Below are 144,179 nucleotides of genomic sequence, written 5' to 3'. Positions count from 1 at the left end.
GCATTACTACTACAAATACAGCGTGCACAAACTTCAGCCATTGTTTTTAAAATGCATTGCAATGATTCAATCAACGATCAATGCAACGGTGAGATAATATACAATGCACATACGCTGGTGGTTTCCCACGGTCTGTCAAGTGTCAACTGGCGGGTACGCTCTACGATCTCTCTCAGCTTGCACGTGCAACCGGCCAGGTCAGCGCTGACGCGCCGAACTTATTTGGCCCCTCGCGAGCTCAGCTCATCAGCGGTACCGGTCCGGTAGGCGCTAGCCTAGGAGGCGCCGGTCGTTGGGGTAAGTCGGAGGGTCTTTGCTTTATTATGCTTTTCGGAGAAACATGAGTTACACGATCCAGGTCAGTGGCAAAATACATGGGCTAGTACTAGAAGGCCCCTTTACTTGCCTATCGAATCGTAATCTGATCGGGGGCATCTGCATTTCATCAAATGATTTGAAATCTCGCCAGGTTTAAGTCATTTAGGCCAGCGTCCACTCATCAAAATTTGAAATGATCTCTAATGTCTTACTTTTGGTTGTCAATATTGTGACCTGATACGCAAACAAATTGTCTGGTTAAATGCAATTAGTTTTAATCAGGGGTCGATTTAGAAAATACAAGATACATACATACATAGCACAAATGAGGGTTTCCTATAAAAAAAAAAGGCTGGTAAAAACAGAACAGAACATTTTTAAATGCACAGGCAAAATTGCACACGAAGCCAAAGTTATGTATCGACCCCTGGTTTTAATACAAACTCACTTCCAAAGAAATTGACTTTGATGCTTTGAGCAATAAATCATTGACATTGAATGCTGGTGGTTTGGTGCAAGGCCAACTTTAGGGATGGTTTGGGTGGCTCCTTTTGTCTGCATCCGAACAATATTAATTAATTAATGAAAAAATAGAAATATCCGAAACTTTTTCCTTTTGTTTGCTGATCTTGTTGGATTTCTTTGGAATTTTTGATTCCAAGTTCTGACTCCAAGGCCCATTGGCGCCATGCCAAATAAGGCCAATTTTACATTAATCAAAATTTTGAGAACAAGAACAAAACCAGTATCATTTGATAGCGTGGAACTTGTAGATTATGGAAATATAACCTAAGAATGATTTTAGATCAGACTAATTCATTAACTTAAGACAGCCCAAAAAGTACAGAGGGTGGGCGTGGCTGTCACGCCCTCCTTTTTTTACTGATACCACTGCAACGCAACGGTAGAGCCTAGAGGAGAAAATGAAACCAGTTTGTATTGATGCCTAAGCACTCGTGGAATATAAAAGTAAAACGGAAAAGCACAACAACAACAAAATAGAAAAAAAGGAGAAAAAAAAAAGGGGGGAAAGAAAGAAAAGGAGGCACAAAGTCATATTGCTGTTAATTTCATGGGTGGGGGGGGGATGTACCTGCCCATCCTCAAAAAATGACAATTTGAAATAGGCTGGAAAAGTGCAGGGATTTTTTGGGAAAATGTGCTTTGTCCCCCTCTAAAAAAAAAAACCCATGGCAACGCCCATAACTTCAGTGGTCAGATATGAACTTTCCCTACCTTTGAAAGTTCATATCATGGTAAGATTTCATATCGAAAGTTTAGATATGGGTCGTGGAAAAGTAGGGTTTGAATAATACAGGGCGAGTCAAAAAATTAAAAAAAATATTGAGCACCAGAAATAATAATGACTGGAAAGCCAATTTTGTAAGCTACTTTTAGATGGAAAAATACTAAAATCAAGATAATAGGAGTTTTTAACTAAACTAATCCGTTCAAAGAAACTCACCATTTAAACACAATCACCCTAAAACCTTTCTCGTCCAAAAATAGCAATTCATTGTGTGTTTTGACTGTTCAGGAACAACAAAGAAAATGACACAGAATACTTGTTTCAACAACTGTCACCAACTGTAGTACACCATTATTAACAACCCCGGTTAGGCCAACTATTAATAAAATACCTTTTTTTTTAAAGGACTGCCTTCAAATGGATTCTGTTGAATACCTCAACGTTTAAACTGAGATTTTATCGCTGGGGATGTTTGAAGAAAATTGCGACGATGATTCTCAAAATCACATTGTTTGACGAGACAGGTTTTAGGGTCATTGTGTTTAAATGGTGATATTTTCTGAACGGATTGACCAATTTCAGTAATTTTTTTCATCTTAAAGTACCTTATGAAATTGGCTTTCCAGTCATTACTATTTTTGGTGCTACATATTTTTTAAAATATAAAATACAATTTTTGAGGTTTGGGTTCCGCTTTTTTTTGACTCGCCCTGTACATCTTTATCAAAAAAAACCCAGGGTATACAAAGTTAATTGACCTCTAGAAAGTCACCAGAGGGCAAATATGAAATTGTTTTGAATCCCAATTCCCATCAATCCGTAGTTTAATGCTTTAGCCTCAACGTGCACGATATTTGACCTTAATAGCTCTGTCAGCCCACCCACTGCCCCTTGAGATTTAATTAAATCTTTAGCTTCAAACCAGAAAACTGATGTATACTACCGGTATATATTTTTAAAAATTCGCCAGCTCCTGCTAGGCTGCTACCTGTGTCTTCGCATATAATTTATACCCATTATTTGAAGCAAAAGTTGATATCTCTGATGAAATGACTCCCGAACATCTGTCATACCTCTGTAAAGTTTCAATTCAACCGCTTAAATTGTTTTGTTGTCATACTTATTTAAAGTCGGTACTCTCAGTCTCATACACCCTTCGATGTACGTTTTGGAGCATTAAGCCTACCTGTTTTGGTATTTGAAAATTTTGTAACCAAGGTATATGCCCTATTTTCATAAACTTAACTTGGTGTCAAAATAACCAAGACTGCACAAGACATCAGAACAACTGTCAGAGAAACTTGGCAGAATTTCATAAGTGCATTGCGACGATGGGAGCACATATGTACATGGAGGGGGTTGTGGCCCCGCCCCCTCCGCACTGTTCGCGCCACTCTTCAGTTAATTAATCAACCGGGATAGGGTTTGAATATCATAGTTTTTTTATCTCAAGACCTAGCAGTATGTGGTTTACCGTACCTGTTCCTTTTGTCAGGGGTGTGAGTGACAATGATAAAAATAGCTGAAAACAGCTGAAAAAGTACTCCTAGAACTATGATGCTCCGCGTCATAGTTCTAGGAGTACTGTAAAAGGTGTAAAAAAGCTGAACTTTGGAAATCTCCTATACTTTTGTACGCAGTGAGGAAAAAAAAAAGCTAAAATCCAAAACAATAAAAGCTGAAATCGGTTTTAAAGCTGAGATTTCACACCCCTGTTTTGTTTTCGAATTTTGTATTTGGTCGGCCTAATAAATTCGAGAAAAAAAGGAGTTTCGAATTCAAGTTTTATTAAACTCTATATCATGGCTATTTACGTTTTTTTGTGTTTTAAGTACAGGAAACAATGAATGGTTTCTCACCTTATTCCATCCAGTGCTTGGCGATGTTATTCGGCCATGCATCATGAACCACAGCGGCAAGTTCCTTCCTCCATGGTCATGAACAAAGTCAAACATGATGCGACTTTACGATCCGATAACACTGGTTCGAATAATCATTACTGTGTGCGATCGACAGGATCTCCATGCCCGATTGTGGTGGGCCTACCCATCGCGTCGAACGGCATATAGTCAAGTTGAAGTACACTTTTACACTCCAAATATTCAAGCATTACTAGTACAAATACAGCGTGCACAAACTTCAGCCATTGTTTTTAAAATGCATTGCAATGGATTCAATCAATGATCAATGCAACGGTGAGATAAGGCGCTAGCCTAGGAGGCGCCGGTCGTTGGGGCAAGTCGGAGGGTCTTTGCTTTATTATGCTTTTCGGAGAAACATGAGTTACACGATCCAGGTCAGTGGCAAAATACATGGGCTAGTACTAGAAGGCCCCTTTACTTGCCTATCGAATCGTAATCTGATCGGGGGCATCTGCATTTCATCAAATGATTTGAAATCTCGCCAGGTTTAAGTCATTTAGGCCAGCGTCCACTCATCAAAATTTGAAATTCCCAAGATTCATCCAGTCAAATTCCCAAGAAGTCCCAAGGCAATGGAAAACGGTGAACAGAGCACGAGGTGGCCTAAATCATAGAGAAATAATATATTTACCGCCAATACTTGGGGAAAAAATTTCATGGAGTGGCCCCGGCACAGTGATTTCGAGACGGGTGATGATGCGTGGGTGCTGTGTTCTAATATTCCTCCATGCTTACGGAGGTTTAGTGGACAGCTGCAATTCATGTCATAACAAAACACTTGAGCAGAGCCAGATTGAACGTTTTTCATTTGCAGCCATCCGAAAAGTAACTGGCGTAATTATTGTTGAAAAACTAACTTGGTTGAAAGATAGTAAGGAGACTAAACTCCCTGTGAAATTATTCTTTCTGGGAAGCTGTCATTTTGAAGTAATCAACGAAAGAAGGCATTTCCAACGGTGATTCTTAAGAAGCACCGTAGGAAAATTTAAATTAGTAGTTCGTTTTGTTATTCAGCGAAGCGCGCACAAGTATTCGAACGACGCACACGCGCGCGCGGTTGTTATAATTCGTCGGATCAGTGCGCGACGTCGCGTATAGTTGCAATTCAAAACAATTCAAAACATGATTCAGCAACTTTTGATTTGAAATTGAGATCTTAGAATGCTGTTTTTCTCGGAATGTACAGCTGAAGCTTAGCTGAAACTTACGGTGGCCCACAACTGTCACGGCAAAAGCAAAAGCGCCACGGCAAGCGCAAAAGCGCCGCGGCAAGTGCAACAGCGCCGCGGCAAGCGCAACAGCGCCACGGCAAGCGCAAAAGCGCCACGGCAAAAGAAAAAGCGCCACGGCAAAACAAAAAGCGCCGCGGCAAAAGAAAAAGCGCCACGGCAAAACAAAAAGCGCCGCGGCAAGCGCAAAAGCGTCACGGCAAGCGCAAAAGCGCCACGGCAAGCGCAAAAGCGCCACGGCGAAAGCAAACTAGCGCCACGGGTTTATTGGGAAGGGGCGTAATCATACATGCCGCTACTACATCAAAAATAAAATGGGAAGGAGAATGGCCGCCACCAGGAATTCTTATTAAGCACAGAATTTAATTCTTTGAGAAGTGATTTTATGGCTGAGAAAATAGCAAGGAAAACCGGTCAGTGAAGCAACGTTCAGGGACTGATAAATCGTCGATATTAAATCTGTTGTAGGATGATTCCAAGATTATTCCAAGAGAGTTCCTGCCGTGAATCAGAGTTTATAAAGGAGAGGGAAAGTAGGACTCGCTATATCAGCACCATCAGAGCCGTTCCTCATTTCTTTACATTTCGTGGGATGCAAACAATGACGAGGACGGGAGGCTCTATGAGCTGATGCATTTTTGAAGACATTTTTTTCCCCTTCCAACTAGCATGCAGAGAAGAGTTCCGTTAATTTGAGCCTTTTTTCACAGGTGTGTATACCAGTGTAGGCACGCAAGTGAGCTGCCCAGAGTGTATGAGTTAATTTTTTTTTCTTTTTCAGTATATCATACACATCTAGGAAGTCGATTAAAGCTCTCCTGCAGGGCTGCGGCAGTGGGTGGGTAAGGCTTGTCAACACGTAACTCGCCCGCGGGCCCATTAGGTTAGAAATTCCCAGAGAGCGGGAATTTCAAAACTCTTCGCTGAACGTTGCTTGCACTGACCGGTTTTCCTTGCTATTTTCTCAGCCATAAAATCACTTCTCAATTCATGGTGGCGGCCATACTCCTTTCCATTTAATTTTAGATGTAGTGGCGGCATGTATGATTACGCCCCTTCCCAATAAACACGACTGAGTTGAAGATAACTCACAAATCGAGAAATGGATCGTTCTATTAGACAGTTGCAACGCTTTCGACAGAGGAGGTTAGGTCGTGAATTTCATGTAAGGAACGTAACACAGGCGAAGACTTTGGATATAGAATAAGAAAGAAATAAATTAGCTTAAAAAAGGGGGGGGGGGTAAGGGAGAGACACTAAACAAAGGAGAAGTGTTATCGTTGAGATGCACAGTTCTAAGCTCTTCTATGAAAATTTGGTGGCTCTGAAAAGAGCCGTTTGCTTTGTTTCGAGTGAATACGGAACTCTTTGATGCCGGAAACAAGCCCTCTTTCTGCCCTGCAGGCTGATTCTGCGAGGATGTGGAAGACTGTCCACAGGGCAACTCATCATCGCTATCGCTAAGCATCATGAGGTCTTGCTCGGCTTGTTGGTTTCTTGAGCCGGGGGTGGGTGGGCCAATGAGTTCTAGGTTCTGAGTTAATTTCTTTCTTTCTTATTCTATATCCAAACTCTGGGCAGCTCAATTGTGTGCCTACACTGGTATACACACCGGTGAACTCATGGGCGTCGCCAGGATTTTTTTCTAGAGGGGGCAAAACATATTTTTCCCAAAAAATTGTTGTATTTCTGAACAAATTCTCGATTTCTCAGTTTTAGACGGGGGCAGGGACATTTTGCTCCCCCCCCAACTCATTCAATTTACACCACTATGACTTCGCGCCTCTTTTTCTTTTCTTTTTTTCTCTTTTTTTCCCCTTCCTTTTTTGTGTGCTATTCGGGGGGGGGGGGGGAGCGCCCCCTTGCCCCCCTCGCGACGCCCATGGGTGAACTAAGTCTCAAATTAACGGAACTCTTCTTTGCATGCTAGTCGGAAGGAAAAAAACTCTTCAAAAAAATGCATCAAGGCTCACAGAGCCTCCCGTCCTCGTAATTGTTTGCATCCCACGAAATGTAAAGAAATGAGGAACGGCCCTGATGGTGCTGATAGTGAGTCCCACTCCTTTATAAACTCTGATTCACGGCAGCAACTCTCTTGGAATAATAATTATCCTACAACAAATTAATATCGACGATTTATTTCCTGACCGGTTTTCCTTGGCCTTGCTATTTTCTCAGCCATAAAATCACTTCTTAAAGAATTAAATTCTGTGCTTAATAAGAATTCCTGGTGGCGGCCATTCTCCTTCCCATTTTATTTTTGATGTAGTAGCGGCATGTATGATTACGCCCCTTCCCAATAAACCCGTGGCGCTTTTGCTTTCGCCGTGGCGCGTTTGCTTTCGCCGTGGCGCTTTTGCGCTTGCCGTGGCGCTTTTGCGCTTGCCGTGACGCTTTTGCGCTTGCCGCGGCGCTTTTTGTTTTGCCGTGGCGCTTTTTCTTTTGCCGCGGCGCTTTTTGTTTTGCCGTGGCGCTTTTTCTTTTGCCGTGGCGCTTGCCGTGGCGCTGTTGCGCTTGCCGCGGCGCTGTTGCACTTGCCGCGGCGCTTTTGCGCTTGCCGTGGCGCTTTTGCGCTTGCCGTGACAGTTGTGGGCCACCGTAGAAACTTCATCAGGTTAGTTGCTTAGTATCCTTCATTAGATTTTGAACTCTTTTGTTGCTTCAAACGAACAAAATGCACAAATTACAAATGATGGACTCTACCTTTAAGCTCAAACCTCTGTGCAGGCCCGTTTCCGGGCGAGAATCCCGGTAAAAAAGGCCCCTTTTTTCGATGTTTCGAGTCATAGTTTGATAACCATGCGGTCTTTTTCAATGGGGGTAAACGGTTCTGTACAATTTAACTCTTTCTCTTTCTCATGGTATATGTTATTTTTTTTTATCTTGAAAAAATCCACCGTACTTTCGGCTTTGAAAATGTGAACTTTTCATCATTTTCCTGTGTAAACGCACCGATTGAGCGCCCTCGCGTCGACTCTTTTGACTGTAACTCCTGACTAGAGTATCGAATTGTGTGGGGGTAAACGGAATCGAATAGCTTAGCTCCTCCTCTTTCCTTACATGTAAAACTTGTTATGATTGGTTGAAAAAAACCACCGTACTTTTCACAAAGAAAAAAAGTGGCCAATGACAACTTTCGATCGATAAGGCATCGTTCGAGACTTACATCGATGTACCATTGCTTACCACGTGTTTCGTGATCTTGGACTCTGCTCATCACCTGTTTTTCAAGACACGTTTTCTCCAATTCTACTTTAGATAAGACATTTAAAAACTATCCATTTGTAAATCAGTTATCTGGCATTAAAACTGTGGTCTTTTTAGGAGTTAATTTCATTTTAAAATAATGTAATTTTGGATCTGAATACTGTTCACTTCAAGGCAGTTATAGAAATTTGTGATGGAAAGAACGCGCACTTGTTTATTGGGCTGTACCATTTTGTTTGTGGGGAGGATATCTATATGCATATACACGTTAGTGTATACGTCAGATTTCTTGAAGAATTCAAAAAAATGAAATAAGATGTTTATATCAAGTTTGACAAAATCGGACAAGAAGTTGTACTATTAGGCATACCTTCACATCGATATGTGCACAAATCCTATATGTACATTGTCATGTATAGGTTTGTTTTAACCATTTTATGAATGGAATGTGCCGGGCCACATTTTAGGGTTGAACGCACAGCCACACAGGGCCAGCGTTAATCCGATTGTGTAGCCCTGGACCTCTGTGTGGTACTCTGCGCGCCAGATTTAAACTGTAAAATTAAGTGAACAAAAGTGGGGGTAACAAATTCATATGGTAAAATGTATTTTGCTACTTTTGTACTTTTCTGCTACCACTTTACCAGAGAAGCAGATTTAACTTTTTTTGTTAAATAAATGTTTTTATATATTTTTCTGTTATTAACTTTTTACCTTTCACTCACTGGCTGTTCAAATCCGGGAACAGCTGATTTTCCGCTGTTTTCCGCTTTACTAATGGAAAAGCCCATAGTCAAATATTTGGTACAAATTTATTATCTTTTGAAAAGTTTGTACTTTTCGAGATAGCGGATCACCTTGTTGTCAACGCGTATTAAACGTGGTGGAAAGAAATCGCTCGTAATCGTATCCCATTGTGAAACACCCAAAACACATCAAAGCATGGCAAATACGGCGAGGTAACATGCATGGTTCTCAACTTTGAGTACAGAAGAAACATTATCATGTTTACAAGAACAAGAGTACATTTTAACAAATGAAGGAAAATTCTTCTTAAAAATTAAAACAATTCTACTCCAAAATTTCAGAGGAAAGTGCCCAGTAATCGCCTCAGAATGCACCACAGAGCATCTAAAATCACAAATTTTCCGGGACCCCACGCCGAAATGGCTTCGCGCTCGCCTCGGCCGGAGTTTGCACTTCATGCATAAAATGTTCAGGTTTTTGTCACAGACCAATCTCATCCCTGGTGGTCTTTTTAAACGTCTTGCATAAAATTATACAATTACCATGATTACAATTATTCACTTGGTCGTGATCGATTTTGTCAGAATTTTCCATTTTAATAAGGGAATAAATGTGTGCACCCAGACTCTAAGGCCAAAAAAAAAAAGTCTCCGGTTTCTGGTATGGAGCTTGCCCCAAGAGTGGTGCGGCGACGCGGCTTTTTATTTTTTTTACCCGTTTTTTTTTTTTTTTTTAGGCTTCAAATGTCGGCTGATGACTGCAAATGGTGCCCGACTAAACTAAGTGCAAATATATGGGAGTCCAGAGAGGCCACATAAATCTTATTCTCGATCATAACCCCATCTAAAAACACGTTAAAATTGTGCAGCAGCAGAATTCCAGTCAAATCAGTGAGTTTGGCGGTTTTGAAACATCATCTTCTATTGAAAGAAAAACTTTTTCATTTTGCCGACGCGCATGGCTACGGCGACGCGCGCGCATACCAGAAACCGGAGACTTTTTTGTTTTGGCCTAAGTGGTCTTTAGCCTTGTTCAATGCGGTCTCTCGGCTTTTTGTCGAAGGGAGATAATCGGGCCCTGCACCCACAATCAACGCGGCTACGTGCGTGTACGACCCTTGTCCGTACGAACGGTTCGGTACATAGGGCCCTGTCACACTTCTGCGTATCCTAATTCCTTATGAGTTGCGCATTGACATTTTTTTCATACGCAGTCGTACGCACAATACGCACCTCGTATGCATCTCTATCATTTTGTGTAAGTTTTATGTACGCAGGCATACGCATGGTACGGCCCAATACGCCGGATATTTTTGGGCATGCACAAAACTATGCTGCGTACGCTGTTACGCAGGTCATAAGTTATAAATTCGCAGCGCATCGGTCCCGCATCGGTCGAGCGCGGTACGAGTACGCTATGTGTTCGTGGGGATAGGCGGTTCATACGCGGTAATACCGCTGACCTCCCGGCACGCACCCCTTCAGCATATGAGCCGCCTATATTGGACGTATACATAGCGTACGTGCAGCGCAGATACAACGCACGCTGAACGAACTCATAGCGAATGCCTACGTATTGCACGAATTAGTACCGCTCGTCCTGCGAGCGGACAGCGCATTGTACTTATTCGTAACTTATGAGAAACGCCCAGATAGCGCACTTGTGCACTGCATACGCAACCCATACGCATCTCATACGCAATGGATGCGCTGAATTCGTTACTTGTACGCTAGATGTGCGGTCGCACATAAGTCAAAGTAGTCAACAAATTTCGACGTTTTGAGCGTACGGCTGCGTATTGAAAAAAATTGATAAGGAAATCATAAGGAATTAGGATACGCACAAGTGTGACAGGGGCTTTACACAACCAGCAAGCACACACACGTGAGTACGGACTGTACGCATGGCGTAATAAGGCAGTAAATTCTGTGTTCTGCGTGTGGGTGTACGTACGTGCGTGTGGGGGATATACGCGCCGCGTGGCCTGTCGAACGACCGCCTTGTTGGGTCTGCAACTTCCGGGTTTAATGTCTTTCTTTACTTTTTCGTCCAGTTTTGGACGAAAATGGGCGGGCTTCAGGATATGCGGACTAGCTCATGCATGTACACTGTGTGTGCATGGCTGTTGTACGAGTACGTGTGTGTACATGTACATGTACGTGCGTACGTGCAAGTTAAGCATAGCCTCGCTGTGTGGTACAAGTTACTTTCTCACTAGCGCGCTCTAGGATCTTTGGTGTGCACGTACCTGTACACAGACCCTGGAATCTGGCCCGTAAACATATGGCTAGCCAAACCACGCGCCACGCGCCGCTCCGTTTGTAATCTTTTGACGCGTTGGAAATGTATACATTTAACTGAAACGATTTACAACTGACTGGTTCCCGGCCCTGGAATGCAGTTAAGTACGATCATAGAGGGCACTGGGACCAGTGTATTTGTGCACGAAGCTTTCAAAATGGGTTTACTCGAAAAATGACGATTTTTATAAGCTACAGGTTTCCTTCTTACATCAAATCACCTGTAAAATGAAAATAATCTATCATCCTTTCCGATGGTACTACGGCTGATCTGAGGTAAACCCGGCAAATTGTCCAAATGTGTAAACCAAACTCAAAAGCGAACGATGTTTTTCCTTTTCATTTTGTACGTTTTTTGTCCATAATTATTGCCTTTTTTTTTTATATATTTGTAAAGGTTTTTAGCGCCGTTACCAACACTGTAGAGACAATTTATATCTTTGTTCACTTTGTCTACTGTTATTTTTTGGTTTGAATCATCTTTTAAGTACGTTTGAGAAGGATACATTTTAAGACATGAAAACCAGACAATCGTTCAGTGCGTCGTCTGCTACCGCTGTTTGCAAGCCGACGACGCGGAGGAAACCATTGCGCATGCGTGAGAAGACAACTCAAAATGCACGCACGGTCTATGGGGCTGAAACATACGTGACCCCGCCTCTTGACTTCCTAGATTTTGACCAATCAGCAGGCGCTTTCTTAAGGTCTATCGGGTCTTCGGTCATTCACCCGTTGCGCGTCATCGACATGGATTTAAAAAAAAAAGTCACGGCGCGCGGCGCTCAGTATCATGTTACGCGAATGCGCCCCGGCTGTTGTTGTATAGACCGCTTGCAGACGCGTTCGGTAATCGACGCGCGAAGGCGCGCGACGCCATGTTGTGGGACAAGCGCATATCTATCCATGCACATTTTGTCCCACAACATGGCGTTGCGCACCTTCGCGCGTCAATTATCGAACGCGTCTGCAAGCGGTCTATTACAAAACGCTGCATTCGAATTGACCAATCACAGCGTTAGTCCTGATTTTGGGATGAAATGACGTCACGATTTAGTACAGTCGATTCCGATTGGCTGGCGCGCGGCTTGCATAAATCTGCATGCTTTGACCATTTGACATATCAGACGTTAGATAGACAGGAGATGGCTCCGTGGATAACGGGTGATACTCTGACTAAACTCCTACGCCCTCAGCCGTAAAACGACACAGGGCCAGAGATGACATCCCCCACCCCCATCAGGGGCCCTGCCCCTCTGCTGGAAAAACCATACCCATGTGGCCAAGCCATAGCACCCAAACAAGCGGGGCGGGAGACGCGAGAGACGCAAGAGGCCGAGGGGGCCGGGGAGTATGGAACGCCAAAGAGGCATTTAATGTGATCATCGAATCGGTGATGGACTTTTGCAATCGGTGATGCATATTCACGATCGGTGATGGACTTTCGCGATCGGTGATGGACTTTTACTGGTGATGCATATTCACGATCGGTGATGGACTTTCGCTATCGGTGATGGACTTTTACTGGTGATGCATATTTACGATCGGTGATGGACTTACGCAATCGGTGATGGACTTTTACTGGTGATGCATATTCACGATCGGTGATGGACTTTCGCGATCGGTGATGGACTTTCACTGGTGATGCATATTCACGATCGGTGATGGACTTACGCGATCGGTGATGGACTTTTACTGGTGATGCATTTTCACGATCGGTGATGAACTTTAGTAATCGGTGATGGAGTTTTACTGGTGATGCATATTCACGATCGGTGATGGACTTACGCTATCGGTGATGGACTTTTACTGGTGATGCATATTCACGATCGGTGATGGACTTTCGCAATCGGTGATGGAGTTTTACTGGTGATGCATATTCACGATCGGCGATGGACTTTCGCAATCGGTGATGGATTTTTACTGGTGATGCATATTAACGATCGGTGATGGACTTTCGCGACCGGTGATCAACTTTGCAATCGGTGATGGACTTTTGCAATCGGTGATGGACTTTTGCAATCGGTGATGGACTTTTGCGACCGATGATCAACGTCCCATCACCGATTGCAAAATCCATCATCGATCGCCGAAGTGCATCAGTTATTGAACGTGCATGCCGCTGTGGCTTAGGGTTTCTCGTGTTGCCCCTGACGGTGATATTTGTTTACGGTGTTTTTGTGTTTGAAAGTGTCTTTCTCAAAAAAAGTTTTTTGCACCTGATGATTGATGGGTGGGCCATCGGAGACAGCATATGGCGGGGTTATTGGGGGGCCTGACCAGGCATCCAGGGGGCACAGGAATGCAATCACATCGTCATCATCATCATCATAAATCCATCTAATAGCCAATCTTGGTATAGATATGTGGGGCCCTCTGGTCACTTAAGCACACTTAAGCGAGCACATGATGGACAGTACACAGAGGAACTTTCCTTGCAAATGTTTTTCCACCACCACCACTTACATCCGCCAGTTATAGTGCTCCAAGGTTTCAAGAGACTATACAAATTACAAGGATTAAACTGTTCGCAAGTTTTAGGATACAGACAGCCTGCTCCTCATATTTATGGGGCAAATGGAACCATTCAATCCCTTGTTTTTCTGTTTTGTTAGGCTAATTTGATACTTGCCGTAGCAATCTCACTGTGTCACGAGGCTATGATGTTTTCCTGACTGAATGTACATCTGTGGGAAGCTATTTTTTTGTTATTCAAGTTTAATTTGCATTTGTTGTCATTTATTGCCACATATATCTCATTTTCATATAGGCCTACATGTATTTCATTTATTGTCAAGCATATTGTGTATGCCGTGGCTTTGAGTTTCTTGTGTTGCCCACTACTGGTCGGGCCTGGTGTTGCCCCTAAATTGTGTTAATACGGTTATATGTTTTATAATATGTCCGTTCTCACTTGCGAACTCCATTTTTTGTAATGTCTGTGAAATGTTTGCAGTTAGTGTATGCCGCTGTGGATTTGGGCCTTTGTTGTTGCCCATATTAACATAACCATAAGAATTAACAATTCAAACGGTATATGCCATATCACAGGTATCCGGAATAAAACACTCCTCTGTGGATGTGGCATGAACAGAATGATTTGTTTTATAATAGGCCTATACCCTTCGGGAGACACTTTAGCGTCACACACTTGGAGGCAAAATATTATCGTCGCAAATAGACTCGATTGCTCGTGGTCGAATTAGTAAAAATTACCCGGCGAATTAAGGTAAAATTGGAGTTACGGGTCATTAAAGTTGGGGGGGGGGGAAATGTGTGCACTAGTTTATGGGAATGTTCCCCAAATAGCCAATTATGGGTTATTATAAGTTATTATTTTTTATCAATATTATTAACATTATTATTATTTGGGTTGATTATCACCATCAAGCAGCTCAGAAGCTGAATTGCACAGTGATTTACAGTAAAAATTGAAATGAATTAAAAATAAACACATTTCACGAGAAATCGAAACACATACGAAATGCACAACAATCCATTATTCTCAAAAACATATACACTCGGATAATAGCAATTAAAATTGTATACATTTGAATATCCTATGTTGAACTATTGATGAGTCTGGGCTATTTCGAAATCTCTTGGATGAACTGGGATACTCCTTGAGTGTTCTACTCGATCTAAGATTCATAGTGTGCCAACTTTTTGATTGAGGGAACCACTCATTAAATTTGCCCTAAAATTTGATTTAAAAGCACCTAGAGCAAAGTTTGTACACATAGTGGTTCTTCTATCACTCTTTTGGATCGACTAAATTAGATTGGTCTGTTAGAGTGTAATGCTTGAGTGCCAAACCGGTGATGCGTTTGCTAGGACTGGTCTAACATAGGGTAACAAGCTTAGTTCTTGGAGTAAAACCAGTTTCTTTCAGTTTCCTGAACATGATTGATTGAGGGAACCACTCATTAAATTTGCCCTAAAATTTGCCCTAAAATTTGATTTAAAAGCACCTAGAGCAAAGTTTGTACACATAGTGGTTCTTCTATCATAAAGGTGATCTAGAGATAGAGTAATACGGCAAACTCTTTTGGATCGACTAAATTAGATTGGTCTGTTAGAGTGTAATGCTTGAGTGCCAAACCGGCGATGCGTTTGCTAGGACTGGTCTAACATAGGGTAACAAGCTTAGTTCTTGGAGTAAAACCAGTTTCTTTCAGTTTCCTGAACATGAATAATTTTCTATTAGCTTTACCAATATTCTCAGCAATGTGTTTCTCATGTCCTTAAATTTGAGTCCGAGTATTTTTTACCAATACGTGATAAAAGGTTTTTGAATAATATGATGATTGATGTGTGGGTCATTGGAGACAGCATATGGCGGGGTTATTGAGGGGTCTGACCAGGCATCCAGGGGGCACAGGAATGCAATCACATCATCATCATCATCATCATCATAAATCCATCTAATAGCCAATCTTGGTATAGATATGTGGGGCCCTCTGGTCACTTAAGCACACTTAAGCGAGCACATGATGGACAGTACACAGAGGAACTTTCCTTGCAAATGTTTTTCCACCACCACCACTTACATCCGCCAGTTATAGTGCTCCAAGGTTTCAAGAGACTATACAAATTACAAGGATTAAACTGTTCGCAAGTTTTAGGATACAGACAGCCTGCTCCTCATATTTATGGGGCAAATGGAACCATTCAATCCCTTGTTTTTCTATTTTGTTAGGCTAATTTGATACTTGCCGTAGCGCTCTCAAGTGTCACGAGGCTATGATGTGGGAAGTTATTTTTTTGTAATTCAAGTATAATTTTCATTTGTTGTTATTATTGCCACATATATCATGTTCATGTATTTCATTTGTTGTCAAGCATATTGTGTATGTCGTGGCTTTGAGTCTCCGCTGTTGCCCACTACGGTTTGGTGTTGCCGTTATTAATACAACCATAACAATTGATAAGTCGACCGGTTTTCCCTATCACTGGTAATGTGGCTATAAAACACAACGATTTGTGCGTCGCCAGAATTTTTTTGCAGAGGGGCAAAACATTTTTCTCCCCGAAATACCTGGGTTTTTCCAGCATATTCACGATTTATCATTTTTCGAGGGTGGGCATTTTTCAAACAATATTACTTCGCGCCCCATTTTCTGTCTTCTTCCCCCATCTTTTTTTTTTTTTGGGGGGGGGGCTTTTCCGGGGGGGGGGGAAGCGCCCCCGTGCTCCCCCCCCCCCCCCCTTGTGACGCCCATGGGTGCGGTCTTTCACGATCGGTGATCAACCTTGCATGGACTTTTGCTATCGGTGCAGAGTTTTTTTTTACATTATCAAAAAAAAGTGGGTGAAAATATCCCAGCCAACCCCCCCCCCCCCCCCCCCCAAAAAAAAACCACCCCACTTTCTTCAACTTAAATATGCTGTGATTTCTGGGCGACGGAGGCTGCCGGCGTCATGGGCAGACTAAGCTTTGTTTAGGTTGTCGGTACATAGGTAACTGTTGCGTTGTACTCCTATTGGAAAATTTTAGTGTGTTTTTATTTATACATTATTCAATATTTTCCTTTGATAACTCCGATGTTTAAGTACCCAAAATGATTTTAAAAAGACTGTGCACACCGGTGAATAATTTATTATTCATTAGTTAAAGAATAATGTAACCAATTGGGTAATAAATAGCGATCTGTTCTGTTTGTGCACTATACAATTGACAAGGCCACTTAAGACAAGCTCGAAAAGATCTCTGAAGTTGCGGCTCGATTGTAGACCGTTGTAGCCTATACATCATGTACATGATGTAAAGGTATGTTCTTAAAATTGAAAAGGATTCCATTATTTTGCTGAACGTCAGTTGGTGCATGGAACGCGTTTGCATGTGGAACACCCAATTTGTGAGCCCCCATGTGAAAATGATTGACCTCGATCGTGCCCCAATTCCACGACTGCAAAAAAAAATGGTACATTTGTAACTGGTTAGTGGAGACCTGAAGCACGTGTTGTTGCGAGGGCTAAAGTGACAAGGTGATTGATTGCCAAAGAAGACATGGCCGGGAAAAAAACATAGAGCTAGCTCTATTTCCCACAGTGGTCTTAGCAGATTGAGTACCATGCTGCATTACAAAAATGTACACATCGAATCATTGCTCTTTGGAAAAACAATGATAATATTTTCTAATCTTAAAAATGATTAATCTAAGTTTAACTCTTATCAAACACACACACCGTGGTTCGAAAATTACATCGGTTACGTGGAAGTAAAATTTATCAGATTTTCGCGAAAGGTATTAAAAAAACAGAAGAGCAAAGTAAAGGCTCTGCGCATTTGCAATTAAATTTAACTTGCTCCAGAGCAAGGAACATAGATAAGTATAACACGTGCAAATGGTTACGACGCAACACACAGATGCGACGGTCGCGAAAGTCCATCACCGTTTCGGTGATCACATTAAATGCCTCTTTGGCGTTCCTGTTTCGCCAAAAGCGGCATTTAATCGGTGATGGACTTTCGAGATCGGTGATGGTCTTTCGCGATCGGTGATCAAAGCTGCGATGACCAGTCGTTGAGTGAAAGTCCATCACCGATCGTGAATATGCATCACCAGTAAAAGTCCATCACCGATTGCGAAAGTCCATCACCGATCGTGAATATGCATCACCAGTAAAAGTCCATCACCGATCGCGAAAGTCCATCACCAATAAAAGTCCATCACCGATCGCGAAAGTCCATCACCGATCGTGAATATGCATCACCAGTAAAAGTCCGTCACCGATCGCGAAAGTCCATCACCGATCGTGAATATGCATCACCAGTAAAAGTCCATCACCGATCGCGAAAGTCCATCACCGATCGTGAATATGCATCACCAGTAAAAGTCCATCACCGATCGCGAAAGTCCCTCACCGATCGTGAATATGCATCACCGATTGCAAAAGTCCATCACCGATTCGATGATCACATTTAATGCCTCTTTGGCGTTCCATAGGGGAGAGACCATAGACATAAAGAACCTAGGTTCTTTATGTCTATGGGAGAGACCGTCTAACTTGCACAGCGCCCGCAAGAGACCTCTTGATCACAGCGCGCGATATGTACTGGCAGTACTGCATGTACTGTATAGTCCTAGCGGCGAGAAACAGCTGAAGGACGGTCTTGAGCTTGTTGGAGAGGCCAAAATATTTAGCATTTGATGAGTCCAGTACGCTAGGAAAATGGCCGATATCAACCCATCGCCTACACCGGAAAGGGCAATTTACGGTTTTGTTCTGTACCTCAGCTCCATCTTCGGGTTTGGTAAATATTATTTGGAAATCAAATTAGGTTTTGCCCTTCACCCATTGCCCTTCATCTCCATCTTTAGCTTGAGTAACTCCAGCTGACATGTTCCATATTCATTCACATGTGAATGAATATGGAACATGTCAGCTGGAGTTACTCAAGCTACTCCATCTCCATTGTTTAAGTCAGCAAAATATCCTGCCGGATACATCAACGCTAACTTGCGCACTGCGTGTGAAAATAGACTACTGGTGCCTATTACTGATAATGTCCCTTGAATTCAGCTAGTGTTACGCTGTTCACAGCAGCCGAGGAGAGTGAGTTCCAGTGTTTAACAGTTGATACGAAGAATGAATCTTTGAAGGCCCTAGGCTAGCTTTGTGACTGAGTTGAACAAATTTTTGTTTTTTTCCCCTTGTATCTCTGGTATTACTATTAGTGTTAGGCTGAACATAGTTGTGAAGTGGAATGTCGACCAACCCATTTTTCATCTTGTAGAGCATACATAATTTCTGTTGATTTCTTCTGTTCTGTAGTGTGTCCCATCCCAAGTCATCCAGAAGTTTAGTAACAGTTCCCGTATCCCTTTGGTAGTTTCCTGTGCAAAATCTAGCTGCTTGACATTGAACTCTTTCAAGTGAGTTAATGTTCTGCTTTGTTGAGGGGTCCCATGCAGATGCAGCATATTCTAAGAGTGGTCTCACTTCACCGACGTTTAAACACTGTAGTGTAGGCCCTATAGTGCTATACTCAGTGTGTTACCTCCTAAGTGAAAGTTGGAAAAAAAAAATTGAGTAGGCCTATACAGTGTTTAAACGTCGGTGAAGGGAAAAACCTAATTTGATTTATATCACCCCCACGCAAAAATATTATTTGTAAAGTTACATTCGCAAGAATCGCAATAGGCCTAGTCCAAATATTTGGGACTCTCTAGTACAGTCGTTTTCCAAGTTCGGATAGCAAAACTCATTCAGGCTGCTTTCAGCTTAACTACTCCACGAATTCAAGTGAGATTGGTTCATTAGTTTACCTTGAGTGATGGAGATAATACATAATAATTTTCAAAATTTAAGCTCTTTTTATTTTGACTTTCTGACGTCAAAAGTACCGATGTCACTTTTCCTAGTTCCGGATCAGTTCAATCAGTTCCGAATTGATCAAAAACTACTTTGCGCAAAAAAAAATCAGAGAAAATCGATTTGGCATACTTTGGTGATGAGTACTCAGTATGTACCCCTAGAACTGATCCGCGGAGTGGAGCCCTATAGACGGCTTACCCCGCAAAATTGTTTGCTTCTACAAAACACTAACTAAGTACAAAAACGTCCATCAAAACACAGCCATTTCCCTCTCCGTACTATACCTCTTGACATACGTAAATTGCACCCAACAAAGATCGGTGTGGCTAACAATTTAATTTATCTGACACCACACTAAAATTGTCTTTTTAAATCTTTGATTTCTAGTATAAATACTGCCTGAAAGTCAAAGAAAACTCACCAAAATTGAGAGGGAAACATGCTTGTTTAACTGATGCCATTTAAATTTGAAACTTGTGTGCAATTTGAAGGAAAATTTGATCAGTGAAATTCTATTTTGCGAGAGAGACTTTTTTCGTGGGAGCGGCCCTTTTGTTTCAACACTTTGTCTGTGATCTGTTTTTATTCCTTGTTTGCGCGAGTGTTCGTTTTATGTAGTTTTTTGTTGTGAGATTTGGACAGAGAATGAAATGTGGCTTTCTGATGGTACCAAATTGGCGATTTTGGTGCATTTTCAAGATAAGAAAATGGACTTTGAATGAAAAATTGTGAATCAAAAATAGATTTTTTGGGTTCATGAAACTTGAGCTCTTCTTTAGAAAAACCTGATGAAAAAGGAGGCCCTTTTTTCCCCAATATGGCCGCCCGACCCATTTGCAAAAATGACCGGCCGTGCTATTTTTCAAGATGGCCGCCAGTTTTTTTAAAAAAATGGCCGCCACTTGGACTAAGGAAATGACGTACCAGATTTATATGGGCTAGATGCAACAGACAAAGAGGCTAAAATGATGTCACTGTTTAAAAGTTATCAATTTTTTTCGTTTTTTTTCTTCTTCTTAATTTAAGAAAAAAGGAGGCGGCCTCCAGAAAGTAAGCGGGGGACACACTAAACATGTTTTTTAAAATTTGGCCTAAAGAAACGTTGTTAAGGTTCTTGCATACTGAACTTATACTAATTTGAGTATATTTGAATTTTCCTTGACAGCACTCTATTGTGTATGGGCATTTGTACCTGAGAAATGGCTTCATAGCATTGGACTCACGTATTGGCCTCAGAAGTAAGTCCTTCTGTATACATAGGCATGACTGGATTTTACATTCAAAACAGGACAAGATCGAAATATTATGTAAATTTCAACAGAAGACTTTCAACATCGCTTAAAATTCTGCAATTTAATATTTGTGAACAGTTGTGAGTCACATCAAAGGTTGAGATAATTAGACCTGAGTTAGTCCCAGATGTGACTTTTGAAGCCTTTGTGAATTGGGGGATTCAGATTTAATTTTGTTGTTTTGACTTGTCGATCCAAGGTATTTATGAATGGGAATAAACATGTGCTCGGGCCATTATCAGTGTCCAGGCCCCAAGCCAATGTAAACGTAGTGACATGTACATAAAACCAGCTAAACACCTGACGTTTATTCCCTTATTAAATAATAGACTGAGAAGATTGATATTCCCTGCTGAATATAATATGAGTACTACCGGTAGTAGGGTCATCCCACCGGGTTGGGGAACAATGTGTGACATATGACCATATTATGAGAAGCATGAATGCCTTGCTAGCAGTTGCTCTACATAATTTTTGTTGTTGGGTATTTCACTACTGCAGAAAGTTTCAAATCATTTCAATGCATTTTGACATATGACAAATATGACATGTGTACCTTTTTTAACATTTCTGTGAAACATTGTATCCCAAATTCACTTTACGTACTTCTTACTATACATGCAACACAATAAGAAAAGCTTTTGTTTTGGTAGTCAGGTATCAAATGGAGCAGAAATGATAGCTTGATTGTGGGCGTAACATTAACACGGTGTCAAACCCAAGTGTCACACTTCCATTGAGTAATTTTGACACCGTTACATCCGCACTTGACTGTTAATGACACATTTTTGACTTTGTCCCTCTTGATGTTGCAGGTACTGGGCTCTGGCTATTCCAACCTACATCAGCGTTGGCTTTGTATTTGTTCTGGTTTTCTTTGTAGCATTCAACCTTATCAATGCCCCATCACTGGATTCAGTTAAAACTGTCACAGGTAGGCATGTATTTTCTTCCACCATGATATACCTGAGATTTTGTCCACAAAAAGTGAGCCTAAGATGTACAGGGTGAGTTAAAAAAAACAAAAAAAAAACGCAACCCAACCCCCCAAAAATATATTTCATATTAAAAAAAAAATATGCAGCACCAAAACTAATGACTGGAGAACCAATTTCATAAGCTACTTTTGGATGAAAACAATTATTGAAATTGCTCCATCCGTTCAAAGAATTTCACCATTTAAACAGAAACCTTAATTAATTAACACTGCTTTCGTCCATTGCGATTCCAAGAATTGTCGACACAATTGTCTTCAAACATCACCAGTGATGAAACCTCAGTTTAAAAGTTACAAATATTCAACAGAGTCCTTTTGAAGGCCTGTCTTAAAAAAAGGTGGATTTTGTAAATCATATTGTTTGCCTAAGCAGGGTTGTTAATAAACATATTGTACAGTTCTTAACAGTTTTTGGAACAAGTATTCTGTGTCATTTTCTTTGTTGTTCCAAACAGTCAGAATTAATACACAAAAAAATTGTTGTTGTTTTTGGACGAAACAGGTTTTAGGGTCATTGCATTTAAATGGTGATACTGTTTGAATGAAATGAGCAATTTCAGAGTTTTGTTCATCCAAAAGTAGTTTCTGAAATTTGCTTTTCAGTTTTTGGTGCCATATTTTTTTTTTAAATATGAAATATTGGCCATTAATTAAATAAATTAAATATCCCCTTAAAATATTAGGAAACATTGTGTTGTAGTGTTTTGGGGTAGTCACTTAGAAAGGCCTGTATCCTTTCATGCAAGGCTGAATATCAGTGAACCTTTTTTGACTGTGGTCAATACCCAGACCGAATGTTGGCAGAAGAAAATAATAACTGGTAACCTTTCCCGTTGTGGGTGACCCAAACTTATCCAAAGGCACGTATTTGTTTAACTCGCCCTGCACATCTTGCAAAACTACATGTACATCAACTCATGATAAACTTACTGCAGTATTACTTGAGCCAATACTCAATTGGCATCATTCAATTCAGCCATCTACATGTATACAAGTGCAATTGCATTTTTTTCTTCTAATTTAAGTTTGGAGCGACCGCCCTACTTAAAATTTAAAAAAATGAGAACCACAGATATATAATGGGATGCCCTTAAAATAAATGCAACAGTGACAAGTATAGGTTGAAACTCACTAATGTCAGTAATTCACAACGTTAAACCACGTGTTTATTGTTGTGATGTCCACCTACCTGTGTCCAAAGGCATCGACGTTTCAGTTGTTTAGACAATTTATTGGGGGGGGGGCCTTACACGTTTTGTATTGCTTAAAATGGTAGTTTAAGCAATTACTGTATCGGTAATACAAAAATACTGTGGGAACATTTCAAAACAATTTTCAAGAAGGCAGATATGTATAATTGCAATTGCATTTGCAATCGAACGAACAATACGTCCTGATGACTGACACCCCTGTAAATCTGTAAATGTTCTCTTAATATGTAACTTATGCTGGGTACTTTGTGATAAACAAGTTTTATTTATAAGAGGGGGTTTGTAAATATTTCTTCAAAAGGTGAAAGGGCTATAAAGTGGATTATTATTTTGTTATGACTTGACCCAATCAGTATGTACATTATACTATTCCTGCATTGTTTACATTGATCTTGAACTCTGTTACTGTCCTCAGATGCTCAGACCAGGCCTGTTGACCCTGATACCACCCTGCAACCCAGCGCTGCCCCAACAGTCACTGACATACCAATCAGTGAAGTCAACCGACGCCTCTATCTCAACACATGACAGTAGTGTACAATATTATCTTTACATGTTGCTTGTTGACCAGGAAATGAAATGAAGATTTCATTCAAATTTTATTCTGACAACATAACTTATAGTTAATTTATTGACATTTTATTCTTGGAAACTGATTCCAAAATAGACCCAAGACATAATGACGTCACACTTTGTTTACATGTGCGCTTTCCCATGGGAGCCAGATGGGACAATTGCAGGAAAGCGAACATGCAAACAAAGCATAACGTCATTATGTTTTGGGTCTATTCAATAAGTGAAATGTAAACGAATTCTTCTGAGTTTGTCATTAGTACTTTGGCCTGCGTGCTGTTTCACTTAATCCAGTTGAGAGCAGTGTTGCAGTCAAGTCCATGACGAGTCCCTACAGGTCCGTCACATTCCCATCATCAGTCCTTCAGTCTCGAGTGACGTCTCTAGCTTTTCAGATGAACTGCTACAAGAGCATTCCTTTGTTACTGTTAATGGTTCATCCTGTTACTTGTGCAAAGACTTGTGAAAAGGATCTCTTGTCCTAACCTCCTAGTGACCTGGAATGTTAATTTCACATGTATGTGATATTCTGTATCATGTCTAAAATTCACTTTTCTTTGTGATTGTGTGATGTTGGACTAGTTTTTTGCCAATCTAAGAGTGCTTTTGATACACTGAATGTCAAGGATTCAGTCACCCAGATCTCATGCTGTGCCGGATGTGAGGTACATAGAACTTATAAGCACTGCAGTCCATGGAGGCAACTTGCAAGTGGATGTGTTGCATGTCAAGCTATGAGCACTGTCTTGTGCTATTCTGATGCACGGTCATCTAGGTATTTAAAGCAAGAGTTTTCAGTCAGGTCTAGATGTTGCTGCTCATGCTGTTTGGTTTTGCATATTTTCTAGGAAGCAAGGCAGACTAGAGGCTTAGTCTGGTGCCATTTTGAATCTGTACTAAGAAGACACTTTTTGACAAAAGACTCTGAGCAGAGCAGTGTTGGGGAACCTGGGCCAATCTGTGGCCCTCACACATCCATTCTAGCCAAACACGTTATGACTGAATGTTTTGCCTGGTGTCCATGATCAATGAATGGGAGGTTTGTGGTAACACCACATGAACCATAAATATATATCTTTTTTACCCCTCAGCCGAGAGGCTCGAGGGGTATTGTCATCGCCTAGGGCGTCCGTCCGTCCGTATGTCCGTTCTGACCATACCCCCCTTGTGGGGTGATGTTCCTTTCAGGACACATCACCCCACTATTTTCACAATAGAAAAACACACCCCAGAAGGGAATCTTTAGAAAAAGGGATAATGGGAACACAATGCTATCACCCCACAATTCCGTCTGGCTAGACCGTCCGTCCGTCCATCCAGGCAGCTTAGTTTCCGGATGATAACTTGAGTTAGAAATGTTTTGGGGGGTTGTAACTTCGGTAGGGGGTTGCCCTTAGGGGTAGGCAAGTTGGGATTGGTTTTGAGGTCACTTTGGTAGGGGGTTGCCCTTGGGAGTAGGCAAGTTGGGATTGGTTTTGAGGTCACTTTGGTAGGGGGTTGCCCTTGGGAGTAGGCAAGTTGGGATTGGTTTTGGGGTCAAAGGTCCAGGTCACCGTGGTGAGTTCAAGGTACATGTAAATGGTTTCCGGATGATAACTTGAGTTAGAAATATTAAAGCTACAGTCCATCATTTGTAATTTGTGCATTTTATTTGTTTGAAGCAACAAAAGAGTTCAAAATATAATGAAGGATACTGAGCAACTAACCTGATGAAGTTTCAGCTAAGCTTCAGCTGTACATTCCGAGAAAAACAGCATTCTAAGATCTCAATTTCAAATCAAAAGTTACTGAATCATGTTTTGAATTGTTTTGAATTGCAGCTATACGCGACGTCGCGCACTGATCCGACGAATTACAACAACCGCGTGCGCGTGTGCGTCGTTCCAATACTTGTGCGCGCTGCGCTGAATAACAAAACGAACTACTAATTTAAATTTTCCTACGGTGCTTCTTAAGAATCACCGTTGGAAATGCCTTCTTTCGTTGATTACTTCAAAATGACAGCTTCCCAGAAAAAATAATTTCACAGGGAGTTTAGTTCCCTTACTGTCTTTCAACCAAGTTTGTTTTTCAACAATAATTACGCCAGTTACTTTTCGGATGGCTGCAAATGATGGACTATAGCTTTAAACTTTACTGTCTAACTTTGGTAGGGGGTGGCTCTTGGGAGTAGGCAAGTTGGGATTGGTTTTGGGGCCAAAAGGTCAAGGTCACCATGGTGAGTTAAAGGTAAATGGTTTCCGGATGATAACTTGAGTTAGAAATGAGATTTTGCTGTCTAACTTTGGTAGGGGGTTGCCCTTGGGAGTAGGCAAATTGAGATTGGTTTAGGGTCAAAGTCTCCGTGGCGAGTTAAAGGTAAATGGTTCCCAGATAACTTGAGTTAGAAATCACATTTTGCTGTCTAACTTCGGTAGGGGGTTGGTTTGGGGGTGAAAAGGTCAAGGTCACCATGGCGAGTTAAATGTAAATGGTTTCCGGATGATAAGTTGAGTTGGAAATGAGATTTTGGTGTCTGACTTAGGTAGGGGGTTGCCCTTGGGTACAGGCAAGTTGGGAGTGGTTTTGGGGTCAAAGGTCAAGGTTACCGTGGTGAGTTACAGGTAATTGGTTTCCGGATGATAATTTGAGTTAGAAATAAAAATGTTGGTGTCTAATTTCGGTAGGGGGTTTCCCATTGGTACAGGCATGCTGTGACTGGTTCTGGGGTCAAAGGTCAAGGTCACCATGTTCAGTTAAAGGTTAATGGTTTTTGGATGATAACTTGACTCTGGCTGAGGGGTTTTAACAGCAACGCTGTTATTTTTAATTGTATGGTTCTGAGAAGAACCAGTTGGTTTCTTGATGTTTTGAACAGTACGCTCTGTCCGACATCAGGAGACTCCTGATAACGAACAGAGCATACTGTTTTGTATTTAATACCACATGTCGAGTTAAACCAACTGGTTCTTCTCACAACCACATAACTCACAAGACATATCATTCACGTGGTATTACTGCATTGTACTTAAGATTGTCAACTCTCAAACCCCAACAAAGATGGTATCCATTGTTTGTATATACAATGTAACACTTAGATGCCTTATACTGTATGTTACAGCTGTGCAATAAATGATTCTTTGAGAACAAAACTGCTGGAGAATGGGCTTTTTATTCAATTCACTGATATGGTCACATGTAATACGGGTGAGATTAGTTTATGACATTATTCACTGGGGAATATATATAACGAGTCATGTATATGAATGGAACTTTGACAAATTAACTCCATGTATCTATGTGGGTATGAACCAATCATAAGATATATCCTAGCAGCAAGTACGTTCCAGAATTAGCTGACCTGCTAATTGCTATCAATTTTTTTGCAATAAGCTGGAATTATGCAAGTTTAAATATAACGTTGAAAACAAACATCAGCATATTACCTACACATTTCACTTTCATAGATAAATAACCATTGTAATAACCAAGTCAGAAGTACCAGTGTTTAAAACTTAAGTCAGAAGTACCAGTGTTTAAAACTTGATCAAAGCGTGTACACCATTATAGAGGGAGACTTTATTAACTCAAAGAAATTGTAGTTCACCCGTGTGACCATAAATATTTTGGCCAAATATCCATATTTTGTGATAACACTGATGTGATGTGTAATCTTTCTCAAACACTATGCTTGACATTTATCAACATCTGAAGGAACCAAGTTTAAGCTCACTTCGTACACAAACACGTATGTATTAAGTCCAGTATCAGCGATACTATTTACTTCATTTACACTTTCTGTACTACGTTGATGGTATGGCATGGAAGTATTATACTTGATATTATACTTGATATATCTCAACAACAATGAAGCACGTGTTTAGTTACTCATTAACAGACCTCCAAAATGAAGGACGGGTGAAAACAAAACACAATCCAAACAAACGTTCTACTACTGTACTTCAAGCAAGAAAAGTCACTGATGAAAATATATTTCCTTTTTTCAAAATAATCAGAAACGGACATCCATGTTGATACCAGGTCAATAATGTGAACATTTTTGACCATGAATATTGCTTGAAATTATTTGATGCTTTCAAAAGCCCCCGACAATCAATGGCTGGAATAAATGCCACAAGAAATTTTCAAAAAAGTTTTCAATAAGTAGTTCCCATAAACGTGTCAGCATTCACGTACATGCATTGACATGATTTCTGGTTGGCAACAGTGTTAGATGTGTGAAGCGTTTCATCCCATGTGTGAAAGCAATCATCACTGCCCAAATAAAGCACTTTTCTTTTGTTTTTATTTCTTGAGATTTGCAAGTCATAATAGAGCTTAGACTCTGCATGGTTCTTTAAAATGTTTTCTAAGAAAAGGAACATCTGTTTGGACTGTTTCTTTTAACTCATCCAGCCTATATTAATGGAATATTTTTTATTACACAAGCATATAAACAGAAACAAAGCTCCTGCTTGGATTAAAACCTCGGGCCCTCTAACTTTTACAATAGAACATACATATATGTATTCTTGGGGTAAATCAGACTTGACTAGGAATGAAACCCACCACCATTATTATGAACTTACTGCTGACCACACAAAGCTGACTTGAATAGAACTGTGTTTCCTGTGCCCCATCTCTCATCTGCCTGATCCAGGGGTACAGTGCTGGCCAGACAGATCAGAAACTAGGGACAGGAAGACATTCCTACCAAGTAAACTTAGTTTATGGAGTCGGCTAACTCGGCTTCTAAGACTGCTGCAGTGGATTATCACTGTCAGCTATTGGTTTGGGGTGCGAATGGGTGTACATGCATTCTACAGTGTGCCTGAAGCTGATGTACTTGTTTGAAGGGATTCCATTGTTTGTATGCAGCTCTTCCACACAGATCTGGATACTGCTATAGGATGCGAGTGTTAAGTTAGATGAATGAAGGCAAGCTGACACTTCCTCATGCACCATGGAGAGGATGGCCTCATACGAGCTCTGTGCGCAAGTACCCCTTCAACGGCCAGAAAAGGAGAGTTGGGGGAGACCTAGACTGGTTCCTTGTCCAACCTGCCACTGCGTATTTTGAATGATCCAAAGTTATTGGGGGTGGGGATTAGTCTGGGAGACCATCGCAAGTTAAATTTGAACATATTCATGCACCGACGACACCCGACACTCACACGAAGACGCTGTGGCTAAAAGCTTTGGCACATTCAGGAAGTCCTCCGTACTCCGTGCACAATAAAGTACGCACGCGCTGTGTGTCCTGTCCACAAAAGTGGTAAAAACGTGCCCTCTTTTTGTTGGCACACGAAGCCCATAGTGCAACGACCCTTCTGATTACCGCAGGGCAAGGTGGAAGTGACAGGGGTCAGTTATTTCAAATTAGATCAACAGTCTGATAGTTATACATGTAATCTCAGTTGTCAGTGCAATTAACATGTATTGGACAAGCACACTTTTTACTTCTCAATCTGCCTGTGTATGCACAAGAGTGCATGAAGTGTGAAGCTATTATCAAAAAGGTGTGTTGAGGTACATGTACATCATTTTGCAATATTTGTAATTTGCCATTTTACTGTGCTCACTCAACTTCCATTCCAGCTCAATTTGCTAAAAGATACATCAGTATTTCCAGATAGGTACTTGTCACAGCAATATTTACTCAGCAGTAAGAGTGTGCATGGCTGTGTCAACATAATTCCACAAGGTCGAGATTTATGCATTTTTTGGCACTAGAGGGCCACAGGTGATGGGTGCAAAAAATGTTATTAATGCTGAAGGGGGGGGGGGTATTGTGCAAGTCCAGAAACTCAACATGTACATTGCAAGACCAATTAGTGTTCCTTGGTTTCTATAATAAACTAGCCTCATGCAGTTACCTGTTGAGTGTGTGGTGTGACCTATTCATCACAAGGGCAAAACGGGGTACTCCACTGACGCATGCATGGTTATACTTTACACATGAACAGCATGCAATGCATGTAACCAATTCTCAACTATAGTCTGAATGCGTACACAAATATACACGAGGCCCCATCTAGTAATGCCCTGTGTTTTGGAACTGCATTGAGGGTTATTTTATTTTTTGATTTGTGTTGTCTCAACAATTAAGGACACACCCATATTGTGAGTAACACGTGGAAGGATATTTTCATTGCTCAAACGGTAATTCTCTTATTGCCAAAACATGAGGGCATTAATAGTGCACCATCTAGCATTTACATGGATGAGTAAGCTACTCACCTTCAGATGTCAATCTGCAGTTCATTATCAACCTTCATTCATCCCATATTACATATTGCAAATTTCATCGCAAGAGCTCCATGGCATCCAATTTACTTCACATTCGTGCAAAATGCATACAATTCGGCAATTTTTACGGATGTGAACTTTCCCACGATGCCTAAGCAGCATCTGATTCACATCAGCTTTACTGTTTTGTGCATCACTTGAATTGTGGTAGAGTTTAATAAAAAAAAACCACCACTGACAAAGACAGACAACTGATAGGTTACAACAGCTGTATAGTGCATTTCTTGTGCATTTGGGCAAATCCAGGCCCTTTCCTAACATAACTGGTATCAGGACGTGTCAAACATTCAATTGTACTAGGTTAATTGAGGTTAGATTGTCAAACATTTGTTTCATGCAGCTAGTTGTTAACAAGTAGTGTCATAGTCAAGGTACTTGTCATGGATCAAGGTCAACTCACAAACTATTCATATATGAACCGTGACGATGGCATTTCTCTGCTACTGTTCATCCGTTGTTACTTTTGACAGGACTTGTGTCCGGACTTGTAATGTACTTGTAATCCATTACAGTACCTTGACTACAACATTGTAAGTAAGTTATGTCACAGGTTGAACATGAAGGTTTGATGAGTGAGGAAATGGGAGTATTGATTATGCAAACACCACAATGCAAAAATCAAAATCAACAAAAAAACACACAAAAAGATGTGAGTGATACATATGGAAATATTTGCCTTTATTAATATGCATGAGGCTGTAGATCCACAACATTCTTGTACATCATCACCTCTATACTTCATTATATGTTGCCAAATTAGTAATTCAAATTCTTTTCTCTCATATCAATTCAAGTAGATTTTTCTAAGACACTTAAATATTACATGTACATATTTCTTCCTTTATGCAGAAGTTACTTTTGTATTTTTATCACTGATTGAGAAATTGATAAGGAAAATTTAAGACAGTTTTTGTATCACCCCCCAAAAAATATATAAACCATTTGTTCTTGATAATGTTATGACTATTTTAGACATGTGAACAATGAAGTAGACACATGATCTGAAACTGAAACCCAACTATGGTGTTGATAATGAAAAACAAGGAAATAAAAAAAAAAATGGTAGACATCGACAAAATGAGGTGATAATTGTTGTACTCCAAAAAATCAAGACAACTGAAAAGAAATTTGAATGAAGAACGTATACGGATTACTTTGGAATAACTACGTTCTGAACGATGACAGCACCTTTGTCATATCCTCTCTTAGCAAGTCACTGCCTACTGGTTTAGGCTCTTGACACAATTCAAACCGGACTTCAATACATGTATAAAACAATTCAGTTTGCAAAGTAGCAGAACATGATGGTCAACATAATGCATGCTCATTCAATCTTGGATCCCTGTTCTATGTATTCATGACACTCTGATTTAAAAAAAAAGGAGTTTCTGTGTAGTACTTGCTTGAGGACTTGACTAACTAGCCAAAATAGTCCTGTGATATAATAATGTCATGCTTCGTTTACAATGTGCTTTTTTATGGGAGCCTGGTGTGGATGAGACTGAGAACCACCAAACCTACGAGAAAGGGCACTTGTAGAGAAAGCATTATGTCACTATGTCTCGGGTCTGTTGGCATTCTCTATTTTCATACATGGTCGATATTAATCCAAAGAATTGTACTGACCAAAGTGAGGATATATATGCTTTATTTTGGGGAAATCATTCCTCCAGTTTAAAGTGAGAATCTTTTCTGGATAGGCACTAGGCAGGGATGGAAGATCAAACATGGTATTCCACATATGGCATGACAAACATATTAATGTGATTGATTGTCAAGCTGATATCATGCGCATGCAAAGCAAAATAAATCACATTCAACATTACAATGCCATGCAATACTAAATACACTTGGGTCTATGGGCTCCGTTTTTACTACATTTTGAGAGCCCTGTCCACACCATGTGTGCGTACTAGTTCGCATGTGGCACGAAGTACACGACTCATTTTATTCCAATGTGCACAAATTCATAGCGTCCACACGTGAGTGTCAGGCGTCGTCGGCAATGAATTCGAGTTTCACTCTAAGTGGTCTCCCCTAACTCTCCCTTCTTAACGTTGAGGGGGTACTTGTGCATAGGGCCCATAGAATGTCTAGCTTACCTTACCATATGTGTTAGTCGACAACAAACAATATCCACGACATAATACAAGGAATTATTGCTGCTAATCAATAGGACGCTAGATCAGCAATAACTTCTGCTCATAACAATTTGGGTCTGGTGTTTCTTCAAGGTTTTAAGAAAATACTGAAGACATCATCATCCCTCAAAAAGATGTGATGGAGTAGACTCCTAATGTTATGCAATGAGGGAGTGCATACATGTATGTGTTGAGATGTTGAGTGCTTGTAAGTGATAATGCTTGAGTTTGGTTAAAACCTACAATGTACAAACAACAGAGAATGTTTTCAACTCATCTTCTCACGGTATAGGAAGATGGAACTAATATTTGCTTTAACTGGATGAGTTTCTTTGTTTTAGGGTATTAGGAGGGAGGAAGACCATGGTAGCTCATCAATGCTTCCATGGCATGTCAGATGTGAATTAGAGAGGAATATAAGCGTGAAGACTCAGGGTGCCTATGTAAACGTCCTTTCTACGCATCAAGTGCTAACAATCTAGACACCAGTGTGAGTGATGACACCATCATGATCTGTTGACAGTTGTTAGAACAGCAACTGGAAGATCCTCAGGTGCAGTGGTAAGGCAATCCCTAAGAACTAATTGCCTAATAAGATTGCAAGTTATATACATGTAGAATGTACAGCTTCATCAAGCACACAGTATGACACAATCCGATGATATCCTTTGTGGAAAGTTTTCAAGCCTGACCTCTGATATTTGTGGAATAAGGTGGTGGGTTTACACTTCTAATGGTTGGACTTAGTATGATACTGACAGTACAAACTTACCAGAAAGTAATAAGTAGAGACCCAAAAGGGTTAACATCAAAGCCAGTTTTTTGTGTGGAAAATTTAAAGCCAGTCTTCCCCTGTCAAACTATTTTACTTTAAAAGTGACCCTCTTAGGGGCACATGTACATGCCAAGTCAGCTATAACGGGCAAGAAGCTTTTCTGTATTTCTTTCATTTAAAATAAATGGGTATCTTTGATTGTTGGTATAAGCTAAAACTGTACAGGAGTTGTCTCTCATGAATTAGATCACTCCTCAACCAGGAGCAGAAGACTGGCTTTCAATCAACGATTGGAACACATGACAGATCAGGGCCACAATCAGTGTGTCTGTCTCGTACTCATCAGACTAGTGACTGATTCCACAACTATCTGTCACAGCTTCACTTGCATCAATGTACAAGTGAACAAACATCTGTAATGTAAACACATATCTTGGCCCTGAACTGCAACATGCATTCTCAAAAACTGGACTTTGTTTTTATATCTGCACAATACTAAAACATGGCATGAGTACCAGATGCTGCAACAAAACTACACTATAAAAAAAACATCACAAACTATTGTGTGTGGCTTCAGTGTCTCTTTCCTCTCTGGTTCCCAAGGGAAGCCGTTCATTAAGACCTGGTCTCGTAAAGTCCGCTACGACTGATGTACCTCACCCACTTGATGACATCGTGGTCACTGTAATTGAGCTTAGACTCAAACACTTTCAGGTAGCGAACCTTCAGACCAGAGGCTGCAAACGGAACCTGGCAAGATTGGATTGGAAATAAGAATGGATATCCCCTGAAGAATATAGGCCACATTTCAATCCGACAGTTGTGATATGACAACCTGGGCTATGTCTGATTATCAGCTTCATCTCTGTCTACAGAATCACTCATCAAACCAAATCCAAATGTTAACACTCTTACACAAGTACAAAAAAAACCCATTTTGTTAACACAATGTTGGACTATGGTGGTCTCCCAACATAAGTATTTTGCAACAATGAAGTCATAAAAAATGAAGAAACACCATGTTCACAAGACTCAGTGTTTTTATGGCATATATGTGAACATTAAGAAGGCAGCTTATCAAGGGAAAATATGAAATGATTTCATAGAGAAAATTTTGACTCGGTCAGGATTTGAAGCATTGTCAGTGACTCTACATACCTCGAAGTTGAGAGAGATTGGTGGCCGAGCCCATTTCTTCTTCTCACCGGATGGCAACAGTTCAATCTCAGCGGTAATCTGAACTTCCTTCATACCACTCATACGTTTGATCCTGAGGAATAGCAAACAAAGATTGAAACAAAGAATACAAGATTGTAATTTCATCAAAGAATAAGAACTGACATCTACATATAAATGGAATGTCAAATGAGTATCATATAAACCTTGCCTCTCTGGCTGGCAAATTCAACAAAGCCAATCCAGCAGTCAAAATAAATCTGCTAAGTGCTCCCTGCTTTCATTAAGCAGCGACACTGACTCGCTTTGATTGTTATGAAACTTGATATAGCTATGCTTTGGCTGTAGGAGATTGATAAGCCAGCTGTGCCTACCAGTCACCTGCTTTTGTCTGTTGGTAGAAATATGATCTGACTGTTGGTGACTAGCCTGCCTAAAATGGAAGGGGAAGTGGAATGAATATTTGACTGTGACTGATCAAACAAAAGGAGGGTTAAAACAAACAAATCATGGCAGTACAGTAGTTCTTTCTTTTATATTTTGTTTAACTGTGATGGCATCAGATTTTCAGGAATGTGGAAATTTGGTATGATAACTAAAGACCAAAGATCTTTTTTAAAGCATACAGTTTAAGCACCTCGCTATTCAAAAATGTATGTGGTAACTAAATGAGAGATACAAATGCAGATGTGCCACATACACTAAGAAAACAACTGCTACCTCCGTTCTTTAAGAAGGGTAATGCAAGACAAATATTGTGCAGATTTCATCATTTTATGATAAGTCTCTTTCAGTTTTTGATAATTAAGTTAAGATTGATATCTTCTTAACCTTTGTCCATTAATTTGGAATTCATCCATGAGCTTTACTGAAAACAAGTAAACAGGTGTTGCACCAACTTGACAAAGCAATGCTTCAGTCCAATTTGTCTGTTGGAGTGAAGGGACATGACAGTAAGGAGTTGGCAACTTAGATGTCATAAATCTTCCAGCAACAAGCCTGAATCAAATACAGCCAACTATCTCTGTAGTTTGACTGTAGACAACTTACTTCCAGACGATGGCATTTTCACTGGATTTGTACTTAGCCTTTCCCTTCATGCACAAGACTTGGACTCCGCTGGTGTTCATTGGAGTAGGAATGCGCACCTATGATCCAAGGATCAACAACAAATACAAAATCATTTTGTCTCAAAGAGTTTACTCCTAAATGTTTTAGTTAATGCATTCTTGCAGAATATTTCCAACCATTTGTTAAGTTAGCCAAGTTTTGAAAACAAGAAATTAAAGAATTTTTGAAATGAAAGTGCAACAGTATTATAATCCCTCCATAGGATTATGAATAGAACAAAAATATCACAAGGCTTCAAATGCTCATTTGGAGAAGGCAATTTATACACCACTAAAAGTGAAAGTGCAAGTGAAAGAAATGTTTAATGTTAGACACGAAAGCAAATTTTGTTGACGTCTTAAATTTGTTGGCTTTGTTTCACTCTCACAAGAGTTCACATAATGTACGTAACATCCTTGATCCTCAAAACAATTAAATGATCAGACCTCGGTGTGATTTTTTTAATGTAAAGATCAGTACAAGTAGAATTTGTCACAGAAACGTTTACATTTCTTGTAAACACTGTGTCGTTTGATGTTTAAATACTGGTGACTGAAACACAACACATTTTTCCAAATCTTGACACAGCTTTGTTGTTATGCATTTGTCCATTCTTGAGTGAGGCTTTGCCTATATTGTGCAAGCAATACTGTACTAAAGGTATACAATTGATAAACTAAATCTTCATCACCGGTCAATACTACTGTCAGAGAGGTCCACCCACGGAGTTAAACATTTCAATGACATTTGTGCATCTTTTTCTCTCATTGAAAAAACAACAACAGCAGACTGAGCTGACACAAATTTGCCTGAATTCAGTAAGTAAATGCCTACAGCTGACCTCAATCTTCTGGCCCAGGATAGATGGCTTGAAGTTAGACTTGAGCACCACCTTAACTTCCATCTTAGTACGGCCAACCTCACGGACTAACGGAATGCAACGGAAGGGTAGACTGATATCCTTAGTGGTACGATACTTCATCAGCTCAAATTCCCCATCTGGAGGAATGAAGCTAATGCTCCGTTCTGACTCAAACTTGCTGAGTTTGACACACTGATGGAAGGTGCAATCATCAATGGCGATGGAGCTTTTACTGCAACAATGTAATACACACACAAAATATTAGCCCAACATTTGCCTATATGTTGGGATATCATCATGGCTTATACCTGTATATACATGCTTATACCTGCACTGCATGAAAGCAGCACACAATGCCTGCCCCACAACATGACAGGTTGTTGTAGCCATAAAGGATTATACATCATAGACTCTTTAAGCCCAAGGCACACCGTTCCAATTTTACCGGATCACGCATCACCAGTATGTTTTTTTTTACTTGCAGTTCGACCGCAACGTTATCCGCACACATGCCCGATATAATTCGTCACAGGATTATCCATCAGATGATGACCAGTCACATGACAGGCATGCAACTAGGAAGTCACAAAAAAAGAGGAAATTCAAATTTTCCCCAGACTTTGTACAGTGTTTTTCTATTTTCAATGGCACACATGGGAAGTGAAAAAAGAGGAAATCAGCTGATCCAAGGAAAATGTGCATGCCTGACATGATGACTAGTCACATGATGACAAAATGGCAGCCGTCAATTTTTAATCATGTGACTTCCTTCGTGAATCTGATTGGTTAACATAAATATCGCATCCGGTGAAATCATATCAGAGTGCTGCCCGCACACCTTTCCGGTGACATCAGCTTCAGTGAAATCAGATGCGAAAAAAATGGAACATGTTTGATTTCATCCGGTTGCCCGGTGTACGGTGAGATCAGTTATAGCCAGCTGTGATGTAGTCCACGTTTTTGTTGACTGTGAGGTGCAAATAGCATCTAAGACAAGTTTTTTTTAAAACATACTCTCACCGCCATAAAGGTGTTTTGAAAATCTGTATTTCAAAAATGAAACATGATAATTGACTTTTGACAGCAGAATCATGCCAACTGGATTCCATTCACACTACATACTATATATCAGGCTGGTAACTTGCTACTAGTTTGAGATATAGGCCTTCAAAAATGAAACAAAATTTGACCGGCACAACAGAAAAAGCAAAACAGTGGGGCGTGACCATATTTTTCAGGGGTCATATCTTACTATCTATTTGGAGATGGCAGCTTGAATGTGTTTATAAGAACCACATTTTTTTTACTTTCATCCAAACACAATACATACCTTCAGTGTAAGTTCCTGTGTTAATAAGATTATTCTTGTGTAGTGTGTTGGATTATGCAATAGTTTATTACATGTACTAACCTCTTGGAGGAATCACTGTCTCCTTTGCCTTGTTTATCCAGTGTCAGTTTGTCATTCATTCCAAACTTGCATTCTGGCATGCCACTCAGATAGCTCTTCATGATGACCTTACCAGCAACATGAGCACTCAAGACTTGTCCTAAGACAAAGCCAAAGATGTTACAGATCCAGGTATGAGACAATACACAGGGACATGGAAATACATGAAACACACAGAGCTTTCTTTGATTAACACTGATATCTCGATCCGATCTTCAGATTACACACAAATGAAAACTGTGTAAGTGCTCATCAATCTTTTTTCTGTTCATTCAAAGGGCATGCATCTGCAAAAAGCATTCGTCGATATGACATTTTCGCGGCACATTTTGTGAAATCTCAATTTTAGGCCAGCATTTTTTTATTTGTTGGATTACGAACGCGCCAACTGTGAATATGACAAGTTTAGAAAAAAAAAAAAATTACCGTTATTTTATTCCTTAAGTGGTATTTTTTTAATTTGTTAAAAGAAATACATACGACTGTAAAGCAATTTTTTCCCCCGATGCAGTATTTTGACTAAATTTAAAAGAAAACCAAAAGACTTACTTTTTTGTTTCCTGGTTTTTAAAAAAAATCTTTTTATTCAAAAACGTAGTGCTGGCCATATTGCAGACGCTTCCCTAATATCTGACCCAATCGCATGCATGCAGGAGCACCAAGCACATACACATTTGTTTGCTCTTTCAAGGCACTAGTGGAAAAAAATCAAAGTGCGTGACGTTATGGATCGCACCACATTAGGGGACTTCAACAATATATGCATACTAGCATTCATGTGTTTGTAAAAAAAAATGTAACTTTAACATGTTATTTTTTACTTTTATTCCATTTTCTGACCCTGTCCAATTTCATGTTATGTTCGTCATTCAACAAATAGAAAAATGCTGGCCTGAAGACAATAAGTCAGAGGGTAAAATTACACCCTTAAACAAAAATGACCTACCAATTTGAGCTGTCATACAAACCTATGCAGCATATATTTACAATAAAAAACATGTTCCGATTAACATGGTACATGGTGAATAAATATCCAATGTCTTGACTGTAGTTTCACTTTCTGTGGGTGAATCATGACAGTAAGTTCTACCTTGTGGTGACATGAGAAGATTGACATTTTCCAGCACATCCAGAAACAGCTCATTGCGCCTGTACTTGATGCCTTCCCTCCGCCAACCAATTTGACCTGTGACCTGGTTAGTGATCTGAGCCTGCTCCTCACGAGTCTAGACAGTCAAACCATGGACAGGTTTGTTATCATTATAAGCAACGGACAAGCAATCATGTTTATATAGCATTACCATACAAGCAACTACTTTTCACAGGATAAGAGAATATGAAGCAAGAATGGTAAATAAGTGTAGATCTGTGGTGACCCCATGTGAAAGGAATTTTTTTTTCTTTATTTGGTTCTAAGAAGAACCTATGGAAACTCAACATTACAAACAGTATGGTCTACCTGCCAGCGATTTCAAGACCAGCAGAGAAGGCTCAGAACACAGCCTGCTAGTATCCCCTTTGTTGTCATGTACATCAATGGCATGCAAACTGAACTCTCTCCGTGTCCACCAGAAAGACAGCCTTGGTTTTTGCTTTTTAATGCATACATGGTCACAAAACCCAGTCACTAGTAACTTTAAATGAGGTTCGTTGTCACACTTTTATTTTAGTATAAACAATGCTTCAAGTAAATTACTAAAGAGTTGGAATTCGATGTATTCAAATAGGTTCTCAACAAATACACCCTAGGGTTGGGGTGTTACACTCATAAGGTGTCATGAATTCAAGACCTACCTGGGACTTGATACCAGTCTGTGTTATGAATGTCTTCAAGATGCCCGTGTCTGTATTCTGGGGATATCCATAGTCTAAGATCTCTATAAATGTACACAATAATGCAGTAGAAACCATCATCAGCATCAAGGCAAATGCAATGCAAACACAAGGTAAACAAGGCACTTAACATGCGTCACTCGGGCAACATGAGAATAAACTAGCTATATGTACCAACAAGGCTAATGAACTAGATACAGTCTATGTTATTATTACCTGCAATATGACCCATGTACTGAATCAGGAATTCAAATCATGCCCAATTCATGTCATATTACTAAACTGTACAACACATTAGCTGAAGAAATGGGAGGACTCCAAACAAAGTACTGACCATAAAGCAGATATATTGGAATAGGGTAATAGGAACACAACAAAATGAGGACTGTTTCTCACCATCCAGAAGCTCATATATGAGCACAAAGTTGTTCTTGACATTGTCCTCATTGATCTTGCCAAAGTAAGAGCTCATAACCTCACACAGCTTCATCAGGAACTCAAAGACCATAGATGCATTGACATTCTGCCGTGTGACTGCTGCTAGCCAGATGTTACCACGCTTAATGTGAAAGAAGCTGGTACGGGCCAGATTAGTGACTGGTGAACGCACCTGCTGACGAGCATGGATAACATTGACACGGAATGCATCTACAGCATGCCGTCTGTGGATATATGGGACAAGAGAAAGACAGGCAAAACAAGAACAAAATGAATTCATATTTCCCAACTGTTGGTTGTGGAAACTTTTGAACAGTCTTTTTGGAATTAATCTGTGAGGGGTTTAAGACGTTATTCTGATTAGTGTATTAGATGGAATATTTGAAATGTGCCGATCAAGTGTTACATGAACCACCTTAAATTGCTTGTGCGGGTCGGGAATTAAATGGGCAGCCAGTCAGGAGTTGCCTGCAGCCTGCCCAATTGGAAAATTGACAATGAGCTAGGAACATCATGAGTGTATGACTTGACAATAGTTGCATTTGACTAACAATGAAACCCCCGCATCTCAATATGGTAACATCACAGACATTTCTGTCATCTTCTTAAGACTGCACACATTCTTCAAAAATTCAAATCAGAAAATATTCCAATCATGCTATTCAGATACACATTGGATGATCGATCATTGAATATTCAGTATACTTGGCACAGTGCTAACTTCAACGTGTAATGTACCAGTCGTTACAAACATTTTGCAATTATAGAGATAATGTTAACAAATCTCATTGCCAAAAGCTCCTTCACAAACACAATTGTCTTAAATTGCCACATTCTTTCTATCTATGGTTTGGTTTGGCAGTACATGAATATCACAAGCAGTGACCATACACTTACACATTTTTTGCATGCTGAATCAAACTCAATTAACATTTAAAACGTTTATCATAATTTCCTTCAAGATACTGTTGGGTCAAGTGTTGTTCTTTAAAGCATCATTCCAATGACAAAATAATATTTGATTTGATTTGAATTGAAAATGGTTTATTATCATTCAACCAAAGCAGCCAAAAGCTGAATTGCAGTCAAATTCCATTATGTATAAACCTTTTTTTTTTACAGGGGGGTGTTGCCTGAAAAAAACCTGAATAGCAAAATAGAAAATAAATTTATAATGAACTACACGGCTCATGCAGAAATATCCACTTTTGTGATATTTAAAAGCATGGATAGTTGCAAGTAGCTGAATGAGCTAGTGTGCTTGGTACTTGGTTGGTTCTTCCTCTAAGTAGGCCTACTCCACAGGGGAGTTTTAACAGGAGGCTAGAAACACCGGGGCAAACCCCTTCTCTAGTCTTAGCGATGTGTTACTGGGTTCTTTTACGCGCATTGCATTACACAACAATAAACGAAGCAATAATGGTTAGGTGCCTTGCTTAAGGGCACAAGTGTCCAGACCTGGGCTCGAACCCACACTCTGTTGCCTCTGAAACACCAGTGCGGTGCTCTTAACCACTAGGCCATGTCGACACTATAAGTAAGTTAATTAATAGAGGTATACATGTACATGTACTCCTTACCCAATGTCATCTCTGAAGACCCTGGAGATCAATACCTCCCCTTTGTGGTTGTATATAAACAGACCGCCAATCATCTTGCATGATCTTAGTACACCTACATGTAGTCATGAATAAAACCAACAGAACAGCAATGTGAATAATACCCTACATAGAATGTAAATGTAAAACAGCAAGGTATGGGGATATGGCTTTGTCCTCAATGACCCAATTCCATCATGTCCGTTGTACCTAAGTTCCTTGCCATTACTTGTAAGTTGCTTGATTTATTATTGAGATGTTTGGCATACTTGCCAAACAATACATACTTGCCTAACAAACATGCAACCACTATCAATTCTTCCAAGCTTAAATAGCAGCCAAATTTACCACTCACTTCCAGCATTGAGCTAATAATAATAAATACCATGTCATGAGCCTAAGGCTAAGCTGAAAATATCCAGCTTGGTCATAGACCCATAAACGTGGCGTCTATAACGCCACACTCCCCGAGTCGAGTAGAAACACTCAAAATATATCCTCTTAAAAAAGTCCATAACATCATTTTTCGTGGATATTAAGTACTGAAGCATTCTGTGAATTTATGCGAGCATAGGATCTGGCATTGCCAAGAAATTTTTGGGAAAAAATGAACTCAACACAACAACTGTACGAGGAGCACAACTTTTGATTTTCTTAGGTCAGGCATGGTATGCTGATACTCTGAGTCGATGTACACGCGAAATGGTAAAAGCCCTCCAGGAACCCATATAATCACGTGCGACGGAGCAAACGGGTATCCGGATCGGGCTCCTTACTCGGACTAATTAGGCATGTTTTTGTTACTAGTGTCAAATTAGGTTTTGCCCTCCACCGACGTACATCAGATTCGAACCAGCCAACTGATCCCGTTAGTTCGGTGGTCGAGTGGTAAGACATCTCCATCACTAGAAAAAGCAGGAGGTCGTGAGTTCGAGTCCCACCAGAGTGATTTTTTTCCAACTTTCACTCGGGAGGTAACACACTGAGTAGGACAGTGTTTAAACGTCAGAGAAGGGCAAAACCTAATTTGATCCGATGTCAGGATTTGGACACGTTTTTCATGCCCCAGGGTGGGAATTTTGGTCACTCCAATTACATTGTTAACATTGGCGTATTAAGTAACTAATGGAAAGGCAATCACTAATGCGCCCTACGTTTGTAAGTCGGGGCATGGTCGGGGATTGTCACTTAAATTTTGCCCGAGGGGTGGGGATTTTGTCACTTCAAAAGTGACAATTCCCATGTCTTGGGTGGGGCAGCCCGGGAGGGGAGGGGTGGGGGAAACAATTGATAGGCGCATAAGTCGTGTAACTGTAAGTGACAAAATAGTCCCAACTGCCCAATCTTGATTTTATCTACCCCAGCAACAGACCTTTCAACCGAAATTGTGTATCATGGCTGTGTGGCTCACTACGGAGGAAGTCCAGTATTTCAGGACTTTTTATGGGGCTAGCCCTAGCCTATAGGCGCGGCTACTCGATCTTTCCTGGCATGTCTGTCCGCAAACTGGGCATCCAAGTCGGCGAATCACGTAATCAAGCTTTTTTGAAACAATTGAGTCACCAATACGACAGTAAACAAAAATAATCAATACAAATATAGCTTTTTAAGAAATGAATTTAATCGATAAGCTGCTATATGTCACCAAATGATGGTGTAAATGATGAATTCTAAAGATAAAATGTATCATTACCAACCTTCACTTCATGACCGCATACCGTACGTTGGCTCACGGACCTCACGCATTAGATTTACGCATGTGATATGGGCGGGCCGTGCCGGCCGCCGATGATCAATCTTTTATGGCTATCGCATGAGGGCGCTATTAACCGCGCACAGTCCTCTAGCGCTACCGCACCGGAACACGGCCCCGACCATCCCGCCATGCACGCACTGTGCCCGGAACATTACTGTAGGCCTATACTTTTGGTTTTTGAGTTTATACCAGGAAAAAATAATAATTGCTATTTTCTAGCAAAACACAAGTTATTTACTTTTGAATAAAATAACGAACAAAACAACCCCCTCCCGTTTAGTTATGGAATAAAATTACTATACAAATTTCAAGAGCGACCACGGTGGTACTTGTTGTAAAGCCGCCGCGCGCGGGCGGTGGAGAGGTCCGTAATCCTCTTGGCTCAAAAAAAAAATCGCCAACCCTGGATTTACAAGATAAGACGAGTTTCGTGTCGACCCTGAACCTGGCCAACTTGAGAGAGTCTGTGACCACCAAGTAGGCCCATTATTATATTGGTAAGGTATGAAAAGAGCCAAAAAGGTGAAAACGAGACTCGCGCATCCTCAGCCCTTATTATTCACGCATCCTCAGCCCTTATTAAAAAAAAAAAAAAAAAAATCGGATTTGGGGGCACGTGTGGTCTAGTCTATGTAATAGACCACGGCGAATGCTTAGACAGGAGATGGCTCCGTGGATAACGGGTGATACTCAGACTACGTGTGGTCTAGCGGTAGAAATCATGGGATTCATAATCGTGAGAATGTGGGTTCGAGTCCCACCGTGGCCAAGGCGTGTTGTGCCCAAGGCGTTTTACCTCAATTACGCCTCTCAACCCAGGTGTTAAATAGGAAGGAAATGATTCACTGTAGAGGAGGTGTGCCCCCCCCCCCCCCAGCTTCGAAAAAGAGATTGGCACTCCGTTCCTGTGAACACAGGTTCGTCTCCTTTTATTATTGACGCGAACCATCCTGGAATCCTTACGGTGGGGTATCTCACAGCTCCACTTTCTAATTTACGTGAACATAAATAATGCACATTGCATGTACATGTACACGTACTATATAGTTTAGTACTGTACGTGTCCGTACGTAGAGTGCGTACGGGCCTGTACGTGTACGCAGTACCGCCCACGACCGGCGTACACAACCGCGGCATGGCACAGGATCTCTTTAATCATCCGCGACAAACAAATAGTGCAATATATTTAAACGATAAAAATGATCAGATTATGTGACTATTCGATATATATATCCAATTAATTCATATTTTTAATAGTTATCTTTGGATATTTCATAACGAAAATCTCACTTTCAGTTTTGCAAATAGTTCAGAAACTGAATATTGTAGCAATTATGCTAATTAGATGTTTATTCATGAGCACCTTGACGTAGCGCATGAGACCCAAACATTCCGAAAACCTCGTGGTTTGTTTTGGGCGATAGAACCGCGAGAAGGCATGGCTCATGTTGCAGTGCTCATCTAAAACAACATTTTTACCTCCAGTAGCTTGGTTTTGGGTAAGGATCTTTGAACATAACTAAGTGAAATATTTGAGAAACATGAAATGTTTCATAAATGTTTAATGCACAGCTTTTGATCTTGTTTGACGAGGCTCAAATTTATTATCTCTGAACTTAAGTCCCCTACGCCGGGCTACCGGCTATCGAGCGCGAGAAGTGGTGCGGGTTATGTGTCCAAGAGGACCAACGTTTACTCGACGTTTACATGTTTTACCTCTGTTTCACTCCGAATGTTCAAACTTATTCCCTCATACAGAAGCTATATGAGGTGAACATCATAGTATGCACTTCAGTTTTAAAGTTTTAAGCTTGTAAACTGGACAAATTGCAAACTGACAACTGTGTTGTGGTGGTTGTTTTGGACGTAGAAGAAATAGGTTCCACGTCACCCAAAATCCGGGATTCCCCGAGATAGCGTGGGGCGGTAGTACTATGAGTTAACACACATGGTTGTTTGTCGTTTTACAAGTATTAAGTTTCAATCAGCTCGATTTTTCTTTGGGAATTTAGTTAAAGCTTTGATGTTTCAGCTGTCTTTGTTGATGTTGAATTTGTCCATGTGGGTGCTCTACATTGTTGTGTTGGGCCTCCTACATGACTAGCGTGACTAGTGTCTCCCTGTTGTTGTTTTTCTCCCTTGTCATTTTTGCGGTTTGTTAGGTGACCTTCGTGTTGGCCAGTAGAATTAGTTGGTGTCGGCGCGGCCTGTTTAGCTGTGCAGGAATACAGGAAGTTGATAAAGCATTGTGTGGTCGGTCTCTTCTTAATTGTGCATCTGGTGCGAGAATGCATTGATTTCAAAACGAACACATTAGCATTTTTTTCAATAGATTGGTGGTTCAATTAATAATTAAATGATTTAAAGAGTGCTATGAATCTGTATGTGACTGAAAAATGTGAATTATAAATGAATAAATATAATGAATGATACCATTTACCAGTGAGAGACTATAATGTTTACTTCAAAATTATGTCAAGATATTTAACCGTAACTTCCTAGGCATTTTTGCTAGGAGTCTTGCTAGGATGTAACCTCAGTCCTGCAAAATCCTCCCACTGTTTCCATGTAAAAATAGCATACAGCCTTAGCCCCATAAATGTGGCCAATTTACTGGACTACCTCCGTAAATAAAGGCCGCACTTCCACCATGTACAAAAACATGTCGAACTTTGTCAAAATTTGATTTTCACATTTAAGCTTAGTTTGTAGTTTATTTTTGCTTTAGAAGCATACTCACCCTCTTTATAGGCTAATCAGAAAGTGCTGCCTTTTTCAGATGTCTATTTTTCGTGAAATGTTTGCGTATCAAAATTTAAACATGAAATTTCACGAAAAATAGACAAAAAAAAGCAGCACTTTCTGATTAGCCTATAAAGAGGGTGAGTATGCTTCTAAAGCAAAAATAAACTACAAACTAAGCCTGAATGTGAAAATCAAAATTTGACAAAGTTCGACATGTTTTTGTACATGGTGGACGTATGGCCTTTATTTACGGAGGTAGTCCAGTAAATTGGCCACATTTATTGGGCTACATACAGCCTCAATCCTCCAAAATCCTGCATTATTTCTTGAATGTGGTCTGAAGGGTGACCTTTGCCTCAATCCTGCAAAATCCTCAAGCAGTCACTGTCCATATGTTGAGGCAGAGCCAGTGACATCCTGGAGCAGTGCGGAGGATTTCAAGTATAATCTAGGCCTAAATTTATGCACGGTCCTGCCTAAGACATTGACACAGTGCATCCTCCGAAATCATCCACACACTTTTGGCATGATGTAGCCTCAATCCTGCAAAATCCTCCGTTTTGCAAAGAGCATTTTGGAGGATTAACCCTTACTCTCTGAGGGTAGTTTACTGCATGTCAGTTGGTTATGCCAATGCCCTCCAGCTGCAGTTTATTGGAGGATACTTCTATGTAGCAGTGAAGGCTCCAATTGGCAGGAGTTGGAGGCCCTGGAGGGTGCCTGATACTGACCAGCTGGGGGCACTCACTTTGTTATCAGAGGACTCTCATTGTTCTCTGTGGCATGTATTGGAATGCCTGTCCAGTTACCCTTGAAATGACATGGCAGATATTGGAGGGCCATGCAAAAAACATAGGAGATTTTCTTGAGGCACATATTGGCATGCATTGGAGGGTCAAGTAGGGTAAGGGTTAAGGAAGGTAGGGTTACTGTGAAATTGTAATGGTTAAATATGTATACGTAATTCATTTTGCAAAATAAATAATTAAAACCATGTGTCTGTTATGCAGACCTGTTTCAATATGGTGGACATAGACTAAGACAGCTTTTCATTACTATGGCTACGTCGTGTATCCACATATTCGCATACGGTGAAGAGCTTCCGGTAGATATACATTGTAAGCTCTGGACAGGAGGTTTGGCTGCATCACTTAAATCACGTCTGCATTGGCACACACAGTGACGTAGCCAAACCTGTCCAGAGTTTATGTCTAGGTCTTTGTGGCATGTAAATACGGAGCCTGTACATGATGTAGCCATAGTACTGAAAACCTGTCTTTGTCTTTGTCCGCCATAATGAAATGAAAAACTGCTACTTCGAGGGTCACAAATTAAGAGACATACCAAAGACAACCATGGGAAGGTCCTAATTTTTGCGAAAAAGTGTGTCGCATGGGTACTTATCACGCATGCTGAGTATGCGGCCGAATGTTTTCCATGAAAAAAGAACACCCTTTCAGTAACTATTTGGCGGTCCAGAAAGTATAGCCTTCAGCACAAAGTTTGGTCCAGTGCATGGCCATAGAATGGGGCTTTTTGTTCATACACCATGAAATTTAGTAAAAGTAGGAATGTAGGAAATATATATATTTAACATTGAATAAGAGAATAAATGTGTGTTCAGGAGGTATTATAACACTCTGTTTAAGACCGGTGGGAGTTTGGATGGGCGATAATTACCCGAGGCGAAACCGAGGGTAATTATCACCCATCCAGACTTTTCATATTCCCATCCAGACTTTTCGGTCAAAAACCAAATCTTTTCGGTCCAAAAATCAAAAAAAGGGAAAAAACTAGATGTTGCCAACCATTTTGTTCAACAATTTTACTTCATGTTTCACGAAACACCCCTGTGACTATAATATGGAATGCCCCTCCACAACTCGTTACCTTATAAGGACATTGGCGTGCGCGTCGCGGGTACTGCGCGATGTCACGCAAAACGCAGCTGGGCTGGTGTAGTGTGAATTTCGGACTATGAAATACTGATTCACTGGTTGTATTGCGCATGCATACGTAAGGAATGTGAACGTTCAACCAATGAAACGTTATAAGGAATTGGATTTCATGGGAGTCCAAATTTTATGTGACACTGGAAAGGTGTTTAAGACCAGCTAGTCATGTCTTTATCATCCGTTTAAGACCGGCCACGTGACAGGCTCTCGACCAATAGGAATGCGTATATATTTTATATCAATTTTCAAAGATGAAATCTAGATATCTTTGGTTATTGTAATCTGATACTTGATGACGTCATCGTGACGTCATTACCAGAAAGCTTGAGAGCTATGTTAACTGCTATTTGAAGCAAAAATGTGCATTATATCTCTTGTGGGAGATTTTTCAGCAATTTTTTTAAGGTTTAAAGCTCCAGTCTGATGACGTCATCAATTTTTTTGGCACACAGGTCTCGTTTGCAATTTAAACATTTTTCAACCTGCCGCCCCGAGGGCGCTCTTACATTTTATGACGTCTTTTGTATTTTTTTAACCAGAGACTAACGTCGTTAAAAGTAAGTTCACATCTTTTTCCACTTTCAAATAATACTGCACTTTGGACCAGAAGGAAGGGTCACGTGATTTGGCACACAGAAAATAAAATGAAGATCCTGGATTATTCTACCAATTCCCAAAAAGTCAAGTTCAGGTCTCTTACGGTTGATTTTATGTTGATTTTCAAAGATTTTCAAAGTCTTTGATTGATTGTAATTTGACACCCGATGATGTCATCATGACGTCAGAGTAATATGCACCACTAGGAGAAAACCTGCGGAGAATTATTGCCCAGAAAAAAGAAAGAAGATTTATCAAAACAATTCTAAACAGTGGCCGTGTTTTGCCAGACCACTCAAAATCCACACAAATAGGGTTGGAACGGTTGAGGTTTGGGTTATTGGCCTGATGTCTGTTTTGCACGTACATGTTTGTTAGCTCTCAATGCTTGTGTTTTTCACTACCTGGTACTGATGGCAGCTACATAACATCTTTTTACCCTCAATAGTGTATAATGTGTGTGGAACTACGTGGGAGAGCCGTCGATGCGTTATGGGGAAGTTTTTATTGTTGTTAGACAAATTAGGACCGAGTTATGGGGACTTCCTGAAGTTCCCATAGCATCTTTGGTGCCCATAGTACCATGGGACAACTCGTGTGTAGTCCCCCCAGTTACCGAACAAGTATAGATTATGTATGTGTATGCAGCCACATGCAGTACTTAGTTCATGAATGGCCCCTAATTTGTGTGTGTCAGGCCAGGGAATGTGAATCATATGTTTTGTCACTATAAAATGCAAATGGTACTTTGTGACAAAATGGATGGTGTTTTAAAGCCAAGGTTACTCATTGTAACTGCTGGATTACCATGTAATATCATTTGTCCTGTCTTGGTCTTGAATAAGTAACCCTACTGTGTGATTCGATGTGAATCACATTTTCAACAATGTGTCATGTTCAGGGTTCAAGGTCCATGTGATGTTCATGCTTGCTGAATAAATCAGTCAAAACAGCCTGGGAAACAATACATGACATACATGTATGCTTACAATCTACATGTACTAGTATTCAACATGCAACAGGTAAGTGTAACAAAATCATACAAAAAGATTTTTTTTCTTCTTTTTAAAAATGTTTTCTTTTGTAATATTTAAATCAGATTTTTTTTGGATTTAAAATCTATTTTTTTGATGTATATAATTTTGTCTTTGTTAAAAAAAAGTTTTGTCCATCAAATTCAACACAAGCTAATATACCCGATCATGATCAGGCTAGGGCGTTTTTGTGTTGGGGTTTGAAATTTGGGGAGGAGTAATGTCAAATGGGTATATTGTTTGAAAATACAGTAACCCCTATATAGAAATTATGCAAGTGCAAGTGATGCGAAATAAAAACTATAAGCCCAAGTAGGCTATTACAGAAACTGGTAGATTATCCTGTACTAACAGTCAAAGTGAAGGTTTTGTTTGGAAGTGTCACCTTTGGGGAAATTGGTGTTGGAAGAGTAAGTGCATTAAAAATGAAATCCCAAATAATGCAGTATAGTTCCTTTCGACAGTTCGAACGAAAAAGATGCAAGAGTGTTTTGCTGCCCAATGCCATCGATAAATTTAGCACAAATTGAAAAGAATTCAATTGCTACATGATGTAGCCTACATTATGAATATACTGTGCTCCCAATTTCCGGACACCACCACCTGTTACTTTGTAAATGAAATGCTAGTGAAAATGCTTAGTGTTCCTATAAAATTATAAAGTGTGAAGTACCAGAGTCGTCAACAATCTTAAAGTGCAGCTCTTCAAGTTCTGGTGATAGTCAAGTTTCTTTCAACAACCACCACTGAATGTTCAGTATTATTTATGCAGTCTACGCCATCCCCACCCAAATTAGTTCATCGTGGCGATTTGTAAATTTGGTAAATTGGGGGCAGTATTTGAAAAAAAGGCAGTTTTTCCATCATGATCGATAATCGGCCGATCCTCGTTGGAAATTGGTACTGAAATTCCACTTTTCTTGAAAATCACAGCACCCCAGGTGCCATGATTTCACAGGATGCTTGAGACTATTATTCACTCAGAGTAAAAAAATGTTTTTTTTTAATAATAATTTGGTAATTTTGTTTTTTGATGTTTGCAAATTTATATACCTTTAAAACTTTAAATATGTAAACATACCAGACACTTTAGGTACTTTGCATGTTCATCCTAATCCTGATAAAAAATACAAATATACGAAATACAAATATAGTAAAAGAATTTTGGATGGTGACCTAGCCTTGACCAAGGCTATCAGCTTGTTCCCATACGAGCTTGTTCCCGCTACTGCACACCGCGCGCGCCGCGACACAATCACTAGTGTACTATACCGTTAGCCTCAACGACCCTTGCGTGTGCTTTGTGCGCATGTACGTACGCCCCACACACACTTCCGCAAACAGCCGTACAGTAAGTCGAGGCGGCAGATAGCTGACGCAACCGTGGCGGATTCTTATGTGTTTCTTTATAGTTTTGACCGAAATCGGCCGAAAATTTCTGATGCGCATATATTACACGATATCCAATCAAAGCCCGTAAACTTTGACCCGCGACATACATATTCATGACCCGCAAATTACTGTATACACCACGTACATGTATGTTCACTCAAACCATGGTATGTCCAGGTATTTCAATCCCATTTTAAACCATTTCTCCAGTTTTATTACAAACAAATGAAATTGCCGCTATATGAGTGAACAATTGTTCAAAATGATATTATTTTCAATGTATTGCGAATTGGACAGTTCAAGACAGTCCGCCGACGTTTTGTCGGTGCAACAGCGTACATTATCACGCCGCTACCTGCCCGTGCTATTCTGACAGCGAATGTAGGGAACAGGTCAACTCGGACCCACGTCAAATCGTACCCATTTAATCGAATGCAGGTTAACTCGTATCTGTAAGCACCCGTATGAATTAACTGCAAGAAACGAGCTATTGACTTTGGGATGGAAATATACGAAACTGTCAGGTACATGGTGAAAAAAAAACTCTCCCTGAATTCGTACCATGTGCAACATACATCTCATACGTACGACACATGTATTTTAACGCGTACATGTACGTATGAATCGTATGTCGTACCTACGACATACGTACGACATGTAAGTCCTAGATGTAAATCACACGAGATACAAGTCGTTCTCACAAGAAATGTTGTATGTACGACATAATCGACAAACAAGTCGAACATACGAGTTACAATTCATATTTTGTACACACGAGATATTAAGTCGTACTATATACGACTTTGTCTTATGTGACATATATCGTACCCTGTCGACTCGACTTATGCACGACATATATGTCGTACCGGCACCTGTCGACATTATGTCATATGTTTGATATGTCATACTCTGTCGACATATATGTCGTACCCTGTCGATGATATTAGTCGTACCCTGTCGAAATATGTCGTACCCTGTCGATATATTAGTCGTACATACGACTAATAACTTATAAGTTGTTCATACAAGTTAAAATCAGTCTTACAGAATAAGTTTGCTGAAGGAGAGATATTTTTTGCCATATCCCCTTGACAGCTTAGAAGAAATACCCCCCCTCCCCCCCCCCAAAAAAGTCAGCGGTAGATATACTCAACAGTGTGAGCGCTTTTTTGGCCGCTGAACGTGAAAGCGCAGCGTGTCTCACTGCATGGCGCCAGCCGGGCCGGTGCCTACAGTGGACGGCCCCAACGTGGCCTCTGTGCATGGTGACATCGTTTTTGCTGGCGTGCGGTTTTGTACCGTTTGCCGTTTTTTGAAGGTCTAATTTTTCATCCTTTTTCATTTCATTTTCGACCCAAACTATGTGTAACTTTATAAATATTATTCTACTATTTAAGATTTTAAGGGGGTGTTTTACAATAATTATTGTTACCACAGGCCGTCTGGTTTATAAACCTTTGGTCGCATTATGCAATTTAATAAATATTCATTTTTTTGTCAGCCGTTATCCAATGAGAGAAGACTATTTACCATAGCGCGTACTAATTATCATATTCAGCATACACGGTTGCGTCAAGGCTATCTTCCGCCTCGACTTACTGTACGGCTGTTTGCGGAAGTGAGTGTGGGGGGTACGTACATGCACACAAAGCACACGCAAGGGTCGTTGGGGCTAACGGTATAATAGTACAACATTGTGTTGCTGCGCGCGCGGTGTGCGGTAGCGGGAACAAGCTCATATGGGAACAAGCTGATAGCCTTGGTCAAGGCTAACGGTGACCCTGCGATATGATATGTAATTTACCCTCAATAGCGCCATGCTTCTGTTCTCACCATCTGTTTGTTATAGCTTTGGAGCTGAGCCAACCAATTGCACGCTACCCTTCACATTTTTTTCTATCGGTATTCTCCTCCCGGTGTCAGTATTTCCTTTTTCTTAAAAAAAAACCCACTGGGATGGCACTTACTAGCAGGACTTGGTCCAGGCTTGCCTGGTTTATTTACACTGCTGTTGCATATTGGAATCAGGATGGTTTTTAGTCTTTGAAACAAAGTATGCAGGTTGTACCATTGCGTGAGCTGTTCTACCAAATCAAACAAGTAAATATGAATGCCAGCAGAATAACAAAGCAGCCCAACACATCCAGAACAATGGTGCTTACATCAGCCACATTCCTTGTCTATTAATAATTATATACGCCATTAGATCGCTTTTGATGCATTTGCTCTGCAGCACTTGCATGTTGGTACTTGTTTTTCATTCAGAAAAAAAATATATTGAACCATTGACATTTGCATATATGGCAGCTGTCGCGCATACAGGAAGTATTTTGTCGTTGAACAGTCTTACCACTAAAAACAAAGTTTACGAGAGATGCTTTTTGGTTAAGAATGTTTTATTGCCCATAACTTGTGCTGGTAGTTAAGTGATAGCCGCATGTGTATTGTACACATACACTTCATTTCACTTTCTGTGAGGATAAAAAAACCCACAAAAGTGGTGACAGCAGAAGTTTTGTAAGGTTATCATTACTGCAGAGCCGTGTTAGTTTATGGAGTACCGAAGTGTGACATCATTTAGAACCAGAAAGTGTAGTGCAAACGAATGGAGTACACGCGCATGTTGGTTCGCGGTCTGAATCACGCGCTAATGTCTTTCGCACTCATTTTGTGCACGTAACGTATTCACTTTTGTACTCCATAGTGTACTTGTACTCTAGTTGAAACATCCCCGTGAAGTATAACCTACATAATACTGCAGAATAAAAACCTGGTGAATCTCCCTTCCTGTATGGCATTATCACCATAGAAAAAACCTACTTCGTTAGTTGCTTAAACCTTTAAGAGCTGAAATCCTGTAGCTAGATGCTTGCTAATGGTAAAGGTGCATATTTGCCAGCGATATTTCCAAGGTCTTGGTCACAAATAGAATTCACATAATGCATTACATTTACAGAGAAAATGTAAAAAAAAAAAAACCTGCTTGTTTACATCTAGCCAAGGCAGTGAGTTTTTGCCTCGTCTATGTATGTCTTTCCAACCAAACTCCGGTTTTAACCGGAATTCCGGTTTTTAAAAAAAATCTCACAAAATTCAGTTTTTTCCGGCCGTCAAATTAACCAGAAAAAGAGAAGAAAAACTGTGGAAATGCATTGATTTTTACCTCGATTTAGTACATTTAGGCGCACGCATATCATGGCACAACGTTGTTCGTTAAAGTAGTCTTAAAAACAGTCTTTGTGTATGTTGTTGCCGAGCCTGCATGCGATACAAGCGGCCAACGTACTTGCACGCAGTACACAACGGCGCCTCGCGCGTGCTTCACCGCGTGCGGGCGTGTTGTGTGCTAAGCACACGTAGCATTCAGCCTGGAAATCAAGTCTATCATTTCAGCTATCGGTGGTTTCCGATCGCAGTGATATATGTGAATACAAAAAATGCGGGTACCAACCATGTTTTCGTTGAGCGCATCGCGTAGTACAAGGATCATGTACACCGACAGCAGTGTTGTGGAATCATGCACGTTTCGTGTCGAATATTACGTTGGAAATTCGGGTAGGCAGAATAAATATTAGGAATATGGAAAAAGTCAAAGTGATTGAACGAACCGACAGCTTTAAAGGCCATAGAAGCAAAATTAAAAAATAAACAAAACTTGGCTTGGCTACAAGATAAAGATGACAACGGGGACTTTGTGTCGGACACGGAGTGGCTTTTTCACACACAAAAAAGTTCAGTTTTTTCAAGCAGCCGTTCCGATTTTTTCAAGCAGACCCAGTTCCGTTTTTTTCAAGCAGACCCTGTGGCATCTCTGATATCATGCCAGTGACAATTCACTGTAATATCAGGTTCAGGACCAACGCAAGTCTCAGACTTTTTTTGGGGGGGGGGGAATTTTCAAAATTGCAACCAGTCCACAAGGAAAAACAACATATTTCACCTTTGAAGGTGCGTTCGCATTGGACAAACTATTGTAAAAAGTTGCACTGCGAGTGATTGTTAAAATTCCACTGTGGTTATTCTATCGTGTGTCGGTCCGCACTTGAATTACTCATGGCCCACAGAAAGTCTTTGGCTACCTAAACCACGTGATAAAAATGTATGTTTTCAGTGACGTAAAATGGACGTAACTCTTCCGTGACCTGTTTGGCCCTGTAATTCCCGCTGTGAAGAGATAAACTAACAACTGACACTCGACACTCACAGGTAACAATTTGAAAAGTTTATCGGCTGTCCCCACTGGGCTTAATTTGGTCAAGTTTACAACAAGTTCCGTACATTTTACCAAAAAAAGTCGCAGTTTTCACCGTGGACTTATAAAGCTCACTGTACACACTTGTATCTTGCTGCATTGACACACTGATCAGGCAGTATTATCATGCCACCTTTATGAACAATCTGAAGAGCAAATTCTGAGATTTGAATTTTGGGGTTCGGTTTCTTTAACAGGTACATGTACCTGTGTTTTTTTCAATTGGGTTTCACAAGTCTAGTGGTTATTTTTTTTTCCTGGCCAACTTTTACCCAGGAAGAGTAACCATGTTTGGATGGGGCGAGTCAGTAAAACCACAAGGGAAGGCATCTATAGGGGCTTGCGCAAGGGTCACACTTCACAAGCACATGTACTGTGTATGATTTCTTAGGGTAGCATTTCAATCGTTTCTTCACACACTGCACGCAATTTTTAGTTCATTTTTTGATTAAAGTCATTGTAGATATTATGGACACCGTTAGATTATTTAGCATTGTCCATGACAGGGTATTATTCAAGTGAACAACGTTCCCTAATGTCATACATTACTTCGGTTGAGGATACAGGAGGGCCGATTGTGTGGACATGCCTGCTTATGCCCAGATTGGTTGCTTTAGCCAGTAGCCACATCTCTTTAAAGATTTCCTGAGTCAAAATTCCAAGTACGAACACCGATAAGATTTTACCCATTCAGTTTTAACCATCGCCCGAGTTCAATCTTAAAAAAAAAAATAGTCCAATGCGAACACATGGTGATTCTAGTGTATAGTGTTTAGACATATATGTGACTCTCAAACTCTCAAATTTTGAGGACTAATTAATCATTATCACATTAAATTTGTTCCTGTGATAATTATGACGCAGAAACTAAATTTTCAAGGTATAAGGCCCACATGTAGTTGTGAAAACTTTAATGTTGATATTATACTTTTTAACAGTCTTTCTAAATTGTTTTTGTTTTAGCCCCAAAGGGCCCATTCCTCTGAAAAGTGCTTCTTTAATATATTTTTAAAATTTTTTGAAACTGTTCAATCTATTCTTGTGGCATGATTGTCTGTTTCAGTACAATAATACAAGAAATTGGACGTTGATACCACTGTACAAGTTTCTTAAATATTAGCAATATTTCATGAAACATTGCAAATGTGCAGTCAAATTAATTTATATTGATACATTTTGTAGAGTACAGTGGGTTCAAGTTCTTTTCACAGATTAGGTAAGAATTGTTAAAGTCAATAATTGTCACATGTTCACACCTTGCTTTGTTGTGCTTGGTGAGAACGTTGGCCAGCTGTGCGGAAGTTCACCTGTATCTCTGACCACTGTTTTAGCAAACGTCATCAGAAATATTGGCATCTTACCAACAAAAAGGTTGAAACCATTGCATCACTGGAGGGAAGGGATAAGCAGGTTTACTTTCAAGGTGATGTAGACAAGTTTTAAAGGCAATGGTTTGCAAATATGTTGAGCAAGATGTAAACAAGTGGAAGGGGCATAGGGGAGGGCATTTTCCAGTTATCATTCAGTTCTTTTATTGGTCCTAATATGTCCTATGCACATGTAGCTGAGCTTTTGTTTTGATACTATCCTAAGAGTAACCTGTTGTGTACATTTCAATTCTATATTTTATTTTGGATTAGAAACATGTAGATGACGTCATACATGTACCCTGCCTTATAATGAAGTGAACTACATGTATGGTGGCCTGCTTTGCATGCAATACGTTAACTTCAGGTTTTGGCTGGATTGTCATGTGGGATGCTGTGCATACAATACCTTGCTTAGCATAAATTTCCAGCATTTGTGATGTAAACAGGTACAGAAGTCAATGTCAGATTGTAGTGTGTATATATATACACGTATATGATGTACATGTACAGTGTGCAGATTCGTTAGTACAATACACTGACACACTGTACGGTGTAGACATGTGCCTGCAGGTGCACTAGAGTTGAGTAACCTTGCTGCAGTGCAGTTGTGAGTGTGCTTCACTAAGGTAGGGTTTATACTAGATTTCTTCACTTGGTATATTAACAACTTACAGCACACAGAAGCTGTATGTTATAGTAGTGCGTAATTGGTCTGTGAAATATACTGTGCATGGTTCGTTCAGTTTTTAAATGCATAATTCTCAGTGTGATTGATTCAGTATAAATTTCACATCGCCGTTGATGTACATGTACATGTACTGCAGACGATACATGCTGGAGGTTGTAGAAGGTATTTGAATGCATTGTGTTCACATGTTCATGTATCAGATGGGCCGTTCAGCCGTGTATGCATGCTGAGTTTGGTACCGGTAGGTGTGCTTACTTTCGTAGCATACCATGTCACTTATGGTACATCTTTTGTCTTTTTACCAAAATGTTTTGTTTCTAAATAAATTTCAGAATATGTAGATCAAAAATTGGAGCGATCCATCGTTGAAACAATAAATTTTTTGTTTCTTTTAAATCACAGTCTTCCATTGTATATGTACATACTGTGTATGTTTGTACATATACATGTACAATATACATTTTGTAGCTTACAGTTTCCATTCCATGGAAGTTTTTCCACAAAGTCTTTAAGGATCTTGTTCTCTGCTTTAAGATGTTTGCTGCCCTAGTTCCAGTATTCCAAATAATTCCGCTGTACGATGTTTCGTCATTACGGCATGCAGTCATTACGGCATGCAGCAGTGCAGTGCCATCGCCATTCACTGGTTCCCACCGCGTGCTAACAGAATCAAAGCTATGATGTAGGACCGGAACCAGTGACTACGGGCTATATACGTTGCGTTGAATTTGGATCATAGAAAAGACCAAACGAACATCGATGGAGTAAGAGAATTTCTTCAAATTAATTCCCAGAACATGATATCTCTTTACTTTGTATGTATTGATGATGATTGAGGATGAATGCATTTTGAGAGACAGGACTGTCTGACGATTTTGACGGATTGAGACGCTGGGTATCCTTCATTTCAACATAAGTGCAAAATTTTGGAGGATTTTGGAGGATTGAGGATGTTTCTTAGCAAAAAAGGCCTGGGGTTAGGTTAGTGTATTCTCATGATCGCCCATTTTTTTTTTTTTAGATGTATGCCATGGAGCAGCATTGAAGAAAAAATTATGCAGTGTATTCCATGGTGCATGCATTATTTTATATTACACATATTACTAATTTACTATTTGCCCTAACCGTCTCAAATCCTCCAAAATCCTCTTTGCAATATGGAGGATTTTACAGGATTGAGGCTATATGGCAAAAGTGTGTGGCTGATTTTGGAAGATGCACTGTTTGTCGAGGTCTTAGGCCAGACCTTGTGTGGTTTATGCTCAGCCGTGCATGCATTTAGGCCTAGATTATACTTGAAATCCTCCGCACTGCTCCAGGATGTCACTGGCTCTGCCTCATTATATTGACAGTGATTGCTGGAGGATTTTGCAGGATTGAGGCAGTGGTCACCCCTTGAAGGACCACATTCAAAAAATAACGGAGGATTTTGTAGGATTGAGGCTGTATGCAACTTGTACATGGAGGCAATTAAGTGGAGGATTTTGCAGGATTGAGGTTGCATCCTAGCAATTTTTTTTAGGGAGTTAGGGTTAGTAAATAAGCAACAACATTGGATGAACCTGAGCACTTAGTTGTCAGTGTACCGGTACTTTGAATTTTTTTTTGTACACCATTTCAAAGCCTTTGACTGTTTCGTATACTGTGATGGGAATGATTTTATGTCTGTATTTCAGCCAAAGTCTACCAAAATAGAATTATATTGTATACATCAAAAGACATTCACTTTGATAATAGCTGTCAATCATTTGGGGCACATGTATCTTCCATTTGCGTGTTGTTTTGTTAACACTGATGCATGACATCGGTGGAAATATATATGTTATAAAAATAAAATCATTGAGCCATCAATTCTTGGAACGTCACACACTGGTAAAGACAATGAAAATCTGATTGCACATTTGGAGTCATCTGTCGATTTGGTCTTTCAACCAAGCATGGTTTCTAAGTGAAATTTGTCCCATGTAATTGCGTGCGTGTGCGTGCGAGAGTAAGGACGTGCGTCATTGCCAGGGCCGCACACGTGTACAAATTCATTTTATATAACACTAGATTTTTTCCCCGAGTGGCATCCAGGGCCCAATGACCTTCAACCTTAATTAGAAAGTAGTATTGCGCTGTGTTGAACATGGAACAAATCCACAAAGGTAAACCTTTATAAAATGTACATGTATGATTTGGATTTTAAAATACGGATATCTAGTGTGTCTTCATTTAGTATTGACTGCGTGCTTGAATGAAATTTTATTCATGAGCAAATATTATGTAGTGCTGCCTATATTGCTGTGATATTCTATTGCAGGCACTGTTCTCTAGGTATTGTAATTGGTTTCCTCTTCATTGTTTGTTAATACAGCCAAAACCATTAACCATAAAAAGTGTGTTACAACGCAGGAATACCCCAAGGGGGAAAACCCAAAACAACTTCACTATAAAGATATGAAAACTAAATCGATTCAAAAACAGGACAATAAAAAAATGACACAAAGTTAAAACAAAAACACAATTTGGATATTTCCAATTGGATCAAAGGCCAGTAAAACGAATAGTTTGCTCTGATACATTGTAGACTACATGTAAGACTGACGGGTGCATACCTATGTTCCCCAATACCGATGTTCCCCGAAATCCTTACCCTATAACCTTAACCCTAACCCTCACCCTAACCCTAACCCTTACCCTAACCCTAACCCAAATCCTAATGATTTCGGGGAACATCGGTATTGGGGAACATAGGTATTGGGGAACATCGGGTAGACCCCAGACCGACTACAGACATCTGTGATACAGTGGGACTACCGGTACGGTAAATACTACCACCTTGGTCATCCAGTGTCCCCACCCCACTCCCTCATCCCACTCCCCCATCCCTATTTTCCTACCGAGTCCCTGGATCCTCCCAGGGTGGCCAGCCGATCTCACTCATCCTAGACACTGCTATCCTCACTAAACAACCTTTTGCATCATCGCTGTAGTTGTGCTGCATCATTTCATAATAGATTGGGTTGATTTTTGATGGTATGTCCTTGAGTGTCTGTCCAACCTAGACATGACGTCATACTCTATATCAGATCCATTTTGAAATTGTCGGGCCTACCCTTGACATTTGAAATTCTGTTCTGCCAGGTGAATGGACATACATGTTTATGAATAGCAAAACAATTTGTGCCATAATTGTACACACATTAAGAACTGACCTGTGTGTGAATGTATGTGATCATGTTGGGTTTTTTTTGGGTGGAATATCTATAATAAAAAATATTCTTGGAGGGCTGTGCGTTTTATTAAGCATTTAAACAAACATGATTTCCATTTATTGTTAAGATATGAATTTTTACTTTTTATGTAATGAGTGCCAACATTAAAATAAGTATGTGGATAACTACTGTATTTACTTTTTGTCCAAACGATGCAATATTGTTTTCATGTTGCAACATTAACGTGTGTGTTCAAATTATAATTTGTTCTTTTTCCTCGCAAAAGTTGAGGGTATTCGTGAATGTACTGTTTGTACCTGAATTTCAACAGACGGACATTACATTAGTGAGATGCACAGTAAATGTATCATTCTTGAAGCCTTTTTGCTTTTACACCAGTGTTGTGATATTCCTTGCACCAGACAGACATGAGTCATGTGGGGGTCAGTCGGTCAGTTTTTCTTTTGCTGCATATTAATGAGTCGTCCAGCACTGACCCAGATAGTCCGGTACACGTAGCCTAGAGGATTGCCTGTGAATGGTGTGATGCGGTTTGCCATGGCAGTCGTTGGTCCACCTCAATTGACGTGCAAACAGTCACAGCGCACCAAGCGGAATAATGTAATGTTTAGTCTGAGGGATGCGCAGGAGAGGGGGAAAAAAAATACTGTTTCACGTTACGACTTTTAATTTTTTATATTATGTCCAACAATAATGTACTCGGGCAAAAATTGAATTCAGTCAGCTGTATTTATTTTTCGTCAGTCTGTACGTACATGGTCTGTGACATGGGTCGGGTTTTTCCCCCAAACAAAAAGGAACATCTTGCAGATATACATGTGTACGAGAAAAACATTCAGAACAAAGATAGGTAGAAGACCACAACACAACTTGCGATTCTCATGGCCCATAATTCCTAGTACAGATGTGCGTGTCTGTGGTTAGCCAAAATTTGCACACTGTCTTGTGTGAGAAATTCCTTTGCATACATGAACACATTTTTAGCCAGTTCCCAACCAAAATAAACAGGAGAAAGCTTGAATTTGAAAACAGTGCCCTAGCTTGTGTAAACTTCTGACAGGTAAATGAGGAAAAATATAGGATTGCTCTTGACAAGATCACATTCCTGTTTAGATTGTTTTACGTATTGTGATGTTCTGAATGTAATGAATACTGCACAAAATCAATTTGTTATGAGTAAGTTTCGTTGCCAATAACAAAATAAGTTGCATTAATGGTAGATCAGCCTTGTGCCATACAGTAGGTACAATTTCTAATATTTATCAGTGAATGCAAATTTCAATGGGATGGAGCTTACATTGTTGCTTGTTCAATATAATCACTGGTAACCCATTTGAATGGTACCGCCCGTGCTTTGTTGAGTTGGCCGACCTGGATATTTATCAATGCGCATAACTTACATGTACTTGTGTAAAGGTCAAGATGGCGGCTGCAATCGGAAATACAATACTGAAGACAAGGGACAAAGTTCAAATCACTTTTGTCTGCAATTGTACTCAATGAGTTGTATGCATTTGTCATATGATGAAAAGGGGGGCCAGCCAAAGTATGAGATGTTTAAGTATATTAATTAGTGATAGTTAGAAACAATTGGAAACATCCACATTAAACCATTAGAGACTAAAAGGATCATTTGTGTTAGTGAAAATAAGCTTGACAAATCAGTGCCTTAAATCTGGCAAGTACATAAAGTCTGAAGTGAGTTTGTGGACTATTATGTTCCCTGTCCCATTTTCAAGGCAGCCAGGTAATTAGCTTGTACATTTTGTACATGTCTTTTGTGTGTGTAAAACTGAGGACTGTTTGTGACAAGAATCATCTTGGTTTAAATTGGGAACAAGATTCTAAGTATCTTCTTTCTTGTTTAGTTTTATTTTGTTCAGCTTGAACTCCGGAAGTGTAAAGTTCAGTTAACTCTGGCAACAGTTAGCGTGGGCGAAGTGTGCATAGAATGTGTGTGCCATTTTCACCAAGTCTTTCTTTTTCATGCTGGGCTGGGACAAAACAACACTGCTGTAGTGAAATCCAAGCAGATAATGATATCAGGGCTTTAATCAGGCCAGGGTGATATCGGATACTTTAATTGAGGGGCTGGACATGCTGGTACTAGAATAGAACTCATTGGACAATGGCTATTGAGATGATCACTGGATCTTGCCAGTGTTGAGGAGTTAGCGGAGACCTATCAATAGATGTTTGGCAAGGTAACTTAATAACACATGGGGCCTTGCTTGGATTGTGTTCTTTATAGCTACACTAACAAAACAAGAAAGGCCAGTGTGGTTAAATGGGAGGGGGGTCGGCATTCAATAGAAAACAATAAGGTGAACACTGAATGCCTGGTACACATGTTGTACTGGTACACATACAGTACATGGAGTAGATTTAGTGGCATGCATTGAAATAGCATGGTAATCCTTTCTCACATACAGGTGATTATTAGCAATTAGGGAAATCCCAGACACAGCCTGTGAATTACAGAGGGGTTCATTATCAGAGGATTTCATTATCCCTCCAGGAAGAGATGTTTATGGGTGGTTACCAGAAGAACAGAACATTTTTCATTGGTTGATCAGTGTGTAATAAAAATCAACAAGTCGTACAATTGTACTTTGTGCTGATTGGTTGAGTTCAAAAGAGTATATCTATATGTACATGTTAGATGACCAAGATATTGTGTGCGTTGGCAAATGTACATCCTCGGCAATTCATTAGGATGGCTAAAATCAGTGGTGTTGACTGAATGACTGCTCCACAGCGTTCCATTTGGAGCATGTTGCCTATATAATACTTGTTGGGCAATTATTTTTGTCTTTGCTAATAAAAATCAACAAAATCTAGTGGAATGAGCTAATTTTTGTCTACCCAATTCCCTTTGGGTGGTCATGATCCCCAACATTTCATTTTTCACCCATAATTCTCATTAGGTGCTAACTTGCTGCAAGAAAATTGGTTATAAATGCATAAATGTTTAGATGAACAATTTAAAAAAAAAAGGGTTGATTGCAAATGAATGTTTGATAATTTTTTTACATTGTTTATTTTTTGTATGTGTTTTTGAAAAATGGATTTTTGTAAAAAATTGAATGTCAGCTTGACTTTTTTTGTTCTACCCAGATAGGCTGCGGGGGTGGACTGTTAACACACTAGATACTTGTTGATCAAACCTACTAGCTGTCTGATTGGTCCAAGATGTCTGGGGATCAGAAGCAGCCTAATTGTTCATCATTTGAGAGGAATATCTCCCAGACTTCTGATGCTGGTGGCAACCTGTCTCAGCCACTGTCTGATGACACATTCAGTATGCTATGGTCGCAACTTGTTGGTGTTACAGACAATGGGTAAGTGCTTTTATGGAATTACCTGAATACAAACTTAAATGAGGCTCAGTGAACCTGTTGCAACTGCATAGATGCTAGCAGTTTTGCACGGGCCAACATTTTAAGGCATGTGTCTTGCTCCTGTGTATATCTTGTGTGCATTTAACTGCTGCACAAAACCAGTTCAGTGTAATAAGTAGCATTGTTAATAAAGCCCATAGCATCATGTTTGCATTTTGTAAAGGTGAACATGTTGATGGTAAATTTGTAACATCCTGCTTCCGGGTAACCGGAAGCAGAAGTATTTTTTGGGGGCCTAATCCGAATGAATTTGTCGCATTACACTTCCAGTGGATTTTGGCAATTCCGTAGGAAAAACAAGAATTAGTATAAGATTTAATTTTGAAATGTGTTAAATAATAGTTGTGCATTTTTTATTTCTTTGAATAGGAATATCAACTCTGTCTGTGCCAATCCTGTGGATTGGAATTTTTCTGAATTCCAAGGTGGGGATTTGGTGGAGAACAATGTGGATGTCTCTTTGCAGCAAATTGAGCTTGGTCCACAAGGTGTTCCTCTGGATATCAGTAACTTCACTCAGGTGAGTTATTAGTGATTGACTGATTGGTTATTTCATACCCCCAAAATAGATTTGTTATCTACATTGATCGAAGTTATCTATTTTTCTAGCAATAAAAATGTGATTCATTGTTGTTTAGTTATTGAATGTTACTTTACAAATGTGGAATTACTGGTAGGCTGAGAGTAATTCGGTTCCTGCGGAATAGGCTGATTGCCACCAACACGTAGTGCATGTAGTGCTGATCATGTATGGACCGGCAGCCATGCAGTCTGCTTACAAGGCCCATCTGTTTGTGTGCAAAATAAAAACATTTTTACAGAGGGTTGCAGCTAGGTTTTGTGATATTTTAGATATATTGTCATAGAAAACTGAAAACATTGTACAAAGTTTTGTGTGCTTGGCAATTTTCTCTTCTGTTTCAACTACAAAGTTGCATGCTGGAAGCCTGGAAAAGCCATTGAAAACTCCTGAGCTGGGAGAGCAATGAGCATTGACCTCAAATATCTGCTTCATTTGAGGCATTACTTTGTTCTTCAGTGTGTAGGATATATTGACTAGTCGTTCAACGTTTAAAAGTCAGAATATGGGGTGGGTGGGTGGTCAAAACAATTTCCAAAAAAAAAAAAAAAAAAAAAGTTATAAATTCTGAATGGCCCCTCAGCGGGGCAATTATTGTGCCCGAATTCTTGGACTTACACATATATGTATAAAAAACTTGCTTAGGTAAGTTTTCCTTGTGTGTAATTTGGCAATGCATGAATGATGAAGAGTGTCTCTACGATGAAAGCTGCATAATATTATTGAAGCACTGTTCTCGCCAGCATGAACACAAGAGGGCTCACTACATTCAGCCGATGCTTGTTGCGTTTTTCTCCATCATAGTGCCAGCCCCCCTACCATTATGAATGGTACAGCCCATTGTCACAACAACTTTATTGGTTCATTTACAGATTGGCAGTCACTCAATAAACAAAACCAGTTGTATTCAAATGAGATAACACTATATTTTTGACTGTTTCATTATTCCATATCAGTAGGGTCTAAATAGATCTACTGGACTCTCATTTGTGATCTAAACAAAGTTTATGGCAAAATGTTAATCAAATTAATTATTATTTACAAAATTGTATATAATAGTACATTCATTTAGTGATGTTATTTAAGAGTAAATACTATCCCTACAATAGATACAGTCCCATATTATGTACAGTGGTAATGCATCACCCCTATGTCTGGATAATGGTTTATCCCAAATCAGCTTTGGACAAGTCTGAGCTTGCCCGGGCTCTGTGTAAAAATAAGTTACCAACGCTCAGACCTAAATAAACCCATGATTTAAGGTCAGTGGCATGTGAACCACAACATCATGAATATGGAAATTCATGCCAGGATCCTAGAAATCTGGTTGGCTGATCGTTATCACTGTGATACAAATAAGGAAACTGCCTTGCTGAATATGGATTTCAAGGTCTTCCTTTGCTCATGCATATTCAAGTTACCTAGGCCAGGAAAGTAGTTCAGGCAGACTTGATGATGATGATACACGTTGGAATCGAAAAAATAAGGTATTTCATTTGGGACTTTACTAATCGAGGGAATGTCAACGGATAGCTACGACGTAAACCCTAATATGCAGTGGCTATGCAACATAGGACTAACGATGGTCAGAGAAACACAGGTAATCCTCGCCTTTTCTCACGTAATTTTTATAAGAATTTACTTTATAAGTTGTATCTCACACCTTTAATGTATTTTTAAAAAAGAATATATTGATTTTAAGAAGGAAGGAAGTTCAAACGAAATTGAAATTATTGCAACCTTTAACTGTTGTGGTGCAATTGACGTTGAGTATGGAATGCAATACTTTTGTCTGCAGGATTGCTTCTGAGAGCATGCAATTCTTTGTATTAGATTAATTAACTAAAAGTATTAAGACATTGAACTTGATTGGGGATGACATTGAAAACTTCAACATGTTTTTTTATGAGAAAATTGCTTTATTAAGGGGTAAAAGTATTAGGTTTGACAAGTAATTAGAAAATGATTGCTTAAAAAATAGTCTGTGCATACATTCTGTATCATGTTCCTTCAGTGTGGTTGGACTGAAGCTGGAACAGAGATGCTAATTAATTGGCCAGAAGTCAATGTTGAATCTTATCCTGACAATGCCAACCCTTAACTAGACAAAGTATTTCAAAAATATTGTTTAGTATGTTTTTAAAAGAAGTAATTAGATATTCTAAAATAAAAGATGCACATTTACATGTTGCAGAGGAACTGAAATGTTTGGAGTGCATGATTTGTCAATCATGCTCGGTAAAACTGGACAGTCAAAGGGTATTTTATAGCTATGACAACTGGGTATACGTGTAAGGTCAATGATTTACGTCTAGTAAAAATGAGTGGAATTCAGGAATTCTTCTTTTGAAATGAAATTGATCCCTTGAGTGATCAAACCCTAAATGTTTAAGTAAAGAAGAAGAAAAAAGGAGGAATTCCACATTACCTTGGAAACTGCACTACTTACCGTAATTTTCGGAATATAAGCCGCGCGGCGTATAAGCCGCAGCACGCAAAAATCTGCAAATTAAGATTTGAAGTCGGCGTATAAGCCTCACCGGCGTATAAGCCGCAGCGACCGCTGCGGTTTCAATTTTGTAAGCCCTCCAAATTCTAGTCAAAATGCTCTGAACCAGTTCCATTTACACTACAGAAGCTATTAAAAGGGCCACAAAAATTATATCAAATCATTTACAATCGATACTTTTACAAACAAATATGGGAATTGATGAGAAATAAACACCGGGAACTGCTGCCGGCTGCCCCGTCATAGCCCGGCGGCCTGCGCCACGCACGCCGGTGAATGACAACATCTTCCCACAGCACGTGAGAGAGTATGAAACCCACCGTGTGTTGTCTGACTGGAGCACTACAAATCTTGCTTTTGTGGCAACAGATGCTGATTTGTTTTGTCCTAAGAATAAACAGGTCCGTTTTTACCTCAAAACTTATCAAATTGTTGCGATTACTAACGAGTAGTTGCGAAAAAAATTCAAGTTTCGATCGTAACTTTCTTCGGAAATAGTCAAAACGAAGCGGACATTTTAATAGACGAACCATTAATTTTGTAAGGGGTGATTTAGTCCCTCTTTTGAGTTTTACATCGTTTCTTGAATACATTTCAAGAAAACAAAATATATTGTGACGTGGAACAACTGATTATGTAATAAATAAGTTTTTCGAACGTCATACAAATTTTAGCCGTCTTTTTTTTTAGCGGTAATATTGGTAATCATTGTTCCCAAGAAAGAACACCCCTTTATTACCACAAATGGTGTGGTCCACTGGGGGAAAGCATGCTGCATATCGCTGCTGCACTGTACCAGTATCACGTACGGCTAGTCCTAAGTGTCGAAGACAGCTTTCATCACCGTACTTTTTACCGCTCGGTACCTTTACGTGAGACGTGGTTTCGGTTTGTTAATGACTTTCTTAATTTATATTTCATTTCAGCAACACATCTCTACTTGTACCAGTACATTAAATACACATGTGAATCTTATTTTTATTCTTCAAGGCTCGGCGTATAAGCCGCCCTGTGTATAAGCCGCAGTAAACATTTTCATGGGCAAATTCAACGTATAAGCCACGGCTTATATTCCGAAAATTACGGTAGATTATATCTACCTTATGCAGCAAAACTGTCCGACAGATTGTTCATAATTTGTTTCCATGCAGTTGAACGACACGCCATGAAATATGAGACTTATATAGTCATATATGAGATTATAGTCACCTGTGGAAGGCCAAGATGTGTAAGCCATTCTGAATGTCATAGGTCAGTGTTATTCAATGTTTAATATGAGTAAGGAGATATTTGAGGAAAGGTATACTTTTAGTTAGTCCCAGTAACTGGGGCGCAATAACTCCTTTTTTGACATTTGGGAAGTTGGTCCGTCGTACTAGCGTCCCACTACAGAAGCAATCTCAATGTTGCAATTGCCTTGTCATGAAACATTCGTTGTTGCTTCCCCCGATCTACACGCGGAATTTGTGTTTTGACTCAGTACACGGTCGTGTCCCCGGCGCTAGATGCATAGACAATGCGTTGCTAAAAAACAGCCACAACATTATTGAATGATCGCTGTATGATGTCTGTGCTATAGTGGTTAAATTTCATGGATTTGCAACCCAAAAAATATTCGTGAGTATCATTGAAACCCCATTACTTCGTCTTTGACATGTGGAGAAGCCAGTAGGTGCTTTCAAAGGTATTTTTGTCAAGTATTTTGCATGATTTTTGTGGTGAACTTTGAAATTGCAACATTGAGAATACTTCCTTAGTGGGACGCTAGTACGACAGACCAATATCCCAAATGTCAAAAAAGGAGTTCTAGCGCCCCAGTTAGTGGGACTAATTTTTAGTAAGGTTCAGTGAGAATAAACTTCCTTGTGATTTAGAATACATTGTACCTTAATGCAGCTTTGTTTACATTTATACTGTCACCAGATATTCATTCCATTCAGATCTGTTTATGTTCAAAGTGAAGCTCTACTGTGACTTACAATTTCAGTTTCAGGGTGTGATATATTTCTAGAGCTTTAAAATGATTTTGTGCACCCAATGGGAATTTGGCATTAATTCAACATCTATAGGTTAGAGTTCTTAAAATAACAATTCCACTTGTAAAAACTTCCAACATGACTCTCATTTTTGTAAGCAAGAGATTTACATGTCATCCTGTGCATAGGTCGATGTGTGTAATGCAGGGACGTAAATAGCTTTTCCTCATGGAGAGTTCAATCCTGCCTGTAGCAGGCTGACAGACTGATCTGGGCAATGCTCCGGGCACTACCTGGGGACTGGCCACGGCTGACCGTGCGCTGCTTAATCCTAGAAAGGATGTCTCATAAGATTTGAGAGCTGATTGTTTTTGAAAAATGAATGAGATTTGTAATGTAACTTTGCATGGCGGTAGTGTAAACTAGTGAGGGTTTGTGGTAACTGTGGAGGAATCTCTTTTGAGAAGATGTACGACTGTGGTTCTGAAAAGAACCGGTTGGTTGTGAAACTAAAGTTCAAATCAGTATGCTCTGAAAAATCTGATTGTCTTGATGATAGGAAACATTAGGAAAGTTTTACGAAAGTTATAACTTAAAAAATTGGCCAGTTAGTAATTTCCTGATGGTAGTGTGTTATTTAGTAAAGTAGTTTTTCTGTTTGCAGGGAATTGTTGAGATTTTGTTAGTATGTTTTAATTTGTGACTTTTTCTTCACACTCTGTGCATGTAAAATGTGTGTCTTTTACAACGGACTTATCACAAAGGTCTTATTTTGATTTTTATTGTTGGTGTGTTATTTATTCTCATGTAGTTGATGATTTTTCCATGATAACTTACAAAATGTACATGTATTCCATGTGATCTGAAATGACCGTCCAGGAAGTAAAGCTTATCATAAACAACACACTGAAACATAGAGCCAGTGTACTTAAGAACCACATGTACATAGAAAAACAACATGGAACAATATTACATGTGTAGGGCATCTGGTGGAAATTAATCATGGAGTTTTAATGAGTGGTCTTCAACTAGTTTGGCACACCTCTTGTGTCAGCAAACCATTCCCAAATAGAACGCATTGTTTCTTGGTTGAGATTCGCATAAGAATTCTTTTTAAAATCACACCATTGCCTTCAGGATCAAAATATGTGGTCAATAGATGATCTTATGGTTTTTCTTCTTTGCATGCTAAGCTTCTTCATAACAAAGGGGCATCTGGGGGATGCAAATGGTTGGATGACCAGAAGCCAATATTGAAGTGAAATTTGGACTAGTCCATTGAGTAGGGGTGTGTGTCATTGCAGTGTCATTTTTGTTTGGCTGTAATCAAACATGTACCTTTACATTTGGTATAATGAGTACTGTTCATCTATTGAAAATACAGTTCCCCTGGTCAGGAATGAGATCGTTTTGATGCGCCTGTATTTTGATCAGGTGGATTCTCATGCTCTCATTGGGCTTTGCGTGCTTTCAGTGAAATATTGATCATGCCAATTGGTGACTGAATGGTGCCCAGACATGGCCTGTCATAGCTCAATGATTACGGACAATTTGAAGTCCACTAGAATTGGGTGCTCTACTTGATGCTAATGCTCACTGTGTTGAAGTGGGTCAAAGTACAATGTATGTGTACAGTGTAAAGTGAGTTGGGGATGAAAGATCACTAGCTGGACATCAACTTTCATGTACATGTTCTTAAAGAACAGAGGCAAGATGTTTATTAATACAGGACCAAAAGTAAAGCTTTCAAAATTAGTCAGTCGCTTGGTGGTAAGTGGTTTCCCAAAATGTTATTAGTTTTACTTAGGGGAACATGCTGTGTACATGTACATGTAGACGTGTACATGTACACCTTCATGTACATCTTCATGTACATTGACATGGACATGGACATGCACACGGTGTGTACGAATATATACAAACAAACTTTAACAGTTTATGGTGGGTCTTTTGATTGGTAAGAGACCCAAAATTAAAGTCCTTACTCAAAGTGTTGCAAAGACATCCAAAAGAGAAAAATGTAGTTTTGTTTTCCAGAACATGCATGTACCCAATGAAAATTTGTTTTGTGTCGTAACTGTTGACTTCTAGATTTTGTCTGTGTCAATCAATTGATTTACAGTACATATAACACATGATTGACACTGTTTTTCCCTATGGAATTTTGTAGTTAAATTGCTTAAATCCTCTAATAGTCTAAATCAGCCCGAAAGAGCTGACTAAATTGCACCAATCCCAAAAAAAATGGTACACTTTAAATGGTGATGCATAAATGGTCTGCAGACTTTGCACTCAGGGTTTGTTTTGGGGGTAGAACTCACTGAGACGATGGTTATTTTGCCATGTTAAGTCCAGTGTCAACAGCTTGGAAAACTTTCCTCTCAGTTACTTTTCCTGAGCCAAGTGACTACTTGTACCAGCCAAACTTTGTCCAGTAAAAGTGACCTGGTCAATTGTTTTTTTAATGTCCAGTGTAGACAGTGCAAGTCCAGTCCATAACACAGTACAAACAGCACAGCATGAAGGTCACACTACACAGGCACTTGCACACCGGCTGTGCATGGTTCTTCAGCTGGCATTCAATCCTTTCTTCATACACTTGCACTTGACTTTGTTTATGGAAGTCAATGAAGATTATGGACACTGGTCATTAACCATTTTAACATGCTTTGTAACAAGGCAGTATTAACTGTTATACGTAGCCATTCAGATTAACTTGTCTTGTTAAAATCTCACCCAAAAATAGTCCAATACAAACAGCTTACGAGAAGGAAACATTGTTACATAAAATAGAATGATTTGATGTTAATTGGTGGACCCACATGTAAGTAATTAAAAATGTCTTTTTTGTTCTTACTTTATTTGTTGTCAGACCCAGTCGTTCCAACCCAATATGTTGCCAGACAATGCTGCCCCTGGTCCTCCAATGTCTGAGTATTCCACTGATACGACTACTACCCCTCCACCTACCAGTGCTGCATCACAAGCCTTGCCCAGCAAGTAAGTCACATGACTCTTCACTGTACTACCCCCTCCCATGAAAAAGAAATGAAGCGAAAAAGGAATGCAGGATCTGTTCAGGTTTGCAAGGATAGTTTGTACGTGTGTCATAATGTGACATGCACGTAGCTTAAGACCATTAAATTTGCATAAAAGTATTGAAAAACTTCTCATCAAAAAGCACCGACAATGTTTTTGCAGCAATTTATTCCCAAAGTTATTAACACATGTCACTGAAAATGAAGCAAATTTATTATTATTGATTGATCAGCGTGCTTTGTTGTTTTTGTTATAAATGCTGATAATTAAACAGTTAATTGACACAAATTGCTTTGATTTTAGTGTGGACTACACAGGTGATTATGGATTTGAAATCTACCTGGGGCAGCCTACCTCAACTGCTGCAAAAAGTGTTAGCTGGACAGTAAGTAATTAACCTATGTCTGCTTAATGATGTACAAGACAAAAACACCAGGTACCAAGAAAAAGAGACCCTGCAAGAAACCAGTATTTACCTGTTGTTGAATTTGGTAATAATTATGTTAATTTAGAATATCAAAGTCATTTTAAAGATAACAGGTCTGAGGGCAATACGAGCTTCTAATTTGGCCAGAGGAAGTCTCTGCATTCGATTTGGATGGAAAACAGAAATGTGTTTAAATCTAACAAAAGTCTGTGCATTTGGCTGTGAAGGATCATATTCACCCAATGCTTTCATTTACAACAAAGCAAAGGTATTGGCCTCATATTGGATTTCTTGAATCCAGCAATGACGACTATCGCATTTCAGTATTCTGCACTTATATTAAGTACTGTGCCATTGGCTCGCAGCCATTGTGGCAGTTGTCTTGAAAATGAAAAAGTAAAAAGTATGAGCCATTGGGTTCAAGCTGCCATTACAGAGCTTGAATTAAAAAAAAAATAGTTGAGTAAAACAATAAGTGGTTTTCCAACAAAATGTTTTTTTGGAGCAATTCAAGGCTTATGGGATAAAAGGCAGAGGGGCTAGAAATGTGCATAAAAAGATTGGTTCCCATCTTTAATGAACTTTATAAGATTTAACATTCGCAAAGACAATTTATTTGTACATATGTAAGAGCACCTGGGGAACCCAGTGGGATTACATGCAGTAGTTGTCGGTAGTGATCTTCCTTGTGGAATGTGGTATTTGCTTCTCCAAATCTTAGCTATTAAATATTAGCCTGAAATGCTGATTTCTCTCCATCATAGCATTGGTTTGTATATTATAATAACACATTTTCCTTTTTTCATATTTTGTCTGATTGCAGTTTTCACCAACGCTAAAGAAGTTGTTTGTAGATAAGGACAAGGCCTGTCCAATAATGTTCAAGACCAGTCTGGAGCCTCCACCAGGTACTTACATCCGGGCCATGCCTATCTTCAAGAAACCAGAGTACGTACAGGAGGCAGTCCGCAGGTGCCCCAACCATCAAGGCCCACCATCAGGTCAGGAACTCTCAGTCCAGTCCACTAGTCATTGTTGACAAATATCGAACTACATCCGTCTACTTCCCCACCTCTGCTATGGACTAATCTGGCAATCTGAATTTGAAAACTTAAATGAGAATGTACCATGCTTACTAAGATTGTACCATAATGCATGGTCCTTACAGCGTTTCAGAAGCATCCACACCTCAAATTTAAGAACGTGTATGACCTGCACATAAACATTTCTCAGTTGTGGCTCATTTGGGCTGTCTGAGGGAAATCAATAGCCTGTTGTCTGTGTCTACATGTAGTTTAACTTATACTTTTGTTTCATGTTTTTTTTAGCCTGAAATCGCTTCTAAGGTGAATTTTCTTTCAGTTATCTGGAGCAGAAGTTTGATTTGAATCCTTGTTGCTATCCATCCATGTACAGAACGCTCAGCTCACCACCTCATCACTTGCTCGGATCCATCTGCCTTATACGATGAAGACACTACAACTGGCAGAATGAGTGTAGCAATGGCCTACAATATGCCACAGGTTGGCACTGAGCATACCACCTACCTCCTGACCTTCAAGTGCTTCTTATCCTGTGTGGGAGGATTGAACAGGAGACAGATTCAAACTGTCTTTACTTTGGAAAACAGGTATTTGCTCAGTCTTACAATCTGCGAACCATTACCCTATGAACTCATTGCCTAAACAAGAGATGGAGCATTTGAGTGTGCCATCATGTGCGAGTACTGGTTCACGTGTGTACTGTTAGTAGTACGTACGACTAATCTATTATGAATCTGCACTTACCTGTAGCGTCTTTATGTGAGCTTCAGGCACCATCAGCAATAGGCTGAAGAAATGTTCGAAGAATTCTCACCCAACTCTATTGTCATCGCCTACGGCGTCCGTCCGTCCGTCTGTCTGTCGGGCCGTCGGGCCGTTCTGACCATACCCCCCTTGTGGGGTGATGTTCCTTTCAGGACACATCACCCCACTATTTTCACAATAGAAAAACATCACCCCAGAAGAGAATCTTTAGAAAAAGGGATAATGGGAACACAATTCCGTCTGGCTGGAGCGTCCGTCCGGGCAGCTTAGTTTCCGGATGATAACTTGAGTGAGAAATGTTGTTTGGGATTGTAACTTCGGTAGGGGGTTGCCCTTGGGAGTAGGCAAGTTGGGATTGGTTTTGGGGTCAAAAGGTCAAAGTTCAAGGTCACTGTGGTGAGTTAAAGGGAAATGGTTTCCGGATGATAACTTGAGTTAGAAATGAGATTTTGATGTCTAACTTTGGTAGGGGGTTGCCCTTGGGAGTAGGTAAGTTGGGATTAGTTTTGGGGTCAAAAGGTCAAAGGTCAAGGTCACCGTGGTGAGTTAAATGTAAAAGGTTTCCGGATGATAACTTCAGCTAGAAATGAGATTTTGGTGTCTTACTTTGGTAGGGGGTTGCCCTGGGGAGTAGGCAAGTTGGGATTGGTTTGGGGGTCAAAAAGGTCAAAGGTCAAGGTCACTGTGGTGAGCTAAAGGTAAATGGTTTCTGGATGATAACTTGAATTAGAAATGAGATTTTGGTGTCTTACTTTGGTAGGGGTTTGCCCTGGGGAGTAGGCAAGTTGGGATAGGTTTTGGGGCCAAAAGGTCAAAGGTCAAGGTCACCGTGGTGAGTTAAATGTAAATGGTTTTTGGATGGTAACTTGAGTTAGAAATGAGATTTTGGTGTCTTACTTTGCTAGGGGGTTACCCTTGGGAGTAGGCAAGTTGGGATAGGTTTTGGGGTCAAAGGTCAAGGTCACAGTGGTGAGTTAATGGTTTCTGCATGGAATGTCAGTTTGCCCTTTTCGACAAACTTCGGCTGAGGGGTTTCAACAGCAACGCTGTTATTTTTAACCGTTGAGGGGGTACTTTTGTACAGATTCCATGGATGTGGCCAACTCCTACAACATTTGGAAGTGATTCAAATTAAATAAATCATGAAAGCTATTTGAAAAATGACCGTAATATTACTAATGACCTGTACATGTTAATCAGTGTGCAAGGTCATTGAGTGGTGTAATTCCTCTCTCATTAACAAATTGATCAATTATGATGTATATATTTTAAAGTGGAATTGTTACTACCGAGAATCAATTCTTCATAACACTGAAGTCTGGATTCCATCTCAAGTTCCATTTCCAGTGTCCCAGCCTGTTGGCCAGGACTTGTCTTTGGTTTACCTTGGAATTCTTGTAAACTTCTCTACATTTGCACTGGTCCCTTCAAGAACTTCATTCAAACCTATTCATTGAAAGCTGTTCAGCCTTTATAATATGGTGTAACTTCTTTACATAGACCAGCAAAAATAGCAGCTTTGGAACAAGTTACGAGTTTGTGCTGAGACTGTGCAACATGAATGACACCCAGGCTGATCATTGCTCAGCTGAAATAGTGCTTAGCACACTTGGTGGGTTCAGCAAAGCAAAATAAATCACTTTTTTTGTACGTTGCCAGTCACAAAATATTTGTAAAGAGTCACCTATAATGTTGTATATTGATGGTATATACCTACCGTTCATTTCCCAGTTCATTGTAAGACACAACTGATGATGTACTATTTTTGTCTCTCAGTGGCCAAGTCTTAGGGAGGCAGGTGATTGATGTAAGAGTCTGTGCATGCCCAGGCAGAGACAGGAAAGGAGAAGAGAAACACCAAACAGAAAAACAAAATAAGAAACCACTCAAACGGGGTGAGAATAATGGAATAATGAAGATTTTGATTGACAGTAAGCCCGCAATGATTATTTGGTTATTCCATACAAGCACATGTGCATGGATACAAGCACACATGTGCAGATGCAAGCACACATGTCCATAGATACAAGCACACATGTGCAGATGCAAGCATACATGTGCATGGATGCAAGCATACATGTGCATGGATACAAGCATACATGTGCATAGATACAAGCACACATGTGCATGGATGCAAGCATACATGTGCATGGATACAAGCACACATGTGCATGGATGCAAGCATACATGTGCATGGATACAAGCATACATGTGCATAGATACAAGCACACATGTGCATGGATGCAAGCACACATGTGCATAGATACAAGCAGACATGTGCATAGATGCAAGCATACATGTGCATGGATGCAAGCACACATGTGCATAGATACAAGCAGACATGTGCATGGATACAAGCATACATGTGCATGGATACAAGCACACATGTGCATGGATACAAGCACACATGTGCATGGATACAAGCACACATGTGCTGTCAGCAAGTAATAGGATGACAATGGGATCTTCAGTGGAAACTTAAAACACACTAAACACAAAGCTGTTTGATTAATACAAAAGATGTTTTTTGAAAAAGGAATCATTAATCATTCTGAAAAAAATGGAAATCATAACCAAAAAGGCAACAATCATTTGCTCAAAAAAATAATGGAAATTGTAAAAGAAAAGGGAAAAGTTTATTGTTAGAAAAAAAGAAATGATTGCTCATACAGGGGAAATATGATTATGTACTTGAAGGGCTTATTCAGAGCATCACACGGCATTTGAAAACTTGTGAATTTTATTCCCAAAATTTGTGTTGTCTTTTACATATCTTTGGGTAAATAATTGTTTCAGTTTTGTAAGAAGTCCCCTTTTGAAGTTATGTTCGGTTTGACTATTGCTACAGGACAGAGTAAAATGACCCAGTCATTCAGTGTGACACAAATAGGAGGCAAGAGGAAAAAGCCTGATGAAGAAGTGTATTGTATCATGGTAAGTCACGTTAACTGTGTCTGCAATATCAGGATAACTTATCACACAAAGTCATGTACTTCATCCCAGCCTATGTTTACTTCAAGTAAGACCTGGATTTACAATGTAGCTAATTTGCAAATTATCTCATTGGCCTGAAAATGTTGCAGTTTGTCATTGTTCCCCGTTTTTCTTAATCTTTCAGGTCAAAGGTCGTGCCAACTATGAGTTGCTAATGCGTATCAAAGAGTCACTAGAATTGATGTCATACGTTACTCAAGATCAGCGCAACCAACACAAGACAGACCAAACACGACTTCAGCAGCAGTAAGTACCCCCTTTATTAATATTTGTAATTGGAATAGGGGTGTCTAATTAGCCCTAACCTCACCTAAAGCTACAAAATACTACCTGTAGTAAGTACCCTGCTAAATATATCCAACACATGAAATGAGAACCCTGCTACTGGTATATGCAACCAAATGCAACAGTGGATCTTGTATCCTCCTTGGCACTATGATCCCTGCAACGAAGCATGGGACTTGAGTTGACTGCTAAATGCAACGGTTCTGGTCCTTTCTGTTGCATTCAGCAGATTAGGGCTAAGGAATACGGTAAGACTAAAATCTGATGATCTCAACTAGAAGCTTTTGCTTAGTGCTTTGCACAATTGTATGTGTGCACTTAATGCTCTTTTGACAAACAGGGAAGTAAAAACATGCGCTCCTCATCCTTAAGAACATGAAGGAAGGAGTAATATTTGGCATGAATCACAATATAGAGATGCATAATAGAGGGTGGTGAATGTCATGAAACAACAGGTTGCACCTTAGGAGTGAGGTTCAGTATTTACAGTTGAGGATTTGAAATTTACTCGTTGAAACTTTAAAACAAAAAGGTCGAAATCAAAACACAATTTGTCCGGAATGTTTAAACGGGACCCGCATTTAGAAAACAGATGGATTTGTAGCACTTATATTCACATGAACTGCCTTCCAGTCTCCTTTTTCTGAGAGTCTGGGATGCCTGTAAATTAAAGCATCACAAGCACCTTATTACTTGATCTCATCTCAGGATGTTAAAGTTATACACTTTTCAATGATCGGCAACTATCAATGGGAGACTTTTAGACGTTGGTGGCAGTGAACACACCTTTCCTTTTTCCATGGTTTGCGTCATATTGAGTATGCGCGCTTTAGCTTAAACGTGACGTAAACAAGTGAAAGGGACCGGTGTGTTTGCTGCCACCAATACTCAGAAGTCTCCCATGGAATATTGCAACAGGGCTAAGTGAAATGACCCAGTCATTCATTGTTACAGTAAGGTTTAGAATGTTTTGTCTGCACAGTGGTTAAGTACAGGTTCTGCAGTAAAATGAAACGTCAAGGGCAATGGCTATGGACGTACGCAAGTAAATTGTCATCAAGCATAATAAATCACATACCATGCCACACCGTTGCTGCTTTCCAGAATGGCCATAGTTTATGCATTTGAAGTCTTATTTACAGTCCCAATCCTATGTACAAAGTCCTAATAAAAAAAATTAGATTGGGGAATTCAAATTCTAAATGAAGAGTCAGTCAATGTACCAAATGAAATTCAACATGAACTGCTAGAAGATGTATTTGCAGCAAGTAAAGGCAAGAACCGAGGTGGATCAATCAAGGAAGTGAAGTGATTGGTGTCGCTTCTTCAGATTGTTTCCATTCAGGAATGCTGATGCATAATACAAGCAGAGCTGGCAACTTCTCTTGGATGTCTTTAATCAGAGCACAGCCAATGGTGCTACAGTTTGGGCCTGAGATTACAGCTTACCGCCTGGGGCCCTTTTGCCTAGGATGCACCCTCAATCCTGCAAACCCGCTATTTCTTGAATTTGTTTAGTGGAGGGGTGACCATTGCCTCAATTTCTATATAATCCTCCAACGATCACTGTCAAAGTGTCATGGGTTAAGGCAGTGTCGATGATATTCAGAAGCAGTGCGGATGGTATCCAGCGTAATGTGGGCCTCAATCATGAATGACTGAACATAAACAATGCATGGTCAACCTAAATCTTTGACACAATGCATCCTCCAAAATCAACTGACACTTTTTTGCCATTCAGCCTCAGTCCTCCGGGTTGATTTTGGAGAATTGAGGAAGGCTAGGGTTAATCAGATACATTATTGAAAGTTACGTTGATAAACCGTCTGGCAGTAAAATGTTGAGGGTCCTAGTGGGTTCCCCATGCCCCTGGGTGGGATGCCACACCCATATTGACAGTGTTGATATGGAGATGTTGAGGGTCCTAGTGGGTTCCCCATGCCCCTGGGTGGGATGCCACACCCATATCCAGAGTGTTGATATGGAGATGTTGAGGGTCCTAGTGGGTTCCCCATGCCCCTGGGTGGGATGCCACACCCATATCGACAGTGTTGATATGGAGATGTTGAGGGTCCTAGTGGGTTCCCCATGCCCCTGGCTGGGATGCCACACCCATATTGACAGTGTTGATATGGAGATGTTGAGGGTCCTAGTGGATTCCCCATGCCCCTGGGTGGGATGCCACACCCATATCCAGAGTGTTGATATGGAGATGTTGAGGGTCCTAGTGGGTTCCCCATGCCCCTGGGTGGGATGCCACACCCATATCCACAGTGTTGATATGGAGATGTTGAGGGTCCTAGTGGGTTCCCCATGCCCCTGGGTGGGATGCCACACCCATATCCACAGTGTTGATATGGAGATGTTGAGGGTCCTAGTGGGTTCCCCATGCACCTGGCTGGGACGCCACACCCATATTGACAGTGTTGATATGGAGATGTTGAGGGTCCTAGTGGGTTCCCATGCCCCTGGTTGGGATGCCACACCCATATCCACTCATTTTGTTTCTCTGCTTGTAATGTTCCAGGTTTCGGAAGGTGCTCAAAACCCTTCAACGGGTGAAACCGGGATCAGAGACTGGCACAGAAACAAAATGCATGGACTGATGGGTCACTGGCCAATGCTATAACATCCATAACAAGGGTCTGTTAACGGCCACCGCATCCTACACAGCAGAACTGTCATGATGAGTATGGGTGAAATAAGTGTGCTGATGTGGTACAGACCCAAGTACTCCGAGATGGATGTATAGCTCTGACATTATTTATATTGTACATAAGCAAATTGTGACTTGTGTGTGTTCCAGCCTCATCCAGGTAGATTATGTACATGTAATCTCTATTATGAGATACAGGTCAGTTCCATTATTTCCCAGAATACATGAATGTTAGATGAGCATATTCTGTTCTGAAACCAATTTCATGAAAAACATGAACAAACTTAGTGACAGAGTTCATCTGGAGAGAAAGCCTGTTGATATGAGACTGGTTCCACTTAAAGGGAATGTACATCATTGGCTTCCGCTGTAAGTTTCAGAAATGAACTAGTTGAGGGGTTAGTATAATAGATCAAATATTGTTACACTGACATTTTGGAAGTGTTGTGTCCGAAAATGCTGGAAAAACCAAGAAAAACAAAAATTTTCAAGTAGTCTGGTTCCCTGACTCCAATAAAGATGAAATGGATCAATTTTTAGATGCCACAAATTGTAAGGTAAAGGAACCAGTGTAGCTGGCCTGCACCCGTTCATGAACATGTAATCAATAGCAAACACAATTTGGACTGAAAAAAATAGTCAGGTTTTTCCAACGGTGGTCGGCCGACCACCGTTGGAAATGTATACAAAAATACCATTTTCTTGAAAATGTCTTCACACCAGGTACCATAGTTTTACAGGATGCTTTAGACTGTCATTTACCAACATACTAGTAAGGTTTTTCGTAAAAACTTGGTAGTTTTATTTTTCGATGTTTGCAAATGTTGTATTTTCCCTTTAAAGTAGACAGTGCAATGGAAGATGACCGCTGCACATATGACCTACCGGATTGCAGGCATACTCAACCTTTGAATTGTGTATTTGTGTAACCCTATTGGTTATGCAAAGATTCAAGAATTGTAATGATATCTTTTCCCCTGAAAACCTCATTAAATCGCATAGGAGCATAATAAGAAGCAGCCTAGCAGCCCTTGTGTACCAACCAAGTAGAAGATGCCCTAATATACATGTATATAACTTGTACATAAGACTTACATATATGCTGCCTGTATGTGGAAATTATCAACTATAATGCAATGCCTTGCAATGCTAAATATATAGTACCGCAAGTATTTTTGTGCTGAAAATTGGCTGGCTTTGATTCAGGTGTTTTTTTTTTCAATTGTTAGAAGTTTTATCCACTGTATGTTGCAATTATGATAGAAAATGTTGAAGCTCTTTCCAAGCAGTTGACCTATGGGTAATTTAGTAGAAGCATGAATGTATTTTTATTCCACAATGCCAGTTGGTTGTTGAAAGTATGCATGTTTTAATATTCTTGAGAATTGTAAATGCGATTGGAGCAATTTTCAGATTTGAGGCATGTTGGTTATAGATGCAGGCATGCTCAGCTGACGTTACTCCAGATCCCCTTGAGATACATTGATAATGTTCTAGGCACCCTACCTCTATCTTACAATAGTAAAGTGTGCATCTTAGGAACTCCAACAAAGTCTATAATGAGAGTTTCCAACCAGTGTAGAATGATCAGTTCCACTGCTGAGAATGACAAAGTCTCACACAATATGCCTACAGTTGGATCCAATTGGATTCACCATTGGTAAGGCCCAAAAAAAAAGTCTCCGGTTTCTGGTATGGAGCTTGCCCAAAAAGTGGTGCGGCGACGCGGCTTTTTTTTTTTTACCTGATTTTTTTGCTTCAAATGTCGGCTGATGACTGCAAATGGTGCCCGACTAAACTTAGTGCAAATATATGGGAGTCCAGAGAGGCCACATAAAGCTTATTCTCGGCCATAACCCAATCTAAATACACGTTACAATTATGCAGCAGCAGGATTCCAGTCAAACCAGTGAGTTTGGCGGTTTTGAGACATCATCTTTCATTGAAAAAAAAACTTTTTCATTTTGCCGACGCGCATGGCTACGGCGACGCGCGCGCATACCAGAAACCGGAGACTTTTTTTTTTGGCCTAAAGTGAATCATATTACTTTATCAGATTCTCTCTTGATGCTATTTTGACAAGTTGACCATCCAATCCAGCTACAGTGTGTACATTGTATTGTGAATGGTTTGATATTCATCATCGTTGGAAAAGCAGTGACCCCACTTGGTAGGTTTGTAGTTTCATGCCAGGAATCATGGCTGCAAGCAAGAAGTGAATGTTGGAATGGTTGTCTTTCCTGTTGTATGTGCATGCATCTGGTACGACTGTAGTAAATGATGTAAAATGAAATGGAAATATCACCAATAGTCCCTGGGTGTCACCTAACAATTTCCAGAGTAGCAATGGATTTTGCAGTGGATTTTATTGTATGTATTTGTACACGCAAGAAATCCATAAAATCTCAAAGCATTGACAAGAAGACAATTTGCATTCGTTGAAATTTCTGTGAAATTTCTGGCAGAATTTTCCACACTATTTTTTTAAAATGTGGATATATTAGCCAGTGTCAGCACTCAATGCCATTAGCTCTTCCTCATGCTATTGGAATACATGTCATTTGGTTGCTTTTGCATGATGATCAGTGGAAGGGTACACAGACTGCCAGTACTTTGACTGCATTTCTTCAATCATTTTCAAATACTCTGGTAAAAAGATAATTGTATATTGCCTCTTATTGCGCAAACTTTCCTCATTGTAATTTATTGTCAAGATGAGTTTTCCTTTCTATTCTGTAAATATATACATGTCTCTGTTAGTACACATAATATATCCTATTGTAATTTATAAATCTTATTTATTTTCACTGAGTGTATTTCCCTTTGTAGAATAGAGTTACTTTTTATGAAGAAATGGTTTGAAAACTAAATGTTGCTTTGTAATATTTTTTTTAATATGGGGTTGAGCTTGCAAGTTACAAACACATATTAGTTTTATGTATGTCTATGAGCCTTACACAGATGGACAAAGGGACCAAATTTGTTGAATGGATTTGACATGTACTTGGCTTGAAGTATTTTATGACTACCTCGTACATTCTGAGGAGTTGACTTAGAAACATGTTACACTGTGAAAAAGCTTCCAGTCATTCTCCATGTTTGTAGAAAAAAGTAGAAAACTGCCTTTCTGGAGAAATATTCCTTGCAAGGTTTTTTCTTGCATTCTGCTTCTGTTTATTTATTGGTCATTCTTTTTAAACATTTTACATTCAAACCACATGATGGTGGTGTGACATCTGAGAGATATGTGTGCATATAATGGTACAGATCTGAATTTTGCATTGAATTGGTCAGTTGGAGACTTGACATTTTTCAGTATGTATATATGTTGTCTTGTACATTTACATGTTCAACATGTAAAGTTAATGTAGATATTAATCTAGTTTGTTTTACTTTACAATTTAACGCAAAATTTTAATTCCAAAGTCCCCAATTTTATTTCAGACGGACTTTTTATATAAACAGATAATTATACATGTACATGTAATGTACTTCCACGTCATTCATGTGTGTATGCGCCATAGTCTTATCCCCCCACACGTCCCTGCGCGGACGCGGATTGAAGGGGGGGGTATAAAACAACCTGCTCTGACACCCCCCCCCCAAAAAAACCCAATTATAGTAGTACTAATCACAAATATGTCCACCAATCAGACAGAGGCATAGCCAGCAGGGATTAAGGGGTTATTTGCAGACTATTGTCCAATAGTGTGCATGATCGACCGATGTAAACAGCACTCCCATGTCATACATTTCAGCACTGATTTGCTAAAAACAAATCTGAAGGGCCTGAACCCATCCTCCCCCCACCCCCCCCCCAGAAAAACCCCTGGATCTGCCCCTGCTGCCCCTTTCGTTCCATTGTCTCCATTTATAACTGGTAGACAATGTAGTTTTGTGTCTACATGTACATGTAAATAAAAACAGTTAAAATGTTCAGATAGAGTTTTACCGTATTGTAACCTTTAAGTTCAAGTACATGTACATTAATGTTTGGAATCTTTGAAATTGTTTTGCCTTTACTTTTGTAAACATATCTTGCTGCTTCCTGTTTTGTGGATGTTGCAGAATTGAACAAGCACACATATTGCTTTCTTGACAAATTAGATTCAAATTCGGCAGGTGGATTTTTCCTAAGCTAGTTTTCTGAAAGAAAAAAAAGGTATTTGTAAATTCTAATCTCTCAAAAAGGAAAGTGGTTTGTGGAAAGTCAAAAGTCCAAAGAAAAAAAAGCAAGGTTTGAAAAGTTGAAAATATTCTGCCTCAGAACATCTTGTATATAATGAAGTGAAAATGCAATAATGTTTTACAAGCGTATGAAGAAAAAAAACAAAGGTCTGCTCACAGAGCACGTTGATTAAAGAAAAGATCCAATGTGTACTGGGACTGGGAGCTCCTTCATGTTGATTCAGTGTATCATGATTGGTCATTTCCATTGACGTACATGTAGTTAGAAGACCTGAGACGTAACCATGTTGAGCCTTCCCATGGAAGCCAGCTGGCTCTCTCCTCACCTGCATCCCATAACAAAGCCCACTTGTCAATCAGTATGACACCATTATGTCTCAGGTCTGTGACAGATATTTTAATAAACTGAACAGAGTACAGGTATTTCTTATTTTGTTTTAACTGTAAAATATCCCAAATTTTACCAATATGGATATAAATGTACAGTTTATTGTTGAACTGAACACTGCAAGGTTTGATTAAGATTACTGTCCAATTACTGCCCAGCAGGTGTGTTCACAATTACATTATTCTGTAAGATTCAAACATGTTTGAATGTCACCATTATCATGCCACTGTCAATCATGTGACTGACAAATGAAAGAAATGACAATTTGTACTTGCACATGCTGAAAGCATTGATGCCATAATACGTCTACATATGGCTTATTACAAATCATTTATTTGTAAATTTATATTATATAATGTGTGTGAATAACTAAACGGCATATTAATAAATTGATATTGATGGAGAACATAGCCGTGTGTTTTACATTGATTTCTTAATGTGAACAAGAAAAGTTTTTCGTGTCTTGTTTTTATAGTGAGGACCAAGGCTGAAGATAGACTTTCTGGGTTTTTTTGTTTGTTAGACTGAAATTCCCTTATTTACATGCATGTACATGCATGAGATCATGTGTTTATGTGTTTGACATAAAATGGTGAATTCACTCTAGAGTTTAATACACAGGTGGGGAGTTGAGTGCTAGACCATGGATTGACCTATTCAAGGGAGGATCCAGAGAGGATAGTGCCGGGGGGGGGGGGGGGGGGGGTTGAAGGGCTCTCTCAAGTGACCGTTCGTCACAGTGATTTTCAAAAGTGTTATGCTTGGTATAGACATATTTTGCATAGATTTTGGACATAAACATGATATTTATTATAGCCAAATGTTTTGTGTAGCGGTGTTCATTGTAGTGGCAATCTGCTGCATATCTGATGCTTTGCTGGGGAAAAGTGTCATCGTTATCCATTGTAGTTCTTCATGGGCTGCAGTTCAGTATGTTACAGACTTTGTCATTGCTACCGCAAATCTGAATGAAACTCTACTGTTTGTTTGTTATTACAGAATTCACAACATGCCACGATTCAGCTCCTTCCCTAGCAATGCCTCCCAGCAACAAGGAGCGTCACCTCCTAACAACCCACCACTCCTGACCAATCAACCCTCCATCACATCCCAGATGGCTGGTCTACACAGACAAGACACCCTGCCGTTGCACACATTTGCCCGTCATCAAACCCCAAACACCAACCATGTCCATGACCACTGTGATGGACCATCAGCCATGGAGGTAGACCACCAAGTCAAGTTCACTGAGGATGTAGTCTCATCACAGGAAATCAGCAGCAGTCAGATGTTAGCAGGTCAGAGTTCACCAAGTGGTCAAAGGTCGGAGGATCATGCCGGATTGGGTCAGGTGGCAGGAACTAGTCAGGTGTCTCCTGTCGATAGAAGTATTGGCAGGTTAGTCAGCAAAATACAGGCTATAGCCATTCATTATTGAGTGATTAATAGTGTGATAGAGCAGTTAAAACCAGTTAGGTGCCTGGCTGCCAAATGGCCAGGGCTATATTTTATTGATATATGTGGGGAACCGCCAATAATTTAATCATAATTAACCATAACTCCCCAGCCTAATTTACTAGGAACCGTACCCATTCTGGCAAATTCCAGCACCCACATGGGAAATTGTGCACACACACTGTTGGACTTAGTTTCTGGAGGTATGCCAACCCCAGTTGAAAAGACCAGCAGTTTAGGGCTACTCTACCTATCCCAACAGATTTAAACAAAACCTGCTGTTGAACTTTGATGGGTTGAGTTCGGTTAGGGTTAGTGAACTTGTATTGCGCTCTCTCCAGGACCAGCCTGTTTGAGAGCGCATTCAATTAAAATTCCTGATTAAAAATGATGCAAATACGAAAAAGTTTACAAGTTAGCGTAAATTTTAATCAAAAACACTAAAAGACATAAACCTTCCATCAAAATTCTGGTATAAAGGCTAAATTTTCCAGCCAACTTCTGACATACAGCCAAACACCACAATGACTGATTTGCAAGAGTGAGTTTATCAGTATTTGTATGATTTTTTTGCCGAAATCTCATGTGTTTCAATACGCCGGGTGTGCACTGGAGCGTAAATTGCACAACAGTAGGCCGTTCACAACGGCCAATTCAAGATCAACATACGGTCTGCCTCCACAGACTTTGTGTGTTCAAAAGGCAGAAAGGGATTAGTGTGTTTAGACGTCACCCGCAGGTGAGTTGAGGCAATCTTGACGTCTTAACCCGCCAGCCGTGCCTGTGTATAAAAACAGCCAGTGCGTGTTACTATGTCCTCTGATGCAAACTGGTTAAGCATCACAGTTATAACTGCTCCATCACACTTGAATACCCATTCATAAATACATCTTAGGTCAAAAACCATAAAAAGTTGGAAAAATATTTTGCAGACTTCCTTTAATATTGTTCAACCGTTTACTCTGTGTAAAATTGATTATGAGATTCGTGTGTTTGTGTTGCAGTTGGTTGGGCAGCCTAGGATGTCAGCAGTACCTTGATATCTTCAATAAGAAAGGAATACGGACCATTGACCAACTGGATGAGATCAACTTGGAGGTGAGTCTTGATTAGCAACTGACATTGTCATGCCAAGTCTTACAACATGTCAAAGAAGTGTCTTGCTCTTTTGTAATGATACAGTTTGTGCATGCCTAAGTGAGCATTGTTAACATTCAACCAATAAAACGGTAACAAAAAGGCACTGTATTTCATTGGAGTCCAAATTTCATGTGACACGTGAAAATTGTTTATGACAAGCCAGCCGGTCTTCACCATCCGTTTAAGACCGGCCATGTGACAGGCTCTCGACCAATAAGAATGGGTAAATTGTCTTAGGCATTTATGAATCAAAGATATTTGAGAGATAAGAATTAGTAAGATAAGATTCTGCCATATGAAAATCATCACAAAAGTTCAAACAGGCTTTTACTCAAAAGTTTCAAAGAAATGCTGCTTCGTTTTTGGTTGAGAAAAATGACCTCATCCTAGTGACCCGTGTCTTGGACGTACTTGCCCAAAGCGAATTTGCGTATAGACTCTAGAATGGGGCTTAGACTTGGACTAGATGTCTGATAGAATATAATTCTGCATGTTAGCTAATGGATTGTTTGTCTCTGTGTTGATGTTAGCAGGACTTTGCCGGTATTGCCATGCCTCAACAACATCGTGAGAAGCTGTGGAAGGCCATCCTACAGCTGAGAAATCCAATCTTCTTGACCAGTACGCCCAGCAGTCTGCTACGGACAGGCAGCAATGCCTCCACGGCTAGCTTGGGTGGTCTGTCAGGGCTGTCTGCATCACAGGTACAACGCATCCAGGCAACCAGATTCACCCTCAAACAGACCATGTCATTTCAAGTCAAAGAGGAGAAGGAGGATACTTAACGGAGTCATGCTGACAGTCCAGACCAAGGAGTAGTATTACAGCCCACTGGCTGGTCAAACAATGGTTGTTATGCTGGAAATGGAGACGGGTTGATATCAAAGTACATATACTGGCAGAAGTTAAAGAAGTTGCTATAAGCGGTGGGTTCAAGGTCAGTAGGTTATCTGAACAAAGATCGTTAGGGAGTGTACTGTACAGCTGGATAAAATAGCATTTTTAACTTATGCTGGAAATAAGCATACATGTGCGCAATGAAAAACACATTGTATGAAAGCAGATGCTGGAGTACATGTAGTAAATTACTTCAGTCTCAGGTAATAGTCGTCTTAGGGTCATCATTGGATCCAAATTTCATTGATAAGGTGGTGGCAATCATGTAAACAAATTGTGAAGTCAAAGATGAGATGATCTGTACCACAGAATGATTGCGAGACATCCCAATAGGCATCAGTGATCAGTGTTTGTCTAATATTGGTTGGGATATTTATTGTTCAATGTATTGCATAGAAACTAGCCACACCTTGTTATCTCCCAACCCAGTGCATTGAGGTAACCAGCACAACTTATCGACTTTGTGGGTCCAATGGATGAACAGTAGATGATGCATTGTGAGCACGCTGATAGATCAGTGTGTGGGGCATAGCATGTGTGCACTGCTTCATGTGCATATGATGCACAGTGCACACAGCTGATTTGATTCTGAATGTTTACAAACCTGCACCAACCCTTATTATCTTGTTGTACAGTGGGATAGCATTCAGTAATAGCCTGCCTACGTGTAACTCTCTCCATTTAACCAATGAGGGAGGACGTGTGCATTGAATCAATGTTTTTGGAGCCGCTGTACAAGTACAATCTCCTGTCAATACAAAGGCAGAAGTGGGGCTGAATTCATAAAACTGCTGCTGAACGTTTCGTCGTTACAAAACCGGGTTGTTTTCATGAACTGACACCCGGCACAGTGCGGCACTTCTAGCTCGCACTCGGTACATTTTCATTTTCAAGAACTGACACTGATCTTAATTTCACCAATTAAAACTTTTTTTAATTAAATTTTTGTGTAAGCCCACAAGGATACGGATGGATTAAATTCCTGTTAAACCTTTTCAAAACATTTTTCTCCATTCTTCATTGCCGCAACAAGCTTGGGTTTGTGAAAACGAAAATCGTTCTATTTTGCGTCAGTGTCAGTGTAATGGTTGATTATGCAGTTTTCAGGAACTGGCATCCACTTGCGCGTGAGTGTCAGTTCGTGGTGTCGGTAAATTTCAAACCCATGACAGATTTGCTCAACTTACAAAAGTAATGAGCCAAAGAGTAATGTGATACATAGTGCTTGTAATTTTGGTTCAGCTGATTTTGGGCCAAGCAATACTATGTGCTTGGGAGATAATTGTACATGTATGTTAAGCAACATACTTACTTGAATGGAAGCAAACGTCTTTGTATGCATTTCTCTATGGGAGAGAATGCTGGATGTTAGGGGAGAATGTCAAATTGAACAGTTGGTATTACTCAAGGTTACCCTCAAGGTTTTACAGGGTTCAACTTTGAGTTTACCACTTGCTTATTTCATTTTGCATTCTTCCCCAAATGCTACCTCATAACTGCAGTTGGCAGCTACAAAGCTGTTGACAGAAACACACCATGATTATAATGATTACATGACTTGACTGCGTAGCAGTTGTATTTATTTTAATAATCATTTCAACTACATGCATATCTTCTTGTGGATTGTATGCAGGTAAATATGCAAATTATTCCTTGAAAGATTCATTGACGACCCATTGTTGGAATTTATCATTGTAACATGTAAATGTTTATGTGTGTCTCCATATACAGGTGATGTGTGCTTAAATTCAAATGGGAAGAATATTGCATGTGTTTATGGCCAGTGAGCTTGTATAAGCTGGTACCACTCCAGTGGTATTTTGTTTTGTTAGTTTGGATGATTTGGTAAAAAGTGACAAATACTGAGGATGAATAAGTTGTACTTGTGACAGTTTTCTTCCTCTTTTGGAAATGGAGACAAATAAAACAGGAAAGAAATGTTTGTATTTATAATTCAGGTAAATGTAGCTAGAAAAAAATCAGAAACAATTTAATGTTTAGTAGATATCTACGGAGAGAAACAGATTTGTGTACTATCAATATCGCACCTTAATGATGGCTTTTTGGTAGATTTTGTAGACGTTTTCTTTGTTTATAAATTCATCTAAATTTATAAGTGCACCTGATCAGTTGCTGTCAAATTGCTGTAAACTCTTGATACAAAGCTGTGATGTTCTGAATTAAGATTCCCTGAAGAAAGAAAGTAATTTTCCCCTTAAATCATTTGACTACTTCACTAATTTTGTAGAAACTGAAAAAAGAGACTTGCATTAGTCGCATTAAGTGTAATTTGTTTTGAATGGTTAGGTCTAAAATGTTTGGGGGATATTCGTACATCACAACACCCCCCCCCCCCCCCCCCCGAAAAAAACCACTTTTTTTTCATTATCTCATTTTCAATGGAAGTTTGATTCCTTTAAAAGTATTAATGCATATTCTAAATTTAGTTTCAGTTAACTTAATGCCATTTTCTTCTAAGCTGTAAATATTAATGTTTGGTATGGGTAATGTATACTGATAAAACATCCAGGGCAAAATAACTTAAATATAAACTTTCTTTTTCTTATTTTATGTTTTGGACGTTTGTGTTAAAATGCTATGTCTCTTTATGTCCACAGGTTTTACATGGGTGGTAGAAAGAAGGAAAAAACGTGCATTGATGAGGATTTGCTCAAGAAGTTTGTAAATTGTGTCTTGGATAACGAGGAGTTTGTAAAAAGAATGTAAATAAATGGATCTTATTTTTTCTATTGTTTGTAAAAGATCTGTTACAAAATGTTTCCATACAAGATAAGTGGAACAGAGATTGAACTGATTAACATTGTACAATTATTAACTCGATAAGAAAGCTTTAAGTCAAATTTCTTTTTTGCCAACTGTTTTTTTATATTTGTAAAAGTGTGTAGCATCAGCGAGTGGTACAATGTACTAGTTTTAGTTTTGTATTGTATGTGTGTAATTGGGTAAACCCGTTCTTGTTGAGTAGTATGCCATTATATACTCAGCAATGCCCTTTGTACACCAGCTTGGTATGTGACCTCCCAGTTCTCATTTAAAAACCGTAGTTTGTGAGTGGGTTTTCATTAAATGAAAAGAATTATTTGTTTTGATATGTGACAATCCTACGTATCAAATTTTTTTTTTTTTTTTTTTTTTAAAGATCTACGGCCTTTTCTCTGACATTTTTCACAAGAGAAATGTGTCCAAAATGGAGTGGACTTTGTGGTTCTTCATTGATATTGAAGGTGTGATTGTCATGGAATTGTACACGTAAGAGCAAGTTCAGGCAAGGACCATTAGTCGACTAGTGGTTGATTTATGAAGTAACTTACGCCTGCACACTAATAGCAAATGCTTCTAGTCAAACGATGGCCAAAACGTCACCACAGACTGTCTAGGACCTGGCTCCCTGCTGTGCTTTATGATGTGCATGGCTATTGGTAACCAGTAGAGTAGAGTAGTCCAACCATCCTTCGTTCAAGCAAAGTTAGTTTAATTATGGTTAATCATGGTCACACCTGAACCTGCTCTGAGCTACATGGTGTACCATTTCTGACCTGCTGTACATTGTTCCAGAAACTGAGGCCTGACTTTCCTGCTGCATTATTTTTAAATTTGATTAAATTACCTCTGAATTTGACTGAAATCTGTAGAGCTGCATGACTTTGGTACTGATTCATTGAACTATTTTTGTATCGTGGCCCCCACAACAATAGAAAGTTAGGAATTGCTTTGGAATGTGTCAAGTATAGCTTTACAAATATTCCCCAGGATACAAACTAAACATGCATACAATGACGGAATGAATCAAGGAATGTCTACTTTGTCTACGTTATCTCGCAAAGTTCTGTAATTCACTAATAGACTGTCAGTGTATTATGAAGTGTATCATAAAAACAAAATTGACATTCAATTGTATGGTTTTTGGTTCCAAAATAAAAGTATAAGGTTATTTACTTGAACACTTGAACACTGTTGGTGTAGTTGTACTTTAAAGGGTGGTTTATCAGCTTTGCATTGAAAACTTACTTGCATTTCTGCTGTTGGGAATTACTTCGCAACATTTTCGTAAAAAAAAAACAGAAAGTAAAAATCATCTTTTGTCAAGTTGGGCTGATTCTGAGCAGTGAGATACTGGCTGTCAAAACAAAGTGAGGGAAGGAGAGAGCCCACACTCTTCACAGCCATGTGTGAATTGTATTGATTGGCTAGCCCAACAACAAAACTTGGCAACAATAAAACAGTTTGGAGCTTGAGTTTGAAATCAACAGTGCTCTGTCATCCATGACATCAGGTATACAAGGAAGGTATCGCAAGGCTGCAGACCAGTAAATCGGTCCGAAATTGCCTACGCTGGTCAAATCACAATTTGCATGCCCTCAATTTGTTCGGTATTTTAGCATATTGTGGGCCATGAACTTGATGGTTTGTACAAAATATGGATGAAAGCCGTGCATCGTATTTCTGTGAAATGTGGATGACGATAAGGCCCTAAAATGGCTCTATTTTGCACTGGAGCGTAGGCGTCCATTTTCAAAATGGCGATGGGCTTCAGGACTGCTTTTACGGGTGATCATCTTTGGATGGAATTTTCTCCCAAAAGTCATTGGTTACCCCCCAGAAAATTGAACAGAAATGAAAGATGATGAAATAAGCTTTAATTTGATGTACGTCTTGAACACCTCAGAGAGTTGTATTTTTCCTGAATTTCTGAAGTGGAGGCATTTATCATTGGAGTCTATGGAAACTTATTTACTGGTCTGCAACCTCAATGGATGAACTCATTATTACTTTGATACGGCCTGTAGATATGACCCAAAGTCATTTGTCTATTGATGTGGGGATGTCGTAATGGTGTACTTGACAGCAACATTAGACTTTTTTTTAACATGAAATGAGATGCTGCATCTCTGTTTATATCAGTAGTATGTGCTTTGAAAAGGCAAACACGTGAGAGTTGCGATTGACATAATAGTTGCCTAAGCTTCAGACTGGCCAAGGCTGAAAGACATATATTTGTTTGTAAAAAAATGTTGAGAAATGGAACAGAAATTGAAGTCAATTCTAATTTTCAGTTGAAGATTTGGCGATTTTGCAGGATTATGATACTTTAAATGATTTCCAGAGATAAAGGTTAATAAAAATGTACAGTGAAAAAATTACATCTCAATGTTTGAAAGTGTGTCGTGTATTATTAAGATATGTGATGGGTCATTATCAAAATTTGATCTACCTTGATATACCTGAAAACCAAAACATAAGGTATTCCTGCAAGAGTCATCAACACACAAGTCGTACTTGAAGTCACTTAAGAGTACCACAGCCACAAGCATATACACCCATCGCTTCCTAATCATTTCAATATCTTGGCAATAAATATCCGTAGAATTGTTTAAATTTACATTGCAGTGTAAATTGCAATGCATTGTTACCGCTCTTTGAACTCAACTGTGCAAAGGTTCTAAACCCGTCATCCAGTATTATCTTTACCCAAGTTTTATTTTGGTACCCTGCCCAACGACCTAATGCCTCAATAGACAGTAGGTCTGGTAACCATCACTTAAAAAAATAGGCCGTCTCCAAAACAGGTTCCCCCGACTACAAAAACTTCTATTGTCAGCTAGCTCCCACATAGTTGTAATAAGCAGAGTTGTAATGAGTCACTGATTTTTGTGTGACTTGAGTTGAGTCGAGCCATTTTAAAGAAGTGACCAGAGTCAAGTTGATTCATTACGTCAAGAAGGTCGAGCCGAGTCGAGTCACAGTGTGTAGTCGAGTCGAGTCGAGAAGGGTAAAATATTTAGCTAGAGTCAATTCGAGTCACAAATATTTGAACACTATATAACAAATAAAGAAAAGAGAGAAAGTCGTTTGTATGCACAAACAGTACACAAGAAGTAAACCTTCGGTCTTATAGGCTATCTGGTTTGGCTGCGGGTCTAGATTTTTTTTTTATCTGATCACTGACAACATCAAAACCAACATGTTTCGTTTAAACAGATGATATCAAATGGATTTGTAGACATCAATATCTTAAAATGGTCGAATTTAGTAATAATACTTTGTACATTGAGGTTGGCAAATGAAAAAGCACCTGCACTTTGGTTGTGAATGATGCCATCTATTAACTTTCAATACAAAACCCTTTCTGATTACATGTATTTAAAAGTGGGCATGTATCCATGTACATGTATCCATTACATTTATTAAAGGAGGGCATAAATTTAGCCGGTGTTCGAATCCAAGAGCTTAAATAAGAAATCGCCTAAAGCCCATGATGAAACTACGAATTGAAAAAAAAGTGTTTAAAAGTCTGGTTCCTGGATAGCATTTTGTGCGTTCCGGAACCTCAAGGGTGGGAGTCTGTGACACGTATGTTTTTACACGACAAGTGGCTGCTGTACTGAACTGTATTCGCAAAGTGACATGTTTATGAACATAAATTTTGCACCTTAAGTCATTGCAAATATTTTTTTGCAAAGTTTTGCTTTTATTTTTGGGACTCGATCGAGTCTTTTTAGCCTTCGCTCGAGTCGAGTTGAGTCTTCTGATGAGGGACTCGAGTCGAGTCAAGTCATTTGCTCACTATGACTCGAGTCGAGTCGAGTCATTTACCCATAGGGACTCGAGTCGAGTGGAGTCACCAAAAAAATGTGACTCGAGTCATACAACTTTGGTAATGAGTGAAGACCTAGACAATGGCTCGAGACAAGAGATTCAGCAAGTACCTGCTCATCCAAAGAGCATACTTGAGGTACAAGGCCTAAATGAACATTAAATACAGTGGTAGATATTACGGGTTGTATCGATCAAAATTTTCTTGATTGATTATTATTATGACAAGAATTATGTTAGAAAATAAAACCATTTTACTCCCGTAAATGCCCAAGCTATTGCAGACATACCTAAGTGTCAACAAACGTGTATGGGAAACTTTAGACATTTTCAGAAGTGGGCAGGATTAGTTCTGCTTGTTTTGGTCATGTACGGTGGCCTCTACCTGACCTAAGATTTGTATATCAAAGTCACGCTAGTCTGCTACATTATCCAGAATAACAAACACAAATTGAGTTGTCACTCGTCCGAGTTGCAACTTTGTTTTTATTACATTAATGATACACCACCATAACAATATCACACTTGCTTGTTATGTCATCTCTGGCATTTTGTAGAGCATTTAACTTCTATGTACTGGATAAAGACACGTCCACATTTACAATGAGTACAAGATATGTATCAGTGGGACTAAATGGTAAAGCATTGACCAACATTTGCACAATACGTTCAGCCTTAGGTACTAAGTTACTGGCACAAAGCGGTCAAACAAAAGGAACACATTGGAAAAACACATTCGCTAATTTTTTTTTTACAATATACATATTGCAGTACACCTTCACCCTTACACTCAATTGTTAATTCTATAGGTTATAATATAATTTGGAATGTTTATTGGAATAAATAGCCAATTTTGGTCATACAGGTATAATTATTTATGTACCAAATACGGAAATTACTTTTGCTACATTGGATGGCATTCTTCAATAAGTAACGTTGACAAACATGACCAAGCCCACTGTATTTGTACAGCATTACAATTTAAGGTTATAACAAATGATATTAATAGCACCTTATAATTTGTGATTCTCATTTTACTTCAATAATGTATATTTTTTATAAAGGGCAGAGTTTCACAAAGATAGTCCCTGCTTGTCATGCCCCATGAAGCATTCCTAAGACAATCGTAGCTCCCTGGGGAGAACAGTTTACAGCTCACCACAGTTGGTTGGTAACTCTAATTCAAATATAATGTCCTCCTGTGTCTTATACTACTCATTACGCAGAGAATGATAAAGTGACTTACTTATACAAGGCAAAAAGAAAGTGAGCAAACCAGCGTGCAATCTGTAATTCTCACTCAGCTCAATAGCTTCCAATGGCATTCCATGGACAACTATAAAAAATAGTTAGTAAAACATGCATACCTTCTGATAGCACTGATCAATTTCAGTAATTCTTTTTTTTTTCAGATTGAGTGAAAGAACAAGCTCTTTTTAAGACATGTTTCATTGGTGTATCAAATTTGATTACTTAAAAAAAACACCATTAACTCAGGTCACTTTCTTTTTGACTCTCCCTGTATTAACATCACACATCTCCAGAAATGTCCACATGATGACACCTATGTACTGGATCACTAGGCAGTGGCACTCAACCATTATCATCCAAATACATATGCTACATAAACTCAATTATATTCACATGCTGATTGTCAATTTTCAACGTAACTTTGACTTAACAGTAAAATTTAACAATAATGTAAATTTAAATGGTAAAAACAACTGTTCAAAATCATGTCTTATCTTGCTGCCTATGTGGAACAACATGAAACCAAATGGAAGCAAAGGAATATTTCTATTCTGCCAGTTTGATGAGATGCCAGTGTCAAAAGTCATTCCCGAAATAAACACCATGCTAATTGTTTCAGGGCATGTCTAAGGACCCAGCCAGTGGCCATAGCCAGATTGGAACCCCAACCACTAGACCTAAGGCTAAGCAAAATGAAGTTATCAGTGAGATTAATGCTTATACAACATACGCTACGTAAAACATCCTTTAATAAATTGTATCTGATAATCATATTAAAAAACATCAATACCTTATTCCTGAAAGTCCAAACAATTCACCCAAATCCCTGAATCCACATAATATATTTAAAACATTGATTTCATTGTTTCATCTTTGTGTGACCATTCCATGCATAAAACCTAAATCCACTTGTAAATGAACTCTTCCTAAATAACTTTCTTTAATTTCAAGGAAACGTGTGACACTTTACTGTTAGCATATATGGTACAAAAATAATGTGTTTTTTTCACAATTTTTTTTTTTTACAGCTTTGCTCTGATAGCACAGTTACGGTAGTCACTACATATACATGTACTTACAAACATTGACATATTACTCAATGGGTGCTAACTCTATGGACAAATGTGGTTTTCAAAACTTGAAGGGTTTTGAAGTGCAGAAGACTAGGAGGCTTCCAGCATTACTGTATCTATGTACATGTACTGTAGTATACATGTACTGGTTCAACTCACATCATTACACTAAACATTAGTCTGGTACCATACATCCCTTCTGACTTGCTCCCAATGTTATATACACTATATTACACTGTGCAGTACATTGAGCCATCACTATACCCAATATTACATGCATCCCCAAATGTCAGTGATAGTGGTGTTCTTGTGTACTACTCTTTCAAATATCTCACAGGAATTTTAACAATAAAGTTGTTTTCTTTCTTTGGCAAGCGTTCAATAACATCACATCACATCAGCCAAGAAAGCATCTGAACCAACTTAGTAGTATTTTGAATCAGTGACTGATACAATCATCTGTCCATTCAACTCAATTGGAAAAATGTAACAATGGCAACCATTTGTTGTCATTTCAAATTGGTATTTGTATGCGTGTAAACCTATTTTGGTTATTTTATGGTGGGTTAAACTAAGCAATAAGCTTCAATGAATATCTTCAGGCCAAAATCTATTCAAAAACATGTTTTTCTTTTTACAAAGCTGCAATCTGCTCTGGAAGCTCAGTAATGAATATCAAGGAAACAACCTTTAAAAATGAAGCAAGCAAAATAGCAGCATTAAATACTTTTGTGTGCATTGTTATATACAGCAGGTAGTTTGTTTTCAAAGCAAAACTATCTTCAAAATATATCCAACAAGGCTCTCTACGTTTTAGCGTATACATGTATGTAACTATTCTTAGCAATATTCAGACTATTCATAAATCATCTTACTAAGAGTGATGTTGAGAATCTAAGGATATCTTGGCAATATAGCAGGGATACCACAACTGTATCGGGATGACATGAAAGGGAATATCATGCAGAGATGGGGGATGGAATGGGGGAAGGGGGGGGGGGGGGGAGGGCACCCCGGGGTGGGGGAGGGAGGTGATTCAGATGCTTTCTTGACTGTTGAGAAGTCAGCTTGATGAGCCCTCAGCCTGTATGATATTCTGTGGTTCATTCCTGTGACTTCTGCGGAAGGAGCTATGATTGTTGCTGTCTGCTGATCTCTCAATCGCTCGTCGTATCTGTCCAAGAGCAAACACATTGATGATAGTAATACAGGATGATTAATGCTTCCTACACACATAAAACCCCAGACCAATGCTGCATGTATTGGGGGAGAGGGGGACATGTTAACATATACCCCTCACAACAATACATTGGCCTTTTGTATGTTATATTTTTTTGTGAGAAGAAATGTTAAAGACATTTGGTGGGAATGTCTAGGCATGTACCTTTCTGGCAAACTTGATGTAATTGCAAAGAGATGCAATGGGCCAAATTCCTTATAAATTCAATTTATGCTTGCATAACTAAGTATGCATTGGAGCAGAAGCACACACGGACAAATGTAAACAAAATGAACAAATTATAACAGTACAAACAAATTTGCTATATTGTAATTTTTCAAATTCTATTGTTTTGCTGTTTGATGGGTAAAACCCTCCAGAAGCAACAGCATTATTGATACACAGCCAATATCAGTGAGGAAAAGGGGGGGGGGGACAAAATAAAAGAATTATTCCTTTCGGTGAGATCTGTCTTCCTCTGTTATTCATGGAATACTTATTCTCAGACTACAACTCCACAACTGCTCTCGGTTTGGGAGGCTTTATCATAGAAGTTTGAACATATTAACAACATTTGAGACCAGCTACTTGCTCAAATATCTGCTAATAACCTGTATATTCAGCAATAGGGAAGTGATGATACAAGATGGATGCAAGCCTACCTCTTTGAGTGAGACAACACCAACCAGCCGTCCAAGTGTCGTCACGTAGGTATGGTTCAGACCCAGCAGGGAGAACATGGAATGACACTGTCATGAACAAAGTACAAAGTAGAATTAAGCCTTTCACTGCCATGTGCTTAAAAACAATTTGGCTCTGGATCTTACAACGGTTTCAAACCAAACCAAATTATTCGGGGAAGTTAAGTTTGATATTTAAAGCAATTAGGAGTAACTACATGTGAAAGATTGACTGCTTGTAGTCATTCCAAATCAGCTGCAGTTTCCAGTCCACGGAAAATGAGTACATAAAGTTGGCCTGTCTCAAACCCAATTGACCTATCGCCGTTTACGAGTTAGCCACGCCCCTTAGACAACCCTATGGAGTTTTTGTACACCGAGTTTCGTTTGTCTCAGATTTTGCGCGTTCCGCGTCCATTTGTATATCGTTTCACAAGCTGCGTTGACGCGGTTCTAACGTAATTCTACCGCGATGGGTCAATTGTGTTTGGGTTGATTTGAGTTGGCTTCAATACATGTTGGTTCTGCCCAAAACTGGAATGCCACTGAATCAAAGATTTTCAATCTCCTTCACATTGTAGAAATACAGTTCTCAAAGTGTTGACATCACAGGGTGATTCAGGCTTGAAACCACTGGTTGGCTGACCAAAATTATAACCTGCCTCTTCATGCTGGTTGGGTACGACAGTCACATAGGGCTCACTACCACATGGCTTGGGCATGGAATTTGGTTGAGTATAAACTTGAGGTGCATGCACATACTGACTATGGACTGGCATTACTGGGTGACTAGAGCACATGTATGCCCCCTGGAGCTGGTGATCCCTTACAGTCCCTCAGGATGCAGAGATTTGAACTAGTGACCAACTCATTGCAGTCTGATAATTATATGCTGGTAATAAGAGTATCATGATTTTTACCTTGTGTAGTGACGTTCGTTCCACAAGTTGGAATGGGGCTGGATCAATGTGAACCTCACTGAAGTCCAACTGCACCTTCAGCTCTTCACTCTCCCATTCCTCATGCTGTGTGTATAAAGATCAAATAGCCATTGAAAAGAGCAGGGTTTTTATTAGGCCCAGGAGGTAATAGATCCACTGGTGCCAGGGTCTTAGTTGATTTGATGAGCTCTTGATGTACAACAAGCAGCATCAAGAAAATCAGCAAACACCAAATGACCAGTGATATTGCATTACTTTCTCAACGTTTATAGTTTATTACACCCCAGAAGTACTTGTTTCTTTATAAACAGTTTATATTTGAATTAACTCTCAGCATCCAGACAGACTTCATCATTGGTATGCAACAAGTAAGTAAGGCTAATCACAAATATTTTGATAACTGCTGCATCAGCTAGGCTGCGGCCTGCGAACATAACTAGCAACAAATATTTTGAACCAAAAAATACAACAGCACGACTGAATCCGACGTTAGTGTCAGCATGTGTCGGGGTTTAACTGTGGATACAACAAAAGAAAGAGATTTATATACTTTCTAATGAATATTTGAAGTTGTAATAATATTTGTTTAAATGACTATTTTGAGTGTCACAGTAACACTAGCCTTCTTGTAGTGACCCCTTGAGCATGTTGGTTTCCTAATGCAAAGCCAAGGGGAAATGGAACACTGTGAGAGTCAACTCAGTCACAATTTGCTCTACATCTTTTCGACCACAGATTGTAGACTTTAAGAGATGTGGATTTACTTAAACCCAAACAAATGGAAAAGTATTTCTATTTCATTTAGAAACGATGTGGAGATTCTTGGCATTTCTCCCAAAGTGTGCCCATAATGATATATTTGACACCCAGCTCTATAGTGTGCCAGAAATGATGCACAATGCTCACGTGCATGTACAGATGCAGACCTCCTACAGGTAATGGAATAATGTTTTGCAAGCCCTACAATACGAAGTCTTGTTTTCCACAAAACACCACAGAATGGAGACTACTTACCTCCTCTGTTGACATATCCTCAAATTCTCCAATCGGCTGTAAAAATAAAATGTATGGAAAAAATGTGGAACACTAATTTCACGTACATTGTGGAATACATTTTGTGTGATTTTTTGAAACTTAGCTTCACTTCATCTCTTTTTTTTTCAGTAAAGAAAAAGTGACAATTATGCTTCCAAGCTGTTGTTATAATCTACTTAGCATTCAACTTTCAATTCATTCTTTGCAAAGTAAACATTTAGGTCGCTGCATTCCATTTGTAATCCAAACATTCAACCCAAACGTGGTAGTTTTGTTAGGCTGTGCAAATATCACTCTACTACATAAATCATCCAAATGCAAAAGCATTTGTAAGTGTTAGTTCAGCTGAACTTAAATAAGAAACATATCCAGGTATGACTTCTACAAAAGTGATGTTGGACACCCCTTATATTAAAACAATCACATACACAGGCTTCATAATCTATGGTAAATTAAGTCTTGATTTGTAAGGAATAGTTTGCCTCCGATAAAAAGAATTCTGAGCACATTTTGAATGTTTTGAATATAAAATTGTGATAACTTGAATGAAGTGCAAGTCAGTAGTTCTATGTAAACTTAATCAGTACATTATCAACATAGACTTTGATTACAAATATGAGTGTTTGGACACACAAGATGATGTGGGCATGTAAGATTATTTTGGAAAGAACTTGAGTATGTGTATGAGCCCTTTTGCACATTTGAACCCATTACAATAGTGGATCCATGGGCATGGTGGAATGGCTAAGCACCCCCTTCCCCAAATGACCATGTTAATTATTTACATAATGGACAAATACATCTCCAATCTGAATAACATCTGCACTAACTATTGCAATATTGATTCACTGCTTCAGGCATTTAGTCTTTTTATATGTCTTGCAATGCTTCATCCATACCATACCACTACACCACCCCCTACAAAAACTCTTGGTTTTCAACATCCCAGGCGCCCCCCCCCCCCCTTAGAATTTGCTGGATCCTCCAATGCATTTTCACACAATAATGGCTTCAGTCTCAACTCCTAGTACTCCACCTGTTACTTCATTTTTCTTTGTGGACAAGGGAAAGGACCGAGTAACGGGTCACACAAAGTGCTGTAAAGCACACAATTGCTAACTGTGGAATCCTAGTCCAAGAATTCGGAATTGCTCAGTTTGATATTTTCTCTAATCACATATAATCTATGACATGCAATTACTGCAGCAGGCAAAAAGTGTGTTTCTGTGCATGTTATTATCAGCACATGTTCTTCTTGATTATCTCTATAAAAATTGAAAACCTTCAAAACTGAATAAAGATTCAGGGAGGGTAAGTAGTGTTTTGTTATGTGACCATAATGAAGTAATTTAAAAACATGAAAGGATGTGTCAAGGGACAGCAGAAAGGGGACAGTATAAGAAGGGGGCAACTCAAACATTGATGAATCTAGGGGGGAAACACTGTGGGGGTGGGGGAAGACGGGAGGATTGAGATTGGCAGGAGGTTGTTTGATGGTTAGACATCAAGGTGGGAAAGAATTGGCATTGGTGCGGCGTATTCATGCCGTTACTAACACATTAACCAACACAAATCCAAACACAAACTGGCTGTTAGTGTTATTGGGGTTCACACAATATTTGAAATGAAACTGGGGATCTTAAAATCAAAACACTGGTCTTGAATTCTCCTATTCATTTACCACACGTAAATAATGATTGAATTCATTCAATGGGCAAGGTACTTCAATAGCATTAAGGCTTAACACAAGCTTAGCATCTTGGAAATATTTTGGTTCCATTCACAAGAACAAAATAAAAATAAAGTCTTTGATAGCAAAAACAAAATAAAAGGACTTTATTTAGGTTGCTAAAGCTACATCGTTATCAACATAAAACCAACCTGATATAAGGCGCATGTCTAGTGAGACTTACCAGTTTATACACTCGAGGCTTCTTTTTGGAACCATCCAATGAGTCAGTACTAGAGCTCAGTATACTATCCCTGGAGCCAAAGCGCTTTAACATACCCTTGATGGTCAGAATAGACACACACATACATAAACCATACACAAGACAGGCAGACAGACAGACAGACACAGAGGCAAAATAGGGTTAAAATCAATGATCCACGCATACAATACTTAGGTACATCATGGATGAGAAGTGTTATTCCTCAACCCCATCCACCCTTGAAAATAGATTTACAGGTTCGTTTGACAACCTTTTAAGATCAGGCATGCAACTGGGAAGTCCAAAAAAAAGAGGAAATTCAAATTTTCCCCAGTTTTTGTACAGTGTTTTTCTATTTTTAATGGCACACATGGGAAGTAAAAAAAGAGAGGAAATCAGCTGATCCGAGGAAAAGTTGCATGCCTGTATGATGTTTTTAAATCTCTGTATGGACTTGACCCATCATTGTTGAAAATGCATGACTTATCCCAAGCATACTATTGCTCTTTGCTCCTTGCATTCCTTCCCTCCCCACTCCCAAATTGCATTCTGGGTTTGAAGAAATTGCCCATGCTATTAAACATAGACACAGCCTTGTATGAGTGGATCACGTGATGCATTCAATACATCAAAGGGTGCAGCCTGGGGAGTTAGTGGGTGAACAGCATGGACTCCATGCATCTACAGTGGATATGGGAGGTACATACTACTACATGCGCCAGAGGTTCTTGCGCATGTGGCGCAAATTACGTACGATTAACTTTATTTGTGAGTGACATTCGGTGTCAATGCGTACAAGTTCTGCCTACGCTTTCTCTCTTTGTAACTGAATGAGGGGATGCTTGTGCAATGAATCCATTAAATCAAGGCAAAGGTCATCAAATCCACAAACAGCTCAGACAAATCAATGGCAAAATGCCTTCCCAATCCAACACAACACTCAGTGTTGATGTTTAGCAGTCACATATCATAAAATATTAAAACGCAATAATTATGCAGCCAACCTGAGAAAGTAATTCATTCCACAAACATATAAAACACTGGTAGAAAAGTAAATAAAAAATGCAACTGCAACTTGCTGAAGGTAAATCATTTCAATATTGGAGGCACCATCGTACATGTAGCTTGTAATGGCACTGTATGCATGGAGAATCAACAAGGTCAAACTAAGATGGGTCTCTTAAGGTGAATTCAAATAACAGGATCGAAGGTCTGGGAAAAAAATCACTGACTCAAGATTGTTGGGATACAAATTCACACAAGGCCAATTAGTATTAATGAACCAATTGGAGTTAGCTTTTTCATATGTCAATTTTATGAAGATTTTTTAAGTTTCAGTATCTCTGCTTGGAAAATGTCCTGATTGCTCTAAACTCAACCACTGTACAGGTACCAAGGCACATTCTTTGTACACAAGTTTCAGAGGACATCAAGCCTCATATAGAGTGATAGATTGGCTGGGCTTTGCATATGTCAAATCCTCCAGACATCCTGGTTGATTTTGAAGAAACTGGGAGGGTTCAAGTTAAAGGTAGAGTATATCATTTGCTTTGCAGCTATTCAAAAAGTAACTGACGTAATTATTGTTGAAAAGCATACTCGGTGTAAAGATAGTAATGGCACTAAACTCCCTGTGAAATTATTCTTTCTGGCAAGCTGTCATTTTGAAGAAAACAATAAAAGAAGGTCATTTCCGACGATGCGTCTAAAGATGCATTTTTTGGAAATTTCCTTCAGTAATTCATTTTTAATTCGGCGACTGGTATGCGCAAGTGTTGACGCAATGCACACATGTGTGCGGTTGCTACAATTCATCAGTTAAGTGCGTGACATCACGTACCTGCAATCGCCAGACGCTGATTTCGGGCGTAATTCAAAACATGACTCGAAAACTTTTGAATTGAAATCGCGATCCTAAAATATTGATTTCTCAGAATATACAACATTCACTGAGCTAAAACTTCCTACAGTTAGTTGTTAAGCACCCTTCTTTAGATTTTGAGCACTCTTGTTGCTTCAAACAAAACAAATGCACAAATGACAAATGGTGTACTCTACCTTTTAGACAGTTATAAATCTAAGGGTTGGGTCAACTGCAAATTGGAGGGAAAAATACACTGCAAGGCCAGAGGGAAAACAAACTACATTATCCAACAGCTAAGTGATTTCTGAATCTTATATGGAATTAAGTTTGCTAGTTGTTTTGTTCTTGGAAATCGCCTTGATTATGTTGCCAGGTGTTAATAGCATTAATACAAACTGAGCTCAAATGTCAGCAAGGTTAGTAACATCCAGGGCAAAAGTGCACAATCCAGGAGAAGCATGCTTGAATGCAGACAGGATGTAGAGTCTAAACCATAAACTTTGGAAAGAAATGGTATGGGATTCCTCAATAAGAGCCCCTCATATTGGGCTTGCAAAGGTGATGAGTGTGTCCCTCATATTGGGCTTGCATATGATTATGAATGACTGCTGTGATGAGTGTCCCTCGTATTGGGCTTGCATAGGATTATGAATGACTGCTGTGATGAGTGTCCCTCGTATTGGGCTTGCATAGGATTATGAATGACTGCTGTGATTTGTGTTAACGCTTGCCAATGTTACACTCATGAAACTGTCACCATCACAACAGCTAGCTATATGCATCTGAATGGACGAAAGCAATTCCAGTGAATAATCTTGCTTAACCCTAACCCCCTAGGCCCTTTTTGCTAAGAACCATCCTCAAGCCTCCAAAATCCTCCAAAATGTTGCAACTCCGCCTAAATTTTTCAAAATTGTCAGACAGTCCTGCCTCAAAATGCATTCATCATCAATCCTCCAAAATCCTCCTCATCCCAAAATTTTGCACTCGTGTTTAAATGAAGGATGACCAATGCCTTAATCCTTCAAAATCATCAGACTGTCCTGCCTCAAAATGCATTCATCCTCCAAAATCCTCATGTGCATTCATCCTCAATCCTCCAAAATCCTCATGTGCTTCAATCACCATTCATCCTCAATCCTCCAGAATCCTCATGTGCTTCAATCACCATTCATCCTCAATCCTCCAAAATCCTTATGTGCTTCAATCACCATTCATCCTCAATCCTCCAAAATCCTCATGTGCTTCAATCACCATTCATCCTCAATCCTCCAAAATCCTCTTGTGCTTCAATCACCATTCATCCTCAATCCTCCAAAATCCTCATGTGCTTCAATCACCATTCATCCTCAATCCTCCAGAATCCTCATGTGCTTCAATCACCATTCATCCTCAATCCTCCAGAATCCTCATGTGCTTCAATCACCATTCATCCTCAATCCTCCAGAATCCTCATTTGATTCAATCACCATTCATCCTCAATCCTCTAGAATCCTCCAAAACCGCCAGGAGGATTTTGGATGAGTGAGGTGGGTTAGGTAATATACAACATTTGCTTTTGCTGTAATTTTCAGAAATGGATGGATTTGGGGGTTAGTATTTTATAGCACATATCGCTTCACTGAGCTGTTTAAGTTCTGTGTTCATGGATGCCAGAAAAAAAAAAAGGAAAAAAACCCTCTTCTTTCAGTCTGTTTCCCTGACCCCATGCTTAAGATGAAACAAAACAATTTACAGATGACAGGGAATTGTCAGGCCAGGCAACCAGACTAGCCAGCTTGTGCCCATTCACAGATATGTAACCGATTGCAAACAACATGTGGACTACCTAATCTAGTCAATTGGGGACAGTATTTTCCAACAAGTTTTTTCCAACAATAGATGGCTAACCATTGTTTTAAATTGATAAAAAAATCCACTTTTCTTGAAAATGACTACATTCCAGGCGCAACAATTTCACAGGATGCTTGAGACTATTATTCACTTACAGTCAAGTAAGGTATTTCATAAAAATTTGGTAGTTTTGCATTTAAATGTTTGCAACTGTTGTACATTGCCTTTAAACACAATGTTAGTGTTGAGTCCAAACACGCATTCTTACAAATTTTTTGCCACTGCACACAATTCTGAAACAATTTGACTCAGCACTCACTGACATTTCCCACTCCAACTTAGTACACAAAAAACTGCCCATGTTGTTTTCTTTGCTAAAGGTTAAGTTTTGGACTCTAGATCCTGCCCTTAGCAAAAACGCTTCACCTGAGTGGAAAAGGATGACCGTGGGGATGTGCGTGGTGACGTCCCAAGCAGGATATTGAGTGATAACTACAGGAGATCCATGGTACAGATAGTTAGTGAGGTATGAGGGCAGCAGCAACAAGTTGTGACAAGGACATATGACACAGCATGTGACAGGTCACAAACAGCACAGCGAAGGGAATGTGGGAAACGAGGACAATGAGGAGAGGTATTAATATCAGGCATTTGGTTTGGGTAAAATGAAGTAATTGGAAACGGATATGGTATTTTTAGGAAAGGGAAAGGAAGGAAGTGAATATTGGAAGGTCACAAAAGATTAGTAAGGAAAAAATGAAAATGACAAAAATGAAAAACAAAATAGTAAAAGACGCAAAGATGGAAACAAAATAGAGAGAATAGGACAATGAGGATACAGAGGATAGATTAGAAGGAAATACAGTGAAATACATAGACAATACCAATTTGAACAAATTATCAATTTGTTCAAAGATAGAGAGTAAATAGAAAAAGAAAGAAACCTTGTGAGATTTTAATGTTATTTCATATTAAAAAGATTTGAGAATAAGAGTAAACTAAGACCCAAGGATATATAGCAGGGCACAAAACGTCAAGACTTAAGAAAATCCTATATCAGACAGGATTTCAATGACATATTTTATTTGTTATGTTTAGAGCAATCGTGTGAAAAACACCCCCCAAAAATGGGGGGGGGGAGGATGTTTTACCATCCAAAGAAAAAACGTTTTTGGTAACTCATTTTAAAATTTCTGACAGATTGATAAACCAACATACCTCTAGGTTGGACAGACTGATTCCTGTGGCTAAATAGGGACAGGGAAAAAAACACAAGTAGAAATTAGTTGTTAGGCATATGTGGGGTGATCTCTGCCAGAAACTGGCTGTAGTGGGACACTGGAAAAATACAGTATAAGAAGCTCAACAGATATAAAAGTATACTTTATGTAAGGTGTGATTTTGAAACAGAGTTTGGTGGGGACAAGGTAAAGCCGTCCCTACTTGCCTCCCAAATGAAGCACAATGGAAGCACATGTGTAAACAATGTGCACCGTTATCTTGTCACAGGGTCTGCTTGTTTCACCCATGGTACTTAGCTGAACAAATGTATTTCATTGATCGCAAGTTTTGCAACTAATTTCTTTATTAATAATGCTGAGTCTAAGGACTGAAGACTTCAACGTTGCTATGTTATCATCTACATTTAGTGCAATCTTCTACATTTAATCAGTAACTGTTTCATATTTACTGCAAGCTGTAGCTGTCATGAGTATATAACCCACATCTCCATGCTTTCAAATACAAGGTATAACTGCTAATCACATGCAAATTATGTGGACATAAAAATCACGCTGACATACATATCACAACCAATGAGTACAAAAACTACACAATTTAATGATTTATTTTGGCATTTTGATTATGTGGCCATTTTAGCATGCCAATGTTTGCTGGATGCTGCATGCACCAAATTGTTATGTTTCTACTCAAGTTTATGTAGGTGAGAAAGAGATCTCAACTGGAATCAGATATGTCTAACAATCGAGTCCTCAACAGTAACTTTAAAAAACCTACCATAAAGGCAATAGACCAAAGGGCTGTGGTTCTGTTGTGCATGGATAAGCATGAGTCAACCTTTGGTACATTCATCGTTACTAATTCTAAATAACAAAGAAGGCCATCTGAGACACCCACAAAGCATAAGGTCCACTCCCAGAAGAATTGAAAAGGACAGCTTCCTCAAATTATTCAAATGTTGGCTAACATGTTTCCCATCTTAAAATGATTCCAACTATTGACAAGTTGAAGTAAATGATAAACACTATAGGGGATCCAATTCATTCTGCACATCAGATTAGTTTTTTCCACAGAGCTTTAATTAACTTGAAGAGCAAATGGTCTATAATCAACTATTTTCATGTTTCAGCAATGCTTACCATCTTTGTCAGAAGCGTCTCTGATGGAGATTTGTTGTGAGTTGTTTTCATCAGACTGTGAAAACAACGAACAAATATTAATAAATAATAATATATTAATGAATTAGGTATACTAAGCCCAGCTAAACCACTGTATATTTGTCACTGGAGCTCAGAGAATGCCTCGGCGACAACACTCTAAGGTAAAGAAGAATGTTGCAATGGGCTTATTCAAAGGAAAGTGCGGGTACAGAAAGGAAGTTATTGTAAATAAAAAGTTAAAGAGAATACAATACAAAATGAGGATAAACTGGAACTTCATATTACATGAATTCACTTTTTCCTACGTGTTATGTACCGTAATTTTCGGAATATAAGCCGCGGCTTATACGTTGAATTTGCCCATGAAAATGTTTACTGCGGCTTATACACAGGGCGGCTTATACGCCGAGACTTGAAGAATAAAAATGACATTTACATGTGTATTTAATGTACTGGTACAAGAAGAGATGTGTTGCTGAAATAATTATCAATTAAGAAAGTCATTAACAAACCGAAAGCACATCCCACAAAAAGGTACCGAGCGGTAAAAAGTACGGCTAGTGAAAGCTGTCCCTTGGACATCGACAACCGGCCGCACGTGATGCTGCCTATGCTGCATGCATGCTGCAGGGATTCCCCATGGACCACACCATTTGTGGTAATAAAGGGGTGCACTTTCTTGGGAACAATAATTACCAATATTTCCCCAGTTTAAAAAAAGGAAAAAGACAACTAATACTTTTTATGGAGTTTGAAACATATCTTTATTTGATAATCAGTTGTTCAACGTCACAATATATTTTTTTTTCTTGAAATGTATTCAAAAAACGATGTAAAACTCAAAACAGGGGTGAAACCACCCCTACAAAATTAATGGATTCGTCCATAAAAATCTCAGCATCGTGTTGAGTGTTTTCGAAGAAAGTTACTATCCAAACTTGAAGTTTTGACGTTACTACTCATTAGTAATCACAACAATTTGATAAGTTTTGCTGTAAAAACGGACTTGTTTATCCTTTAGGACAAAACAACTCAGCGTCTGTTGCCACAAGGCAGGATTTGTAGCGCTCCAGTCAGACAACACATGGTGGGTTGCATACTCTCTCAAGTGCTGGGGGAAAATAATGTCATTCGCCGGCACAGGCTCACTGACTAGCCAGCCGGCAGCAATTCCCGTTTTTTATTTCTCATCATCAATTTCCATATTTGTTTGTAAGAGTAATCGACTGTAAATGATTTGACATAACATTTGTGGTCCTTTTATAGCTTTCGTAGTGCAAATGGAACTGGTTCAGAGCATTTTGACTAGAATTTGGAGGCCTTACAAAATTGAACCGCTGCGGTTGGTGCGGCTTATACGCCGGTGCGGCTTATACGCCGACTTCAAATCTTAATTTGCAGATTTTTGCGTGCTGCGGCTTATACGCCGCGCGGCTTATATTCCGAAAATTACGGTAGATGAAATAGTATGGACAGATATCCCAAAGTTTGGGATATTAACAGCGCAATTACAACTTTAATGCATAAGCTCAAAGGAACACAGTATTTATGGACTAAACAGCATAGATTTTGACCTTTCAAACAGGACAAAATGAATGAAATAACCAAATAATGCTGAATTCATGGCAAATACTTAGCACGAATTCACATCTTGTAGCATCCATAAAACAACCTCCAGTAAATTGTACTCTTGATGAGGTCACAAGGTTTCGTCCTGGTTAAACACAACATGTAAACAAGAACTTTCTCTCATTTTCCCCACTGTTTATAAAGTTCTTACATACAAAACAGAAGTTACTTTTCATATGAAATGTATCAGAATCAAACTTTCTCATGACCTACCTAGTAAAAGATAACAGGTTGGAATTGCTATTATCCATATAACCCAATCATCATAGGGCAATCAAATACCTTGTTATATTGTGTGCTTGGATACTGTGCACGCTAGCTTTGTGCCATGAGAACTGCAACATCAAACGTTCAGTCTCATATTCAGCAGGACATCAAAACCTTCAGTTATCAACGAGTGTTAAAAACGTCAGATCCCACATCACAGCGGTCAACAATTGCTAAATATGAAGAGCCTATTAAGGTTGCACCTGCCTTGGCATTGAAGGAGACAACAGAGAAGCGATCTGATGGACCTGGCTGGCTCTGTCCTTGAGATCTCTTCCTATCAGCTACAACCACCAAACGACGAGCTAACCCAACCTTCTTCTCCAACATGCATTCCAGCTCACTACGCTGCACTGAACCAAGTAATATCATGGACTCTGGCAATCAGACAAGAGAGAATGAAATGAGGAATCAAGTGCTCTGGACTTAGCTAACATTTCTAGGCATGAGGTTTGAAGATAATAAATATACAACAGAGCGGCAGCCAATCAGTAAATAAGTTAGTCTTGTCATTCAAAATTCCGGCTCACAAGCTCCAAGTATTCAAGCTATAGTCCATCATTTGCAGCCATCCGAAAAGTAACTGGCGTAATTATTGTTGAAAAACATACTTGGTTGTAAGATAGTAGGGGAACTAAACTCCCTGTGAAATTATTCTTTCTGGCAAGCTGTCATTTTGAAGTAATCAACGAAAGAAGACATTTCCAACGGTGCTTCTTAAGACGCACCGTGGGAAATTTAAATTAGTAGTTCGTTTTGTTATTCGACGAAGCGCGCGCAAGTATTGGCACAACACACACGCACGCGCTGTTGCTATAATTCGTTGGATCAGTCATATAGAACTTAAAATTAGTGCGCAACATCGCGTAGCTGCAATCGGCTGAGTGAGAACGTGTCTCAGACGCTGAATTTAGGCCCAATTCAAAACATGATTCAGCAACTTTTGATTTGAAATTGAGATCCTAGAATGCTGTTTTTCTTGGAATATACAGCTGAAGCTGAGCTGAAACTTCATCAGGTTAGTTGTTCAGTACCCTTCTTTATATTTTGAGCACTTTTGTTGCTTCAAACGAACAAAATGCACAAATTACAAATGATGGACTATATCTTTAAGCCAGTAACCCAGGTTCATACCCAACACATTCAACCAAAGAAATGAATAAATTCACAAGTGATAAACAAATTGCGGGATAATTGAAATGCAATCTGCGGCAAACTGCTTAATCCGGACTGATCTGAAATACACAGTCATAATGTCTCCAAGGCAAAATGACATGGGGACAGTATCAGACTTTGAAGAGACCCACAAGTTTACCTGAAAAGAAATGCATACAAGGTAGGGCATGCAGGGTGGCTAAACAAACATTACAAGAACAAAGGGGAGAGTGGGGTGTGATGATAGGGGACAACATGAGGGGGTTGGAAACAAAGGAGTTTGAAAGTAAGAATAGATCTATGGAGGAGGGACAAGAAAGGTGGAGAGATAAACAAATGGAACACTGGACTTACCAGGAGCATCTACCAATGGGAAAGACTGGAGTTTAGGAGAAGTATCCAGCAGTTCCTTCAGGTCAGCATAGGTGGAAAGCCAGGAGATGAACTTGACATAACGTACCATGATATCCTCCACAAATATCTCATAGGTCCTGCATACAAACACACATGGTTACATCATGGACACAACCGCTATGTACAGACTGAAATCAAACACACGTTAAGCAGGAAATCATCAAAGCCAATCAGTCAGATGTGCACTTGCCATCTAATGGATTGGTCTTGATGGTAATAATGTATTTTAACAGGTAGTGGCAAGTGTACATTACAAATAATAACTCTGATTGGTGAAAATTGCAAGCAACGGTATTTGAGAAAATTGCAAGCAAACGGATACACTTCACATGCAAGATTGGTGATAGCACGCCAAATACCGTAATTTCCTGCGGATAAGGCGCGCGGCGGATAAGACGCAGGTCCCTAAAATCACCCAAAAAAAATTCAAACGCCAACAGATAAGGCGCACCGCCGCATAAGACGCATGTTTGACCGCACACAGAAGAACACCAGGCGTCACCCGGTGTCGGTACATCGCCACAAAGGGGCCATTGTGTTGCCTTAGAACGATCACACTATTCGGAGGATGAATTAAGCCGTGTCCGCACTGGACTTTTTTTTGGAAGGTTTTACCGAGACGATAGTAAAATGAGAAATGGTCAAATGTGACCACTGTCCGCACTTGGACTTTCGACACGGGAAAATTTACCCAGACCGCGTGGGAGAAGTAACCGAGCTGTCACAGTGTCAGTATAATTACTCACCGTACACAGAAAACAAATTACAAAATGAGGATAACATTTTCAGCCGCCGATACGCACAGTAATATTACACACGCCATTTGCATGCACAACATAATCGTTTACACGATATTATTTCATCTTGACACGCTAAATCTTGACGAAAAGGCCTGTAATTCTGACGCATTTGTGATGCACGTCGTCGAAGCCATGCCGCTGTACGATATTCCGTGCGGCAGCAGTGCCATCAGTATTCGTTGGTTCCCATCGCATGCTTACAGAATCGAAGCTATGATGTGGGCCAGGAACCAGTGACTACGGCCTACATACGGTACCGGACCATGATGTTCCGTGCATGACTACAGTAGCGTATCAGGACGAATTTGGATCGTAGAAAATAACATACATCGGTGGAGAAAGAGAATTTCCGCAAATTAATTCTCAGAACGTGATCTCTCTTCTCTGTGTATGTATTTGTCCGTTGAAATATATATTTTAACGAGATTTTACCGCTCGGACTTGATGATACACCGCAGCGTGTTTCTACAAAATGTTCGGCCACACGTGCACTGAGGTTCGCGCGGTCTCTGTATGCATAACATGGCGCTCGGGCCGGAAGTACGCTTTCCTGAGCCGCTTTTACCAACTCGCACTGTTTTCATCTTGATCTTCAGGCTTGCAGACTTCGAAGATATCCTGTACAATAAACACCCTCAACGTTCACACAATAGAACTTGAGTGAATGCGATTTCCAAACGTTTAAGTAATTCTGATTGCAGCATTTTCGGAATGAAAAAACGGCCACAAAGAAAAACGTTTGTATGACGGCATTGTTGGAACGAAAGCACGATCACTAAGGGGGATCAACGCATTGCGGCATTGTTGGAAGGAAAGCACGATCATGGGGGATCAACACATCGCGGCATTGTTGGAATAAAAATACGGTCACAATGTCTGGAGAGTTGAGCCTCGGTTGACCGCATTATTGATTGCGGCATTGAAAGAATTCTTCACACAAAGACCGTCACTTTGAACTCAAGCGACACCAGATAAGGCGCACCTGTAGATAAGGCGCAGCGATGTTTTTGTGGTCTAGAAAGTCAGATAAGACGCGTCTTATCCGCAGGAAATTACGGTAGGTGATCAGTTTGTGTAGTCTTGCGACGTCGTATGTAACTCTCTATTCGCTACATGTATTCATGACATAGATATACCCGATACATGTATCATGCACTACGCATCAGTGTGCAACACAAAGTAGATTGAAAGATGATAAATTGCTGAATATACAGAAGACATTTGTCTGTGTTTTAAAGCAGGATTTTTGACAACTGCAAGATTTGTTTTTTATAAATTTGGACTTATAGTGTCTGAGGCCGAGTATTGTGATGCAAATTTTCAAATTGCGATGCAAAACTTCACTGGAGGTTATTGTGTATGTTTATCTTTCTACTGATGATCAAGGTGGCATACACTTACTTGGAGCCAGCATGGCTGATATCCGGTAGGTATGGCAGTTTCTTGATTTGGATGATACTGTCATAGAATGATGGCTGTAGTAACTGGGCTATGGCATTGGCTATCAACACTGCCATCTGGTGAGATACAAGAGGAACAGCACAGACGTGTACAGCAGCAAAATACACACTGAGATTTAGCAGGACCCACATATTCACACTTTGGTCTTGAATCAAGTGGTTTAAGTTAGATTTGCTGGCCACAACGTTTCTTAGTTCTTAGTCAGGACATTGTCATTGTCAGACCCTGGTGTAACTGCCACAATGTGTTTTGTCTTGAATCTTCTGGTGAATGTTCCCTTCACAAAGAAAAATATCCTTAATTTAAGAACAGAGGTAAAACATTACGCAGGAAATGAGCTTGGAATTTAATGATTCAGATTCATCCACAGTGACACAGAACTCAATATCATAACTTAGGACAGAAACGTGTTGTGCGAGGACTTAACAATTGTCTAAAAAAACCTATAAAAAGACCAGTGTAAGCACAACAAAACAATCAATTAAAATTCACTGACAAATTACTTAACTGCAGTGTTAGACAAGAAAAGAAATTCTATGATTGATCAGGTCTCGTGACATTTGAGAGGATAACCTTTATCATCAGTTTGGCACAATGTATGACTATGTTGAATTTATTGGGTTCTCTTAATCTTGATAGGAAACTGGGAAAGCATATGTCTTGAATAATAAAGGATGCTTTGAAAAGTGAAGAGTTTTAAGGCACACAAGAAAACCAATGAACTATTACCCAATTACAGACTCATTCAAAAAAACTCTGGAATGGTACTGTGGGTTGAACCCAGACTATTGCTCAGGTTTTGCAAATTTTAACGCAGTTTATCAACAATCAGAATGATTGGAAAGTTCCACTTAGAATACTGAGGTCTGGTTTCAATTGGAACAACTGTTACTAACGTGCTGAAGACTACAAACGTCAAATGCTCACATATGGAATGATTGCCCCAAGTGAGTAAATTCACACAGCAATAGCTCAATGTAGCTGAGAGAACACTTAGAATATTGATGTTTTCAACAAGAATGAGTTGTGTTCCTGTAAGACAATACCAAGGTGTATGAACTTGAGAGTGTATGCAGAGGGAAGTAACTTACCATGACAGGTAAGATGTGTGTGATTTGCCCAGTCAACTCAAAGACAATGACAGACGTGGAGATGGTATGAGTCACACTGCCTGATAATGCTGCTGCACCTACAAGTCCGAAGGTGAAGAGAACATCGTCGTGTCAGTACAACAAGGTTGTAACTCAATTCTGCAACAAAGTCAAATCCCGCGCGAATACGCTCCATTCAACAACGTCGTATCTCGACGTCCACTGACTTTGCGTGTACATCCCGGTTATTTTAAGCGAGATACGACCTCTTGACATTCTAAAACTTGCGTTTGCATTTATGCCATTTTAGGAAATACGACCTTGTTGCACTTACGCGACAACATTCACAATTTCAATTTTAAGGAGTGCTAAATTCAATCATTCCTATTTTTGTGCAGGTTTTGACAAACATGTATCTTTCTCCGACAAAGATATTTGTGTTTGATGGCTCTTTCTTGTAGCCCTGACCATGTCCAATTCAATAAGATTCTATATAATTTACACTGTGCTTCCATAGGGCTAATACATGTAGCTCTCTTTAACAAAATTTAATTTTCACAAGGATTGGCAAACATTTCTACTTTCACATTCTCATCATACAATGTTCACTTGAAAAAAGAATGTTTAGCAGTTTAGTGAACCTTCATGCCTTCAAATTCTTGAAAGAATTGAGTTACTTTTAAAAATTCAAACTAAACAATAATAGTTAGTTATACTGCAGTCTAGATCTTACCAACTACAGCATATCCTCCTGGTATGACTTTATTGATGACAGCATCGGATGTGTGGATACCCTGAGGGAACCATGCTGCCATACACTCCCCAACCAGCCTACCAAATGCTGCTCCTAATGTGAAGACAGGAATGAATACCCCAGCAGGTACAGGCAGAGTCACTGCCAGGGCCGTCATCCAGAACTAGGATGGCAGAGCACAAGGAATCAAGAATGACATTCACTATGGTCATGTAAGCTGACGGACACACTGGATGCATGTGTGAGTGAATTGTGCATTTTGAGTATGTGTGGTACCAATTTCAATTGCATGTACCACTCTATGTCAGCTTTGTGTGAGTGCAATACACCTGGGCATTAGTGCACAAGGCTTCCTGGCTTAACTGCCCATCACAGTCACCAATAAATCCATCACATTTTACTTTTAATGGCATACATGTCATGTAAACTTGGGCTTTCAATATTTTGTTCAACAATTGCAACAGTCACTCGCATGAAGTCTGATCTTTTAACCACGAGATAACATTTAAATCAACTCAATTCAATGTGAGAGGAATGCAGGCACCTTAGTGTAGCTGGACAATAGCATTACTATTACAGTGTCTCTCATTAACAACTGTTTAGCATCAGTATACTGTTATGCATCAGTATACTGTATTGCAACGCTACAATCTGATGGAAATTAAGTTGTTAGACCTTTCTGAGAACCAGGTGACCTTAAACTTAAACAATGGCTCAACAGTCACGGTTTTCGTTTCAATTCACAGAGTTTTCAAGACATCACATTCATTACCTCCTTACGTCAAACTGCGAGCCAGACCATTTAGTTATAAGTAATATACATGTTCACACTTAGTAAGCATGCATTGGCTGAATGCAACTGACATATATTAGATCAACCTTGTGCCCAAGCAGGCAAAGACTTCCTGAGGCCACTTACCTGCATGACAATGAAGACACCCAGAGTAACGAAGACATTAGGACGGTGCCATGGCTTGTACTTGTTCTCTTCATCTATGGTAGCTGATGGATCATTACCCAGCGTTGTGTTGCTAAATAGCTCATCAATTTGCTGCTTCTGTGTCAACTGCCACACATAACGTAACATGAAAACAATGAGTGCATGGCAGGCAGGATGTCATGCTAATCAATATTTACTACAAAGCCATGTAACTCATATACTCCAGGAACTTCCCCAACCTGTATGGCTTTACGGATTCACCAGGGAATAAATACAATGTAATACAAGGTAGTTCATGTGTTTATGGGTTGAAGGGCTGATGATTATTTTCCATCTTTGAAATGCAGATTTTTTTTTATTTAATGAAGATTTTAACTTTGAATTGTCATTCCAACATTGCTTCAAAGATTTTAATAGTAATGTGAAATTCCATTTCAGAGCAAAACAAGTGTTTCACCTGACCTCTACTTAAAAACTGAGTAAGCTTTGGTGTCAAGCTGTTTGAATAACATACAATGTGCCCCATGTTTTGCTTTTGTTTTAGTTGCAATTTCATGTCAAGAGCTGACTTCACATTTTAAGCAGTGGTCAATAATGAACTGTAAACATACCTCTCCTGCCATGAATTGCCCCAGACCCAGAGGGAATGTAATGGAAGAAATGACCAGTGATACCAGAAATGGGTACAGGAAACGACTGTAGGAACAAAGAGCATGATATAATCACACCTGGTCAAACAACATTGACCAACAACTTCACCAAATAATCTGCATTATTACAAAGATCAGACGTGTTTCTCTTAAAGGTAGGGTAGATCATTTGTCATTTGTGACTTTTTTGTTTGAAGCAACAAAAGTGCTGAAAATCTAGAGACTGGTACTTAACAACTAACCTGATGAAGTTTTAGCTCTGTGAATACTGTATATTTTGAGAAAAAAATATTCTAGGATCTCGATTTCAATTAAAAAGTTGCCGAGTCATTTTTTGAATTACACCCCAAATCAGCATTTAGCCGAATGCAGCCACGCAAAGTCACGCACTGAACCAATAAATAACAGCAACCGCACGCGTGTGCGTCCCGTCAACACTGGCATGCACCCATTCACGGATTTGACAAATTAATTACAAACCAACTACTAACAGAAATTTCCAAAAATGTGTCACTTGACTCATCTTTAGAAATGACCTTTTATTGTTTTCTTCAAAATGACAGTATGCCAGAAGGAATAATTTCACAGGGAGTTTAGTGCCATTACTATCTTTAAACCAAGTATGCTTTTGAACAATAATTTTGTCAGTTACTTTTTGGATTGCTGCAAATGATATACAGTAAGCTCCGGCTAAAACGACATCATACAACTCGTCAAATCGCTCAAGTCGGCCGTCTGACTAAAGTCCCAATCGTCCGTAATGCATATCCATTGAATTTTTTTATTTCAAAGTCGGCTTTTATAAGTCGCCAATTCGCTCAAGTCGTCGTGTTACTCTTGGTCCTCTTTCCATAAAAAGCATTACCAAATCCTTTGTGTAAGTCAGCATTCAACAAGTCGCACATTGGCATCGACTTCCTGTACTGCGGTTGGCAAAGTGTCGAGTGATCACCGCATGCATCGGTGTCGAAAAAGGGTGTCCTACTGCATACATCGCATATGCATCGTGAGCATATCAATACCAGTACCCCCTCTAAGCTGTACCCATGCGCTCTGTCCATTTTGGGGGTCGTCTTATTGAATGACTACTGCTGCAGTCAATGCGTGCATGGTATATACCGGACCACGAACGCATTTAATTCATTCCTGTGCATGTACATATGTATCGTGGTCTCCACTATCAATACCCCAAACGTGATGATACAATTCGAGGATTAATTTGCTGGATTAAACTCAAGCATTAAGGAGATAATCCAGGGTAAATCGAAGGCAATTGCAATGAATCATGTGTGTAAAAGACCATTCATGTAAGTCGGCAAAATGACGACTTACAGCAGATATCGGCATTCGCGTAAGCCGTCACAAATTCTCAGGTCCCGAGAGTGTCGGTTTAGTCAGAGTTTACTGTACTCTACCTTTAACTCATTACTTCGAAACACTGAACACATGAAGACTAATGATATAAAAAGAGTTCCACTACAACTACAATCCAGTGGGCACAGTACCCACTTCTGCATATTAAGCACAAAAGCCTAGCTATGCTGCTTGGCACCACTACATGGGGATGCTGGAAAACACAAACTCAATCACGTTCACTATCCAGACATACTTGTTGCTACTTTTTGCTTGAACAGTCATGTTCATTCATGAATCTTTGTAACTTTCTAAAAATTAGAAGATTAATGACAGTTTTCAGCAAATACTTAACCGAACTTACTTTTTCATGAGGAAAGCACTGACTCTCTTGTGTGTTCTGTTGAAGTCTACAATGCGTCTGTGGACAAAGACAAACAGGGCCCCACCAAATCCACACACAATGCTGAAAGGAAACACACACAGCAGTCAATAGTTTGCATTGCATTACATAAGTACAACTATTAACTTCGTAAGTATGAACCAAGTTGGAAGACAACAAGAGTAGGATATATTGTGACTCTTACCCAATGAAAGCAAAGGCTATCAACTCCTGTGGGTCAAAGGGGAAGTCCACTCTGAAAGTTGTCTTGAATAGGGCGGTGATTGTTTCTGGTAAAAACAAAAACGATTTAGTTTAAATTGACAAGACAATATACAGACAAACCTTTCTATTTGCTGGAGCTTTACTGCGAAGCATTTCAATTACCTCAATGCACCCTGTCTCTGAATACATTCTATCATCTGTACTGTGGTATACAGTAATATTGCTGATGTACCTGTTGATAATACAGTTGATAACTACAAATAATCAACATACAGAACAAGTAAAAAAAAGCAGAACCCAAATCTCAAAAGTTATTATTTCATATCTAAAACAAGAAAAGCATTGTCTAAAAACACAAATGCCCCACAACCATGACTGCTCCCATGACATAACACCGCTCTATTAACATCAACTTACCTGGATAACATGGAATGTTCATTGACATCATTACTATTTCCTGGTTATCTATGTAATGTATTGATGCCTATGATACCGGAATACATTTTTGTTTTTTTGCTTTTCTGTTGGGAAGTCATTGTATGTAATTTAAGCAAACTGACTGGATATTTTCAGTCTTAAGCGAGACATTTCTTATCTAGGCAAATCCTTTGAGCATATAATGCTTTGAGCATAAGGCCTACATGGAAATAATTGTTCTCTTTTGTTCTCTGGTATTTTTTGTCCACAGTTTGAAAAGATGAACATGTACACACACACAAACGTGTGTTCACCGTCGATCGTGGATGTCCTATTGTCCCTCTTTTGTTTGGTAGCACCAAACCTAATAATGACTGGAAAGCCCATTTCATAAGCTACTTTTAGATGAAAAAATTACAGAAATTGCTCAATCCGTTCAAATTATACCACCATTTAAACACCATGGCCCTAAAACCTCTTTCGTCCAAACATGTGATTTCAAGAATCCTCGTCACAATTGTCTTCAAGCACACGAGCGATAAAACCTCGGTTTAAAAGTTAAAAATATTCAACAAAGTCCTTTTGAAGGCCCGTCTTTTAAAAAAAATGGATTTTATAAATCATATTGTTTGCCTAACCAGGGTTGTTAACAACGATATTGTGTTCTACAAGTATTCTGTGTCATTTTCTTTGGTGCTTCAAACAGTCAGAATACACAATAAACTGCTTTTTTTGGTTGAAACAGGTTTTAGTGTCATTGCGTTTAAATGGTATATTCTATGAACGGATTGAGCAATTTCAGTAATTTTTCCATCTAAAAGTAGCTTATGAAATTAGCTTTCCAGCCATTATTATTTTTGGTGCTACATATTTTTTTAAATATGAAATATATTTTTGGGGGTTTGGGTTACACATTTTTTTTTTACTCACCCTGTATGTAATCAAAATCTGTGTGGAAAGACTGGATCAGCTGATACTAACATTCTCTCAAAGTACAGGGCATACATAGCCCAGGTTGGACGAAGTCTTCATTGCATTACGACTGACGTCCAGGATGAGAATTCTCTACATAAGACCACCCAAAATTTGGACCAGATTTTTGTTACGTTTTACCTCGTTACAGAAGCTTATTTCACGTCTACATTTTCTATGTGTCCTTCTCTATAGATCCAGGGGTTCAGGAATTCCATATGTGATGCTGACCGACATTAATCAGGAAAATAAACTCTAAAGCAACGTTAAACTTGTACGTGTTTGTAGTCTCTTTTCATCAGTTTTATTCCCGAGTCGTACGTCATGTACGTGCGCACAAAAGCGCACACGCACGCGCCCTCATTTGTTTAGTTTTGGTTGGAACAGTGACTCACTCCAGCCAACCAACGTCACGAAAACGCTCAACCAATGACCAAAGCCGAAACATGTTTCTGGTAACTGGTACTAAAACACGCTCGGTCATTGGATTAGCGACCGCGCCTTCAAGTAAGTGCGCGTGCGTATGAGGGTGGTTACTAAGCAAATCGCGCGTGCGCATTGCATATTCACGCTGCATAGTCTGGCTCCCAGACCAAACGTGATATGAGCGCCGAGAATAATTGTCAGGTCTAGGGAACCAGACTACACGCTGCACGGACGTACGTCATGTACGACTAGAATAGACTCGGCGGTGAGAAACTGATGAAAAGAGTCTACAAACACATACAAGTTTAACGTTGCTTTAGAGTTTATTTTCCTGATTAAGGTCGGTCAGCATCACATATGGAATTCCTGAACCCAGCGGCCCAATAGATAAGGACACATAGAATACTACGACGTAAAAATTGGCTTCTCCATCAAGGTAAAAATATTGAAAATATTGGTCATAAATTTTTTCGCCCGGTTTTGAGCACTTCATACCCTGGACTCCCTCCGTTACGTAGGGAGGAAAGGGAGTCCACCTGGGCTAAGGGCATACATACCTTCATCTTTGTTCCAAACAGCCAACAGTCTGAAGACAAATGCCCCACATACAGCACCAAAGAAACCCCGCCAGTAATTCCGCACAGCAAAATATGTGGATGTGACTTCAATGCTGAACAGCACACCACCGATGGGGGCAGCAAAGTTGCAGGAAACACCCACAGCACAGGCTGCTGCTAGCATCTCACTGTTCCTGGATTCATTCTGAAATGGGAATGTTACAGCAATACTCTGCCTCAATAGATGATATACATACTTGGAATATTTTGGATCAGAAAAACAAATTTATGCTTTATGAGTAGGATTTAAGGGGAACTTCTTCTTCTTCATTCATTCATTTTCATGATGACTTGATGAGTTGGGCCCAAATGCCCCTGTCGAGCATAGTGTTGGAAAGAGACGGACCACTCAGACCAGTTTCTAGCTCGATGGATGTTTTCAGGGTCATGTTTGGACAACCTTTTCGTCGAGGGGCTTCAGGATTCCAGAGGAGAACTTGACTAGCTGGCTAGGGAAACTAATTTCGTAATTAGGGAAGTAACGTTGAAGAACTAATCACTTGATTAATTCATAATTGCAGCTGATTGTGGAATATTGGGGGACACATGATGATTAAGTTGTGTATTGAGGTTGGATGGCTATGAAAGTTGGAAATGGATTCTTGGAGGATTGAGGTGACACCTTGAAGGGAATATACAACATTTGCAAACATCGAAAAATAAAACTGCCAAGTTTTTATGAAATACCTTAATAGGATGTTGGTAAATAACAGTCTAAAGCATCCTGTAAACTTATGGGCACCTGGTGTGAAGTCATTTTCAAGAAAATGGTATTTTTGTAAAAATTTCCAGCGGTGGTCGGCCGACCACCGTTGGAAAAACCTAACTATTTTTCAACTACTGCTCCAAATTCACCATTAATTCAGTCCAAATTCTGTTCGCTATTGGTTACATGTTCATGAACGGGTCAGCTAGACTGGTACCCTTACCTTACAATTTCCCGGCATCTGTAAATTGATCTATTTTATATTTAGTGGAGTCTGGGGAACCAGACTACTTGAACAGTTTTGTTTTTCTTGGATTTTCCAGCATTTTCGAACACAAAATTTGAAACATGTCAGTGTAACAATATTTGATCTATTATACTAACCCCTCAAATAGTTCATTTCTGAAAATTACAGCAAAAGCCAATGATGTATATTCCCTTTAATTCTTTCCAGTTTAATGTTTGATGATGGAGAACGGATGGTGACAGACATTCACTTGTTGAAAGAGTTGAAATTCATATTCTTTTAAAACTGAACAAACTATTCCACTGGACATCAACATTAAGATCTTGGAGGATTGAAAATGCATCCTAGATAATAGGGGTCCAATTAGAAAGTCTTGAATAGATGCCACTGAAAGCACATTTCCTGAATGTGATTAAAGTTGTTACCTCAAAGATGCCCTTGAATGTTACAATGAGCTTGCTGAGGATGGTGGATACAATACTGGCAATGTGCACAAAGGGGCCCTGTAGGGAATAACATAAGAACAGTAACAATTAGAAAACATATTTTTAAAGAAACTGTGTACGGAATCTGACCAGGTGCATTAATTATTTTAAGGTTGAACAAAGAAATTGACTGGAGAGGGGTTTGAAAATGCTAGTTAGAGGCCAACAAAAAAACCCAATATGCAGCCAGGAACACAACCAAAGTCACAATGCAAGCAACATTAGCAATGCTGCAAACCCGGGAAATAGCAACTTGGGATCACTCACAGATAATCAGATAAAAGTACATGTAGTAGATTCCTTATTCCTGACAGGCAACTACATTGTTTTTCACAATATCAAGGGAGTTGCTCTGTCATCGTGCTATGATTCAATCAAGCAACATACTTGGCAGTTACATGTTTGATTTAAAAGTAGATATTTTTCAGTTTCACATTTTTTAACCTCCATCTCATTGCCAAGTATTTTCTCTGTACATGGTGACATATATAGGAGTAAACAGCATTTAAGCAATGCATTCATTCTTTGGAGTCAAGGAAAAAACATTCGGTTAAGTATTGGGCAGAATACTCTGCACTGGAGGACTTGAAAACTAAATCTATGTAGTGCTTGGGTAAAAATGGCAAATTAACACTTAAGAAGGAACAGTGAAATATAAATACTTCTTTTCCGATGGGCAGGCCACTTCCAAGTGATGTGGCCACTCCAATAACCTTAGATATCAGGGTACGGAATGACAGGTATTCCTTCAGCACTACTCCTCTCAGAATGGTCTTCATCTCTGGTATTCCAGAGCCTACAGGTGGGTTGTCAACCAAAAAAACAAGATTTACAGGTTGATAACATTAAACACACAAGATCTGCCTATCTACATGGGCAACTGAAACGATACGCCTGTGTCACGATACGATATGTATCACGATACATATCAAACGATACGATATATATCGCGATACATCTTGGTATAAAAAAATAAATAAAATCATAACAGATGAACTTAATCAGGGTCTAGGTCCTCTTTAATCTGTCTCTACTCGTTTCTGATAATACACAAATACAGTAAGGTACTACCGTAATTTTCGAAATATACATGTAAGCCGCGCGGCGTATAAGCCGCACCGACCACAGCGGTTTCAATTTTGTAAGGCCTCCAAATTCTAGTCAAAATGCTCTGAACCAGTTCCATTTACACTACAGAGCTATAAAAAGGGCCACAAAAGTTATATCAAATCATTTACAATCGATACTCTAACAAACAAATATGGAAATTGATGATGAGAAATAAACTACGGGAATTGCTGCCGGCTGCCCCGTCCGGTCCCCGGCCTTAAAAGTTAATGCATGGCCCGGCAGCATGCGCCGGGGAATGACAACATTTTCCCGCTGCACGTGACGTGAGAGAGTATGCAACCCACCGTGTGTTGTCTGACTGGAGCGTTACAAATCTTGCTTTTGTGGAAACAGTTGCTGATTTGTTTTGACCTAAGACTAAACAGGTCCCGTTTTACCTCAAAACTTATCAGATTTGTGTGATTACTAGCGAGTAGTTACGTTGAAAGTTCAAGTTTCGATCGTAACTTTCTTCAAAACACCAAAGATCTTGTCCTGTAGCGCCGTAGGAAACGATGCTGACATTTTCATGGGCGAATCCATTAATTTCGCAAGGGGTGATTCAGTCCCCTTTTTTAGTTTTACATCGTTTCTTGAATACATTTCAGGAAAAAATAAATATTGTGACGTTGAACAACTTATTATCTAATAAAGAAATATTTCAAACACCATAACAAGTATTAGTCGTCATTTTTCTTTTTTTAATCAGCGGAAATATTGGTAATTATTGTTCCCAAGAAAGAACACCACCCCTTCATTACCACAAAGGTGTGGTCCGCTGGGGAATTAAGCATGCTGCATGGCAGCAGCTGCACTAGTATCACGATGGAGGAATCCTCCATGGTATCTCGTACGGCTGGTCGCAAGCGTCTAAGACAGCTTTCACCGTACTTTTTACCGCTCGGTTTTGGTTTTGGTTTGTTAATAACTTTATTAATTGATAATTCATTTCAGCAACACATCTCTTTCTTGTACCAGTACATTAAATACACAGGAAAATCGGCATGAACTTTTCACGTGCGTGCGCTCGGAAAGGTGAGACTTCAACTCTTCGCATTATTATTTTTACATTTCGTGCTTCTCATGCATCGCAGTTGCTTGCAATTTTGTTTCGGTGCGCTGCCGCTGTTATTTATTATATTATTATTAATAATATCGATATATCAAACATTCGTACCGGTCGATATGTTATCGCATCTTGAACGAATGTATCGCGATGCACCGGTATATCGTTTCAGCCTTAATGGGCACAGCCCGAGGCAGAGCAAGAAGTCCATTACACCTCAACTCATCTAACAACTCATATTTCACTGATGGTCACAGAAAGCAGTCTGTAAAAATAATGTGCACAAACCTGTGCCGAGGAGCTTGCCTCTAGGTGCATTCAACTTTCTGTCATGTCTCAGTCAATAAGGTAGTAATTATGCATCAAGTCCACACAGTCATCATTTCAATGTGTGTTGACTGACAATCGTATTGCAGAAGACACCAATAACACAAAATCTAATCGTCAAATTTAGAGATTGACAATTCATATCTTACCTATGGCATTTGGTGATACCAGATGCACAAATCCTGTGGAGAAAATGATGAAGACGATAGGAAAGCCAGTCCAGGCAAAGTACTGTACAAATGGAGAGCCCTTCAGTACTGTAAAGAGCTGGACTTGAGCTGTCAAAAGAAACAGGGGGAAAAAATAAAAATAAGACCTACTACACTTTGTAAACAAAAGAAGCTTTGTGATTGGTGTCATATCTCAGGGTGAGAATTATGAGTCCCCTCTGTGGTGAAAATATAGATGACCATTGCTAGGTAGGAAATGACGATTAACTTGATAATAGTGCACATGTACATTGTATGCACTAGGAACCTTCCCAATTCTATCAGAAGCCAACATTGTGCAAAATTAGGCTAAACAGTCATGGAAGGTTGGCATTAAAGCTAAAACATAAAAGTATCAACAAAAAGTACCAATACATCCACACACATGTACACAACATGAAACATGTCATTCACTGAAATTGTTTCTTGTTAATTTTTTTTCCTCACAAATTTAAAGGGACACCTCATAACAAGTATATATCCCCAAGCATCCATCTGTCAACGCACTGCAAAGCCTGGTACAAAAACCATTCTTATTTGCAAATAGAAAAAGAAAAAATATGGGGGGGGGGAAGGTTTACCTGTTTGGAATTTAGCAATGGCATAGTCCATAGCAAATGATAGCAGTGCCATAATGATGCCAAGTAGGGCTAGAAAGATCCAATCTTCCCCTATCTTACTGAAGACAAAGTCACGGAACCAGATCAGATTAGCTGGAACAAACCAGAGATTTATAAACATTCAACACATGTCAAATGATTGAAACATGTCACGCAAATCACTGATGAGTGATGAATAAAGTAGAATGTCACTGATTATGCCAATTACTTATGGATAAAGCGTGAACCATGCGTTGATGCAACCCCAACCTCAACAAACATTACAGCTCCAGACTAAACAGAAAACTAAACAACGAGTTAAGCATTAACCATCTATTCCATATGTCTTTGGTTGAACTCAGAGAAATTAACAAAAGTAGAAATGTCCAGAATACCATGAATACTACATGTATACATGTAACTGCTGTTCTACAGGGCAAGTAAAAAAAAAGCAGAACCCAAACCCCCAAAAATGTTTTTCATATTTAAAAAAATATGTAGCACCAAAAATAATAATGACTGGAAAGCCAATTTCAAAAGTTACTTTTAGATGAAAAAATTACTGAAATTGCTCAATCAGTTCAAAGAATACCACCATTTAAACGCAATGACCCTAAAACCTGTCTTGTCCAAAAAATCAATTTATTGCGTGTTTTGACTGTTTGGAACAACAAAGAAAATGACACAGCATACTTGTTTCAACAACCGTCACCAACTGTAGCACACAATATTTTGATTAACAACCCTGGTTAGGCAAACAATATGATTTATAAAATCTACTACTTTAAAGACGGGCCTTCAAAAGGACTTTGTTGCATATTGTTAACGTTTAAACTAAGATTTCATCGCTGGCGAATTGTGACAACAATTGTTGAAATCGCATTTTTTGGACGAGACGGGTTTTAGGGTCAGTGTTTAAATGGTGATTTTTTTTAACGGATTGACCAATTTCAGTAATTTTTTCAATCAAAAGAGGCTTATGAAATTGGCTTTCCAGTCATAATTACTTTTGGAGCTACATATTTTTTTAAATATGAAATATAATTTTTGGGGTTTGGGTTCCGCTTTTTTTGACTCACCCTGTATCAACTGAATCATTCAGCCTTACATGTACATGTGCACAGCCATGTACACGTATATTAGCAGTCTTCATCAAGTTTTCCATGTACAATTTCTGTCTGTTTTACGTCCACTGCATGTCCAGACCTATTCTAAACTGTACATATACATGTGCAGGTCTAACCACGACTGAACACAAAATGGACTGAATAGTTGCAGACGGAAAGACACTTTTTCTGACGTAAATTTGTTGGACTGTATCGCACTATTCCTAATGGAACATGTTCAAGAAGGAGGTTACATGTACCTTATATAAGTCATGTACACTGTATGTATCAGTACTTACATTTGACTGTATAGCAGCAGGTTCCCCTGTACTGTCTGAACTCATCATCCAGCTGCTTCTGTCGTTTCTGCTCCTCCTTCTGTCTAGCTGCCTCAGTCTTAGCAAATTGACTCAATTCCTGCCGATACCTGCCATACATCTGTGGATTTGCAGGCAGTTTACAATTATTAATCTTACCCAACTTCTTGCCCACTTTTGTAAATGTGACATTTGATGGTACTCCATCATCTGTGCATGACCCATAATTCTGAACGTTGGGAGCTGGTCTTGCATGTGAGAGACTCTGGTTCTGATCCGAGTCTGTGCGGTTGTTACTCTCTCTCTGTCTGCTCTTGTACATCAACTTGAAGTATGGTTCACAACTTATATCAGTTTTTGCACTGTCAGTCCTGATAAATAACGTACGAGAGGCAATACTGGCCTCAGCAGCTGTAAGGGATAGCTCATTGCCAGCTCGGATTGGTTGTAATTCTAATATTGACTCATGTTCAGGTTTGAAATGGACACTGTTTACATCCGTGATCCTCCCAGGGCATGAATGCCGCAGTTTGTTATATCCACGCTTTGAGTCTGACTTTGGATGCCTTGCAAAAGGGTGCAAGTGTAGCCTAGGGTGCCATCTGTGGTGTTTGGAATGCAGCTTACGTCTGCCTTGTAGTAGACCAAGCTCCTCATCTGTATCATCATAGTTTCTACGTTTGCTTTTCAAATGTGGCATGGCATTGAGAAATGACACAAATGGTTGAGTGTATGTTCCCTCTACATATGCCATGATGATGCTGAGTACAGTTGAATTCCAGATGTACAATTATTGAGTACCACAAGGGTCAAATGAAAGGACTCCAGCAACGCCCACGATCTTACAAATATTTTTCCAAAAGCCCAAATAAACAATATTAAAGACACACATTACAAGAAACTTGTAGCCACCAATGCATACTGCGACAACCTCAGAAACTTTCTGACAATTAAAGTGTATAAACTCCCAGCTTGTAAGCTTTTCCAGGCCTTCGTTTTGTGGTTTCAGACCAGAAATAACTGAACAATGTATGATCGGGCTTGTATGAGCTATTCCAAAAGACAAGCTTTTAGTCAGGAACTCAGAGATCATATCCTTTTCCTGTTTTCCTTTGCTACCACAATCAATGTAAGAAGTCCACACATGTGTGAGTCACCAAAAAAGCTACTATTGGTTTAAAGTTGCAAACATCATAAAACAAAATATCTTACTGGATTATTAGGGAATGACAGTCTAAAGCATCCTGTAAACTCGTGGCTCCTGGTGTGCTGACATTTTCAAGAAAAGCAGTACTTTTCCAACGGTGGTTGGCCGACCAGCATTGGAGAAAACTGGCTTTTTTCAAAAAGTGCTCCTAATTTTTCCTAATTATAGTTATTCCACATTTTCTTGGCAATTGATTACACACCTGTGAAGGTGAACAAGCCTTCTAGACTGATTCTCCGACCTTACAATTCCCCAAAGTCTATAAATTGCTCTGATCGATCTTAAGTGGGGTCAGGGAACCAGACTACAAGAACATGATTGGTTTTCTTGGTTTTTCCAGCATTTACAAGCCCAAAACGTGAAACAGGCCATTTTAACAATTTTTGCTATAACATACTGTACTGATCCTCCAAATCCATTTATTTCTGAAAATTGCAGCAAAAGCAAGTATTGTACATTCCCTTTAACACCAACAGATGGCAATTTAAAAATCATTGAGTTTCGTTCTGACGGGTCATTATGTATGGATGTATGTATGCATGTAAGTATGCACCTGTAAAGACATACAGGTACATGTATACAGTGTTCTCCAACTTTGAAAAGTAAAGGTCCGTGCGCCGTCAAAAAGTGAAGGGTGGGGGCGCTATATGCTAGGGCTAGGGCTATGACTGCTGTGCAGTCATACATTTCTATAAGCTAGGGGGTGCTATTTGCAGATGAACATGTAATTTATGTATGGAAAACAGCTTTTAGGCCATTTCTAAAACAGTTACACTTACAGTTGAGTACAATACTGGCCCAGCATCATCTTTTTTAATACATCAGTGCCCAGGGACTCTGAGGCAGTTTGGCTTCGAGACTTTTGATCTGATGGATTGTAACAATGGGCAGGCTTGTCAGTTTGACAAGTGTTGCATGTTATTACTTTTGGCAGAGTTTCTGACCAAAATATACCCTGGAGGGTAACGGTAGTCTCACTTGTTTGTCTTTTTTATTATTTTTTTCCTTTTTCTTTCAAAGCATGGCGAGCAACTTTTTAAGCATGGCGGCAACTTTTTAAGCTTGGCAGGTGCCTCAGAAAGCTTGGCGGGGCACCAGGTTATTTTTACAGGTTGGAGAACACTGGTATATATCTCCACCCTTATCATGTGAATGTCACAAGTTGATCCTGTCCTCCATTAACTCTAACTCCCAGCATGATTAACTAAGAACCATACCCATCCTGGCAAATTCCAACACCATATGGGAAACTGCATATACCGGTACATATTTCTGACTTTGTTTCTGGATTTGTGCCAACCCAATGTAAAAGACTGTCAGTTTAGGGGTACAGTACCCATCCTGACAGATTCCAACAAAACATGCCGTTGGGGTTTGATGGGTTGAGTTCTGTTAGGCTTCATAATAATGCATTCTTTAGTAATCAAGACAATTATTGTAATTTCAGAAACCATATCTTGCATATAATTATGAGGGAAGATGTGATTATGCGGATAAATGAGCACTTCAATTCTACTTATAAGCAGGAATAATAGCATGCACCAGTTTGAAGAAAAAAAAGTCATGGCCATGTCACCTTTTTTTTTGACAAGGCTTGTACTTTTTGATAATGTTTAGGTGTTGTCTTTTTTCATGCTGAACTTCATTATGTGATATTTGAAGGTGACTCGTGGGTGCCATTCTTATTCACTTCATGCATGTATCGCCCTGAAATTTTTAGACGTACATTTGTATTTGAAGAATCCACTGAAATAAACTAAATATTCATGAGAAATTAAATGTTCATTCATAATAACGTATTGCACTATCATTGGCCAGCTCATGCGCTGTCATGGTTGTCGATGTCATGCGTATAACGTACCGCAGTTTTCCAGACACTTTCAATTTGACAAGCTGCCTCCACTTAATTCTGCACATCGTGTGCATCCAAAATGTGCTCTAAAAACACATTTTTCAAAAAAAAAATTGTATTGGCGAGGCTTCCTGGATTCATCTTGGGTGAAATCACAAGGTGAGGTGAAAATTGATGTTTGGTGGCCCAGTACGAAATTCTTTCCTTAAACATGATGTAACGTAAATGCGCAAGGCCCGCCGAATCGAACAGCACCAACCGTAAACCGCATGGGAAAATCGTAATTTCTACCCCAACAAACTGTTCAATAATTACCAAAAAAGTGTCATATTGAGAGAAGGTAGCCCCATAAATGTGGACAATTTACTGGACTACCTCCGTAAATAAAAGCCACACTTCCACCAATGTACAAAAACATGTTGAACTTTGTCAAATTTGGATTTTCACATTTAGGCTTAGTTTGAAGTTTATTTTTGCTTTAGAAGCATACTCACCCTCTATAGGCTAATCAGAAACTGCTGCCTTTTTCAGATGTCTATTTTTCGTGAAATTTCCAGATTCATTTGCACACGTTTGCGTATCAAAATTTCAACATGAAATTTCACGAAAATTGTTCACGCAGAGATTGTGATCGATCGATGATTTTCGGTTCCCTCGATCGGAGCGCACCGTGGGGGGTACGGTACTTGCACTTGTACGCATGCGCATACTATCAGTTTGCATGTACTGTACCCCCCCCCCCCCACGGCACGCTCCGAGCGAGCCGAAAATCATCGAGCGATCATAATCTCTGTGTGCACGTTTTAAGTGTCAGATTAGCTCAGTGCGGAAAGGGCATATTTTTCAGCATTTTTGCCTAAAAACAGACAGAATCCAGCGATGTTTGTTAGGCGCACATAACGTGAATATGTCATGAGGTATTGTAGGAAGTTTAGGGGCGAACTGTGCAGCGGTTCTGTGAGAAATGTCTCTGTTTTGATGGATGTTTTTGTACTTAATTGGTGTTCCGTGCTGCAAACAATTTTGCGGGGTTCTGTGTCTATGAGACTTCGCTTATGCATTTCATCATACTAGTTCTAGGAGTAATAAATTTGGCCTATTTACTGGACTACCTCTGTTTATTTACGGAGGTAGTCCAGTAAATAGGCCACATTTATGGGGCTACCTAGTCTGAAAATTTGGGACTCTCAATAAAATTGTGTATGAGAGTCCCAAAACTTAAGGTATTAAAAACATGCAATACAAGAAAATAGACTGGCACCTAAAACAACCAGTCCAACACAGCTTCAGTAGTGCATCAATCAACCATGCCAAAAGATTTTAAGAAACATGTGGTATGAACCGGGAACTAGTCTCAATTTACTACACATTTCTCCATAGTCAAGCCACCAGACTAATGACACTGAATGAAGAGGTCAGTCTTTTCAAATAGTTGGATCATGGTTGGACATGTACCAGTCAAGTCTTTAGCCCCATTTTGAAATCAATTGACTTCCCTCTCATACATGTGCAAAATATTGAAGAAAAGTCTCCTTTAAAAATTGAATTGAGTCTGCAAACTTGGTTGGTGAAATACTGAGGACATTTTCTTTGCCCCAGTGGAATTTTTGAGAAATTTGCTGACTAAACTGTGAGTAAACTCAGTAAAGTGGGCCTGATTTAGTTTTGCACGTTTCAGAGCACTCCAGAGCCCTGTCTGGGGGCTACCTTGACTCTAATTTGATCGAAACTAAACAGGGGCCCTATCCGCTCCGTTCACAAGTACCCCCTCACTGGCAAAGGAAGCACAGTTGGGGGTGATCGACGGACGCCATCTTGCCTGACTACATTTTCTGCGAAGCGCGGCCACTGCGTGTATATTGTACAAATCCCATGGTGTACGTGCATCACACACGAGGAATGGTGCGTGTCAACCAGCAAAATGTCCCGCCCATGGGACGTCATTGCTAGGTAAAAGTGCGCCCTCTTTCGGTGGCGCACGGAGCTCATACACTACACGAGTCTGTCACGATTGCCGTTTTCCTGGCAATCGTGAAGTGTAGGGCCCGGTTCCTATATAACGAGGGAACAAAATCCACTTAAAAATTATAGGGACCTACCAACATGACCAAACCAATTGGGACATTCTCAATAAACAAGTATGTCATAGATAGAGGGCAAGGTTTTCATTTTTGACGGAAATTTGGGGGTAAAATGACGATGACAGCGCGGTGACAACACGCGACCCGAAAATAAAGATGGCGATCACCGCACGATGTACCGTGAGCATGCACGGCGCGCTGAATCGCAAGGCACAAACCGCGCAGGAAAATCGTGATTTCTTCCCCAAGAATCTGTTTAAAATTGCAAAATAGGTGTCATTAGAAGTGAGAAAAGTCCGCTTTTGATTGTTAAGGTGATTTTTTAGCAATTAATTTTTGACTCTAATTTGATCAAAACATACAGAGGACCTACACTTCACGATTGCCGTTTTCCTGACCCTGGCTGATTTCTGTACAATAGTGTCCATATGTCACACAAATTTAGCATTTTGTTGGACTCAACAGTTATATTGAAATACCAAAAAATGTTGTTCACATCAGTGATACAATAAGAACATTAAAACCCTAACCCCCTAGGCCCTTGTTGCTTACAACCATCCTCAATCCTCCAAAATCCTCAAAAAATTTTCAACTCTTTTTTTCAAAATTTTTCAAAATTGTCAGACAGTCCTGCCTCAAAATGCATTCATCCTCAATCCTCCAAAATCCTCCTTATCCCAAAACTTTGCACTCGTGTTTAAATGAAGGATAACCAACGCCAAATCCTTCAAAATCATCAGACAGTCCTGCCTCAAAATGCATTCATCCTCAATCCTCCAAAATCCTCTTGTGCTTCATTCACCATTCATCCTCAATCCTCCAAAATCCTCATGTGCTTCAATCACCATTCATCCTCAATCCTCCAGAACCCTCATTTGATTCAATCACGATTCATCCTCAATCCTCTAGAATCCTCCAAAACCGCCAGGAGGATTTTGGAGGAGTGAGGTGGGTTAGGGTTAAGAAATTACATTTATTTATAAATAAAAACACCTACATTTTGTTCATTATCACACACAAAATGTCAGACATCATGGACAAATTCGGCACACATACAATGATACATGTACATGTACATGTACATACACCAATGTAAAAAGGAAGAAGGGGGGGGGGGGGGACCTAGGACTCAGGCGTAGGAGCAGGGGGGGGGGAACCCTGAAAGGGCCTGGCAAGGTAAAAAGGGAAAATTCCACCATCTGGAGGGGGACAAAGCTATAAAAATGGCAATGTGGGTGGAACATGTATTAAAAAGGGAGAAATTTAACATGCACAGAATTCAGTCGTTTTCCTAGTTCCGGATAGCAAACATCATTCAGGCTGATTTCGGCTCAACTACTCCACGAATTCAAGTGACATTGATTAAAAAGTTTACCTTGAGTGATGGAGAGACCACGAAATAATTTTCAAAATTTAAGCTCTTTTCATTTTGATTTTACGACGTCAAAAGTGCCGACATCACTTTTCCTAGTTCCGGATCAGTTCCATCAGTTCCGAATCGATCAAAACTGCTTCATGCAAAAAAAAAATCACGCGAGAAAATCCCTTTTTAACCAGAACCAACCGAATCAAACATATTTTCTGATAAAGTATAATTTCATTATCCAAAAATAGTTCATGCAAGAGAATTCCAGCAAATTTTAAAAAGAGAAAAAAGATAAATGATTTTGAAACTTTTGTCTGCAGCACAACGGCTCGAACTCACGCACGGACCAAAAATCTTTGACCCAGCAGAATACGTCACACAAAATCGATTAATGCGCATGTAGTTGGGTCATAAGTGCGCGCGCGAACCGGAACTAGGCAAAAGCATACGGTCATTCCTTGGCGAATTTTCAAATATTAGAGACGCTACAACTTATTTTGATTGAACAAAGATTCGATGGAAGAATTTATACAATTGTAGTGAATGAAAAAAAAAAAAGTTCGAAACCACACAGTACGAGAGATATACCGAGGAGAAAATTTATCGTCGATTCGCAGCTCCCGTGATTTTCTTTAAACCGTCCAAACATATCGGAGTGCAAGTCGGAAATCTGGCCAAAATTCCTTTTCTAAAGATTTTATCGAAAAGATCTTTGGGTATCAAGAAGCTTACATTTTTCTTTTCAACATGCACTCCATCAGAATTTTGTTTATTGGAGACTAATCAAAAAGAAGTAGGGGCCGTTTGAAGCGATCCGGAACTAGGAAAAATCCGGAACTAGGAAAACGACTGTAGGCCTAGGCCTAGACCCGTGAACGTAGCTTGTAAACTACGCCACGCTGTTGTATTTTCGAACCTGGCGAAATTGTCCCTCTGACTCCCTCCGTTACACACACTGGACGTTATTTTGTCAATGTAATAAGTACTCACATATGAAGCTATCTTGAAATCTGTTTGTACGTCAAAACTTGCATTTGACAAAATTTGAGGAAAATTCTGGCCCCGGTTTATGAAGTCCTGCTAGCTGCCATTTTCTCCCAACTGACGCATGCGCATTGTGTTTTATTGTACTGTCCTGTTTCGTATGATTCGACGGCTGTTAACTGTCTCAGCTAAAAGAGACATCGTTTTAGACAAGTTTCAAGTCCTTTCCTCTCTCACCGCACCGCACGCGGGCGCACGTGCGCCCACGTGCGTGTGCGCACACGTACACGAGATGAGCCGAGCAGCCAATTGGGTGCGGGGTTTTTTTTTTTCTTGGGTTTGCGACATGAAACAGCCGTCAATCTGTCCAAGCGACTCGTCCGGGGTCATTTGTCAGGGTCACTTGTCGGGTTAAAATCTAATTTCTACACGTTCGTATCGGTCTTTATTGATGGCAAATTTCGTCGACATTACACAGCCTGAACAATCGGACGGGCAAATTTAGATTTCTAGGTGAGTACTCAACATGCATACAGAATTATGTATGGCGGATCGATTTCGCTAGGTTCAAAAATACACAACAGCGTGGCGTTGTATACAACGCCACGTTCACGGGTCTAGCCTAGGCCTAGCGTATTAAAAACCCCTATCAAAGTACCATCAGGAGTAGCCCGACTGCGTCTGGCCGTTCAGTACTATCGCAAGCTCTGTAATACGCTTGCGATAGTCTAGCCCCATAAATGTGGCCTAGTTACTGGACTGCCTCCGTAAACATAGGCCACACATCCACATGTACAAAAATCGTGTCGACTTTGCCAAATTTTGATTTTCACATTTAGGCTTAGTTTGTAGGATTTTTTTGCTTTAGAAGCATACTCACCCTCTTTATAGGCTAATCAGAAAGTGCTGCCTTTTTCAGATGTCTAATTTTTGTGAAATTTCATGTTGAAATTTTGATACGCAAACGTGTAAAAATGAATCTGGAAATTTCACGAAAAATATACATCTGAAAAAGGCAGCACTTTCTGATTAGCCTGTAAAGAGGGTGAGTATGCTTCTAAAGCAAAAAAATCCTACAAACTAAGCCTAAATGCGAAAATCAAAATTTGGCAAAGTCGACACGATTTTTGTACATGTGGATGTGTGGCCTATGTTTACGCATGGTTTACGGTGGCAGTCCGGTAAATAGGCAACATTTATGGGGCTAGCGATAGTCCTACTGTACGGCCAGACGCAGTCGGGCTACATCAGGAGAAAAAAACAAAGAGAAAAATTTAACATAAAACAAAGGCCTTATTTGATGCTCAAGTCCCAGTCAAACAACATTCAGAAGAAACCGTAACATTTTATGGAAATACACAGGGACACTGAAAGCTATATCTTTCCATATTAACTTAAAAGTGTTAGCGTATTTACCAAAGTTTGCTCGTAGCCGAGCTCTCGGCGGTCCGGTTGAAGCGCCATCTTGGAATATGTTGGAAACCCCCACAATGCAATGCTCCCTTATTAAATGGGCATGATGTCGTCGTCCGTCCGTCGTCTGCTCTCCGATTTACAGAAAGCAGAAAGGCACCACTCAAACCAGTCAAGGTTAAGTTAAAAACCAAATCATGCATTTGCCGCCAGGCAAACATCACTAGTCAATTCTTAAAAGAAGAAAATGCTTGCGCACGTAGCAAAATGAAATTTTATTGACCCCCACAAACCAATGAAAACATTTCCATGTGTCACCATCTGACCATCGTGACCCCGTACCGTGCGGGGGGGGGGGGGGGGGGGGGGCGGGGCGACAGCCCCCATGAAACCTTGTCACCCCCCAGTCGCCCCCCCCCCCCTGAGATTTTGAGTTTCAAAAAAGAATTATCATCGATCTACATGACGCCCCCCCCCCCATGAAAATGTTCCACCCCCCGCCCCCCCCCCCCCCCCCCCCCCCCCCCCCCCACTGTACTGAAAAATTCCTGGCTACGCCCCTGCGCGAACCACATGCACCAAGGATGAACCGAGAGTCCGTAGCATGCAGTAGAGGCAGACACGACGATGGCCACTGGAAGAAGAAAATGCCCGCGAAGAAAAATTTATATTGTTGATGTACCCTAACGTGGCGCGGCCCCCAACGTGGCGCACTTTGATTTTTCGCCTGTAGCGCCTACCTAGAGCAAAAGTTTTAACTGAAATTTCACAGAAAGTGAAATTTAATCAAGTTTTAAACACTCCTGTTCATAAATCGCGAGTTAATTTACCCGTAACAAAGTTAGAAGAACAATTTATTTCGGCGTGATTTTCCGATTTTATTTTCAAGTGCAAAGTGAACCCTTTGAAAATGCCCCGAAAAATAAAAAAATAATTTTCTGACAAACATCTGGCTGGGTATGTAAGTAGAGATAATAATGATTTATCACAATTTATCAAGTTTACAGAAATTCTTAAATGTTAATTTGGAATTTTCCGAGCTTTATTCAAGTGCACCACGTTAGGGAACACTCCGCCAACTTTTGCCCAATTTCCGGACGCCACTGTTTTTGAATTTCAGATTGAATTTTGTGAAACCGAAATTGTTCACATAGGTTATAGTGCAAGCATTAATAAGGTAAAAGTACTAGTATTTCACTGCATGAATTTGAGGTTTGTCAACAAAGAGGTTTGGCAACACTACACGAGGAAATTTGGGTAAGCTTCGAAGTGCGCCACGTTAGGGAACACGACTATATAGACGACCCGCGCATTTTCGCTCCGTGGGCGGGAAAGTCGCGACTCTGCCCACGATCGATTCCACATTTCCTCGCATGTTTCAGTGCGGATTGTTTTTCTGCGCGGGAGCCAACGCTCCGGGAGCCTTTCTTTAACATTTTATTGGTTGTAACTTTTGTCGGATAGATAGAGGTAGAAAACGCTAAAGGTCAATGATCTACCTGATATACCTACAGATTGGGACCTCCATGCACCAGCTTTCCAACAATAACCTGCAATGTTGTATAAGAATCAGCATCATTTCACTAGGCGTTGTCATGACATTCATCAGACCTGCATGTGCATGGTCGTACCACTTTAGTTAAAAAAAACCTGTTAAACATGAAGGGCCCAGCTGTAGAATTCTCTTAATCCTTTTCTTCAAAATATATCAAATGTATCATTATTCAAACGCAAATGTAAAACCTAATTAATTATAATTCTTTGCAGGTAGAATAATCTCCTTTTGTGACACCATTTAGTTATAATTTTAATTGGTATATGTACTAACTCTGTACCAACTTTTATTTTGTTATTTAACTTCTGTCGTTGTTCTTGTAATTCGTCGCAGAGCTGACATACCGACGAATAAGCGAAAACCCAACCTCGTCCCCAGTGCTTACTTTATTTCCAACCGCGTTTCCAATAGTAAACCCTGGATAGGAAACTTTCTTCCTGTATCCTGATTGGATACCGCAATTGGCTAGTAATGGATTTGTATCGTGTACTTGGTGCTATTATTCACAACGTGCAGTTTGCGATCATTCGTCCACGCCTTCTCGAAAATACTAATTTCCTTTCCAATTTGCTCATATTAATATGAAATATGATACTGCATGTTGTCTCGATAAGATCGTAACAGTTTTATTTAAAAAATCGTGTTTTCGTAACTCACGCCGTGCTCGCGCTGCTACGAATTGACTCTGTTTTTACCCCAGACACCGCATACAAAAACAAACGCTAATGTGTAACGCATATCTAGGCACCAGACTGTTCCTCATTTGCATACGTGTTCAAAAATCTTGCACATGCCAATGATCCAATACCAGGGTGAGAGAGCAGGTTGTGGTGGGCGCGTACTGCTCGACACCCTGGGGACGAGGTTGGCGAAAACCCTGTTTCAAGTAATTCGCGTTTGAAGTTGGACATTTTTCTGGGCGTCGTATTCATTGATCTCCATATACACAGGGATCAATGGTCGTATTTTACCCTTAATGTTTCGATAATAACCCTTTTAGTGTATATTCGAAATAAATAGGAAACGTAGTACCCATCAGGTCACTTATTTAATCAGAAAAATTTTGCGATATGATTTTATTTGATCGTAAACGTATTCGTCAGTTTGTCAATTTACAAAAATCTAGTATAAATAGCCGGTTGATCGTCACACCGTTTGTTTGCTATTCGTCAGTTTGTGGGATCGCGCGCGCACGCGCGCGCAATCCGACAAACTGACGAATAACATTCGTTGGTACTTTGAACGCACACCTTACATAAGCTGGTTACCTATGGTGTTCTATAGACGCCAAATCTGCGTCGCGTCGTGCTTTCACGTCGTGCCGTCGCGTCGTACCGTCGCGTCGTGCCGTCGTGCCGTCGTCCGTCGCGTCGTGCCGTCGCCCGTCGCGTCGTGGCGTCGCGTCGTGCCGTCGCCCGTCGCGTCGTGCCGTCGCCTCTTAAATTACCATGTCTAAGCACGTACACTGCATGAGGAAGCGACACACCTTCACACGTCGCGTCGTGCCGTCGTACGTTGCCTCGTGCCGTCGTGCGTCGCGTCTTGCCGTCGCCCGTCGCGTCGTGCCGTCGCTTGTTACCTCGGCGCTTCTAAGTAGACTGCTTGAAGAGACGACGCACACATTGCCCGTCGCGTCGTGCTGTCGCCCGTCGCGTCGTACCGTCACCCGTCGCGTCGTGCCGTCGCGTCTTGCCGTCGCCCGTCGCGTCGTGCCGTCGCCCGTCGCCCGTCGCGTGACTGTATCTTTCTTGGCAATAGGTGGCGCCTTCATTCTTCATGTACATGTGCTTAATAGAAAGGGGTGTACATTTCGCCACTACATTTTAAGTTAAATGGAATGGAGTTTGGCCGCCACCATGCATTAAAGTTTTTATCAGACTTGTGTTTTCTTTAAAAGAAGTGGTTGTCTGGCTAGGAAAATAGCAAGGAAGAACCGGTTTTGTGCGAGCAAAATTCAGGGAACAATCTGTTGATACTAATAACTTGTTGGAAAATTCCAAAGTCATTTCAAGAAAGTTGCCGCCGTGAATAAGGGTTTAAAACAAGGGAGGAGGATGGGATTTGCTATCAGCATAAGCAGGGCCGTTCCTCATTCTTTTCTTTTTATGGGATGTATGATAAATTGGAGTACGAGGGGCTCTGCGAACTGATGAATCTTTTTGAAAACATTGTATTTGCAACCAGCTAGGGAAGATTTCCGTTTATTTAAGACTTAGAGGCACTGGTATGGATACCTGTGTAAGTATATGACTAAACTGCCCTTGTTTAGGTTTTTTCTTTTTTGGAAATTCAATACGCATATAGGGAGCTGGGTTGCGGTGATGGGTGGGTTACAACTTGTCAACACATACCTCGCCAGCGGGCCCTTAGATTGGTGATAACCGGAGAGCGAGAGTTTCAAAAAACTCATCCGGTGTTTAGGCGACGCAGGGACTGGTTTGTGGCAGCAATTATGCGCCGCAGCACCTAGCAAAAAGGTGCTACATAATGGGTCTCATAATGTTCATATACTTCATTTTCCTGGCTTTGGTTGCATTCTCCCCCAGCGCTTTGTATCCTCTGGCAAAAAGCGCTATACTAATACAGTTATTATTATTATTATTATTGTGTACATGTGGTTTTTGTTTCTAGTTCACTTAATGATTTGATTTATACCGGTGATAATATGCCGTCCCACCTGTTTTTTCTTTTGTGTGTGTCGGGGGAAACAGTGCATATTTTCTGTGCCCTTTTTACGCACTTCATCAGTCACCCTTTGTTTAATTCTTTTGTACGTATTTACTTTATTGCTAATGATGGTTAAGAATATTTTACGCGTGAGCATTTCTTGTAATGATCAGATTAAGTGGATTCCTTATTTTTTATTTTTTATTTCGAATTCCATGCCTAAATGACCATTATGTTAGTTCTGTTCTTCAAGAAGGTCCAATAGGACTTGTACGTCCTCCTCATCCACGTTTTTTTCTTGGCTGGATGGTGGAGATGGGTTCATCCTTGATCGGACCAGGCCATCTTTTATGTTTTTTTGTCGTTTGTATGCCAGGATGGGTTAGGTCGCAAAGAGTGCACTTAGAAAATCATTATCGCTGATCAGATTCCAGTGTTTCAGAAGGGCCAGCTTAAGAGCTGGGTGTTTAATTTGTGGGTGGTAGGGTAAAACAAAGACCAGCGGGATATTCTTTTCGGATTTTGCACGCTTTTTAGAGTTCACAGAATCGCGTGTATATGTGCTTTGTTGTTTGACAATCGGAAGCAGAAAATAATCTATGTATTTTGAAATTGATTGAGTCGGACCTCCGCAACCACTAATAATAGGCCTCCCCACAAACCGTGTACAAACTGTACGACATTGCAATTTGCAACGCTTTCACCCCTCACGGCACGCATATCATAAATACAGTACAGGTACATGAAGAATGAAGGCGCCACCTATTGCCAAGAAACTACAGTCACGCGACGTGCAACGGCACGACGCGACGGCACGACGCGACGGGCGACGGCACGACGCGACGGGCGACGGCACGACGCGACGGGCGACGGCACGACGCGACGGGCGACGGCACGACGCGACGGGCGACGGCACGACGCGACGGGCGACGGCACGACGCGACGGGCGACGGCACGACGCGACGGGCGACGGCACGACGCGACGGGCAATGTGTGCGTCGCCTCTTCAAGCAGTCTACTTAGAAGCGCAGAGGTAACAGGCGACGGCACGACGCGACGGGCGACGGCACGACTCGACGGACGACGGCACGACGCGACGGACGACGGCACGACGCGACGTGTGAATGTGCGTCGCTTCCTCATGCAATGTACGTGCTTAGAAACGGTAATTTAAGAGGCGACGGCACGACGCGACGGGCGACAGCACGACGCGACGCCACGACGCGACGGGCGACGGCACGACGCGACGGGCGACGGCACGACGCGACGGACGACGGCACGACGCGACGGTACGACGCGACGGCACGACGTGAAAGCACGACACGACGCAGATTTGGCGTCTCTAGAACACCATAGGTTACCAGCGAAATGTTTGTATGCTATTCGTCAGTTTGTGGGATCGCGCGCGCACGGCGCACCGATCCGACAAACTGACGAATAACATTTGTTGGTACTTTGAATGCACACTTTACATAAGCTGGTTACCAGCGAAATTCCGTATTCGTCACTATGTCAAATTATGGATTTGTTTTTTTTTGTAACTGATTCGCCACATGGGGGGCTCCGAATCTCAAAACCCAGGCAAGAATTAAGAATTTTGGCGTAAGGAGCAACCTTTATAGCCAAAACCCTAAAAATAACAAAATCTCGAAATCGCCAAAATGGTCGATTCGCCGGTATGTCAGCTCTGCGATTGTTCACACGCAGTAGGGCCTCCACTCGACAAGCCCATGAGACCTCCATCCATACACAATTCCAAATGTAATAGATAATTGTATTTGAACATGACTGTATTGGTAAAAATATGATTTTGATTTGATTTGAGATACGTTTGGTTTTCCCGGCTATTTTAAAACATTTTCATTCGAATTCACCAACTTTAACCTTCAATTTCGTCCGAGAAAAAAATTACACGCTTTTACCAAAACCACTTCTATTTGGTCATTTACCATTCAAGTTCAAAGTTTAACACAAGGCATATCTGGGCCTTAAAAGCTATAGAAACATTATTGATTAATAGAGACGGCTGATGGCTTGTCGCCCAGATAGCGATTCGCCTCCCTACTGAAGCTAGCTGGCTAGATTCCTGATAGTAGGTAGGCCTACGTGGGCAGCAAGAGAGTTCCATATTTGAGCCGTAGATGGTCTTTAGTCCTCTGGGCTAAAATAGTTATCATTACAGATCAATGTCGAATAAGCTGTTGCGCAATGGGAGCATCAAATTTGTCAATCAATTTAAAACTTGTAAAGTAAATTAGTCTGAAGCGTTTTCCTTATGTCCCCAAGCACAATTTGGCATATTCGCTCGCATGAGTTTTCGGACCAAAGCAGGCTACTAAACTCAAAGAATAATTACCAAAAAAGTAAATATCACTAAGATCAACAAAACAACACTATTTAAAATAAACAAAAGAAAAGAAAAAGTCTCACAATGAAAAAAAAAAGGAAATGTAAAAAGCCACGAATCGATAACCCATAAATCCGCGTGAAATATCCATTAAATATTGAGTCTAACATAATTTTTAGCAGATAGAATCAAAAGAAATGAAACATTTATGAATAACTAAGGAAAGAAAGAAGTTAAGACTTATTCTTATTATTATATAGAGGCCTATATGGCTTTGAAGATATCGCTATGAAGTATGGCGATGTTTAAACTGTGTGGCATTAGATGAATTTGATTTCTGCGCAAGACGATTCGGC

At 39.8% G+C, this 144,179-nt stretch overlaps 4 protein-coding genes across 10 annotated transcripts; 2 read left to right on the top strand and 2 right to left on the bottom strand.

Annotated features, from left to right (window-relative positions):
• Positions 1-17,932: 17,932 nt before the first annotated feature.
• Positions 17,933-24,338, top strand: LOC119732470 (phosphatidylinositol N-acetylglucosaminyltransferase subunit P-like). The gene is made up of 4 exons (XM_038205994.1): positions 17,933-18,227; positions 20,457-20,529; positions 21,399-21,517; positions 23,207-24,338. Exons 1-4 carry the CDS (start codon positions 18,146-18,148, stop codon positions 23,317-23,319), a joined length of 387 nt encoding a protein of 128 aa, XP_038061922.1. The 5' UTR covers positions 17,933-18,145; the 3' UTR covers positions 23,320-24,338.
• Positions 24,339-26,496: 2,158 nt separating this feature from the next.
• Positions 26,497-42,837, bottom strand: LOC119732615 (AP-2 complex subunit mu). The gene is made up of 10 exons (XM_038206198.1): positions 42,733-42,837; positions 41,018-41,111; positions 39,396-39,661; positions 38,961-39,043; positions 38,257-38,392; positions 37,128-37,266; positions 35,696-35,948; positions 34,795-34,892; positions 33,727-33,838; positions 26,497-33,318 (listed from the first exon to the last, which is right to left on the bottom strand). The coding sequence occupies exons 2-10, from the start codon at positions 41,089-41,091 to the stop codon at positions 33,184-33,186; spliced, it is 1,296 nt and encodes a 431-aa protein (XP_038062126.1). The 5' UTR covers positions 41,092-41,111; positions 42,733-42,837; the 3' UTR covers positions 26,497-33,183.
• Positions 42,838-44,148: 1,311 nt separating this feature from the next.
• Positions 44,149-89,765, top strand: LOC119732425 (tumor protein 63-like). Of its 5 annotated transcripts, none has more exons than XM_038205932.1 (13): positions 44,149-44,290; positions 63,160-63,383; positions 63,813-63,963; positions 71,381-71,508; positions 71,851-71,932; positions 72,798-72,975; positions 73,391-73,604; positions 75,559-75,677; positions 76,631-76,716; positions 76,901-77,022; positions 85,293-85,691; positions 86,753-86,846; positions 87,419-89,765. In XM_038205932.1, exons 2-13 carry the CDS (start codon positions 63,235-63,237, stop codon positions 87,671-87,673), a joined length of 1,977 nt encoding a protein of 658 aa, XP_038061860.1. In that variant the 5' UTR covers positions 44,149-44,290; positions 63,160-63,234; the 3' UTR covers positions 87,674-89,765. The 5 variants fall into 5 exon arrangements, with proteins under 5 accessions (XP_038061860.1, XP_038061862.1, XP_038061861.1 ...); XM_038205934.1 differs by having other exon boundaries at positions 44,150-44,290; positions 87,422-89,765; XM_038205933.1 differs by having other exon boundaries at positions 44,172-44,290; positions 63,164-63,383.
• Positions 89,766-94,851: 5,086 nt separating this feature from the next.
• Positions 94,852-137,349, bottom strand: LOC119731598 (chloride channel protein 2-like). Of its 3 annotated transcripts, XM_038204790.1 has the most exons (24): positions 137,258-137,349; positions 128,334-128,472; positions 126,911-127,042; positions 126,270-126,398; positions 124,280-124,413; positions 123,558-123,635; positions 122,120-122,324; positions 119,728-119,812; positions 119,505-119,606; positions 117,749-117,833; positions 117,117-117,263; positions 116,177-116,360; positions 115,444-115,541; positions 114,293-114,408; positions 112,032-112,168; positions 110,730-110,899; positions 108,606-108,660; positions 107,446-107,474; positions 106,654-106,719; positions 102,513-102,608; positions 100,579-100,614; positions 99,544-99,648; positions 98,606-98,692; positions 94,852-97,898 (listed from the first exon to the last, which is right to left on the bottom strand). In XM_038204790.1, the coding sequence occupies exons 1-24, from the start codon at positions 137,303-137,305 to the stop codon at positions 97,788-97,790; spliced, it is 2,574 nt and encodes an 857-aa protein (XP_038060718.1). In that variant the 5' UTR covers positions 137,306-137,349; the 3' UTR covers positions 94,852-97,787. The 3 variants fall into 3 exon arrangements, with proteins under 3 accessions (XP_038060718.1, XP_038060719.1, XP_038060720.1); XM_038204791.1 differs by lacking the exon at positions 106,654-106,719; XM_038204792.1 differs by lacking the exons at positions 102,513-102,608; positions 106,654-106,719.
• Positions 137,350-144,179: the final 6,830 nt, after the last annotated feature.

Source organism: Patiria miniata, unplaced genomic scaffold (assembly GCF_015706575.1).
Source record: "Patiria miniata isolate m_02_andy unplaced genomic scaffold, ASM1570657v1 HiC_scaffold_24, whole genome shotgun sequence".
NCBI lineage: Eukaryota > Metazoa > Echinodermata > Asteroidea > Valvatida > Asterinidae > Patiria > Patiria miniata.
The sequence above is the reverse complement of the archived record's forward strand: the minus strand, read 5'-3'. Positions and strand labels throughout refer to the sequence as shown.

Bases quoted from the DNA above. Each gene is read 5' to 3' on its own strand.
- LOC119732470 (XM_038205994.1), top strand. From the start codon at position 18,146: ATGGCCGATATCAACCCATCGCCTACACCGGAAAGGGCAATTTACGGT. The intron at 18,228-20,456 runs GTAAATATTATT...TTTCCTTGACAG, and splicing joins CAGCTCCATCTTCGGGTTTG to CACTCTATTGTGTATGGGCA. The intron at 21,518-23,206 runs GTAGGCATGTAT...TACTGTCCTCAG, and splicing joins TTCAGTTAAAACTGTCACAG to ATGCTCAGACCAGGCCTGTT.
- LOC119732615 (XM_038206198.1), bottom strand. From the start codon at position 41,091: ATGATTGGCGGTCTGTTTATATACAACCACAAAGGGGAGGTATTGATC. The intron at 39,662-41,017 runs GTAAGGAGTACA...ATATATCCACAG, and splicing joins GTCTTCAGAGATGACATTGG to ACGGCATGCTGTAGATGCAT. The intron at 34,893-35,695 runs GTCAGCTGTAGG...CTTGGATCATAG, and splicing joins TCCTGGGCCAGAAGATTGAG to GTGCGCATTCCTACTCCAAT.
- LOC119732425 (XM_038205932.1), top strand. From the start codon at position 63,235: ATGTCTGGGGATCAGAAGCAGCCTAATTGTTCATCATTTGAGAGGAAT. The intron at 71,509-71,850 runs GTAAGTCACATG...CTTTGATTTTAG, and splicing joins TCACAAGCCTTGCCCAGCAA to TGTGGACTACACAGGTGATT. The intron at 85,692-86,752 runs GTTAGTCAGCAA...TTTGTGTTGCAG, and splicing joins GTCGATAGAAGTATTGGCAG to TTGGTTGGGCAGCCTAGGAT.
- LOC119731598 (XM_038204790.1), bottom strand. From the start codon at position 137,305: ATGGCGCTTCAACCGGACCGCCGAGAGCTCGGCTACGAGCAAACTTTG. The intron at 112,169-114,292 runs GTAAGTGTATGC...GTTTGTATGCAG, and splicing joins ATCAGCCATGCTGGCTCCAA to GACCTATGAGATATTTGTGG. The intron at 110,900-112,031 runs GTAAGTCCAGTG...TCTGATTGCCAG, and splicing joins CCCATTGGTAGATGCTCCTG to AGTCCATGATATTACTTGGT.